The sequence below is a fragment of the Bos indicus x Bos taurus genome, chromosome 14 (genome assembly GCF_003369695.1).
Source record: "Bos indicus x Bos taurus breed Angus x Brahman F1 hybrid chromosome 14, Bos_hybrid_MaternalHap_v2.0, whole genome shotgun sequence".
NCBI lineage: Eukaryota > Metazoa > Chordata > Mammalia > Artiodactyla > Bovidae > Bos > Bos indicus x Bos taurus.
The window spans coordinates 16779160-16891130 of record NC_040089.1 but is presented as its reverse complement, the minus strand read 5'-3'; the positions used below and the strand labels follow the sequence as shown (position 1 = coordinate 16891130).

Genomic DNA, 111971 nt, shown 5'->3' with positions numbered 1-111971 from the left:
TAAAAGAGAGTTCTTTGCCTTTTGAACTCAGGCTCCCTGAGCTAAGGGGTTTCCAGCCTTTTTACCACTAAGAACCGTCTTAGTTATTTTCCTCCAAAGTAGTGCAGGATTTGCATATGCAGTAAAACTGCATATGCTAACCAACGATTGCTTCATTTTCCTTTAAAGAAATTTGAATCCAAGTCCTCTGTAACAGCTAATTCAAGCTCTGCCCTGCCTGAGCCTATTAGCATTGCCTCACTGCATGTTAGGATTCTATGAAAGCAAAGAAGTAACTGCCAAGGACCCTGGGAAGCTTGAGGAAAGACTAAACGTGATTGATGTTAAGTCATTGACAATATTGAAAACAGCTCAAAGATTGCTATCATCATTGAGGACCCAGGGTCTGGTACCCCAAGTTGTAAACCACCACCTCAATTGATAGACCCTGGAATAATATTTTAAAAGAGCAGAGTAAGGCTTTCCTGGTGGTCGAATGGTTAAGAATTTGCCTGCCAATACAGGGGACACAGGTTCGATTCCTGGTCTGGGAAGATCCCACATGCCACAGAGCAACTAAGCCTGTGCGTCACAACTACTGAAGCCCATGCTCTAGAGCTTGTGCTCCACAAGAAGAGAAGCCACCACAATGAGAAGCCCGTGCACTGCAACAAAAAGTAGCCTCGGCTCACCACAACTAGAGAAAGGCCCAGTGCAGCAGCGAAGACCCAGTGCAGTCAAAAACAAATTTCAAAATACATCTTTTTAAAAAAGAGAGAGGAAAGCAAACCAGTAAAAGAGTGCTCTGTAACTGTTAAACACACCTCATACACCTAGGAAGTGCCAGGTGTTAGGGAGTGCCTATGACAGACACTCTGATGGCAGGAAAGGGGACAATGTGACTTTAGTTTGCACTTATCTAGCACCCAGGAAATAATATTCGTAACAGCCTTTGCCAAAATTAGTCTTCTTTTTTCTTTCTTCGGCCATGCCGAGTGGCATTCAGGATCTTAGTTCCCCAACCAGGGATAGAACCCATGCCCCCTATAGTGGAAGCACAGAGTCTTACCCACTAGACAGTCAGGAAAGTCTCTGAAAATTTTTATAGGAGGTACAGTCACTGATTGAACTAAAATTTATTGAGTACCTACTATAAGCAAGGACTGTTTTGAATGGAGGATACAGTGATAAGACAGGTGAAATTCTTGCTGTCATGGAACTTCAGTTCTAGTGAGTAGATAGATAATGAACAAGTAAGTAAATGAAAGAGGTAGCTTTAGACCATGGTAAGTGCTACAAAGAAAATTTGGGGGATGATGTATAAGGGACTCCTTCAGGTAGCCAGGTAGTCAAAGAAGGTGCCTCTGAACAGCTGAGCCAGGAATGAAGAGGAGTTGGCCAAGAGGACATCTGGAGCAAGAGCATCTGAAAAACTGCAAGGCAAGAATGAGGAGCAGAAAGTGAGCCACAGTCCTGAGGCCAAGTGGGCTCGCAAGAGAGCTTGGTGTGTGGCCTGAGACAGGAGAGTGAAGCAGGTAGCAAATCGTGTGCTCCTTACACATTTACTGAATGAACAAGTGATCTAATGACCCCAGATTTCAAATACTGTATCTTACTAGCTTCTTGGCTGTATTTCTTCTGTTTGCTGTGTCTGGTGCCCATGATGTCACATTATTTTCCCATCACCCCCGTGGTTGTCATATGGTCTGACTCTGTAGCTGAATTTTGGCCTCTTTCCTCTTTTCCTCTACAAAACTCAATTTCATGCCCTTTTATTCAGGTCAGCAACTCTTGAGCCAACTGAAATTTTCTCAGGGCTTGTGAAGTGTACTGTCTCTTGCTGAGATCATTTCATTCCAGTGTCACAGGCTGTTGTCCCAAAGACAAACACTGCCTGCCAACACTAGCTATGTGCACAACTAGCCGGCATTGCTTTTTTCTCTCCTGGCTCCCGGACTCACAACTTTCAGTTCAATTTGATGAACATTTACTGAACAACAATTTTGTGAGGACACTGGTTAGGCACTAGAGGCAGTGGTTAAGGGTGAGAGCTCTGTGTGAATTTGAACCTGTGTGAGGCTCACTTTCCTCATCTGCACTGTGGGGGTAATAATAGTGTCACCTTCATGCATCAGAGGATGAGATGGTGGGATAGCATCACCGACTCGATGAACATGAGTTTGAGCAAACTCCAGGAGATAGTAAAGGACAGGGAAGCCTGGTGTGCGGCAGTCCATGGGGTTACAAAGAGTCAGACAGGACTTAGCTGCTGAACAACTTCATGCATCATCCATGGGGATTCAGATACATCATGTAACTCTCTCACTCTAGTGCTTGACATAGTGTTCAGCAAATGTTAGCTTTAAAAAAAGTTTTTTTAATGTTTTCTGCCTTCAAAGCGCTGTAAGCTAATGAAACAGATGTACACGCAGAGTCAACCAAAACCTGTTGGGTGGACACAGGGGAAGCAGTTAGTACTGACTGGAGCAGGAAAGGAATGAAGGAGGCCTTTGAGGGGAGGCAACAACTGTGGTGGTGACATCAGAAGGAGAAATCAGAGAGAAGGAGTAACATTCATATAAGCCTGGCAATGCAGGAGATACAAGTTCAATCCCTGGGTCAGGAAGATACCTTGGAGAAGGAAACGGCAATCCACTCCAGTATTCTTGCCTGGGAAATCCCATGGACAGAAGAGCCTGGTGGGCTACAGTCCATGGGGTCGCAAAGAGTTGTACACGACTTAGTGACTAAATAACATTATTTCAGTCAAAGCAGCTGTGTACCTACTGTGTAAAAAAATGCAATTAATGAACAAAAGACTGAATATAAGATTGAAAGTAATGAACCCCTTAAGAGAAATATAAAGTGCAAAGGAAGTCTGAAAGAAAGAGAGCTTAATTCCATTAAGGTACTTTGTATCTAAAGATCATCTTTTCATGGTGCTGGATTAACTGGACATCCACATGTTAAAAAAAAAAGAAACTAGATACAGACCTTATGCCCTTCACAAAAAGTAACTCAAAGTGGACCATAAATGCAAAATGTAAAATGCATTTTATAAAACTCCTAGAAAATAACCTCGGGAAAACTGAGATGATCTTTATTATGACAATGACTTTTTAGATAAAACACCAAAGGCACTATCCATGAAAGAAATAATGGGTAAACTAGACTTCATTAAATTTAAAAACTTCTGCTCTGCAAGAGACAGTTTCAAAAGGATGATAAGAGAAGACAAGCCATGGCTCAGCTGAAAATATTTACAAAAGGCAAATCTGATAAAGGAGTGTTATCTAACATATAGAAATAACCCTTAAAACTCAGTAAGAAAACGAACAACCTGATTTTAAAAATAGGTCAAAGGCCCTTGGTAACAACCTACAGAGGTGGACTGGGGAGGGAGGTGGGAGGGATGTTCAAGTGGGAACGGACATGGGTAAATCTTGGCTGATTCAACTTGATGTTTGGTAGAAACCAATGCAATACTGTAAAGCAATTAACCTCTAATTAAAAATAAATAAATTTTAAAAATAGGTAAAAGACCTTAACAGAAACTTCACCAGAAAAGATATACAGATGGCAAAAAAGCATATGAAAAGATGTTCAACACTAGTATGTAGTCAAGGAAATGTAAATTAAAACAACAGTGAGATCCCACTACACACCTATTAGAATGGCCCAAATCTAGAATACTGACAATAGCAAATGCTTGTGAGAATATGGAGCAACTGGAAGTCTCATTCACTGCTGGTAGGAATGTAAAATGGTATAACCACTTTGGAGGATAGTTTGGCAGTATCTTCCAGAACTAAGCATACTTTTATCATATGACATAAAGAAATCACAAGAAGAGATACATCAAGACCAATATATTTTATGAATATAAATGTAATAACCCACAACAAAATACTAGCAAATGGGAGACAACAGAATATTAAAAGTATGACACACCATAACCAAGTGGGATTTATCCTAGAAATGTAAGAGTGGCTCAACAAAAGAAAATTAAACAATGTAATACATCACGTTAATGGAATGAAGGGTAAAAATAAGATCATTTCAACTGATGCAGGGAAGGCTTTTGGCAAAAGCCAAAACTCTTTCATGATAAAACTGCTTAGAAAACTTGGAATAGAACCTCCTTAACACGATAAAGGGCATTTAATAAAAGCCCACAGAAACATCATATTTGATGTGAGACTGAAAGCTTTCTCTTATGATCAACAAGACAAGCCTCTGTCACCACTGCTATTCAACCCAGTACTAGAAGTTCTAACCAGAACCATTAGACAAGAAAAAGAGTAATAGGCATTCAAACTGGAAAGGAGTAGAACTACATCTATTTATGGATAACATGATGCTACATATAGAAAATTCTAAAGAATCCACATGAAAGTTACTAGGGCTAGTAAACAAATTTAGCAAAGCTGCAGGTTAAAAGATCAACGAACAAAAATTTTGTGTGCTTCTATACAGCAGCAATGAACAATCTAAAAAAGAAATTAAGAAAGCAAGTCCAGTAATAGTAACATCTTGAAAGAATAAAATACCTATAAATAAAAGCAACCAAGGAGGTGAAAGTAAGACTTGGTTGCATTTATTTATAGGTATTTTACTCTTTTATAAAATAAAAACTACAAAACATTGCTCGGAATGAGCAAAAAAAAAAAAGAGAGAGAAAAATAAATTGGACTTCACCAAAATTAAAATTGTGTGTGCATCTTTTTGTGTGCATCATAAATAAAGTGAAAAGACAACCCACAGAAGGGAATACAGTCAATTCTCATTACTCACAGTAGTTGTGTTTTATAAAGTCACCATAGATACTGAACATTGCTTCTAGGGTTAAGATCCTGGGATCTTCTGGTCATAAGTTTCATCAATCAATCAATACATATGCCTTGTTTTATGTGTTTTTGCTTGTGTGTGTATGCGTGTGCGCTCAGTTGTGTCATCTCTCTGTGGCCCCATGGACTGTAGGCCGCTAGGCTCCTCTGCCCGGGGAATTTTCCAGGCAAGAATACTGGAGTAGGCTGCCATTTCCTACTCTAGGGGATCTTCCCAACCCAGGGATTGACCTCGCTCCTCTTCTGTCCCTTGCGTTGGCAAGCGGATCCTTTACCACTTGTGCCACCTAAGAAACCTGTTTGTGCTTAAAGACACCTTATTTAATATATATTGATATATATTGGTTATTCATTAATGTTAAAGACACCTTATTTAATATATATTGATATATATTGGTTATTCATTAATGTTAAAGACACCTTATTTAATATATATTGATATATATAGGTTATTAAAGTTCAACAGCATATTCCTTGTGTCTGGATGAGGCTTATCTAACACACATTTTTCTCCACAAGGCATGTCACAACTTTTCTTGCATTCGGTAATGCTGGAAAACACTTTGGCAATACACTTGGGGGTCATTTTAAACGGTGAAGTTACCAAACAAGAAACACAAAATATTTTAAAAGTGGCACTAAACAGATTACAAAAAGGATGGTTCTTTACAGTCTGACAGCTAAAATAAGAGGCAAAGCAGTCCCTTTTTTGACCTCAGCTCAGAACATACACATGGGACAAATCAAATTTTTTGCTACTATGTACAAGCACATGAATGAGCACAAAATTGCCATGAATAGATTCAGGGGTTACGATTACATTTTAATGAGTAGTCAAATTTGCACATACAGAATCTGTGAATGAAAAGTGGCTGTATTTACGAATTGTGTATCTGATAAGAGTATAACATCCAGAATATATGAAAAGCTCCTAAAATTCAACAACAAACAGGCAGCCCAATTAAAAACTTAGCCAAGGACTCAAATAGACATTTTTCCAAAGAAGATATACAAATGATCAGTGACCACATAAAAGATGCTCAGTATCATTAGTCATTAGAGAGATGCATATCAAAACCACAGTGAGGTATCACTTCACACCTACTGAGATGGTGCTAACGATAAACACTGAAAATAAAAGGTGTTGGTGAGGATACTGAGAAATCAGAGCCCTGTACACTGCTGCTGGGATGTAAAATGGCCACAAACAACTGTGCAAAATACTCTGATGGCTTCTCAAAAGGTTAAACATGAATTATTATATGATTCAGCAATTCCACTCCTAGATAAGTACCCAAAAGAACTAAAAAGAGGGACTTGTCTTCTGAGTTGTACGCTGATTTCACTGCAGCAATTTTCTAGCCAAAAATGGAAACAACCCAAGTTGAATACACACACACACACACACACACATACACTTGCGTGCATATTCAGCCATTAAAAAGGAACAAAATTCCAATATATGCTACAATACAAATGAACTTAGAAAACATTATGCTAAATGAAATAATTCAGACACAAAAGGACAAGGATTGTATGACTTCACTTATTTGAAATATCAAGAATAGGCAAATTCATAAATAATCTAGAAAGTAGATTAAAGGTTATCAGGGGTTATGGGAAGAGGGGCAATGGAAAGTTATTGCTTAAGTTACAGAGTTCTGTTTGGGATGATGAAAAGTTCTGGAAATAGTAGCAATGGTTGTCCAACATTGTGTAGATAATTGATGCCACTGAACTGTACACTTAAAAATGGATATAATGGCAAATTTTACTATATTTTACCACATTAAAAAATGAAAAAAATCACTGAAAACTACTAATCACTGCTAATTTTTTATTTTGTATTCAAGGACACAGTCAACCAGGAGAGAAAAGTTCTTTGCTCTGTCAAATAAATATATTTAAAAGCTAGCAAACATCAGAGCAAAGTGCCAAGTCTATAAAAGAGACGGGGAAAATTACTAATAGTTATTTACAGCTATACAAAAGTAACATATTGCAAGGGAGACATAATATAAATATATTCAAAGGTTTCATTTCCAATACTTGACATTTCAAATTTTGAAAACATTAAAATTATTGTCAAACAAAACTCAGACCACATTGGCAATGGTTTAAAAAAGGGAGCAATTTAATCTTTATAATACAGAGTGCTTTAAGAAGTTTTTAAACGTGTAAAAGAAAGAACAGTTTAGTGCATTAAATTGTTACAGTCTTTACATTGCTTCTCTTTAAAAAGTTAACAGTAGTATGAAAAAGCCACCCACAAAGCCAGCTGTCTGAGTGAAGAAATCAGCTAAATTGCAGCATTTTGGAATTACTAATAAAGCTATAGTTAAAAATGAAAAGTTTATAAAAATGAAAGCAGCATGCATAGTCAAGGCTTTTTCATAACATTTTCATTAGCTGACAAAACATTAAGGTAAAAACAAGAGCTTAATATTTATTATTCATTAAATTAGATAAAATAAACTGGCCAAGCCCACTACATCTGGTCATTCAGAAAAACATCTTAAAATCCAAAGCTAATGAAACTGAACATTTCTTCTATGAAGAAAGCACATTTTGAAAAATGGTCCTATAGTCACAAAGAAAAGGATCCTTCTCAACACGAATGAACAGCACCGGTCTTTACAAAGTTTATGAGTTAGGAGGAACTTTCAGTCTCCTGAAATGGCAAGAGTTAACAGTTAACACTCCCATAATTCATAAGTGAAGAGCTAAGTTTTAACTCATTCTGATCAGTTCAGAATTCTTTTTCTTTATTCACTGAAACTGTTACACAAAGTAGAATTTCACCGAAAGATAATTTTTGAAAGCTCTGATCTGACACCTGTACAAACATTTCTGATTTCTCTATGGTTGTAAGAAAAGAGTAAGTTAATATTTACTACATGATTCCTTTTCACATTTTTGGTACAACGTTTATTTCAGAGTTTAACCCTCTTGAAATTCCTATGCCAGTTTCTTTCCCTTCTTCAGTACTGATTATGTTCAGTTTAAAAAAATAAGCTAATTCAGTTTCTAATGAAAAACAGTAATGGAGTATTACAAGTAGTAATAGTGGTATCCATGAATGTGTTCAATGAAAGGTCCAATCATTAAGCGCTAATGATACCACAAAACCTCTTTGCTCCAACATGTGTCAATAGTTTTTTACATACATTGAAATTATATAAACCCATGCACAACTCTTAATCTTAGTGCAGGGCCTGATAAATGAGACATAGAAATAAATCAGATTTTTCTTTTTCCTGCTCCTAACAATTTTTACTCTGTAAAATGTTTGGTCACTGAAAGCTATAGGCTTAATCACATATCAAAGAATACAGGCAATAAGGCCCATCTTACGAGACATACAGTATTAAGCTGAAAAAAATATGAGGACAAGCTCTAGTGGTCATTAAACTCCCTCAGAAAGTCTAAGAATCAGAATGTCTCCATCATATCAGAATAAAAATGTACTGTATTAAAATCTGAATTTTTACAAGTTGTTTTTTTAATTAGTGTTCTATGTACATTGTAGGACTTCTGCCATTTGCAGTAGTTTAACTTTGGCACAACACTGAATTCCATTTCTTTTGGGTATTGGATCCTATTTTTTGAGATTGTATATGCCCCCAAACGTTTTCAATGTCATCAAAGATTGGGCCATTCACAGTAAATCAGACATCTGGAGTTGAAGAATTGATTCTCCTCCAACGTATTAGGCAGCTATAAAAGAAAAACATAATAAAAAACTAAACTTTTTAAGATAACCATATTTTAACATTTTCCACTTTTAGGAACAAAAATGATATAAATTAGCCATTAAAATGCATCCTCTGTATTCGCTTAGTAATCCTGAGATCACTTGCCACATGTATCTTATTAACATATAATGCAGTAGATTTTCTGTGCAACTCCAGTGTATATGTTTTGCATATACCAGATTTGCTTATAGACATTTTTCACCTACATGTAATAATTTATAAAAAAGATATTCATAGGATTATAATATATGTGATATAAAATATAGTTAAATCCTATTTACTATAAGGTTAGTAAAATAAGTACTATATTTATAATAAACAGACTATGAAATCTAAAGACTCTTATATCCTTTTTTATTTATATACAGGGCTAACTTGTGAAAAAAGAGGTATATATTTACCACTTTTTCCTGTAACTATTTTGGAAAGGTTTTGGTTACCTTTATTTGTAAATAAACCATACTTAAATGAAGAAGTATTTAAATGAAATTTATGGTGTATCATTTCATAAGATGAAAAATTATTTTGTTAAGCCAATGATAACTTGCTGATTAATGGGTTTTATAGTTTTAGACTTCTGCATATTTTAAAAGCAGGGCATCCCAATGTATGTACCACAAAAGTCAGGTAAATGTACATTATGCAACTTTTTTGAAAACCATGGCTTTGTGTGAATCTTCTGATCATAGTGTTCATTAACATATACATATATAGCTTAAGAACCATCCACAAACTTAAAAGTAAGGTCAAACTATGCTATAGAAAAAAGTTCACATTATTTTTAGAATAAGATTCTAACTCCTTCCAAAATCACCGCAGAGGTTACTACAACACAACAACAATTCACTGCAGCAACAAATCTGTTGATGTAATCTTGGCTGAGTGCACATTCTTATGTTTAGCAATAAAAAAAGCCTGTTAAAAATATTTTCTGCATCTGTGTTAGAAGCAAGCCTGTCCTGAAGGTTTCTGACGTAAGGAAATGGATGTCGGTGTTTCAGGATATAGCCATACAAGACTGCTTAACTTCTTGTGACTCATGAGGATACATTTATGCTCTAAAACCTGGAATGAGATTCATTCTAAAATATGTACATTTTTCTGTCTGAAAAAAAAAACTATTAATGAAAGAAAATCTGGAAAAAGACTGCTAAGCAATAAGAATAGTGCCTAGTACTTATTAAGCTCTCTATAAATAACTGTTAAAATAAATAAAACCATGAAGGAAGGTGTGCGGAAATTAAGGAAATTCTGTGCAGAATAGAGCATAAAAGTAGAGGATGGGGTAGAGATGCAAAAAGCTATGGAAATAAGTAAATATGTTCATATGAGGAGGGTCTTTTTTCCCTCCCCTGCTATTTGAAAATACTGCAATGATTTTTGTCAACAAGATGCTTTTGGACTACTGATGGACAGACCAAAACACTTCATGACAACTGCACTATTTTTTAAGAAGTATAGACTTATCCTAGAACATGCCAAACCAGAGAGCAGAAAAGAAACAAACTATGCTACTGAATTCTGAAAGTATTCAGAATTGGAATTCTAATTCCAAATCAGGTATCGGATTTGCAACCACAGTGAAATTTGAATTAATCCAATCTGTAATAGAATTAAGATTCAAGGAATGTGCCAAACCTTTCAAATATAAAGCACATTTTCTTGCACTTTTATGCGTACAGAGAGATATTTTTAACTTACTGATGTGTTTTTGCTGGTGGCAAGTTTGTTTTATATTAAGTAACGAAAAGACATTTTATACAAATGAGTTAATATCAAATCTGTTATTTACCACTGATCTCTACAACAGAAATAATTTATATCACGGTTTTCAAAGACAGATGCCACCTAAGTGAATATGAAATTATATATTGCTTAAAACAGATCTTTGGCTTTTAATAGAAAAATATTGAGTAATTTTAACGCATAAAGCATTTTAAACTCTAGTTAAAAATCTGATAGTTTGGGGGCAATAAAACATTAAAAAAGATACCCATTTTCACCTAGTTCCCTAAAACTAAGCAATTATCACCCCTGTGGTAAGTCCTTCCTTCAGTATACTTTCCCCCCTCTTTTTAGTTTTCATTTTTTAATTCTTTTCTTAAATAAGCAAAAAGTGAAGCTTTAGTGAAGGAAGCTTGCAAGAAAAATATACATTTTAGTTATCTTTAGTATGTGTTAATCTCCAACCCGCCACCAGTCTTTCTTCTTGGAGAATGGGTAACTTTCCCTTAAAACAAAGCAAAAAAAACCATTTCACATAAAAAATAAATAATTCAGGGAACATTAAACTCTATATAAAAATCAACATAAAATCAGGCTACACATGATAATCATGTATCTCTTGGGCTACACTCATGGCACCTAGCCCTCTTATTGGGCATCAGAGAAAATATTTTAGAAAAAACACTGTCAAAGGTGAAGATGACAGATATAAGGTGGCTGTTCTAAACGTATGTGGTCGGTGAATATACATTCAGATTAAAAACTTACATTTCAGTCATCTGATTTAGAAAGCTTCCGCTTCACATGTCGTGGGGGTTCCCAAGTGTCACTGTCATCTGTTTCTTCTTCCTCCTCTTCCTGATCATCAATAACTTCATCTTCCTCCTCGTTTTCCTCAAATAATTCTATACCTAACTCCGATCTTCTCTGTCTTTCGGCAAACCATTCTCTGACCTGCTCGTAACCCATATGTGATCTGTTAACAAGTTCATCGAGGTCTTGCTCATTAAGAAATTTGTGCTTCAGGTAATAATCCTTAAGTATTGCAGTTCCAGTTTTAAATTTGATGAGGGACGGCCCCCTGTCCCAGTTGTTCATTCTCTTGCCTCCTCTGGGCCGCCCGCGAGGTCTTCCTCTCCCCCTACCTTTTGGTCTCCCTCTCCCCCTTTTCCTAAGAGAAGACAGACCATTCATGCTACTTGAATTGGCGCTTTGATAGTAGTAGTACCATTTTAAGTTTCCATTTTTCCAAGCATAACGGGTGTCCCCAAACCAACTAACTATGTCTGTTCTAGCAAGCCCGCTTTCTTCAGCCAACTTGTCATACTCTTCTGGTGACGGCCACTGTGTTCGGACAAATGCACTTTTAAGCATGTGCAGCTGCTCGGGTGTTTTTTTACATATCTTGCCAGTACTCCCTGACTTAGGTGCACTAGTTTCATCTCCAGGAGAAGTTTCTCCAGCTTCTTCTTTGGAACTACCTGCATTGCTTTCCTCTACTTCCACTTTCTCTTCCTTTAAAGCTTTTGATTTCTTCTTCTCTGTAAACCAAGCATCAATTTCCCTTCTGGTGAGTTTGGTTTGCGCTCTTAACCTATTTAGTTCTTCTTCTGTAAGTACAGAGCTGTTGAGAAAACTTGCCTGCAGGGCACGAAGCTGCTCCGCTGTCTTCTCTTTAAACTTCTGGGGAGTAAAGTCGGGAAAAGGATTCCAGGACTGTTTCTGCTGTGAAGTCACAACAGCTGGGGATTCTGTGGTTTCATCGCTCGAGTCTATGATGATAGTGGCAGAGGAGTCATTGTTGAGATGTAAGCACTGATTACTCTTTGAATTTCTCTGGTTGTACCTTGTGTCACTAAACCATTTTTTAATCTCTCCTTTGGTCAGTCCTGTGATTTTCATCAGTCTGATAATTTCAGCATCATGGGGAAACTGATTCTTCAGGTAGCTGACTTTTAATTCTGCCAGCTGCTCTTTAGTCTTTTTAGCCCGAATGCCAAACGAATCAGGGTTTGCCAACGTGGCTTCGTGTTTGACCAGCTGAGCGGATGGGACTGCTGCTATTGCTGGCTTGGTTTCTGTGGTCGGCTGAGTAGTGGGGACCTGACTTTTCTGTACATTCGTTTGATTTGGAACCCCTGCCACTGTCAAGGCTATAGGTGCTGTTACTGGCAAGGTGTTCGTGCCACCTACTTGTGTGAGGACCAGACCCGGCTGGCCAACTATTTGGCATGTCTGTAAGATGGATGGTAAACCATTACTCCCCGCGGAGATGTGGGTGGGAATGACAGTTATGGTCTGAGGTACAGTGTGTACTGTTCCGTTGAACTGTTTCCTTCTTGCCTCCTCTACTTCCTCGGGAGTCCAGCTAACACCGTGTTTTAGACGTTGGGCTGAAAACCATATCTTGATCTGTTCCTCTGTATATTTTGCTTGAGCAGAAAGAACAGTTATCTCTGACATTGTTGGATAAGGGAATTTGTTGTAGGTGTTAAGCAAAAGGGGGTTGTTATCCAATGCAGCATTGTAGGTAGGAATGCTATTAACAGGGATTAGGACTTTGGGAATCAAACTGGAATTCTGCTGAGCTGATACTGCCGTGATCACCTGTGCTAACCCAGGAAGAACTGCTGCTGGGGCCACAACCGTGCTGGCAGCATGTGGGTGGATTCTGTTTACAACAGAAGTACTTGCATTCGATTCAGAAGCCGAAGAGCTTGGATTTTCCACAGTTTCTTCACGGTCTGGTTTGATTTCATTCTCTTTCTCTTCTGGAATGTCCTCAGCTGAATTACGATGAACTGTAATCCGTTTGTTCTCCACTTTATTTTTCATCATTTTCATGATAGGAGTTTTACTGATAGATATTCCTGAAGAAGAAACTTCTGTAGATTCAGCTTGCTCTGAATTCTCCTCCTTAACAAAACTACCATCAAAAGTCAGATCATTTATTGTTTGTTCAAAGATTGTCTGGTTATTTCGTTTTACCATAGTCAACTTAAAATTCTCTTCTCCTGGGTGATATTTCAGATTATGCTCAGAAAGTGCATCATACCTTTTGGTAAGAAAATTGCATTCAACACAAACATAGGATGAATTTAGCACTACATTGGGATGTTCTGAATCCACATGAAAAGTAAACATATTTAGATCTGGAGTTTGGAAAGTACAGTATTTACATTCATAGCCACCTTCAACTTTTTTATTTTGCTGATTGTCAGAATCCACGGACTCATGAACTTCTTCATCACTTGAGACACTCTCTGTTCTGGTGTTTTCTATGGGTGTAAGTACAGGCGGACCTTCGTCCAAATCTGATACCAACTCGAGGTCTGGATCCTGTTCACTGGCAAGGACCATGCAGGGTGTTGTAGACTTTCGCCTGCTTGCCATTCTGATGTTATGGGGGGAAAATCTCAGTGGTGATTAAAAAGCATTGGGGCTTAAAACTGTTCAGTATCCTTCATTTGAAAACAATGGCTTTTGGTTCTTCAAGTCTGTCTTTGTGCTCAGCAAGTCTCATTAGCAGCTTTTTCATGGTGCAATCAAGTAAAGAGCTTATGGTTGGCAAATAAAATACTGCAGAACTGCTGAAATTTTTGAAGCACAACTCCAATCACCTATATTAAGATAAATTAAAAAATGTTTTAAAATGAGTGGTTATCTTTTCAACAAATTACAGCTCTATTTCACTTACGTGAAGTTGGAGAGCTCAGCTGTAAAGATGCAGAATAAAACTAGAACCAGAAAAAAATTTCTCTGAGGATCAAAACAGATGTCTCCAAGCCAGCTCACTGATGGTCAGGTACTATACCTGATGGGTCAGCCTGCAGGCTTGTGTGTATTTGGATTTTTCAGCCAGCCGGCTATATATCAGAAGGGAAGAGGAAGAAAGTGTCTCCTTTGGCAGGCACTCTCAATGTGAAATGATAATCTGTTAACAGGGGAGGAACTTTAAAATTATAAAAAGTAGCCACAGATACTCAAAACTATGACCACTAAGTGTATAAGAAATTCAATCCATCAGTTATGCCCTGTTCTTCCTCCTGGTCTGTCTTACCATTCTAAAAGCATGCCCAAGTATGGCAAAAGCAGCAAAGGTAGAATATTAATGACCAAGGTTTCAGAAATATTATCTTCATCATTCTCCACAATGCTATCAGAATTTGTAAAACATGTCTAATCATATCAGTTTCCTGACTCAAAGCTTCTAATGGGTCCCTAATGCTGAAAGAATGAAGTTCAAACTTCTAAGGCCCCATGTAGCTCCCTCCACGTCCTGACTGCAACCTGAATTTTCTACCATCTCTCTCCTGACTCCTATTTCCTTATGTCTTAGGCACAGAGCACAAATGATCGCTGTTCCAGGGACTCCCACGCAGGCCAATCCTTGTGTGTGGACGCTTCTTTGTGCACACACTGGGTGTGATGATCTCTCAGATCTGTCCTAGAGATCACCCTTAGCTTGGGCCAACCTCCTTTCCGGTTTATTTTCTAGTCCATCACTTACTATATTGTACCAGAGGAATGTTGCATTTCTGTCGTGAAACCTCCAGTCTCTTTATTTTTTTTCTTCTTTTTTAAAGGAATAGCTTTACTGAGACATAACAAAGCTCTTGAAACTCTGGATGGAGTCAGTTTCCTTTTATACCTTCAATCTAGCTCTCTCAGCTGAGTTGTCTTGACTGACTTCTCATTTATTTCTGTATCTTTGGTATACAGAAGCCTGAAAGGGGGTTTCCCTGGTGGTTCAGTGGTAAAGAACCTGCCTACCAATGCAGGGGACACAGGTTCAATCCCTGGTCCTGGAAGATCCCACATACCACAGGACAACTAAGCCTGAGAACCACAACTACTGAGCCTGTGCTCTAGAGCCCGGGACCCACAGCTACTGAAGCCCTTGCGCCTAGAGCCCATGCTCCACAGCAGGAGAAGCTACTGCAATGAAAAGCCCATACACTGCAACTGGAGAAAGCCTGCATGCAGCAACAAAGACTCAGTGCAGCCATAAATAAATAAAAAATCTTTGACTTGGGAAAAAAAAAAAAGAAGCCTGGAAGTAAGGACTCACTAAAAGTTGATTAACCTGAAATAGGGTTCCCTAGTGGTCTAGTGGTTAGGATTCAGTACTTTCACTGTCATGGCTTAGGTTCAACCCCTGGTTGGGGAACTAAGATCCTGCAAGCCGAGTGGCCTGTCCCCCTCCCCACCCCCCCAAAAATGCTACCTCCAACCTGAACTAGAATGAACAGAAAGAGTCCTATAAAACTCAAAATGCCCTAAAGGCATCACTATAGTGAACAAAGCTAAAATTCACAAGGAAAACCTTGAATCATCAAGAAAAAGTGAAATATTTTCATATGAATACATTTTAATACTTTTGTACCCAAAATAGTTAAAATAAAATTTTGATGCTAAATCGGTTAAAGTTGGTGTGCTTCTAAAGTCTAAAACAAATGAAAATGACTACAATAAATGGTATCAGTTATTTTCTACCACAAAGGAACTATTTTCATTTACTAACATAGTCCTTGTCCTAGCTGAACTGAGGAGAAAAAGTTTATGTCAATGATTATAAAGCAAAACTAGGTCTCCATGACTCAGTAAAAGGAGAAACATTTTAAGGAAACAGAGCTGTCCAAAGAGAGAATATCCTGTACCTTTGAAGGTGCTAAGATCCTTCTTACTAGGATTATTCAAATCATACTACATTTCCATTTGATGTATCCAAGCAACAGACGAAAAGTTGGACTAACTGTCTCGTATTCTCTGATTTCCCATATTACAAAATAAAGAGCATCAGTTTAGTAATAATAGTAATATCAACAGTCCAAAACCCACTCTCAAAACTGTCATTGTTGGCAGGAGTGGGATGGATGGGGAGACTGGGATTGACACATATACACTATTGATATTATGTATAAAATATGTAGCTAATGAGAGGGTACTATACAGCACAGGGAACTCCACTCAGTACTCTGTGGTGACCTAAATGGGAAAGAAATCCAAAACAGAGGGATACACGTATATGTATGGCTGATACACTTTGCTGTACAGTAGAAACTAACACAACAGTGTGAAGAAACTATTGTTGTTTAGTTGCTAAGTGGTATCCGACTCTCCTACAACCCTATGGACTGTAGCCCACCAGGCTCCTCTGTCCATGGCATTTCCCAGGCAAGAATATTGCAGTGGATTGCCATATCCTCCTCCAGGGGATCTTCCCAACCCAGGGATTGAACTCCTGTCTCCTGCACTGCAGGTGGATTCTTCACCACTGAGCCACCAGAGAAGCCTTATACTCCAAAAAAGAATTAATTTTTAAAAGTGTCATTTTTTCTATAAAAAAATCTTTGATTTCTAAGGGAACATAAATCCATCACTGAGATTTAAAATGATTTCTTAACTAAGTGCTATAAACTAAGATAATTCTATCTTTCCTATTCAATTTAATAGGGAACACTACTATTTTTGATCATTTTTTTTCTCATTAGAAACAAGGATTTCCTCAAATAGCCTTAAGTAAGTGGAAGAGTAACAAATGAGCACCACCCACATTTCTGACAGTGAAGGAGAACTACTGAAAGGCAGGGGAGTAAGCTATTCTCCTAGAACCTTAGATGATATTTAGATGGAGTATATTAAGAGCTGAAAGTCTTAATAGAGGAGTTTTTCTTGAGACTGTATTTCTTGAAGTGGTGGTTTTCAAACTTTTTGTTATAAGAAAGCCCTTTCTTCAGACAAAATTCTATGAGGAGCCCAAGTATAAAACTGATTAAAGAATATAGCTATCTGATTGGAGAAGTGGAGAAGCTTAACTAACTCCTGACCCCATCCCATGGACCCCACAATCCCTGCTTTCACCTCTGATGGGTTCTGAGATGTGTTTGAAGACTTTGACTTAAAAACATAAGTAGTTTCATCATAAATCCTCAGCCTGGCAGTGCTAAGCCATGAAATGTGACACCTAAAGTGAATTTAATGTGTCCTTTTAGGCTGTTTCACTGTAAAAGACAGGCGTGGAGCACCCTGGGATAGAATAGAGTAGCCCCTACTAATAAGAGATACAGAAGAGAAACTGGAGGAGCTAAGATACTTTTATTATTCTGGTTCTGTAGCTCCTGGGTTAAACTTACTTTTCATCCTATCTAGTATAAATATAGGAATATGCTACCAAGTTGTTACTTTTATTTCTTTTCCTTATAGCTCACTAGCTCAGAATGGTCAGTTTGTAAGAACTGAAACAGATATACAATTTTCAGAGTATTTTTGCTAAAGTCATGAAAATAATAAAATATGCATATATTATAACCTAATGATATATACATACAGCTGTGCTTTTTCCCTTTGAAAGCATTGGTTTTTGAGGAATTTGAAATTTTAAAATTATAAATTAAATTAATTTAAATTAAAAATTTTACATTAAATGTATAATTTTAAAACTATAAATAAGTTACTTAAAAGAAAGGCTTTTAAAAAATCCTCAGTAATGCAAAAGACTAAAAATCCGATTATCTTGGGTATCCTAAGTTGTCTCAACCTGGGTTACTTCTATATGCAACTACATAGACCTGGGAAATACTCTTTCCTCTTTACTCCTCTTTACTCCTAAAACTGCCCATCTTTTGCTAACAAAACCATAATCAGTACATTATTTAACATATTTCTAAAGGGAGATTGAGAACTTCCAAAAGTGCCTCAAGATTTGGTTCAATGGCTCAATTCTATTACTATGTATACAACCTAAAAATAAAGCACAAATAAAGGCAGCCTCGTGGTCCTTATTTTATAGTCATAATTTGAGGGGAAGCAGGGACCTCAGTACAATCTTCCCATTCTTCATGGAAGAAGAAACCCACCCAAGGGAATAAATTCACAGAGGCTTTGTGGTAAAGGCTAAAACCACAGGTTTTAGAGTCTCCTCTGTACTCAGTAGTTAGGTGACTGGAAAAGTTGCCCAGTATCAACCTCAGCTTTCTCATCTATAAAACCAAGATTCTTCAGTTCAACAAATCCACTGACCAACTATGTATTGAAGGTCAACTATGTGTCAGGCACTGTGTTGGGCACTCGGATTACAGCAGTCAACAGGACAGATAGTCTCTGGTCTGCCAGGTTCTAGCTGTTAACAAGGAAAACAGGCTTAAGCAATTAGAATGACTATGATCAATGCAATGAGAAGAGGTCCTGAGAACTATATAAGCACATTACAGGAGACTTCTAGAAAAGAAGCAGAGAAGGCTGCCCTGGAGAAAATAAACAGAGGTATCCCACCTCAGATACTGATCAAATAAAAACGCTTCCCACACACTAGTATACAGTAGGTGCCTAATTAATGCTATGTTCCAGTCCCTGAAAATTATTTGGGGAATGAATAAATACCTTTTATATACTATTATTCTCTTTCTTTCTGTCTCTCATGCAGCTTAATCAGATGACAAGGCACACAAATTGAATATAAAAGCAAAAGGGGTAAAAATACAGAGTAAGAATTGCCATGATGCGGTTTCAATACATCTCATTACGGTGTAATGGGGCTGAGACAGGAAAACTGCCATATAGAAATCACTATTAGCTGATAGGCATCTCATCCTCTCTTTGAAGGTCAACTCAAAACAGCTTAAAATCAATTTGGGAAACCTTGCACTATTTACCTGTAAAAGAGGGTTAGAGTCCAGTTGCACAACTGAAGAGCTAGGTGGCTCTGCAGTTAAAACATAATTAAAGTGAAATCTGCCCATAAAAGAAAAAACTATGCACTATATGCATATAGCACTGTAAATATAATTATGTTTTAACACCATTTTCAGTTAACCTTTCAGTAGAGAAAGATGTTAAAAAATAATCAATCAATTATACTGCCATTAAAAATGATATTCAAAAAAGTAAAGCATATGGCAAAGTATCCATTTACTGTTAAATTTTTAATAATCAGAACAAACTCTGCATACTGACCATAAAATAACTATGGGAGAATATGTATGCATGGTGGACAAAGACTAGATGAAAACACTAAAAAATGAAAATTTCACATGAGATTATGGATGAAATTTTCATGGTGTGTGTGGTAGTTACGTTTTCTTTAATAGTGGTATGACATTGCTTGATTACAAAATACAACAAGCAGGGACTTCCCTGGTGCTCCAGGGGCTAAGACTCCATGTTCCCAACACAGGGGGCCCGGGTTCCATCCCTGGTCAGGGAAATAGATCCCGCACGCCACAACTAAAGATCCTGCTAGACTGGGAGCAGCCAAATAAATGAGTAAATATTCTAAAAACAAAACAAAACAATAGTTTCAAGGCCTTAAAATTGCAAATAGGCTAAACTATTTTTGTGGTCATTTGTCTCAAGCTGGAAACAAAATTTACTTAAAGCCAAAACACGTGCTACCTAAACATTTTTTCAGAGGGAGGAGGAATCTCTGAGTATGTATAGCATTCAGATGTATTCCAGACATTTTGGAGGGCTGCTGTCCCACAGTAGAGAACTCAGACTGGTTCTAAGAGTCCGCAAGAGCACCCCTAGTCTCCAGAGAATAGATTTAGGCCAAGCCAATTTCCATGGTTCTGTGTACTGGCTCTTCTCCTGAAGGTCAGATGCTCCTTAATCAATTCATGATTCTTAATTCATGAATTACATCAAATTTTCCCTGCAGAAAAGCATTTAATGGAAACAAAATTTATTTCATCACAGTATAAAACTTTGGGGCAGTTCTAAAAGTAGTTCTTCTTACGTGATCGGTAAGAACGTCTCTTTAGCTCTTCACTATATCCCCAGGGCCAAACACAGTGCCTATTAATATTTGTTGGGGGAAAAAAGCTTTAAAATATATCTATATTTTGTATTATAGCATACATTTTCCTTCATTAAGCACTCATTTACTGAGGAGCTACACAAAACAACTGAGCTCGTTTTCAATGGTAAAATCCTTACAAACAAAATTACTTTAGTCATTAAAATATTAAAACATGCTCAAAAACATTCTCATATAAAACACTGTTTATTAAAATATAGCAATGGATGTTTAATGAATATTTACCAATTTATCTGTACTTCTATTGTAACAAATCAGTTTTATGTATGAATAGTGTACATCTAAATTTGTAGACTATCTAGAAACAAAACAAGGGTGATAAATTCATTTCAAATAATTAGTTCTGTGGTGGAATTCAGGAGAAAATGGCATACTTCTTATAAAGATAGACAAGTGCAAATCTGAACTTAGAACCATTACTTCTCTATAAGAGAAAACTACATTATAATGATGTTCTATATTTTAAAAGAGACTTAAAAATAGGTTCTCAATGTAATACACTCTAAAAAGTTAATGGATTGTTTCGAACTGTATGCTTAGCACAAAAAAAAAAAGTCATAAAACATTTTATAATTATACAGGGCCATAGCTACACTGAATTTCTAGGCCTCTATTTTTTGGCTGTCTTGTACTTTAAATTAAATGATTAACAGTTTATTGGCCTAGTTAGCCACAAAAGCATGTTATTTTGGTAAGATTTTATGTTTAGAAAAACAGACTTTGTTTTTTATGCCAATTCTGGGTCAAATAAGAATATTTAGAAGATTTTAGAAGATAACTATAATTTTTAAGTATCATGTTAGTTTTGACCTACTACCAACTAAATAAACCGTTTTTAAGGCTGCTAAAATACACAACCTGAGAATCCTTTGAAATCTGTGTTCATACACACACTGAGAACTCTCAGGACTCTGTATTCACTTTAGTTTCACTTCTCCCTCTGTGAGTCAGAGTTCTGTTTAGCCAGCTGAAAATACTTACTTTTACGTGTTTGTATTCAAACTAAAAGTTACAAATCTACCAAAATCACAGAATGCCTGAAATAATAGTAGGAACAAAGAATAATGAATCCAAATGAAAACAAGGATATCTACCACTTTATTTTTAAAAGGTATCCAAGAGGATACTTTTCTTAATTACAATTTGTTTTTGGTCTTTACATAGTAGAGGCATTTTTCAAAGCGTTAATGTTAAAATATTTAGAAACAATAGTCAAGTTCTCAAAAAAAATTAAGTGAGAAATCTGACAACCCAAATTTGTACCCACAAGAGTTTGTAAAAATTACTGTAAGCTGGAATCATTACCTGAGAGACAAGTTTCAATAAAATTGCCAAAATAGTCTCAAGATAATACAAATTCAAGTATCGAGGTGAATACAGACAGGAGTAAATGTGATCCAAGTAACAACATCTAAGAAACTGTGGCCAAAGATAATCTAATTTCAGAAGATCCCTTTGCTAATGCTAATTGAAGCTTAGAGGCTTAGAAACTCTATCCTCTCTACCTGTTTCTTCTACCTGAGAAAGCTGACTTTAATGCTGCTAAAGATTAAAAGCCTCTAAGTTGGACAGATTTCTCCAGGCAAGCTCTGACCCCAGATTTGAGGAGTAAAATGTTTTTTTGAAAGATCTTTAGGCCACTGACATCCTGGTGGTTTACCTTCTGCTGGCATGTAGGTAAGTATGTAACATAATTTGACGGTGAAACACAAACCTGTCGTATAATGAAATATCTTATCTTTATTATTAAAGTTTGTGGATATGATCCAAAAGTTATTTTAGGCTGAAAGTAATTTCCCCCTACTTTTCTCAAGGTAGTGTATTAAATCTTTCACAGAAGTCTAACACAAGAATGCTATTCTTGATTCCAAGTGACTTTATCACTGAAAGGCTGAAAAGTCATTCATCTGTCCATTATCTTTCCCATTTGTAAAATAAAGTAACTGCTACCTATTTTACTCAGGATACAATAATTCAATTTGAAGGATAATAGTAATTCATACTGGCAATATCAACTCGTAAAAAAACACAAAAATGAAAGTGAACCACCACATTAATAGTTATGGAATCTTTCCTAGTACTTTCTGGAATCATCTGCAATAACAACTGGACTAAAGTATAACTATTCCAATAGCACAGTATGAAATCTAATGCTTCTCAAAAAGCCAATTTATATCAAGTAAGTAAAATGTAAAATTATGTACAAATATACTTAGTGGTATGCTTAACCTAAATCAAAGTATTTATTAATATCTTAAATTTCATCATTGTAATTAACTATTATTAGAGATCTGTATACTGAAAATGTGTTTTCAGGAACTGTTCTTGAAGTCCTGAAGCATTTTCCTGGATATGGAAAAAGAACAGTAAAATTTCTAGATAAATTTCCCCATACAAAAGGTCTCTACCCTCCTGACCTTCATTTGTCTGGTTTACCACTGTAATTACCACAGGTCCAGTGCCTGATACACAATGGATTTCAGCAAATGTTAATTGAAAAATCACTTCTAAATATACCACAAAGATTTATTAAGAAGTGTGATGCTGTTTCCTTTCAAATTAAATCAGCCAATACTCCTACATTTTTAAAGTTTGAAAGTACATTTCTTAAAAAAGTTAAGAATATATCTGCTGCTTTTTAAAAGAAATCTTTTAAGACTTTAGCCAAATATAGTATCACTATATTAACTGAGCACATTCTGTCTCCAAGTTTTACCACAACAAAAGGATGCAACACATACCTGCCACAGTCTCCTCCCCATTCTGTTCTTTGACACGGAAGGGTGTCCCTTCAGATTAGGAGGTGTTTAGCTCAGGCCATCATTACTAACAGGTCCAAAGTACCTATCTGCCATCACCTACAAAAAAAGTAATATCGCTTTACTATTCTAGATATGATTCAGTCTTACTAGGAAACTTTAAGCCTATGCCTTGGTTTTTTAAAAGTAAATATAATTTTAAAAAATTAATTTCCTCATAGAAATTTTAAAAGAATCATCAAAATGCCAAACTCAGTAAAATATGCGAAACTGAAAACTTAAAAATATATTTCAGTTCAGTCCAGTCCAGTCGCTCTGTCTGACTCTTTGCGACCCCATGAACTGCAGCACGCCAGGCCTCCCTGTCCATCACCAACTACCGGAGTTCACTCAAACTTACGTCCATCGAGTCGGTGATGCCATCCAGCCATCTCATCCTCTGTCGTCCCCTTCTCCTCCTGCCCCCAATCCCTCCTAGCATCAGAGTCTTTTCCAATGAGTCAACTATTCGCATGAGGTGGCCAAAGTACTGGAGTTTCAGCTTTAGCATCATTCCTTCCAAAGAACACCCAGGACTGATCTCCTTTAGAATGGACTGGTTTATAAAATAACCAAGTCACAATTTCAATATAGATTTTCAAAATGTGAAAAAAAATTTCAAAATGTGACTATATGCAGGATATAATATGAAAGCTGAGATGAAGAAATTGAGAATTGTAAAAAATTAGTACCACACAAGTTATGAAAGACAACTTAGTTAAACTAAGAGGTAGGAGAAGTTGTGTGTTTATATGTTTATGTGTAAGCCTCACTAGGCTTACATTTGTATCCTAATTTACTATGTATTAAGTGGAATGGATCATTAATGCTGGGAACAAGCCAATACTACTTAAATAAACTAGTGGTACCCCACTCCTAAACATATGGTATATCCGATACAATGACTGGTGTTTGTTTTTGCAAGAAAGTTACTGCTAAATGATTTTTCAATCAGCACATTGTGAAACATTAGATGGTACAAACTAAAAATCATTCTTTGAAAATTCAGATTTGTGTCTAAAAATGCTGTGGTATATTACTCAGAGTAGGTAAACCAATCAGGAGAATTAAATAAAAACTATCACTGTTTGTCATATTAAACAACAGTAAATCATGCTTTTGAAGAGTTGAAAGATTTTTGTTATTGTTCTTCAAGCCCCAAAGTTCTGTAAACCACAGTGAATGAATATTAGGTAGGATGATTTCCCTCAGTACCTTTTCTTTTTGATTCCTGCTTTTTGATTCACAACTTTATGAAGAGCCCTTTTAAGATAAGAAATTATGTAAACACACCAGTCCTTAAGTTGAAGCTTAGACTGAACAGTTACACTGTTTTCATGAAAAGCAAAAGAGCATTTTCTTGGTGGGCCCAGTGGAGCAATCCTGTTCTGTTGGTAGCCTAGGATCTACAATTTCATTTCCTGGTGTCTCCTTGTTCGGACACTCCTTAGCCAGCCATCTATAGGATGTGAACTAGAAGAAAGGATAGGAAACAGCTGCCAAAAGTAGGGAGGTTATTGTCCAAAATGAATTATTAATAATATTATAGGAAATTGATAACTTATTTGAATCCATTCTTAAATCACACAGTCATTGCAAGATGTTTTACTGAACGAGAGTCTATTGAGAAGAGCTGCCAAGACATGCACACTGCAAGCAGAGAATCAAACAAGTTCCTCAGTATTTCTGGATGAAAAGCATACTTACCTGATGTTATTTCAGCTTCTGATACTGGGATTACTTTAGGACACCTCTCTAATTCAAAGTATCTTTTTAAAATTTGGGATTAAACTTCAAAAATTGAAGAAGTCATCTTGACCATATACATTATGTAATAAAACAGATTGGTTATTTTGGCAGGAGAGGATGGACAGGACATAAAGATGAAGGATTTGGGGTTTGGAATCTGAGTGCATGGGTTCAAATCCCAGTTCTGTCACTTACCAGCTGTGTGATCTTGGATAAGCCACTTAGCCTCTCTGTGGCATAGCCCCCTTATCTATAAAATGGGACTAATGATATTATCTACTTAATAGGGGTGCTGTAGGCATTGAAAGGAATAATACATGTAAAGTGCTTAGAAAATTTGCTGGCACATGGTATACCTACAAATTAGACTTTTTCTGACTCTTATTTAGGGTAATAACTTTTAAGTTATACAACAAAAAAAGTCTTTGTTTAAATTTTGCTAAATTTTAAGATTGGCATAGTGTTCTGGGTCAGTTATACTTCAAAAAACAAACAAACCCATAGGAAAAAAGATCAGATTTGTGGTTGTTGAGGCAGGGTAGGGAACTCAGGGAGGGGAATTGGATGAAGGTGGTCAAAATCTACAATCTTGCAGTTTTAAAATGTGCCATGTACTCAGTCGTGTCTTACTCTTTTCTACTCCACGGACTGTAGCCTGTCAGGCTCCTCTGTCCATGAATTCTCCAGCAAAGAATACTGGAGTGGGTTGCCATTTCCTTCTCCAGGGGATCTTCCTGACTCAGGGATCGAACCCCTGTCTTCTGTGCTCCTGCCTTACAGGCGTATTCTTTACCTGCTGAGCCATTAAGTAAGTACTAAGGATATACTGTACAACATGATAGATATAATTAACACTGTTGTATGTATATGAAAGTTGTCAAAAGACTGAATCCTAAGAGTTCTCATCACACATACACATAATTTGCTAAATGCTGAAACAGTATAAACTCTTTCAAAGTCCACAAAACAATTTTATTTTCCATTTCATAGCTTTGGGCATATTAAGCAGTGTTAGAATAAGCTGGCTTTAACAGGTAGACATTGATCAATCATAATTTATGCCTCCAACCCCAACATACACATATTTTCTCTGATCTAAGCCTTAAGATGAATCATTAATATATGACACATTTAAGGGGTGTTTCACAGAACAAACAGCTTTTGATATAATCTTATCATAGTAATAAAGAGAAACTGTTCTTTTTTCACCAACCTCCCGCCAAGTATAGTACAAGTCCAGCCAATTTTTAACAAACTTTTTTTTTTTTTTTTTTACAACATTTGAAGGTAAAGGGAATAAACTTAGTAAAGGAGAAAAACATAATTATTAGTGAAGTGCTTAGAAATATCAGAATACTCCTATGTCCTTTCATTCTTCACAACAAAAAAAAAGACCTTTAGGAAGAGGAAAAAGGGAGCCAGAAATACTAAGAGAAATATTAAATCACTAAAATTTAATGACAAAGTTATTTTATTTTAAATGATAAATATGTATATGATATGTCTACTTTAATGTTTTAATTTTTTAGATAAGCTTTGATAATATGATTTTTAAATCTAAATTTCAAAGCTGAAAACAAAAATCCTGCATAAAAAATGATTTATTCAATTTTGATTCCCTTGAATAAATGTCATTCTTAATTTGCTCACACATACTTCTTTTTCCAAAGTATATCACTTATTTGTTTAGACCAAACATACATAAGACCATGTTTATAACTTTTAAATACATTACAGGATACTGATTATATAAACTGCAAAGATCAAGTACCCTTTAAGACCAAAACCTGGCAACCTCATAAAAACTTACCTAAGTATTTGCTTTAAAAATAAATTAACTGTATAAAATACAAATCTATAAAACATAAATGCAAATGTGTATATCCTGATTGGTAATCTAAATCAGCAGCTTCAGTCATACAAATCTTGTTACTTACCACTATGACTATATTTGAGCAACAGGATACAATAATATTAAGGATTAAAGGCTAGTACCATAGTTTTTTCCCTTCAAATAAATGTAATTCAAGTTACTTTTGAAATTACACAGAATGATTTAAGAGATTTTAAGTCAGAAAAAATTTAAACACACAAATGAATGTGCCATACTGACTATTACTACAAACAGTGCAATAGATATTTCTGGACATCTCCCTGAATTCATTGAATACGATTAGATTAAAAACTAGCTTAGGCACTGAAATTTCTACACTGTTAATATTCAAATAAGAAGTCTTTTGAATCCAAATCCACAATGCTGTAATGTACATAAAAAGGTTATTTCCTAAGCTACACTTGGAATCATTTTAGTAATTTTAGGAGTACTTCCGTTTAAGTATAAAGCAATAACTGAAAGCAAACTAGGTCCCAAATATCACATTTTTGTGCCAATTTAACATTACAAGAAAGAAAATGTATAGTATGTCATAATATCACCTTTCTCAATGTAAAATATAATAGGGAAAAAAACCTTCAAAGTGAGCCACCTCACCTACTAACAAAAGAATTGTAAACCCCCCAAAAAACAATAACAACAAAACAACATAAAGAATTGTAAAACTTAATTCACATTTATTGAAAAAAAGAACTTAGAAGTATCATTAAAGGTGAAATAGTTGGACATCATTCATGAACTGTCCTCCAGTCCAGTGAAATAATCAACTCACTTGATTGGAGTGACGTCTACTAAGGAGAGCTCACCAGCACAGGAACATTTATGTTTTCAGCCTTACCATATTTTGAAACCATCTGGCAGCAATGCCTTTCTGGTTCACCCAGTCTAATCTGTTCAGAACTGAATATAAAACTAGACCTACGTGCACCTTGGGGAAACCAAAGAACAGCACACATGAATAATAATGTTCTAAATGTGCAGCTCTAAACTAGTTTATACTTGAAAGGTGTTTTTTAAAACATTTCTATTGAAGATGTTAAAGCTCTTTTAAAAATACTAGAATGGTTCAAGAAATCTTTATGAATCATTGCTGTCATCAGTTACCCAAGTCTTAAATTTTTTTTTTATTTTAATCCTGATCACTAAAGAAACCATCTGAAGAGATTCCTCTACAAAGAGAGTTACTGATAAATGAAACACTATCAATTCTATAATGAAAGGACCCAAGGTTTTTTACAACTTACTTTGCACAAAATCAGTCTGCTTAGCCCTAAAATGCTTAGAGGAAGAGGGGGGGAAACTAAGAGAAAAAAATACTCATGAAAGCCCTTTTTTCTTTTACATCCTGTTACAGCAGCACTACATTACTGTTTCTGGCAGCACTTATTTCTTTTGCTTAAAATCAAGAGTCAGAACTGCTACTCAAGACATTTTTTTTTTTAATCTAAGAATGTGCTAGGGTCAATATCCCTGTTAAAACCAAATTCCGTCACCCTCACCAACTGGCATAAAAACAAACGACTTTTTCAGGATAATTTTTCAGAAGCAAGGATAGTTCACACAGCACCATATAATGTAAGTTAAAGCTTTCAGACAAAGACTGAGAAACAGTGACCAATACTAACGAATCTTAAGGTGCGTGCCTGTAGGTCAGGCACACACAAACACTCCAACCCAACAAATAGTCACTGTTCCTGGGATAAAGCTGCTTCTCCCTCCCTCACTGGGAACCACTCTATTTCTCAATTCTGTGATTTTCCCTTTTCAGATAAACTCTCACTCTCCAAAAGAACTGCTTCTTCAAGTTACGTGGAATCCCGACTTAAACACGTTACATACAAATTCTCTATCAGTAGTGTTCCAGACATGTTTTCTCCCAGCAAAGATGAGCCCCTTTTCTTGTTTTTCTTTACAGCTGGGGTGAGATGACAGAAAAGCGCTGTGGCATTCCCGCTCTGCCCAATCTCTTCCCCACATCCCTCCTCTATCCATCCCCTTTCCCGCTTCTTAATCCTCCTATCCCGAATCTCTCACTGAAGCCCTGCCAGAGAGTTTGATCCTTCCCTAACCTAAGCTAAGGATATGCAACGGAGCCTTTTTCTTCTCGGGGTTCTGCTTTTCCCTTACTGTTACCCACAGAGAGGCGGGGAGGGATGTATTGGAACAAAGAATTTTAAGTCCCTTTCTCTAGAACTTTGGTGTAAATACACAGGGAAAGGGCATCCCCCAGGGCTCTTCTTTCCTGCCGTTTGACCCCCTTCCTCTCAGAGCTCCTTCCTAGACTCTCATTCCCCGCAAAGGTCAGGAGCTTGTTCCCTTCAGGCCCTAAGGCTCGCAGTAGTCCCTGGTCAGCTTCCCAGTCTCCCTCCTGAAAGGGACGGATAATATTTCCATTCTCTTTCATCAACTTCTCAAGTCCCAGGGCTTCTTCAAAACATAATAGAGCTAAGGACTCAACTCTGAGTCTTGCCCTGAAATGGGTGCCCAGCCTTCCCTGAAGTGGGGTACAGCCTCTCCCCAAAGGGTTTTTGGGGGCTCCAACCCCAGTGCTAGTGCGCTCAGCTCCAGCAAGAGAATCTCTCCTCTCAGGGAGACTGAGTCCCCACGAAGCCACATGCCCCAGCAGGTCAGGACTCCCGATCTCCCTCCCCTAGGATCCTCAACACTGCTGGGGTAGTCCATCCCTGCGGCGCCTGCCCCCCTTCTAAGGAGACCCCGTTCTCACTCCCATCAACAATCCCAAGTTGCTCAGTCCTCTCGTAGGGAGGCGGGCTGAGATTTTCCCTTACAAAGCCCACCCCCAGCTCCTTCCACAGCCGCAGAGACCCCAAGAGCGCAGAGGAAGCTCGGGGTCTGTCCCCCGACGGCGATCCCGGCCCAGGCAGGCCCGGTCCTTGCCCCTCGGACGCCCCGCGCCGGTCCGTCCTGCCACCAGTCGCGATGAGCGCGCTCAGCCCCCTGGGGGCTCTGCCCCGGGGCCGCCCTCCTCCGTCCTGCCCGCGTGCCGCTCGCCTTCCCGGCCCGCCTCGCCGGCCGCGAGCTCTGCTCTGTTGGTTCCCACCCGTAGCCGCGGACTCCCTGGGCCGCTCGTCGCGGAGCCCGCTCGGGCCGCTACCTGCAGGGGCCGCCGCGCCTCTCAGAGCCCCGCCGCCGCCATCTTGCATTTCAAACCGGCTGCACTTTTCAGGGAGTCAACTCTGACCTGTGAACCCTATACCCGGAACCGCTCGGTGGGCCGGCTCACGGCTTCGGCAGCGCGGCGGACCCGGCGGAGCGCAGAGAGTCGGGGGTGGGGGTGCGAGGCGAGGCGCGCGCCCCAGCAGCCGACCGGAGGCGGGAGGGGGGAGGGGAAGAGCCGGCCGAGGCGGGGCCCTCCCGCGCGCGCGCCTTCCGCGCGCCCCCACCCCGCTCCGCGCCTGGCTCTCTACCCTGGGACCCTGCTGCTCCCCTGGGGTTCGACCTAGGTCTCTGCCCCCGGGATTGGCGCACGGCGGGAGGTAGGGAGCCGCCCCGCCCCTCTGTCAACAGAAGCCCCGCCCCCGTCTACGGAAGCTCCACCCTCTGTCAACAGAAGCCCCGCCTTCTCCAGGTCTTGAAGCGGCCCCGCTCCCTTGCCGGTGATAGCTCCGCCTACTATTGGCAGAAGCCTGGTCTTCATTCAGGTCAATCCAGAAGGCGCCTCGCCTTCTGCCAGTTGTGGCCCCGCCTCTGGGCGCTCCGCCTTCCTAGTGTCACCGCTGGATCGCGAGAAACGCCCCTTGCCATCATGAGCTCCATTTGGTGGCAATATTACCCCAAGCCCCACCCCATTCGGCGGGAGCCCCACCCACTGTCAATAGAAGCCCCGCCTTCCTGAGATCTTTCTTGATTTCTAGCCCGAAGCCCCACCTCCTGTCAATTGCCGCCCCGCCTCCACTTGCCTCCTATTCGGCCAAAAGCCGCCCCTCCACCGTCGGACACCGAAAGTTCGGTTCAACCTCACTTGGAACCGCCGTTCAAGACCAAGCCACCCTCTGCTCTCGAAAGCCCTCCTTTGCCTTCTCACGAGTCACTCTTCTGAAGGGCTTTCTTTTCAAGCTGTGGTCGTCAAATCCCGACAGCTTCAATGGGAACCAGCCCCGCAGCGAGGGACCCAGGCTTTGGGGAAAATGGCCCCTCCACACCTCCCTCCTTCCCTCCGCCCCCCACATCATTTTTAAAATGGAGAAAAGTACAGACCAAAGCAAAGAGAAACGGCTCACCCTCAAGCTAGTCGGCTCAGATTCACGGACCAGGACGTGTGAGAACTCTCTGGTGGCTTAGTGTTCATTCCCCGCCGCCACCCCAGTCCTAGACCCTCTGTGCTTTGACAGCAGCGCTCCGCTGAGCCACATTAATCCCAAAACATGCAGCTGCTTAAAGCGAAAGCTTGATGGTTGAAATCAATGTACACCCGCTTCCTTTTACTTATATGGTTCGTCTTAGAACCCCAGAACTTGTGGAAGCAGAAGCAAGCAAAGCTTAATCTTGTAAAAGTAGGCATTCAATCAGCCATAGTCCACACCCTGTATGCAACAAAACAAAAATTTAACATTACTCTTCTGGAATTCAATTTATTGACAAGTAAACTATGTACAAGAAACCACTGTAATGGTCTAATAATATAAAGATGAAATAAGCAAAAGGAATGTATTTTTAAATATTATACTAGTTTCAATAAAAATCAGAAAATGTTTTTCACTGTGGGAAAACCTGGCACCAGCATGAGAGCTACAATACAAAACATGCCCCCACAAAATTTCAATACGTCCCCTAGGGGGCAGTACTGTGACCCCCGAGACACGCTTAGGATTTATCTGAGGAAATGAAATGCTTCAGATAGGGAAATTCATCTTTTGTTGAGCATTTAACAACTAGGTTTTTGAGTACCAGTGTATGCCAGGCACTGTGGAAGCTGAAAAGCTGAGTCAGGCAACGTTTCTGTCTTCAAGGAGATTACAGTTTAGTAACTAAGCAAAAAACGCTGAGGATAAAAACATCAAGCACGGTGAGCAGTCAGAAAGATCAAGGAGAAATACATCAAGAGACCCCTTCAAGGGTATGAATTTATGAATATAAATTTTACCTTTCTCTCCCTCTTTCCCTCTCTCTCTTCCTCCCTTTTTCTGCCTTCTCTCTTTTCTCCCACTCCTCCTCCCCCTCCCCCTCTTCTTTAGCATCAATTTATAGTCGCTTTCTTCTCTCTATAAGCTGTCTGCCTGGTTCACTGCCCAGTGCCAGCAGCCCAGAGTTCTCCCAATTTAGGGCCATGCCCAGAGGGCAGTTCTGTCCAGGAAAACAATTTCAATAGCTCAATGCTGAGAACAGTGTCCTTAGCTGAATTGCTGCCAATTATTTGGTACCCTTGTACAAAGCAAGACTGTTATCATCACTCAAAAAAGAAAAAACTGGTTGCAGACCTAAGCAATATGAATATATGTTTAGCATAGCAGATTGTGCCAACCCACATAAATCTGTTTAGAGATCATGTTCACAGAGTAACTTGTTTTTATTAAAATAAACTCATTTGTAAAAATTGTAAATATGACTGATTTCAACAGCTGTGTGGCTCCAGAAGTAAGTTTTTTACCCATGGATTGGCACAATTAGAAGAGTCTAGATTTCTTTATGCATATGTTTTGTGATTTGTTATACACAGTCTGGTATGACAAAACTTCAGTACTCTTAGAGATGAGAAGTTATCCAGCAGGTTTTAAAAAAGCACAGAATTTTTGCCATTCAGAGCTTCTTCCACCTTTGGAACAGTGGAAAAAAAGTATTTGTAGGAAATGAAGAGCTTTGAGTCAAAAGTTCTAAGCACTGGTGTCATCTGAAGAGGAACAGACTTCCAACACTACTTTTTGAAGTAGTTTCCTTCTGTTACTATTTTTCCTTTTTCTACTTTTGGCGAGAAAGTCTTCTAAAAAATGATACCATGAAACAGATCAGCCAAAAAGACATCAAACCAAGACACTTCAAACTTTTAACTAGAGCTAGGTGAACCTGAGAATTTAGTTCAGCCTTCGTAAAATACTCCCACTATTCCCTCTAAGGGCTACTTCGGAAGGTGAACAAAAACATTTCTACTTGAAGGTAGTTCAGACTGAACAAACTTTCAAAGTCCATTTAGGGTCATCTCCTATTCCTATTAGAGAATGCTTTGTGAAAATAATAATGTTATTGGTAACAACAGTAAAAACAAGTTAGTATATTTGTAAATGCCCTCTCCACTATTCTGCTCCCCTATTTCTGTATCTGGTGTAAGTCCATATACAAAGATTATAAATGCAAAACAAAAAAACAAAATGAAAAACAGGAAAAACTGATTTCCCAGTATTTTTTCAAAGAGTAAAATGTTGATACACTTAGAAAAATCATAGTGTCATCTGGGTTGGTTCATTCATTGGTGTGTACTCTATTTCCACCAAAAAGTTAGTGTTCATGTCAACACTACTTCTGAAAAATATGCTAGTCTATCTTTTTTGACCTAAAATCTTAGGACACAAATGACCCTAGGGGAACACCCAGAAACCAATGCTGCTGCTGCTAAGTTGCTTCAGTCGTGTCTGACTCTGTGTGACCCTACAGATGGCAGCTCACCAGGCTCTCCCGTCCCTGGGATTCTCCAGGCAAGAATACTGGAGTGGGTTGCCATTTCCTTCTCCAATGCATGAAAGTGAAAAGTGAAAGTGAAGTCGCTCAGTCGTGTCCGACTTTTAGCGACCCCATGGACTGCAGCCCACCAGGCTCCTCCGTCCATGGGATTTTCCAGGCAAGTGTACTGGAGTGGGGTGCCATTGCCTTCTCCGAGAACTAAGAGTTACAAGTATATAAAAAGTCAGTATCTCTAAGAAGAGATAACCATTCCTAAAAATGTCAGTTGGTTGAACATCAAAAACTCCATTTGAGTTATCAAGAAATTTTGGACCCATTGTAAACTTCCATCTTCCAGGAAACTTTAGGGCCTGCTAGACTCTAGACACTGTTTTATTATTCCTCTTTTCTATTTATGTATTTAATTTTGGTTGTACTAGGTCTTTGTAGCTATCCATAGGCGTTCTATAGTTGTAGCGAGTGGGGGCTACTCTGTACTTGGGATGCAAGGGCTTCTTGTTGTAGAGCTTGGGCTCTAGGCTCATGGGCTTCAGTAGTTGCAGCACGTGGTGGGCTCAGTAACTGTGGCTTGAGGGCTCTAGACTCAGTAGTTGTGGTACATAGGCTTAACTGCCCTGTGGCATGCAGAATCTTACCGGACCAGGGATTGAATCCATGTGCCCTGCACTGCCAGGCAGATTCTCAACCACTGGACCACCAGGGAAGTCCAACTGTGGACACTTTAGATGTACTATTTCATTTTACCTTCCTGGTGTCTCTGTGAGGCAGTTGGTATTGTTTGCAGTTAACATAATGCCCAGAAACCTGCAAAGGAAAGTGGGTTTTGAACCCAGACCAATCCCACAATCTAATGAAGATGCTACATACGGGGCTTCTCAGCAGGAAGGTATTGCATTGGCCAGGCTACAGTGTGCTCAGGATATGAGAGAATTCACTGGGGTGGAAGTCAGATGTTCTTCTGTTCAAGTCCCAGACCCTCTGCACCAGCGGAGGGTTGTTGCTGCATAACAAATCCACTGAAACATAGAGGCTTAAAAGCCTAAGTAATTAGTTCATAACTCTGTGGGTTGGCTGGGTGGTTTGGCTGATCTTGGCTGGACTCACTCATGCATCTGTAGTCAGCAGGTAGGTTGACTGGGTGCTGCCTAGTCCACAATGGACTCATTCATACACCTGGCAGTTGGCTGAGTGTCCGAGGAACACCTAAGATGGCCTCAGTCACACCACAGTGGTTGGCTGTTGATCACAGCAGTTACTGGACCACATGTGTCTCAGCTTTCATTACAGTAGCCTGGACTCCTTCACATGCTCAGAGTTCTAAGAAATCAAGAAGCACCACTCAAGACCTCTAAAGCCTAGCCTCCAAACTGACAATGTCATTTATGCCACATTAATGCCAAAACAAGTTGCAGGGCCAGCTCAGATTCCACCTCTTGTTGGGAGCAGCTATAAAGTCACAATGCAAAGAAGGAGGATACAAGAAGGGCAAACAATTGTGGCATATTTGTAATCAATTTACCGCAATAACTATATGATTAAGGCAGGTTTCTTAACCTTTCTTTTCACTCATCTGTTGTTGTGCCTTATCTCAAAAGCTTGATAGTTCATGCAAAGGGCCTGGCTTATCTTTTCTCTTTTAAAAAACACTTATTTTTATTTACTTGGTTACACTAGGTCTTATTTGCAGCACATGGGATCTTTAGTTGCTGAGTGTGGGATATAGTCCCCTGCATTGGGAGCGTAGAGTCTTAGCCACTGGAACACCAGCAAAGTCCCCTGGCTTAATTTCTTAGAAAATATTAGCTATGCTGCTGCTGAGGCTGTCCTCTAGGGTTTTCCTGCCTGGAAGTCTTCTGGGTCTTCATGGAAGAGAGGTTAGACTGACTTTTTGGTGGCCTCTCAGGGCAGAACTTTGGCCTCAAGGTCCGCACTCTTTTTATTTCTTGATGTTCCAGTTTAACCCTTCTGGTTGTGGTACAGAAACCCATTCAAGCTGGCTCCAGTGAAGAAGTCAAACCTACTGTTAGTCCCTGCGGGTCTACTTTTTCCTCTCCTCCCTCGACTCACTTTTTAAAACTCCTCTAGATCATGGTCCAGCCAAGTGGCCTGAGCCAAGGAGTCCAATGTGACTGTTCAGCTCTGTTCATTAGAGCTAAATGGTTTGGTTCTCAGTGTCCCAATTCCAAAATCTCAAGAGAGAATCTGACTGGCCCAGCAAATCTTTTCTTGAAGGTCCGCTTAGCCCAGTCTGCTATGGCAGAAAGGGTGGGCAGCCCGTGGCGGATTCATGTTGATGTATGGCAAACCCAATACAATATTGTAAAGTAATTAGCCTCTAATTAAAATAAATAAATTTAATTAAAAAAAGGGGGTGGGCAGTGTAGGGGGAGAAAAGGCAACTGTCTGTGTTTAACAGAGGCTGTGGGCAAGAGCAGCCCCTTCAGAAGGCGGCTGAGCCGGAAGACACAATGATCTGTACTTCCTGGACACAGACAGCCTGCTCTATTGTTTTACATTACCTAGCTTCCCTGGTGCCTCAGACTAAGTAAAGAATCCACCTGCAAAGCAGGAGACACAGGAGACAGGGGTTTGATCCCTGGGTGGGGAAGATCCCCTGGAGAAGGAAATGGCAACCCACTCCAGTTTTCTTGCCTGGAGAATTCCATGGACAGAGGAGCCTGACAAGCTACAGTCCATGGGGTCTCAAAGAGTCAGATGTGACTGGCGCGACTAACATAAATATAACATCAAATAGTCGAAGTACTCAAGTTCAAGGGCTTACAAAAACCCATCTTCTCTCTGAACATCTCTTATTAAAACAGAGGCAGTGTGGCTATTTCTCCCACCCACTCACCAAAAACCGACTACACACTTTAGCTGTAACACAGGTACACTAGTTTGGTAGGGCTGCTGCAATAAAGGAGGACAGACTGGGTGGCTTAAACAAGAGATTTCTTTTACTCATGTTCCAGAGGCTGTAAGTTCAAGATCAAGATCACGGGTGTCTTGTCCCAGTGAATTCCTGTCATCTTCCATCTGTACATATCTGTGTTCAGATTCCTCTTATAGGACTTCCCTGGCACTGGTTAAGACTCTGCTTCCACTGAGCGGGGCACAGATTTGATCCCTGGTCAGGGAGTTAAGATCTGGAATGCCGTGCCATGTAGCCAAAAAAAAAAAAAAAAAAACACCCTCTCTAATATGGATATCAATCATATAGGATTAGGGCCCACTCTAAAAACTTCACTTTAATTCCCTTTTCAAAGACTCCAGATACAAATTCAGAGGTACTGGGGTTAGGACCTCAACATATGAATTCAGAGAGACACACAGTTAAGCCCGTAACAACAGAAAAAGTCATCACTATAAACAACAGAAATGGTATCTGAGCCCATTCTTTCCATTGCAACATCACTGGGCTTATCAGAATGCCCTTCAGACCCTGAGAGCATCTAGCAACTACTTACTGACTCTTTGTGTCTGTCATTTATAAATAAGCCTTTTTAAAGCTCCAAGTCTGTGAAGTGGTCATTCTGGTATTGTTTGAAGGTTGTTTTTTTTTAAATTATTAAGGCTTTATTTTAAATTATGTGTAACCAAATGGTTGGTTTACACATTGCCTAAGGCAATCATTCTCAACTCTGGCTCAACACCACAATCACCTGGTGTTTCTTTGTTAAGCATTTATTTGGCTGCGCTGGGCCTTAGCTGTGGCATGCAGGATCTTTAGTTTCGGCGTGTGAGATCTAGTTCCCTGACCAGGGATTGAACTCAGGCCTCCCGCCTTGGGACTGCTGTCTTTGCCCACGGACCACCAGAGAAATCCCTCCCCTGGTGCTTTCTAAAAATGTCTGTGCCCCAGCCTCACCTCTACAGATTCTGATTATCTGGTTTAGGGTGGGATACAGGTTGGTTTTTTCCTTAAAGCTTCCCAAATGATTTTAAAATGCAGTCAGTGTGGAGAAGTACTGGCCTCAGATAAAGGACAGGGGAGGGAAATAAATCTTGTGAAGCACCTCTACCTGCCAGGCCCCGAGCTAAGTGCTTCGCAATACAATTTACTTCCAGAACAATCTTATGAGTACAGTACGATATGACCCATTTTATAGGCAAGGAGACTGAAGCTCAAGATCATTTTGATCAAATCCTACAAGTTGCAGAGACAAAAGTTTATTCTGGCTTAAATATTGGGTAAGACTTATCTGATATTCCAGTGGTTAGCAATCTGCCTGCCAATGCAGTGAACACAGGTTTGATCCCTGATCCAGGAAGATTCCACTTGCCACAACAGAGCCTGCCAGCTGCAGCTAGTAAAGCCCGTGCTCCAGAACCTGAGCTCTGAAACATGAAACTCCACTGCAATGAGAACCTGTGCACTGCAACACACTGCCTCTTGCTGTAACTAGAGAAACCCCACGTGCAGTAATGAAGACCCAGCACAGCCAAAAATAAATAAATAAATACTGGGTAGCAAGGACTGGCTAGGCTAGGTCTGGAGGTTGGTCAGGTCTTTCCCACTGTGAAGTGAAAGACTTCAGAAAGACACATCCATTTTGGCTTTCTTTTGGCCACGCCATGAAGCATGCAGGATCCTAGTTCCCTGACCAGGAATTGAACTGTGCTCCTCAAATTGGAAGTGAGGAGTCTTAACCCCTAGATGGCCAGGGAAGTCCCAATTTTGGGCTACTTTTAAAAAGTGTATCTCATAGTCTTGCCTTCAAACTGATTCTTCCATCATGGGCTTAAGAACCCATCAACTGAATCTTTTACCTCTATTTGTCAGAACAGACTAAGTTTTGCTGCTGTAACAAATCCAAATACCTCTGTTAACATATAATGACTGGGACATCTCTGGTGGTCCAGTGGCTAAGACGCTGAGCTTCCAATGCTCAGAGTTGAAGGATCGGGACCAAGAGTTCAAGCAGGGGGCTAGGGTTCAATCTCTGGTTGGGGAACTAGATCCCACATGCCACAACTAAAGATTCTGCATGGAACATCCAAGACCCGGCGCAGCCAAATAACTAAACAAACATAAATACTTAAAAATTTAATATGTAACGACATTGATTATTCTTCAAGGTTTCTTGTAGTTCTTAGTGACTCTCTGGGGCAACTCCCACCAAATGGTGACTCAGGGATCCAGGCTGCTTCCTCTCTTTGGCTCATTTATCACTTGGAATATACATCTTCTAAGGTGCTGAGGCAGAAGGAAGAGAGATACCCACCAGTTATTAAAAGCTTTGGTTTAGAAGCGACACACGGCCCTTCTGCTTATGGTTCTTTTATCAGCCCTAGCACAAGAAAAGGGGAGCACAAGGACACTTTGGTGAGCAGCAAACTCCCTGCCATGTTACTGGAACAAAAGGCATCACGTTTGGAGAACATGTTCAAGAGGACTGAAGCTCACGTTTGACTCCACTCCATAGGCTCTGCTTCTCCACTGCAGTGAAGCCTATAGTCTGTCCTATACAATGAATGATGAAGGCAAACACATATTCTTTACTGATGTATAAGGTAACTGAGGTGTGTTAACATGTAACTTCACCACTTTGCCCATCCTGTAGGGAGCAGGACATATCTCATTCTTGTTTATTTGTTTTTAATCTATCCTAGTGCCTTATAGGTTTTAGGACACATAAATATATAAATTCAGCAAATATTAACTGGACAAGACATACAGTCCCTGCCCTCATGACTATGATTAAAATATCCTAATAAGGACTTCCCTGGTGGTCAAGTGGTTAAGAATCCGCCTGCCAATGCAGGGGGGGTGGGTTCGATTCCTGATCCTGGAAGATCCCACATGCCACAGAGCAACTAAGCCCTTGCACCACAACCACTGAGCCCACGTGCCACAACTACTGAAGCCCTCATGTCCTAGAACCTGTGCCCTGTAAGTAGAGAAGCCACCGCAGTGAGAAGCCTGTGAACCGCAACTAGGGAGTAGCCTCTGCTCGCTGCACTAGAGCAAGCCCACACGCAGCAACAAAGACCCAGTGCAGCCAAAGATAACTACAATGTTAAAAATCTTAATAACATCTCCAAGTTGTGTCTTGTCATTTGTAATGTAGTTTATAACTATCACTGCTGCTGCTAAGTCGCTTCAGTCGTGTCCGACTCTGTGCGACCCAATGGACGGCAGCCCACCAGGCTTCCCTGTCCCTGGGATTCTCCAGGCAAGAACATTGGAGTGGGTTGCCATTTCCTTCTCCAATGCATGAAAGTGAAAAGTGAAAGTGAAGTCACTCAGTCGTGTCTGACTCTATCGACCCCATGGACTGCAGCCCACCAAGGCTCCTCCGTCCACAGGATTTTCCAGGCAAAAGTACTGGAGTGGGGTGCCATTAACTATCACTATCTCATCTTAAAAATGAATGATATAAAAAAAAAAGATGAATGATATAAATTGAAAATGTGATCAATTAGCTTGGACTTTACATTGTCAATTTTTCAGTCATTTTGTAGCTAGCTCAGATATTTTGTAACTTACTTCCTGCTTACGTATTTCTTTGCCTCCTGTTTCGTAACTGGATGAGGTATACAGTTTGCAGCCAGCAAAGTGATAAACTGCTAGGCTTATATAATGCATGTACCCAAAGGTTAAATAGGTTAAGAGCTTTCTTTCTGATTGCACAGATGGGATTTGCAGACTTTTAACAACTTTTTTGAGAAATATTTGCCCAAAGACAGTAGTGGGACAATATAACAATATATAAAATATGTGATTTTTCAGTTTAAGATACACAGGTTTTGTTTTCTGATCTTTTTTGCCTTTCATTAGATATTAACTTTCACAACTAGAATAAGAATTATAGCTTAAAAGCAACTTTTACATTTTTATAAATATTTTTGCTGCCAAAGAAATATAATCATTTTACAGAAACTTAAAAAAAAATAGAGGTAAGAATTCATTCATGTTTCTGCTTTCCTAACCACTATTAGCATCTGGTGTAATTCCAGATGAGCTATTTGCAGATGGAAAAAAAAATGTGTTTAATTATCTGTTTATTCTGCAAAGTTATTTGTTATAAGAATATTAGAAAACTGTCATTTTAGATAGACATTTTCATTTAGCTAATACTCTAGTGACTGTATTTCATGCAACAGCTGTGAGGTGAAGGTTCAGAAGAAACTAGGGAATTCATCTGAGTGATGGTGGTAATTTACATTTTCTCCTTGGTGGGGTGGGCAAGGACTCTTAAGAAAAATTTAAGGAAGAAACAGAAGAGAGACATATGCTGTGGTCCTAAATATAAAATACGTAAACTGAATGTAAGAAATAATTACAGTATATAAGATTGGAGTAACTTATTTTTCTTCCTAAATAATTAAAGCAGGAGCTAGAGTCTTTTTTTGAGACCTTGATTTTCCTAAATATTCACCACAGTAAATAGCTATAATTAGGATTCATCACACGTAATCAGTTTCCAAATTATTTCATGAATACATTATCTACTGCAATGAGCACACCCCTTCCCCTTCTCCTCAAGTCTATCTTTAAGCCAGCTGAAGTTTCACAATAGGCCTTGAAACCAATGCTTACAGCTCACAATGTCTGCATGTCCAGGGTACCCGTGTTTGGCACTCTTTGATCCATTAAATGTTTTAGTCCCGTATCTTTTGGATGTTTAAATCATTTTGATTTGGCCTGTGCTCTGAAGGTAGTAGTATTCCAAGAGCCCTCTCACTGCATGTTAAGTGCTATTCTCTGACTCCCAGCCAGAGCTCAGATGTTGGCAGGGCTGACTGCTCAAATATAGTGATTTCAATTCCAACCTTTGCATACTAAAATTACATAGCCTAAACACGAAGCTTCCAGATTTTTTCTCTTAAAAACAGAGTAAAAACATAATTTAACATTGCTACAAGATAATTAAGACAATCCTTAAAATGAGAAAAAAACTGAAAAGGAAATGGTTAGGCTTTCACAAAAATATTGAGGAAATTAATGTTGGCTTGTGAGTTTGCTAATTGTTGGGAAAACTAAAAAAATTTCATAGCTATTGTTGGGGCATTTTGCATTTTTCTACTTTTATTTTGTAAAGGGAGCAAGTGTCTTAGGTTGTGTTCTTCCTAAAGCAGAGGTGGAATAAAGAATGTGAGGAAGTGATTATTTGGGAGGTAATGCCAAGAAGTAAAGGCAGGGGAGCAAAGTGAAACAGAGAAAGAAAGGGAGTTCACTGTCAGTTTCAAGCACGTTACTGCACTGAGACCTACGGCTCAAACCTCATGGAGAACTAAAAGGGTAGAACACACCTCAAAGTTGTCCCATACGTGAGGGTGCTGGGGTTTTATTCACTGACTCCTGCCTACCTTTGTCTGCAAATGTTAGTCACTCAGTCCACTCTTTGCGACCGCATGGACTGCAGCCTGTCAGGCTCCTCTGTCCATGGAATTCTCCAGGCAAGAATACTGGAGTGAGTTGCCGTTTCCTTCTCCAGGGGATCTTCCAGATCCAGGAATTGAACCCAGGTCTCCTGCATTGCCAGCAGACTCTTTACCATCTGAACCACCAGGGAAGCCCCTGCCTTTGTCTGGTTGGCAACTATTCCCCAGGGTGTTAATGTCGTATTGTTTTCAGTCCTCATCCAGCATGGATCATGAGAACATCCTCAGGTGGGGCTACAGGTATGTGCAGACTGCCAACAATGGCACAAAGCAGAACGCTGAATGCCAAGAGCCTACAGGTAGGGCACCTACAGTGTGTGTTCAGGGGAGGTGATTAAGAACATGGATTTCAATCACACAGACCTAGTGGAGTCCTGCTTCTGCCACTTATCTGTGAAGCTGAGTAAATTAGTAATCTAAGCCTCAATTTCTTTTTCTGACTGTGCAAAGCTAAGACTGTACAATCGTTAACTGGATGGGTTTCAATTTCATGAGGATGCCCAATATGTGGACAACTATTAGCAAAACTGCAGTGAAAAACTCTTTTTATAACCTTGAAATGGGATAAACCTAACAGAAGCAGCTCCTAAAATTATGACTTTTTTTTTTTTTAATTAGATGCTATTAGCTAGATTCCACTCTGCTTTTCTGAACTACAGGCTTTCACTCACATAACTCCCAGAGATCTCTATTTCTAGTAACTTCCTATCTTCCTGTCCTGCTCCTTACTCTGTTCTGCTCTCTTCATCCACTATGTAATCATTAAGTCAAGTGATATTTATTTAGTGTCAACTATGAACCTATTATGGAGAAGGAAATGGCAACCCACTCCAGTGTTCTTGCCTGGAGAATCCCACGGACGGAGAAGCCTGGTAGGCTGCAGTCCATGGGGTCGCACAGAGTTGGACACAACTGAAGCAACTTAGCAGCAGCATGAACCTATTATGTAAGTGCTAGATCTATAATCATAAAAATGAAACAAACTTAGCTCCTAACTTTAAAAAGCCTATGATCTTGTGGTGAGGTAAATATTAAATAAACATTAGAGAATACATAGTAAAAAATTATGATCAGTGTCATGTAAGACTATTAGGGATTAAATGAGATGAATATAAGAATCTGGATTTAGATTGGGAGGGGGTAACTTCTCTTAATTGGTTACTTTCATGATGAAAATAAAGGATAGAAGTAGGAGTTCGATATGCACTGGGGAGAGGAAGGGCATTCTAGTCAAGGAACAATAACATGAAAAAGCCCAGAGGTAGAAAAAAAGAACTGAAAAAAGTCTTAAGTGTGGCTAGAGTGTCATAAACCTTAGAAGAGTGGGGAGAGAAAGCTGAGAGAGATGCGGGAGCCGTAAAAAGGATCTGTAACGGGAATCAGTGAGTATGAGAAAATGATGCTATCAGACCTGAGTTCCTTCAAAGAATACTGAAGTGGAGAATGGACGGCAGAGGGCGAGGAGTAGAAAACAAACCAGTCAGGAGCTCTTGCTGCATTCCTCCTCCAGAGGATCTCCCCAACCTAGGGATTGAACCCGCATCCCTTAATGCCTCCTGCATTGGCTGGCAGGTTCCTTACCACCAGCGCCACTGGGGAAGCCACAGTGGAATTACCTTATTTAATACGCACGGTATTACTAAGCAAGGTCTTAGTCTTCACAAAAATGCCTCCTAGGTCTTTCTTTTGACTTTTCTGTCTCTAGCTGGTCATTTCTCTAGACCATCTAAGAAAAGCTTTTAAGTCCATTTGGCCACGCCACCTGTGTGTTCAAGGACTCAGTGGTTCCTTACTTTTTCAGCTTTTACTTCCTATAAGCAACAAGCAACAAGTCCTAAAGAAGACCCTAAGCATTAAAAACACTATTGTCCCTGAATCTTCCCATCATTAAGGTCACCTCACAACCCCAAGATAGTTTCTGGAATTCCAGCTATTTCCTCTATTTCATTGCAACAAAATGTGGCCATGTGACTTAAGTTCTAGCCAATGAGATAAAAAAAAGGAAGTGTGCACAATTTCTGGGAAAGGCCTTTGGAAGGGAAGGGCTGAAAGCACTTCTGCCCTTCTCTGCTTATATATATATATTTGATAAATATATTTTTTGGCTGTGCCATGTGGCATGTGGGATGTTAGTTCCTCCACCAGGGACTGAACCCATGCCCTCTGCACTGGAAGTCTTAACCACTAGGAATCTTAACCACTGGACCACCAGAGAAGTCCCTAGAAATATATGTTTAAAAAAATACATATATATTTTCCAGGCAGCAGATAAAAAGTAAAACACTGATGCACAGACATATATAAACATATATAACGGAATCACCTTGCTGTATACATGAAACTAACATTACAAATCAACTATAGGTCAATTAAAAATGGAGTTTTTACCCCTCATATAATATTCATCAGTAAATAGTTACTGTATGCTTAAGTCCTAGTAAAGGCCCTTTTATTATAGAATCTTTGTAAGATTCTATAGATATTATAGAATTATGCAATCTCTCAATTGCATTATTTTGAGTAAAAATGTATTCTGTGTGTTACATGGCAGGGGGTTGGTACTTAAGAGAAGATAATGAGACAAATAATCTCAGTTGATTCCACAGTGCACGCTTAACAGGGATCGCTGATAGAAACAGTTTAAAAAAAAATGGGTGGGGGGGGGGGGGGGGGGGACACGGAACATAACTTCTCATTCCTAAGACTGAGCTACACAGTGACCTTCCAGAACACAGTACCCAGAGTAATTTCATAATGGAGAGAAACACTACTTCTGCCAAGTGGTTAAGGTCAATCGAGTCATAACTCACACCGAGAGTAACCTTCGTATGATCACTTTACCTCTGTGATCTTCCTCCCCCATAATCCCCACCTAATCATGAGAAAAACAGACTAATTCCCAAAGAGGGGGATCTTCCAGAATATCTGACCAGTACTCCTCAAAACTGTTAAGTCATCATAAACAGCCATTACTGGATTGTCTTTTTCTTGTTAAGTTTTACGATAGTATTATATTAAATTACATAATTATGTAATAATTGTAACATAGATACTATATGTAGAACCATGAACATTTTTAATTTTGATGAATTTGATTTTCCTTCAGTTGCTCGAGTATTTTTTGAGCCATATTTAAGAAATCACCATCAAATTTGAGGTCTTGTTTTCATCTAAAGAATTTTAGCTCTTAATTTAGCTCTTAATTTAGGTCTTCTATCCATTTTGTGTTAAGTTTTATATATGGTGTGGGGTAGAAGTCCAACTTCATCCCTTGGCATGTGAATATTGCTTCCCCAGCACCATCTGTTGAAGACACTATTCTCTCCCCATTGAACAGTCTGGGCACCATTGTTAGAATCAACTGACCACAGATATAGACTTCCTTCTGAACTCTCAACTCTATTCCACTGATCTGTATGTCCATCCTTTATGCCAATACCACACTGTCTTATTAATGTAACTTCGTGTAAGGTTTGGAATAAAAAGTACAAGTCTTCCAACTTCCTCTTCTTTTTTCAAGATTGTTTTGGCTATTCAGGGTCCCCTGCAGTTTCATTATGAATTTTGGATTGACTTTCCCATTTCTGCAAAAAGGCCATTGGGATTTTGAAATGTACTGCATGGAATCTGCAGACTGTTTTGGGAAATACCGTCATTTTAACATCAAGTCTTCCAATACAGGAGTACAGGATCTCTTTCCATTTACTTAAGTCTTATTTAATTTCTTTTAGCAACATTTTGTAGTTATCAGTGTACAAGTTTGTACCTCCTTGGTTAAATTTATTCCTAGGTGTCTTACTGACTTAGATGCTATTGTAAATGGAATTTATTTCTTAGTTTCCTTTTTTGCATCATTTGTTGCTAGTATACAGAAATACAACAGATTTCTATATTGATCTTCTTTCCTGCAACTTTGTCAAATTTATTAGCTCTAACCAGTATTTTGTGGATACTTTAGGGTTTTCCATATGTAAGATAAGCTGTGAATATAGTTTTACTTTTTCCTTTTAAATTTGGATGCCTTCTATTTCTTTTTCCTGTCTAAATTACTGATTATACTTTTATATATAAGTATATATATATAATAGCCTGATTATTTATATATTTTAAAATATATAAATATATAAAATATAAAATTTATATTATAAATATAAAATATAAATATATATTATAAAATATAATGCATAAATATAAATTTTATACCATAATATAAAATTATAAAATATAAATATAATAAAATATAAAATTATGTATATAATTTATATACATTATAAAATATAAATATACAAATATTATAATTTATAGTATATATTATGTATAAAATATGTAACAGATCATATATAAAACATAAATATACTATACATAATATATATATATAATAGCCTTATTATACTTTTAAGCAAAAAAAAAAAGTGAGAGAAAGACATTCTAGGTTTGCAATTTCAGCATGGTTTTGAAAGCCTACACAGCAATGTAGATACATTACTCTCCACATGTATACACAGTCATGCAAAGGACAGGAGCAGATTAGTAACTAAAGAATATATACATTCCAGTGTCAATAGCATTTTAAATTATGCACAGTAATAAGACAGATTTTTGCACTTGTTCACACTGAATTATTTTTAGGACATTATAAAATAATTAAGAAACAGAATTGAGAAGCAATTTTTACCTTTACAATTTATTACAGAAGCTATACATACAAAATAAAATCCTAGTTACAAAAGCATGAATCTAGAATAAGTTACAATAAATTTCACTAAAAATGAAGACGTGTGTGTGTGAATCCAGGAATATACATACACTTAAATATTTTCAGTGACTAGCATTCCATTCGGAGAAGGCAATGGCACCCCACTCTAGTACTCTTGCCTAGAAAATCTCATGGGCGGAGGAGCCTGGTAGGCTGCAGTCCATGGGGTCGCTAAGAGTCAGACACGACTGAGCGACTTCACTTTCACTTTTCACTTTCATGCATTGGAGAAGGAAATGGCAACCCACTCCAGTGTTCTTGCCTGGAGAATCCCAGGGACGGCGGAGCCTGCTGGGCTGCCGTCTATAGGGCTGCACAGAGTCAGACACGACTGAAGCAACTTAGCAGTAGCAGTAGCAGCAGCATTCCATTATGCATTACATAAGACAGTATCTACTAATTAAGGTATCTGAATTATTGAGTTTTAGAAGCCTTTAAAATATCCAGATAAAACAACAACAAAAAGCAATTTAACTCAGAAACTGTATTGGAATCCAGAATCTCTCACGAGATCATTATCCCCTATTCCCTTCAAAAGACGTTTTGTAAAGTAATACTAGAATGTCTCAAAGAAAAAGAAATAAAATGGGGGAAGGGGGAAATGCATGGTGGTGAATGCTTTTATTGCTTTAAGAAATGCATTTTTGGTATCATTAATACAAAATTCATAATATTTACATTTATATAATTGTATACAAAAGGTATCTATAGAATACAGCCTAAGAAGGATATAAATAGCTTTCATATATAAAAACTTTGCATTGTTAAAAAGATATTTAACAAAGTAGTCGTTAATACATTTGTTGTATGTATAATCATAAAAGTAAAACAAAAAATTTAAAATTTTTTATTAATCCAAATTAAATGATAAAAATGTTTATCTAAAAAGCATTAATTTTGATATTCAAGTACAGAACTGCGGTTCACCTAGAAGTTGTTCAGGGGACCTTCTGCAAATCATGACTCAAGCACGAGCTTTTAAGTGAATTTGCAGAGAATGCTAAAGGCAGAAACGATGGCAAAGACACAATGGTTAAGTAGTTTCTAGTCTGACACAATAAACTATTTTTAGGAAGGATAAAATTAAAAGTGCTTAAAACAAAAACTATCAGTGTCACTAATTGCTCCTAAGTGTCATAAACATTAATTATCAAGATAAACTTTATTAGGAGTTGGCCACACTTTACCGATAACAATAGTAATAGTATCACTACAATGACTTGTTCAATCAAATATTTATCAGTTATCTCTGTAATTTATCTTACACATGTATATAAATACCAGAAAAGTTTAAATATTTTTAATTACTATTTTACTCTTTTCTTTAGAGATTCAGGATTTCATCTTGCATCAGTTATGTTAACACGACAAAGGTGAATTAAATAGGAACTGAATATAAAAAATACTTGGTACCATGACATCATGATCTGGAGCAACTGAAGTTTTCTACTTCTTGTTCCATTTTCTAGATAAAAGATAGGAGGGAAAAACAGTAAGTTTCAATGCAGAAAACACTAAAGAACATTATTCCATTGCTGGTTTTCTTTTGCAGTGAACAACCTTAAGGACATCATTATCGTATATAACTGAGAGAGAAACAAATTTTGTTCAGTATTTATGACTATCACATAGACTGTTAACACTGATGGGACTTCATTATTTAAATCCCTTTTGAATTAAAGTCTGAGATGCTTTCATCTTACATTAAATTCATAGTTATTAACCAAGGCACTGGTGTACTTACAGATATTAAGAGTTTATAGGTTATACAGTTACATATATTTATACTATATAGATACCACAGTATACTTTATTACATATACTAAATACTATATATATTACATACTAGTAGGTATATAGTAGGTAGCGAGTTATGTGTGTGTGTGTGTATATATATATATATATATATGAAATCCTATATAGGTATTAGTCAATATCTATTTTTAAACATTAGGATTCGAATATCTACTATAAGGGCTTCCCTGGTAGCTCAGATGGTAAAGAATCCGCCTTGCAATGCAGGAGACCTGGGTTCGATCCCTGGGTTGGGAAGATGCCCTGGAGGAGGGCATGGCAACTCACTCCAGTACTCTTGCCTGGAGAATCTCATGGACGAGAAGCCTGGCAGGCTACAGTCCATGGGGTCACCAAGAGTTGGACACAACAGTGACTAAGCACACACATCCACTATAAAACAGATTAAATAAAGACAAATAGGCCTATCTTAAGTCTGTCTTAAAAATGAGCTATATGTCTTCATTCATACACACACAAAAAAGATTTTTCATAGTTTATAGATACTTCAATGTTCCACTGCTTATTAAACAAACACAAGCTAATTTAGGTGCTAGATTTTAAAAAGTACAAAACATGGTTGTACCTAGAAATAGTTCATAATCCCACACATTAAAAAATGGTATTTAGAAATTTTTATAATCAGTTAATTTCTCATATAGATGAGTTTACCTGAATGAGTGCTGTTTTGTCATAGTCCCTGCGATGCTGATAAATACATTGGCTGATTACAGCATATAAATTTTCCAACTGAAAAATATTGTATTCTCGACTTTTTTTAACAACAATCTTCAAAAGATTCTAAAAGAAAACATAAGTGTTTACATATGTGAGAGAAATTCCCAGAGACATTTTAGTTTTGAAGATTTGGGGACATTTTTAGCATATAAGCCACAGAAAGGGCAGATCAAGTCATATGATAAGACACTGCAGTCTCTAACAGTGGTTCTGACATTCAACTGCAAGCTACCTTTATCAACATTCTATGACTCCGGCCTCTCATCCTAAAAACTACAGCTGAAGAGGTTGCCAATTTCTATTATAGCCATCAATCTCTTCAGACAAGTTAAAAAATAATCTCAAACTAGACTACCAAGAGAAAAGGCATTTTTGTAGAATATTTTATGTCACTATGATTAATATATGCTAGAATTAATTGTTATGTGAAACAAAAAGAGACAGGACATAAATGATGATCTACTGCACCACTTCAGGGTTCTTTTCTTCAAAAAAGGTTTTTCATCTGATGAGGGTTTTTTCTCATGACTGAAATGGACCTACTGAATTTCTGTGATTCTTCAAGTCTTGTCCTATCATGATATTCCATTGCCTTGTAGTCAACAAAAACATGCAACCATGGTTAAGTAAAAACCAACTAAAATGGTCATAAGTATGGTCATACAAACAATGTATGGGATACGTGGTATAGACAAGTATTAATATGTCAAAACAGTAACGTTAATACACTAGTCATCTTCAATCACTGCCTTAATGAAAGTTAGAGTTTCATTGGTAACATCAAACTATACCAAGTTTATCCTTCTATAAAATATATTTATTGCAAGCCAAATTGCAATAATGTACTATTATAATCCTGCTTTTGGCGAGTTATGTTTCTAATTCATACAATGAAAGCACTGTGCCTTTAATTTACATACTTTCAGTCGCTCATGGTCCACAACAAGTGAGGGTGTGGGCTGAGAAAGAATCGCCAAAGCCTTTTCAACACTGATGAGCTGCTGTTGCTCTACTTGGGAACGTCTAGCTCGAGTCATTCGCAGAACACACATTTCTAGAATGAAAAAATAATTATTATTTGTCTGTTTCACAGACATTTTATAATGCCTAAATAAACATTAGGCTGATTAAGCAGCAGGACATATTTACTTAAACACAAATCCCTGTTCTCATTTATTAACTCTGCTGTAAGACTAAGATGCTACCATTTACACACTCAAAAATTAAGGACAGGGAATTGCCTGGCAGTCCAGTGGTTAGGTGGAGAAGGAAATTCAACTTATTCCAGTATTCTTGCCTGGAGAATCCTATAGTCAGAGGAGCCTGGCAGGCTACAGTCCATAGGGTCACAAAGACTGAGCATGCATATATGCAAGCCAATGCTTAGGACTCTGAGCTTCCCTTGCAGGGGGCACAGGTTCAATCCCTGGTCATTGGGATTGAACTAAGATTCCCGCATGCTGTGTAGCACGTAAAAAAAAAAAAAAAAATCAATGATATTTAAGAGCTGGAAGGAACTTCAGTACAGACTACTACACAGAAGCTAAATCTGGTCTACTGCCATAATTCAAGTTTTATTAGAACACAACAACACCCACTTTACATTAAGGGTGTCAATATGGCTTTTCCAGCAGGATTGAGTAGTTGTGACTATCTGGCCCTTCAGATAAAGTTTGCCTATCCCTGATTTATAACAATCTACTTAACTAAGAGGTGAAAAAACAAGGCCAAAGAAAAGTGAAGAGGTTTTTCTAAGGTCAATATACCTAACCATTCTAAGGGCCAGGACAACAACCCAAATCTCCTGACAAGTGTAAATAGATGCCTGGTCTCACTAAATAGTGTTCTTTTAGAAAAGATAATGATAAAACAAAAATAAATGTTGAACTTAAATAGAACATACAAAATTTTAGTCAGAGGATTAACATTTTAAATATCCACATTCAAAAGGATATATCCTAAACCATTCTAAGATTACTCAAACACACCAGAACTCATTTCTAGTCCTCGAAAAAGATTAACCATATAGGCCACTGAAGGAAACCAGTCTCATTAACTTAGCCAATACTTGTTTTTGACCAAAACAAATTTTTGACCTCGTTACCCTTCTTTTTGCTTTGTAAGACTAAATGTTTGGCTTTTCCAAAAACCAAACAAATCTAATGCCAAAGGTTCAAGAAGATGCAGACAGAAGACAATTCTAAATGAAAATCTTTGGGAGCAGGACCGTCAGAATAAATACAGTATAAATGATCTGGGACCTACAATAGGGATAGAGGAATGATGGGGGTGAGTAACAGTTGTTTCACATCACTCAGCAAGAAATCACAGGAAACTGCTTATCCTGCTTAAAAATGACAGGGTATCCTGCCAGGTTTTAAAAATTGTATAGCCAAGCACTTTGCCACATGCTTTATCTGGATTACTTTATTCAATCCTCAGAATATCTTATTACCCAGCACTATCTACCCCCAGTCTTGCAAATGAGAAAGCTGAGGCTGATGGGGCAAGAATCTTAACCAAGGTCACAAGCTACTAAGCAGTGGGGCTCGAGGCTCAAATCCAGGTCTGTGTGATGCTATACTGTGCTTTTTGAAAAGGGTTTACTTATTTGGCTGCGCCAGGTCTTAGTTGTGGCATGTGGGATCAGTTCCTGTCCTGAGATCAAACCGGGGTTGCCAGCACTGGGAACACAGTTTCAGCCACTGGACCACCAGGAAGTCCCACTGTAGTGTGCTTTTAACCACAGTCATTTACTGTTATTTAATAAAATAATGATATCTTATTACTATTTAATACTAATAATTTAATCTTATTAAATAAAATAATGCCATCTTCCTTAATTAACTCTTGTACTCTGAAAAACATGGAAAAAGAGTAAACTGAGATGCAATTAACTGTTAAAGAACCCTGAATGAAACATCTTTTAAAATTAGTAAGTTGCTTCACTGAGACTTACCTTTTGTTTCATTTTCATCGAAAATGTCTATTATTCGAGAGCTAGAAGCATCTCCATTACAAGCAATCTTATCTTTCCTCAATTCTGTACATGCTGTAGTCTTTCCAGATTCTTCAGGTTCATTCTCAATGCAAGGACTTGAATTGTTATTTTCTAATTCTATTTTGCTTTCAGAGGCATTTTCTTCCATTGAAGACTCCCCTGTGTTTCCGGTCTCATTGTGGTCTACACTTGTATCTTGATTTTCCTCTGTATCACTCTCAATTTTGTCACCTGTGACATTTTGGCTGTCATCTTTTGCCTGTGAGATCTTCCTTCGTTTTGTTATGGTGCCCAAGTACCACTTTGATTTTTTGCGGACTTTTCTCTTCAACTGAGCTTCAAAGAATTTAAGAAAAAGAATAAGAGAACATTCAACAACTTTTTAAAGTCTAAGTTAAGTGGAGGAAAAAATACCTCCTGAGATATTAAGAGGAAAATCTGAGATATCACCACAGTATGGTATGGCTGGAATAGATGAACAAAAGTAGTACTGTAAGAAGGCAGAAAGCGGGCAATGACCTGTTATTCTAAGGAATTTGGATTTCATCCTGAATAATTTTTTTAAAAGTTCAGTAATTTTAAGGAGGGGAAAGACATGAATTTTTTTGTTTAATTAACTTATTTTTTAATTGAAGGATAATTGCTTTACAGAATTTTGTTGTTTTCTGTCAAACATGAAATCAGCTATAGGTATACATATATCCCCACCCTCTTGAACCTCCCTTCCATTTCAGGAAACTCCAACAATGGTGTGAATTTTTTAATGCACATATTGCAAAGGCAATTTTGGCAGTAGTATGAGGAATGAACTGAAGAAAGGGCAAGACTAAAAACATCCTACACTTATCAAGTGCTTACCATGAAGTAGGAACTCTTCTAAGGCCTTCATATGTGCTGACTCATTGAAATTCCACTTTAACCCGATCAGGTGTGCTACCATTCCTCAACATCATTTTACAGATGAAGAAACTATGGTACACAGAGATTAAAAATTCTGCCTAGACACAGTATAACCACTCTGCAATCTCATATTTGGGAAAGTTATCCATAGTGTTGTATTTACGTGAAGTTTAATAATTCTCACTTCTGTATAATAATCCATATTTTTCCATTCTACTGTTGATCAGCATTAGTTGGGCTAGTATGAATAGTTTTTATGAACATTCTGTTTAAAAGCACTGAGGAATTATGGCACCCAAATCTTGGAAAACAGATGAATAGCTGAGAGGCTAAGAAGCTGAGGACAGTCTGATTGATATTCACAGAACTTTAAAAGCAAAAACTGGAATTAGGAGCCTGCCAAGGAAGAGGCCTTGGAAAACCCACAGAATTTGGGTGGGTACTCTGTGGAGTTATACCCTAAGAATAAAGAGGGAACAGGAAATAGATTAGGATTATAGGAAGCAAAAATCAGTTTCAAATCAAGTCAACCCACAATTAGACTCTAAACTGAAAGGTGAATTGGGATTGCAAATGGTACCTCACGGCAAGCATGGATTTATTTAAAGAATGCAAAGTTGCCTTAATAGAAATGAAATCAATGTAACGAGTGGCATCAATATAGACAAAGGAAACTGAGGGAGAAAAGTAAACAGCATCAGAAGAGAGTAAAGGCTAGAGTTTCCTAAGTAAAAATCACCCAAATGCACTTACCAGGAGTGCTGCAAGCCATAGGAGTACTGGGCCTGTTTGGCTTTTCACTTTGCTCTGGATCTGATTTTTTATCACCAGCAGGAGTGGAATTTTGCTTTGGCATTACATGGTAGTAAGATGGGGCATATTTGGAAGAGCTACAACCTTATAAATAGACATGCGGAATATCAAAATTTTCAGATATAAAAATTACATGGAGAATTATGAGTACTCAATACATTTAAAGCATCTCTTTCTGATGTCAAATCATTTTCCTACCTCTCTTCTTTCTAGATTCCTGAATTTCTTCACAAAGCTGCTCAAAGTCTTCATCAAGTTCTTCTTTAATTATTGCATAGGCAGTATCTCTTAAAGCACAGGCTCTATGCCTAATAAGACGATCTATGGAATAAAGAAAGAATTTTAAAATGGTTTCCTTCTAATAATTCAACAAAAATTAATTTTACATGTTGGGCTAAGATTATAGCTGTTACAATTTGTTTTTTACTTCCACCATAAATAGTAAGTTACTGGAACTGTGTTATTTCTGGTTTTGATGCTCATCTAATGTTCTGGACATTTGATTCCTAGCTAAATCCCTTTGAAACACCAAGGAAAATTTAAGAATCAGTCAACAGCAAAACTAAACAACAATACAATGACACAAAAACAGCAAGGAAGGCTATCAGGTTCATGAGTGAACCGGGGATGTAAAACAATTTTGGAAGAGATATAGAGGATGTTACGACACTGACTGAGGAACTAAACAAAGACAATGAAACAGCAACACTACCTAGGAAGCACTGCAAAAAAATCCTAAACTGAGTCTAAGTGCCATGAACTGGAATATGTCTCAAGGTGAAGAAAGGCAGATCATAAGTGAATGTAAATTTGCTTGAACGGCTGGATCAGTCCCCCTCACAGGGCAGGAGGATGCTGCAGCATTCAAATAACATTCAGTTTACAGTAGACAGGAAGGGCTGTTACAGCAGAAGGGATGCTGCCGGGGGCTTCTAACATGACCTGAAGAAAGCCCGGGCCAAGTTCATTCAGTGCAGTAGCCTTGGCACCATGTGGGAATTTGTCAGGATGCACATTCTCCAGTCCTGAATCTAAAGAATCAAAACCTGCGGAGGTGGGGCCCAGCCAGCTGCACCTTAGCATGTCCTGAAGGAGATGTTGGTGCTATCTCAAGTGTGAACACCACTGCCCTGAAATAATTTTACATTTGTCAGAATGGTCAGAACAGGAAGCAGCAGCAGCATGACTGCAAGGAAACAGAAGAAGCCTACTTCCTCCAGGAGAAGCTTCCTTCTTTCTACAATTAAGGGGTTTTCCCAACTTGGCAGCCTGTTGCCCACTGCTACCTCCAGAACTCTGACCTGTGGGACAGAGCCTAGGGAAGGTGGGGTACAAGACTGGTGAGGGAAGAATAGTGGGCTTTTACATCGTTGGGTAAAGTCTCAGTGGTGGAAATCAATCTAATTTTTAAGCATGACAAATTTAAAAACAGAATACCAATGTAAGAGACTCAACGCAGGAAATAGAACTATTAAAAAAAATTATCAAGCAACACAGTTAAGGATAGGGCATTCACAAAGCAAGAAGCTAAGAAAAAGAACCTAAAAGAGTATTTTTTTGGAAATCAGTAAGTTTATATAGATATTTGAATGTGTCATTATACATATAAACAAATCTATCACCTAAAAATCTCTTACTTTATACATTTTATTTAATAGCCTGTGTAGGTGCAGTAGATTGTGGATACATTCTATGCACAGAAAAGGTCTGGAAAGATAGCCCTAAACTTAACAGCATCCACCTTTGGAGATGGGCTTTCCTTGTAGCTCAGTTGGTAAAGAATCTGCCTGCAGTGCAGGAGACCCGGGTTCGATCCCTGGGTTGGGAAGATCTCCTGGAGAAGAAAATGGCAACCCACTCCAGTACCATTGCCGGGAACATCTCATAGACACAGGAGCCTAGGGGGCTGCAGTCCATGGGGTCCCAAAGAGTTGGGCATGACTGAGCAACTAACACTTACTTACACTTACCTTTGGAGAAGGGAAATGGGGGACTTAGTCTGTTACCGAGTATTATATTACTTTGTTGTTAATAAAAATTGTAATGGTCTTAATTAAAAAAATCCTTTCAAACTTATTACAGACTTTTTATTTTCCTACTTTGAGAAAGAACATTGACAAATAAGAACAAGCTAAAATGTTATGCAGTTTTGTGTTTCATTAGGACTGAATGGCACTGTGAGTGTAAAATGCTTCTAATATAGCACCAAGTATAAAATCACCCTTCACTAAGTGTTAGCAGCCCTCGTTCCACTCCTTGAGGTTAAAAAAACAAAACAAAATAAAACAAAACCCACCAAATGCTCACCTCCAGGATCTCTATCTGGATTGTATTCTAAAGCATTACTACAGATCAGATCAATATCACTCAAATAGTCTTTCACAGTTAGATACTTGTGGAGATCAATTTTACTGATTACAGATGAAAGGTCCATTGGTTGCTTTATTACAGTGACATAATCAGGAACCTAAAATTCAAACAAATGACCAAATCACAAACTAACTCTGAACACTGAAAAATTTGAGTCAAGTTTTTCTGCCAGGCAAAACAGGAGAAAATATATACGTAAGAGATAATGAAAATATATTAATATGAAACTCTGTATTTAAGGTGGCTTTTGTTTTGTATTCATTCTCATTCTTGGGCACCTGTATCTCCAGTAACACCTTAAGCCTCTTTGCTCATCCAAATGCCACCCACCCTTCAATGCCAACTTAGGACCGCATTCTTTACTGTGAAGGTCACAGGAATGTCATGTAGCATTGAGACATTCTCAAGTTACTTCTAGAACATTTGAGTTGGGCAAAGTTAATTGTCTATGCTCTGCAGGAAAGGAAAACGCCTTTACATAACTCCTGAAGCCTCTATGTGCTTCCAAATAAGAAAGCAAGTTCAGAGTGTACAGAGGGACACACATAAAACTGTTCAAATATTCTCTAAGTCTGAAGCATTCTGATCCAAAGACTAAATTAATACCTCATCAGGGTCAACAGGTTTAGTAAATATTCTGAATCGCTTGTCAATAGCAAGCCTATGTGTAACATTTCTTAAAAAAATCCTCAGTTCTCTAAATGTATCTTCCTCTTGTTCTTCTAGTCGTTTCAGTTCTTCTGCTGTCAGTGGTCTTGGCTCAGGTGGTGGTGCCACAGGGAGTACCTCCAGGGCCTGCAAAACTTTACGTGAATGGAAGTTAGTTACTGCTCTCCCACCAGATCAAGGGTGACAAAATTTAGTACACCAAGCAGACAAGCTTTCAGCAATTATCCTCCTTCTATCTGTCAGGAACCAGGGGATTTGGAATACTAAAGTGCTACAATAATCTCAACCTCTACATCTCTTCCAGCAGTAATTGGCAGTTTGTAACTGGGAATATGAATTGCTGAGTCATTATCATTTAAAAATCATTTAAGAGGCTATTAAAATCTTGAAAATGCCTATTTTCAGGACAAGAATATCCTAATTAGGAAAAATGTCATCCTCAAGAAGGCGGCGTAGAAGGACGTACTCTCATCTCCTCCTGCAAGAGCACCAAAGTCACAACTACCTGTTGACCAACCACTGACAGGAGAACGCTGGAACCGCCAAAAAAGATACCACACGTCCAGACACAAAGACGCTGAAGCAAGATGGTAGGAGGGGGCACAAACACGATGAAATCAAAGCCCGTACCTTCCAGGTGGGCAACCCACAATCTGGAGAACAATAATACCAAAGAAGTTCTCCTACTGTTGTGAAGGTTCTAAGCCTCATGTCAGGCCTTCCAACCTGAGGATCCAGCAAAAGGATGGGGGATCCCAAGGGAATCTGACTTTGAAGGCCAGGGGGATTTCCCCACAGGACTGAGGAAAACAGATTCCACTCTTGGAGGGCACGAACAAAATCTTGTGCATGCCATGATCCAGGGGAAAGGAGCAGTAATGCCACAGAAGATTGAACCAGACCTACCTGCTAGTGTTAAGTGTCTCCTGTGGAGGTATGGTGGGCCATGGCTTGGGGTCCCTGGCAGTAGCAGTCCTGGAAGGGGCCCCTTGGCCTAAGTCCTACTGGAGGTCACCATTAACCCTACCAGAAAGCCCACAGACCCCAGGGCTAGGTCACCTCAGGTCAAACAACTAACAAGGAGGAAGCACAACCCCACTCATCAGTGGATAATTGGATTAGTTTTACTGAGCAAGACTCAGTTTTCCCTACCACCACTCCCTCCCATCAGGAATCTTATACAAGCCTCTTAGTCTCCTCCGCCAGAGGGCAGACAGAAGAAGCAAGAACCACAATCGCACAGTGGCTGGAACCAAAACCACACTACAGAAAGTTAACCAGGATGAAAAAGCAGAGTTTTGTCCCAGATGAAGGGACAAGATAAGACCTCAGAAAAACATCCAAATAAAGTGGAGATTGGCAACCTTCCAGAAAAAGAATTCAAAATAAATATAGTGATGATGATCCAGGATCTCAGAAAAAGAATGGAGGCAAAGTTTGAGAAGATGCAACAAAGACCTAGAAGAACTAAAGAACAGAAGAACAATTCCTACTGCTACAGAAGGAATCAACAGCAGAATAACTGAGGCAAAAGAATGGCTAAGACCTGGAGGACAGACGATGGAAATCACTGCCACAGAACAGAATAGAAAAAAGAATGAAAAGAAAAGAAGGCAGCATTAGAGACCTCTGGGACAGCATTAAACACACCAACACTCACATTATACAGGTCCTAGGAGAAGAGAGAGAGAGAGAAAGGACCCAAGAAAATATCTGAAGAGATAACAGCTGAAAAATTCTCTAACATGGGAAAGGAAATAGTCAACTAAGTCCAGGAAGCACAGAGTCCCAGGTAGGATAAACCCAAGGAGGAACACATCAAGACACACAGTAATCAAAATGATGAAAATTAAAGATAAAGATAAAATATTAAAAGCAACAAGGGAAAAATGACAAATAACATACAAGGGAACTCCTATAGGTTATCAGCTGATTTCTCAACAGAAATTTTATGAGCCAGAAGGGAATGGCACGATATATTTAAACTGATGAAAGGGAAGAACCTACAACCAAGGATACTCTACACAGCAAGACTCTCATTCAGATTTGATGGAGAAATCAAATGCTTTCCAGACATGCAAAAGTTAAGAGAACTCAGTACCACCAAACCAGCTTTACAACAAATACTAAAGGAACTTTTCTAGGCAGGAAACACAAGAGTAGGAAAAGACCTACACAAAACAAACCCCAAACAATTAAGAAAATGGTAATAGGATCACACATATTGATAATTATCTTAACTGTAAATGGATTAAATGCACCAACCAAAAGACACAGACTGGCTGGGCAGATCAGAACATGTGCATATATGCACTTCCACTTACCACATCACTCTACTTAATCCCTAAATTGTACGCAATTATTTTAAAGTGTTAGGTTAATCATGTTTCCTTTATGGTTTGCAACTGCAATTATCTTTTATTTTTTATCTGGCTCTTGACTGTGAAAACTGATAAACATCTTTTACTATTATGGTTATGTTCTATTATTCCCTTAATACTATTGTATCATGATTGGTCAACAGAAAATAATAGAATTCTGTATCACTAAAATGACTATTTTAATAGAAAAACTTGTAACTACTTTTTAAAATTCAGATGCATAACAGAATTATCTTAGAATTTTTTAAAAATACAAATGCCCAGTTATTGCCATTCTTCTCTGAAGCTCTAGATGTGTTTCTAATGAGCAGCCACGTTTAAAAACAACTGGACTATACGATGATGTTTTATTTTTATCTAGTTTCACTTCTTCTATTTCATATTCAGTGTTCCCATTTCATTTAGTTATGTTCTCCAATTTCTCCATCTCTCTTTGTTGTTGTTATTCTTTCTCAAGCCTTTATCAAATGTAGTAGAAAAGCTTCTGTATACCTATATATAGTATGTATTTTAGAGAATTTATGAATTTTTGCCTAGATAAAAGTTTATGACATTTTGATTCCACTTGTTTGACTTAGTATGAACAGAATGCCAGATTTCTAATTTATATTCACTCAAAACTTTGATACAGTTCCATGCAGTTTAGTACCTAGTATTACTGCTAAAGAAAATTCATTATCTTAGTGATTTAAAAAGAAGAAGAAGAAGAAAAAGAAAGAAGAAGAAGAAGGCAATGGCGGAGAAGGCAATGGCACCCCACTCCAGTACTCTTGCCTAGAAAATCCCATGGACGGAGGAGCCTGGTAGGCTGCAGTCCATGGGATCGCTAGAGTCGGACACGACTGAGCGACTTCACTTTCACTTTTCACTTTCATGCATTGGAGAAGGAAATGGCAACCCACTCAAGTATTCTTGCCTGGAGAATCCCAGGGACGGGGAAGCCTGGTGGGCTGCCGTCTATGGGGTTGCACAGAGTCGGACACGACTCAAGCGACTTAGCCCCAGTGATTTAAAAAAAAAAAAAAATTGAATGAGGCTTGAAACTTCTAATCCAATTCTGAGAATATAAAGAAATAATATGTTGTAAAAAAAAACAGGAAATTAACACATGATACAGTATTACTAACAAAAGTACAGATTTTGTTCAAATTTCAAAAAATTTCACGCTAGTGTCCATTATTTGTTTTCATATCTTATTTTAAGACTCCACATTGTATTTACCTGCATTGAGCAGCTTCAGCTGCATGCAACAAATTCTGCTAAATTCTTTTTGTCTTTATTCTATTACAAATATTTTGTAATTTTCCTTGTTATGGCTTCTTAGATACACCCATCATTTAAAAGTAGACATTTAATTTCAAAATACATGTGATCTTGTTTAAAGTATCTTTAATACTAATTTCTCATTTAAATGCTTTCTTCTCTGCAATCATCCTCTGTGTTTTTTTTTCAGCCTAACTTTATTCAGGCTTTTGATGCCTAAGTTGAAGATCTCTCTTGGTACATGATTCCTGAGTCAGAAAGATCCCCTGTAGAAGGGAATGTCTACCCACTCCAGAATTCTTGTCTAGAGAATTCCATGGACAAAGGAGCCTAGCAGGCCACAGTCCATGGGGTCACAGAGTCAGACACAACTGAGTGACTATTAGAAGATGGCAATGCCATTAACTGATGTTTCATTTCCACTTTCTCAAAATTATTATATATTAACTTTGATACAGAAACTAACCTGCTTTCTTTTTGGATATAGGAGGCTTAGCAGCTTGCTTCAGAATTAAATCTTCAAAAAACTGTGTCCGTTCTTCTTTACTAGGTAACTGGACATTAAAAATTTCTCCGTAGTCATGGATAAATAATTCTTGTACCTTAAAAAAGAAAACAGATGCATTATATATATGTGTGTGTATATATGTATGTTGTATACACATACATACTATGTATCAATCATTCAATGCAACAGTAGATTACTGTAATAACAATCTAAGTTGTGTAATGAGTAATTTCTTAAATCTTTTACTTATACTGAACTTATGTATACATCACATATGCAGTGGATAAGGAACTAAAACCATGGGGTCTTCTTTAGAACTCAAGACTCCAAACTATAATTCATACAATAACTGATATGGTGATATTTTACTTAAAGGGTTTTGTAGTCATGTATGGGTGGGACAGTTGGACTATAAAGAAAGCTGAGCGCTGAAGAATTGATGCTTTTGAACTGTGGTGTTGGAGAAGACTCTTGAGAGTCCCTTGGACTGCAAGGAGATCCAACCAGTCCATCCTAAAGGAAATCAGTCCTGAATATTCACTGGAAGGACTGATGCTGAAGCTGAAACTCCCAATACTTTGGCCAGCTGGTGTGAAGAACTGACTCGGAAAAGACCCTGAAGCTGGGAAAGGTTGAAGGTGGAAGGAGAAGGGGACGACAGAGGATGAGATGGCAGGCTGGCATCACCGACTCAATGGACATGAGTTTGAGTAAGCTCCAGGAGTTGGTGATGGACAGGGAGGCCTGGAGTGCTGCAGTCCATGGTGTTGCAAAGAGTTGGACACAACTTAGTGACTGAACTGAACTGAGATCAATTAATTCACTTTTACAATCCAAAGTGAGATATGAGAATAAGTGGTTGTTCAGTAAGAATAAAGGCTGGAAAACAGTAAGAATGGGTAAAAACAGGGAGAAATTAGATCTCCTGAGCCAGTAGGAATTAAAAGGGTGCAGCCACTGTGGAAAACAGTATGCTGGTTCCTCAAAAAAGTTAAACAAAGAATAACCATGTAACCCAGTATACATATCCAAAAAAACTGGAAGAAAAAAAAATAAACTTGCATAGCAATAACCATAGCAGGATTATTCAGAAGTTAGGCACGAGGTAAAGACAACTCAAATGCTCATCATCAGATGAGCAGATAAACAAAATGTGGTACAGACATACAACAGAATATTATTCAGCCTAAAAAGGAATGAAATTTGAACACAGGCTACAACACAGATGAACACTGAAAACACTTGCTAAGGGAAACAAACCAGTCACAAAAGGACAGATATTTTATGTATTATTTCTATGCTGTATTTCTATTCTTTCACTGTTACAAGTGTTAACAGATATATCCTTAAGCTTCTTTTTCTATCAAACTGTAAAGTTAATCAACATCTACATATCAGATACAAATCTGAAGGTGCTTTTACTTCCTGTTTCTCCTTCACGATGTCCTTCCTGCCTGCCATTCTGAGTTCAGAACCAAGGTCAACATAGTTCCACATAACTTTAAATGTGTTTTTGTGTATTTAGTGTCTATCACATTGATTGCATCAGGCTTAAAGAGTATTCTGTTCGAAGAACCTGAGGCAATATTTTCCCTCTTCCTCAAAAAAAAAGTTAACAAGCACAATTTTGTGACAAGTTTTACTGTTTTCTTCGTGTACTGCTTCTTATATGCCACTTCTGCCAAAAAAAAAAAAGAAAAAACCAAGAGGAGAAATTATCTTTTAATATTTCAGTCAGAGGTTTGTGGGTAATAGTTTCTTAGGCACTGTATGGTCAAAAATATATTTTGTTCTTTCACTCAAATGTTAATTCGTTGGGAAGAAAATTACAGATTCAAAATTATTTTCCTTCTAACTGAAAATATTGCTCAGTTGCCTCCGTAGTGGCTGGTGTTACCAATGAAATGTAGAAGCAATTTGTTTTCAGTCCTTTCTAGTAATGTTTTATTCTCTGGGAAGATGCTTAGATTTTTCTCTGTACTTTTGATGTTCTAAAATTTTATCTAGATATCAGTCTTTCTATATCCATCAGTTAGAACAGGGGACCTTTTAAATCTGAAGATTATGGTATTCTTTAATTCTATGAAATGCTGAATTATTTGACTATTTTTTTCTTCTACATTTCTTTTCTCTGCCCTTAAATCCCATTAAATAGATGTTAGACTTGAATCTATCTCCTCTATTTCCTTTAATTTTCCCCTCACTTTTCAGATCTCTGTCCTATTGTATTATATAAGAATTCCTGATCTCATGATCCTTCATCTTGCTAATTCACTCTTCATCTGTGTCTTTTTAGCCCTGGAGGGTTTTGTATTTGGGAGGAGCTACTTCATTAGTAATGTCTTCAAATGGTTCTTTTCCATAACAATCTATTGCTGATGCATGGATATAATTTTCTATGGCACTGTCCTTCCTCAAATGCTTATTTATAAATTTATCTTTGCCTTTCAAATATGACTGTTCATAGATGCTTTTTCTGTTTATTCTAGTTTCTTTTTCAGTGATTATGAAATAAGGTAGACTATATTAGAAACAGAATGTGCCTGTAATTTGTTTCTTGGGCACAGGGTCTTCCCACTCCTCCCATTCAGTACCTAAAGGTTAAGTTACTGCCCTGCCACACTAGTCCTTGGTCCACCTTCACTGATCTAGCTGATGACAAACTCTGCCAACTACTGTCTGGCATGGCCAGAAGTGAAGAAAGCCAAAAAACACAAAGTTGTTCAAGGACTCTCTTAATTTCCTCCTAGCACTGATCTAGAGCTAGAAATAACTGCCATTTTTCAAAGCAGCCCTTTGATGCACATACTCTGAAATCTAATCCTCACTGCTTGTGTTTCACAATTCACCCAAGTTTCTAATCTATTTCTGACATTCTTTCTCATTTTTTCATGAGTTGTTAGGGTCTACTAGTGCTCATGCATACAGGTACTCTGACTGCAGTTTTGAGATGGACAGATTGTAATGTAATACACAGTACTTCTCATATATATTACAGTCCAATGCTACAGACACAGTATCACTAGCTCACCAAGGACAATAGAGACTACGTAAGGCTCAAAGCAGACTTGCTTATTTGTATCCATATAGACTATTCATTTTATAAAACCAGCAATTCCTGGTCCGGTGCCCATTCCACTCTCCCAGACAGGGTGATGCTGGGCTACTCAACCCAGTTCACAATGACATACTTAGGAAATATTATCATAAAAAAGAAGAAGCTATAGCAAAAAAAAAAAAAAAAACCAAAACATTTTAAGTACAGAATTTCCACATTCTTGATAAAGTTATGCCAGATTAAACTGATTATGGCTTTTCAACCTCCCTGCTGCTAAGTCACTTCAGTCGTGTCCGACTTTGTGTGACCCCATAGACGGCAACCCACCAGGCTCCTCTGTCCCTGGGATTCTCCAGGCAAGAACACTGGAGTGGGTTGCCATCTCCTTCTCCAGTGCATGAAAGTGAAAAATGAAAGTGAAGTCGCTCAGTCGTGTCCGACTCTTAGCGACCCCATGGACTGCAGCCTACCAGGCTCCTCTGTCCATGGGATTCTCCAGGACAGAGTACTGGAGTGGGGTGCCATTGCCTTCTCCATTGAACCTCCCTCCATCCATATAAAGTTCAGCTAGTCTCCCTTACTTATTACCAAGAGTATAAACTTATTTTTGTTTTAAACTTTGAAATAATGTTGTTTTAGTTGACAGTGAGTACAATACATAAATGGTTAATGTGGCTACTAAATAGTAATTCTCCTTTAGTCCGTTAATCAGAACACTGCTAAAGTACTTAATTCATTCTGGGTACAGCCTTTCAAAAGGAATATAAAGAGAAAGACATTCAGGCAAGTGACTAGAATTTTGAAGAAACTAAAAATATGTGTGATGTGCAGCAGAGCTGGCTACTGTCACAGTTCATGTTCTCTTTCTTTGGGACCCAGTGCTACATCATACTTCCTAGTCTCCCTTGCAGTTAGGTATGGCTATGCGAGGTTCAGCCAATGGAACGTGAAAGGAAATGATGTGTATCACTTTCAGACCAGGCACAAGAAAGGGCCAATCCTTTCAGCTGGGTGGAATGAAAACAATCTGGAGAGCCACGTGATGAAAATGAGCATGCTCTCCCAGTCTGAGTGTGTGGAACGACTACACGGGGGAGGGTACAGCCGTCACTCCAGTCATTTACCTGATACTGTAAGTGAGCAAGAAATAAACTTCCATTGTATTTAAGAATCCGAAAAACTGTATCTTATCATAGAAGAACTGTTTAGTATGAAGAAGCCTGGGTTAGAGTGAGGAAATAAAAATGAATGCAAAAGCATGTTCAAACATACAAAGCGCTTGCCATGATGAAGACAGATTAGACAAGTTCTCTATTGTACCTGGGAAACAAACGGAGATTAAGAAATGGAAGCCTCTCAAAATAAGCTGATTTTTTTTAGGAGTCAGAACTAACAAAATGAATTGTGACAGTGTTATTACACAAAAGAAAGAATTCAGAGTCCAGAACTAGGTGATTAGAAACTTTTAAGGACTCTTACCACCCTAAGAATCTAGACTTAACATACACTTAATATTCATTTCCCAATTTATTCGGTTCTTAGTTGAGTAATTCACAGCTACTAAAGCTGCCATTGGGAACATAACCTGGCCCTTTGATAGTTCCCTGCCATCAACCCCTTCTCGGCCTTACACTCCCTCTGGCCTAGTCACTCTAGACTTTCTGTGATTTTTCTAACACATCAGACACACTTTTGCTTTGGGGCTTTTATACTTGCATAAGAAACCTTTGTTCCTCTGCCAGGAACCTTTGTCCCTCAGATACCCAAATGGGCCACTACTTCACCTTTTCCAGGTATTTGCTCAAATGCCATCTTCTTAGTGAGGCCAACCCAGTAAATTTAACACAGTGACCGTACCACACTTTTGGCACTGCTTAGCTACATTTTTCTCCATAGTGATAGGTTAGTATTGTATTTTATTCTTGTTTGTCTTTCCCCCAACTAAAATGTAAGCCCTAGGAGGATATAGATTTTTGTCTAAACTGTTCAGTGCTATATTTCCAATGCCTATAACCATGTCTGTTATAGAATAAGTGCTCAAAAGTATTTTTAAGTTAAATATTTGAATTTATCTTCCTACTAGTGTTCTATAAACTGTACATTAATTCTGTTAAAGGTATGGAAAAACCATACACACACTCTCACACACAGAAGCCTACAATATGTTTATTATGTACTCTGGGGATAGAGAAGTGGAAGAAAAGTCCAGACTTCATATATTTAACATTCTGCTAGGAGAGACAGAGTCAAACAAATTAATATGTTATGTCAAGTAGTGACAAAAACAAACCAGAGGGGTGGGATGAGGGTGGGAGGGAGGCATAAAAGGGAAGGAATATACGTATCCATACAGCTGATTCACGTTTTTGTACAGCAGAAACTAACGTAACACTGAAAAGCAATTATACTCCAATTGAAAAAAAAATAAACTAATTGAAAAAAAAAAAAAAGCAGAGTAAGGGAAAAGACAGTGATGGGCAGAGGTGTTCCTGCCATAAGAGAATAGTATTATAAGCAGAAACAGAACAAACCTGGTCACTGGTAGTTATCGAAATTGGCACAAATTTGAAGGACAGTAATTTGGTACTGTTAAAAATGTCAAGTGTGCATACCCTTCAACTAAGCTACAGTTATTCCACTTTTCGGAATGCATGTTAAAAAAATCCACATGGTAATGTTTATATGATTTAAAACCCCAAAATGCTCACTGTAGCAGTTCAACAGAAAAAAATTAGAAAATAGCTGAAATCCTATCAATAAGGATTTGGATAAATAACATTATGGTATACCAATACAACAGCAAAGGCTATGGTGCTCTTAAAATAAATAAGACTTACATATTAAAAAACACATAAGATACATAAAGTAGTTATGGAACAGTAATGTATCATATTCCATTTAGAGAAAAAAAATTTATAAAGTAGTTTCACTATGTGTGCTAAGTCACTTCAGTCATGTCCTACTCTGTGCAACCCTATGGACTACAGCCCGCCAGGCTCCTGTGTCCATGGGATTCTCCAGGCAAAAACAGTGGAGTGGGTTGCCATGCTCTCCTCCAGGGGATCTTCCTGACCCAGGAATCGAACCTATGTCTCTTATGTCTCCTGCACTGGCAGGAAGGTTCTTTACCACTAGCGCCACCTGGAAAGCTCTGGTCTCACTGTACATATACACAACAAATGCTGACACATGTGCTGCCCAACAAACTTATGTATCACATAGCTAGCAATGGTATCTTTAATTAGGAAAACTTTTCCTTATAATTTTATTCACCTCTTTAGCGCTTGAATTTTTTCCCCATAAATTCCTAATAGTTTCTGAATATCTCTTTTTAAATTATATTGATTATGAATATTCCATTCTAAAGCATAATGATTTCTCCCACAAATTACCTCTTCTGGTAGAGTGGAATGGGGTTTGTCAGAAGTGGCAAGTAGTAAAACTGGAGCAAAAGAAGGAATATTCTGTAATAATGTGGTAAACGTGGCTTTGAGTGTTGGTCCAACTATTTCCCACCACAAGTGAATGTGAGGAACATACACTATACTTGGTGCTGTTCTCTTAGCTTCACGAATCACCTAGTAGAGAAAGAAAACAATTACATACATTTAGAGAGTCAGCACATTAGCAGTGTGCGTTTTAAATCTAGAACAATTTAACTTCCCAGAACTGTCATATAAAACCCTTAAGTCTAAAAAATGCTTCCCCCAATCCCACCATCTTGTTTTTGAATATTTTTATAAAAGTTTCATTTTTAGAAAAACATAATTGCTTCAAGCAATTAGAAAACAGCTCAAGAAATCTAAAAGACTTTTCTGTTATGGCAACCAAGGTTAAATATAAAAATACATAAAACACTTTTACAAACTTTTAATATAACTATAGCAAAAAAGAAGCAGCAGAATATTTGCATACTTTTTGCATAGCCATCACTGTTTTAAGTACTTCACTCATTTAATTCTCACAACAATCATGTAAGTACTGATTTTTCCATTTTGCAAATGGGGAAAATGGGGCAGAAAGACTTAATAAACTTTCCTAAGTCACATAGTAATTAAGAAGTGGAAAAGGATTTAAAGTCATACTTTTTAATAACTAAGCAGTTAGGCATGGTTCTGTTTTGAAAACATGAAGTCAGAAATCAGAAAGACCAAAAAACACAATATAAAAAAGAATGAAGCAATTCTAGACTTTGTCTCTGGAAGACTACTTCACCTTACAGCTTATTTGTCTGGGCAACAATGAATTACCTGGGCACATGTTTCTTCAGGAGATGTAGCACTGACTCCAAAAAGCACAGGAATGTCTAAAGTGTACACTGTAAATTTTTCCAAAGCATGGATGACAGCTGGTGCTAAATGAGAACCTTGCCCAAATCCTGGTTCGCCCACTATCAGCATTCTTGGTCGAAAAGACATAGGTTGATAACAAGCATTTCTGAAAGAAATGAGTAATAACCTATGTTTTAGGGAAAAAAAGCTTAAATTTCTCTCCCAATTATCAATTATGAACTTTTATAAGCCAAAAGTTTTGACAATATGGCCAGTCAATCATAGCAGCATGATTCATGTGGCTCTTGGAAATAATCGAACTTTACAGATTTTTAGAAACTGTATTTAGAAAGTATTTAGAAAACTGTATTTAGAAAAGTATTTAGAAACAATACTTTATAGTTTCTAACATCATGACAACTGTAACAAAATATTTTCTAATATTTTAATTTTTAAAAAAGTAAATTAGCTGGCATCCTTTATCTTCTCAAGCATAATTTCATTTAGTTTTAGGGAATTCACATGAGAATGAATACATATGCTGCTGCTGCTGCTAAGTCGCATCAGTTGTGTCTGACTCTGCACGACCCCATAGATGGCAGCCCAACAGGCTCCTCTGTCCCTGGGATTCTCCAAGCAAGAATACTGGAGTGGGTTGCCATTTCCTTCTCCAAATGAATATATATATACATATATATAAATTTTCAAGGGAAATGTACCTATTCAAATGAAGAAAATTAAAATTTTCTTTTGCCTTATTAAAGGATTTTTGAGAAAGTCCATTTTCATATACCGATGGAACATCATCATCACTGTATGCCAAGTCACTTTCTAAGAGAGGACAAGAAATATCTGTAAAGCAAGCAAAAAAAGTGTACATTAGTAGCTTTTCTCAATTACAAAGTGGATCTTCACATAATGCTTCAGTTAGCAACCCCAATGAGATTTTTTTTCAAAAAAGTTTGTGTACATATAAATAACAAGTAAATTTTAAAATGCACTTCAAACCTAAAATAAAGGAAGTCTAGGGAAATCGGTGAAGTAAACTTCCTTGATATCTAGGAAAGGCATGACCAAATTCCTTTCAAGAGTCTCTTTCATAAAGAAACATTACTGAGATGTACAAAATACTTAGTTCTACTGACTATGAAAACTAAACAGTCAATCAAGTTTCATACCGGAGTCTAACGCTTTGTTTGTCCTGGTTTCCGCATGTGGAAACACTCTCTGCAGGGCTTCTAGGATCTTGTGAACAGTGCTCTGCAGTAGTGGTTTCACAATGGTGGACAGTGCCTGCCCAGGTGACGTCACAGCTCTCTGGGAGGCTGGTATCATCTTTTGCATAGCTACCTCAAAATCCTTAGCTGAGATATTAATTGAAGAGAGATCCAATTGCAGTTTCTCACTAGTGGTATAGATCTGTGGGTAGCGTCGACGCAGAGCACATAAAGCAGCTTCAGAGCATATTGACTTGATATCTGCACCACAGTATCCTATCCAAGGCAACCAAAAAAGAAAAAAAATTAAAGTAAATCACCACCATATTAAGCAAGACAATGGTTAAAAGAAAACTAAACATCAGCCTAGCAATATAGTAGCAAAATATTTAGGAGTAATAAGGCTAAAATGTCTCTCAGCCCCTCAGTGAACTCACATGATTGATAATAACCCCTAACAAATCAATCAACTTTTGAGAGTGAAATACGCAAGCACTAAAAGCAGAGCGCAGGGGTCAAGAGCATGAGTTTTGAAATCAGATAATCAGGATCAAATTCCAGTTTGTCATTTACTAGATGTGTGATCTTTTTAGAGAATCATTTATGCTTTCTCAGCCATTTCTATATCTGTAAAATAGGAATAAAGCTACCTACTTCACAGGACTGATGTAAGAGTTACCTGCAATAGCTTATGTAGAATACTTAACAGGATAATTAGAAAAATGTAAACAGCAAAAGATCTAACTTCATTCTCAAATTCTTTGACAGTCAAGATGTTAAACACCTCTATATGGTATCTAGGACTTTATAAGAAAACATGCCACAAATTATAAATAAGAAACAAATCTAACTTTGTATTTCTTTAAACAAGAAACAAGGTTTCTTTAAACCTTGGCAAAACTACAACTTGTTCCATCTTTGAAATGCATGTAATATTTCTTTTAATACTTAAAGCAATGTTTACCAACAGAGTTTTCTGCTAGTTCTTCCAGAAACATGTCCAGTGGTTTAGGATTCCAATCCCTTGTGTGAATTTTTAGAATTTCTTTTCGAGCCTACAAACAAAAACAATTTAATTTTTCTATAATAATATAGTGCTATTTAGATTAGGGTAACTTTAAGATAATTGGGTTATCTAAAAATGTAAAGCTGTCAATACCTAATATAAACAGAAATATGAAACATTAAAAATGGAAAAAAATGATATATTTGTATGAGCTTAAGAAATTTGTATTAAATAAGACTGCATTTTTAGTGCTCAAGTTCTAGTCATCACAAATGTGAATGAGAAAAATTAACTGCTGGATTATTGTTTATTGTACATATTAAAAACTGTTGCGTACTGACAGCTCTACCCATATTTTCGTACTTGGTTCTCAAAATATTCAGCAGCTTTAAAGTAACTGGGTAGAATTATATGGTTGTATCCATGAAAAAGTCAAGTCTAATGAACTGGCTAAGGACTGACTGTTAGGCCATGTGTTCTGAATCAAAATAAAGCTATATGACTAACAAGCAAAGGCTGTGCTTGGGGTGGCGGGGCGGGTGCGGAGGTGCACGTCCAGAGATGCCCTGGTCCAGTGTTTGGGACTCGGCACTTTCACTGTCATGAGCCCGGGTTAAAATCCTGGTTGGAGAACTAAGATGCCACAAGGTATGCATTCCCCCAAATAATAAAGAAATAAATAAAATAAAAAATTATCTGAGTTCTATTCTTTAAATAATGCCTCTCTAAAAATACATACATACCTACTTGAATGTTAATCATACAACTTTGCCTCAGTACAAAACTCAATCTTCCAATTTGCACTATACTAAGACTTGTTCAAGATAAGCACAATCAATTTTGTCAAAATTTGAGTAATGTTAAATTCTTACATCTTTATCAGGTAGGCTAAATAGGAATTCTCTGTCAAAACGACCAGGCCTTCGTAAAGCAGGATCAATAGAATCCAGTCTGTTGGTAGCACCAATGACCACAATTTCTCCTCTGCTGTCCAATCCATCCATAAGAGCTAGCAAGGTGGAAACAATTGAACTAAATTTAAAAATAAGAGAGAAGAGATTAACTATATAGAAGCCGAATACATCACTTCTTTTTTTGTGAAGATTTAATACATTAAATGTGTGAATAAATTTTCTCAGCACATCCCACTATTTTCAATAGACTTTTAAAAACGAAAATCTGTAAAATAACATACTACATGGCACACAGACATTTAAAATCAATGGAAAACACACTTTTTAGAATGCTACAAATGGATCCTGGAAGCCATTTCATAAAGCACAATTTCACATAGAACTCTGGAGTTCTCAAACAAGGATGCAATAAAAAATATATATACACAAGTATTAGGCAGATAAACAGAAACTTAAAAAAAAAAAAGCTTCAAAAACTTCATTGTGTACACATTATCAAAGGATGCCAAAGTAAAACAGAATATACTGGACTGTGATTGCTTCTAGGTCTTTTTAGCGTCCAGAGACAGGAATTATTTTTTCTTCAAAAATAAATTTCATCATGAGTTCATACTGATATTCCAATTCAGATAAAGATCCAAGGGTTTTAACTTATTTTATATTTGCATCCCCTTTCTCTTGGGCTAAAAATCTTATTTTCTAATGTAGTCACATAATTACTTATTTACATTATCCTACAATATTATCAGAAACAATAAGACACAGAATATAGTTTAATCATGGTCAGTGTGCTAACTTCTAAAAAAGCTTAATTTAGCAAAAACGTTTTTCTCCAAAATTTTTTGAGTCTTTGGAAAAAACCCAAAAAACTTGTACGATAAAATTTCTCTTAAAAACACATATTTGAAATGGCCAAGTGCTTGCTAAAATTATTCTGTATTTGTTGCTGAAATTTCTTCAATCCCTTTTAGAATTATTCCAAACTACAGTAGTTACTCAACTGCTTGACTGAAAAGTGATGGTGCTAGTGTTATTCCTATTAACACAATGAATACAGTATAGCTGATATCGAAATGAGTCACATTTAAAAAGTGTGCATCATTATTGGTAGGTATGAGCTCACACAACTGTTTTTAATCATACAGTAGTAAACATTTTAATTTACTCAGAGCAACAAATAAAATTCTACAGCATCAAGTCAAAGAAGGGTATAATAATACAGTAAATGTTGTTAGGCATTAGAAGAGCCAAAACCTACATATCATTCATATTTTTACATCTTGTTCCTCTTTTACAACATCTATGGTAAAAATAATACTGGCATTATGAAGGCATGCAAACATTTGCTTTTGGGTATCCCAAATTAATTAAGTAGTTACATTGAAGAAGAAGGTCTGAAGAACTGAAGATGAACTAGGACTAAAGTAATTTAGATTCAAGTTGAGGCAGTGGCACTAATGAAAACTGCTCCCCTGGGTACACAGTTATCACAGGGGAGATGCAAGTTTCTCATTCTGAAAATGAGGAAGTTGAGCTAGTATTAGAAACTTAAACTAGTGGTCATACACTAAGATATATTTTGCTTGGCTCAGGTAGTGCCTTTAAAGCATCTGACCTAGCTGGCAACATCTAAAAGACAGTTAACATACATAAAATTTAAGAAAGAGAAAACTTATTTTTCAAATCTGAGTCAGCTTTTGCACTTCAATAATAGGCTGGAGCTAAAAGCAACTGACTATTCTCTGACAATTAGACATTCAGACACATTTCCCTGACCTACTCTTATCTCTGGCCTGCCTCACTCATTTTATATGCCTTTATTTACCTCACTGGGCCAGTGGGCATTTAAGTCTGTATCACAAGTTAAATCTATAACCAATATTGTGTTTGAGAACATCCTACCATTTAGAACAGGTTCACTTTTCTTTTTTGTACTATACAATGGTTTCTACTACCAAACAACTGGTTTATAAAGTTTCTTACTGTTTAACATTCTATCCCTCCTGCAACATTAATACAGCTCAGAATATAGGGAGAAAGGCAGAAGTACCATCAAGCAAGTTTTACCTGTGAATTTGATCTTGTCGGCTTGATCGTACTGGGGCCAGACCATCAATTTCATCAAAGAAAATAATTGATGGGCGCATCTGATAGGCCTAGAAAGCAGTCCAGTGATTGCAGGCTATCATGAAAGACTTCAAATATGTAGACTCAATATAAACCACTTTAAATTCATTCCTACTTGCATTTAACAAGTTTTAAAAAATATAACTGTAAATTCAAGAATTGTGTTTTAAGGATTCAGACTAAATTATTAACAGCGTGTGATTTATTTGTATATTCAGCTGGAAATATTCAAAATACATACTCCACTGGTTATATCCCTTAGATTTCATATAGCTATAATTATCGGGACACAAAAAACATCTATAGAAGACCAACTGTCAAAGCAAAACAAAGAACAGAAGACAGTGACACAGCCTTCCTCCATGTCAGGATGAGAAAACATTTAACAAGATGCTATAGTTTAAAATCAATTTCAGTAAAATTGAAATTAAAAAAGCCTCAGTGAATTTTATAAAGAGATATAAAAGTATTTGCAGCAATATGCCTCAGTAGATCAGAATGTATTATCTCTTAACTAACTGTCAATACATCTGGGATATGAAACTGAAAGCCACTCAGGCAGAGCTAATCTTCAGCTTGCATAGTGAGACATAAACTCACTAGTGTTATCTCTTTATGAAAATATCACTCTTTCTCTAGATACGAGACCTAAGAAGAATTTAGACCCAATTATTCTTTTCTCTTTTCTCTCTAAAATTGTTTGTCATAAGTTGGTGTAATCAAGACATACAAAGGAAAATAATCTAAAAACATTATATATTTGACATAATTATTTTGAGTCTATTTCTATGAAAAGTGATTAAATGCAAACTTTATCCAATCCTTACAAACTTAATCTACATTGATTACAGATCTATATAAGCAAATTTTAATATCATACCTGATCAAATAGCAATCGCAGCTGTCTCTCAGATTCTCCTACCCACTTACTCAGACAATCGGCACCTTTCCTCATGAAAAATGCTACTCTTTTATCCCCTTGACTGCACTCATTGGCAAGTGCTCTAGCAACCAGAGTTTTTCCAGTTCCAGGTGGACCATAAAACAAACAACCTCTGTAAAAGAGTATTATTTTAGCGATACATTAAAAAACAGGCTAAACAAAATTAGAGATCAATTTCATGAATATAATTAGTGAATAAGAAAGTAAACAAGACAACTGAAACATTTCAATACACAAAGCACAACTTAAAACCTGGGATTAATATTCATACTACAAAATGAATATTGAAACTAAATAAACCCTTTATTTGAAACATTTGAAAGAAATAAACATTCTTTTATTCATTCAAATCTGTCCATATTACCTTATCTTGCAAAAAAGGTATGAGTGACAGTTTACTTTTATAACATATCAGTGGGAAGAATAGCAGATCTCAAGTATCATCCTTGGTCTGAGTGTCAGTAACATAACACCAAAACTTTTGCAAGAAAATGGTGGGAATGACCATGAGATAAAGTAGGATAAAAGAGAGAAATTGAAGTAGTGGCTGGGTGATAGGCACTAGGACAATGTAAACAATTCACAATAATTTCTGGTGATATCACTGCACTGTCATGGGGTAATGCAGTTTTTCACCTATTCCCAAAGTTATTCACTGATCTCATGGCAGAATTCTAAGAAAATGAGTTATATTCGCACTCTTCATAGAAATGATCAAGTAACTGCTCCTTAACTATCTAATAGTGATTTAGTTGAAAAGTTAAAGATTTCAGAAAAACAGAAACGACAGAATAAGAATGGCCAAACAAAAAAGTGATGGATGAAATAAATCTATTCAAAGTCAAGGATAAAATATAAAAGAAAAATTAAGAGAATTCCCTGGCGGTCTAGTGAATATGATTCAGCGCTTTCACTGCAAGGGTCTGGGTTCAATCCCTGGCTGAGGAACTAGGATCCTGCAAACCCTGCAGCACAGTCAAAACAAAAATAACAGGAAACAGACATAATCAAATGCAGATGCGGAAAAAAAACTGTTTAGAAAACAATCAGAATTTAAATGGAATAAATCAGTGATTTCAATGGACAAAAGCCAAGACAGAAACAGATTTTTTTTAAAAATATATTTACTGGGCCCATAGTTTTATTTGTGAGATTATTTTAAAGAAAAAAGTAAGGATTCCCATAAACAGGAAGCAATGGAGATGTTCATGGTACTAATTATCTGTAATAACAAAAACTTAGGAGAAAACAAAATAGTCGGCAATAGCAGAATCAATTAAATAAAATGTGATACATCCACAAAATGGAGTATCATTCAGCCATTGAAATGGAAAGAGAACATACCATATAAAAATAGTTTAACACAATCATATGTTGATTTTTTATGAGCAGAAATTTAAGAAAAGAGAAATGTAAGAAAGTGGAAATGAAGAGAAAAAAATGGAAGGAACTGGTCTAATTTAATTTTTTAAATAGAAGTATAGCTGATATACATTATTAACTAAGTTAGAGGTGTAAAATACAGTGATTTACAATTTTTAAAGGCCATGTTCCATTCAGTTTTTATAAAATATCTGCTCGATTCCCCATTTTGTATAATATACCCTGGTAGATTCTTTTATACCTAACAGTTTATACCTCTTAATCCCCTACCCATACACTGCCCCTTCTCAGCTCCCTCTCCCCATTGGTAATCATCAGTTTGTTCTCTATTATCTGTGCATCTGCTTTTTTCTCATATTCACTAGTTTGCTGTATTTTTAGATTTCACATAAAAGCGATATCATATATATTTGCCTTTCTCTGACATTTCATTCAGCAAAATGGCCTCCAATCCCATCCGTGTCGGTGCAAATGGCAATATTTCATTCTCTGTTTATGGCTCAGCAGTACTCCACTGTGTATATATTTATACCACGTCTTCTTCATCCATTCATTTGCTGATGTGGACACTTAGGTTGCATCTGTATCTTGGCAATTATAAATAATACTGCTATGAACACTAGGGTGCATGTGTGTTTTCTGAATTAGTGCTTTTTTTTGGACATATACCCAACAGTGGAATTGCTGGTATATGACGGTAGTTCTATAATTTTTTGAGAAACCTTCATACTGTTTCTCACAGTGGCAGCACCCATTTACATTCCCACCAACAACATATAAGGGTTTCCTTTTCTCCACATCCTCGCCAACATTTACTATTTGTCCTTTTGACGACAGCCATCCTGACAGGTATGAGGTAATACCTCACTGTGGTTCTGATTTTCATCTCCCTGATGATTAGTGATGCTGAGTATCTTTTCCTGTGCCTGTAGGCCACGTGCATGTCCCCTTGGACAAACGTCTATTCAATTCTTCTGGCGATTTTTAAATCAGGTTGTTTCACTGATGTTTAATTGTATGAACTTTTTATATATGTTGGATATTTATCCCTTATCAGTTATATCATTTGCAAATATTTTCTTCTATACGTTGCCTTTCTGTTTTGTTAGTGGTTTCCTTTGCTGTGAAAAAGCGTAAAATATAATTAGGTCCCATTTATTTATCTTGCTTTCATTTTAGGAGATGAATCCAAAGAAATATTGCTATGATTTATGATAAAAGTTCTATTTTTCTTATGTTTTCCACTAGGAGTTTTATGGTTTGTGGTCTTAAAGTTAGTCTATTTTGAGTTTATTTTTGTATATGATGTTAGAGAATGTTCTAATTTGTCATTGTTGCTTTAATTCACTAAACCACTTTTTTTTTTTTTGCCACAACCTGTGGTTTGTGGGATCTTAGCTCTCTGACCAGGGACTGAACCCAGGCCCCTGGGAGTGAGATCATGAAGTCCTAACCACTGGATTGCCAGGAATTCCCTAAAATTCACTAAATGACTTTAACTAGGTACTTTCAACATGTCCTGTCATCATTAAATCACTATTTAATATTCTATATTTTTTGATTAATTTTTTTTAAATTCACCAGTGTTTAACTATAATTGATTTATGCTTCAATTTAACTAAAATGATTTATGCTTTAAAAAGCCTACAAACTTTTAAAAGTTTACTTAAATCAATGTTTCCATAGAGGGTGATTCAGGGAAAAAAATTATAAAAGGAAAAGAAAATCAGGAACTAGGGTTTAAAAACTGGTTAAGTAAGGTATAACAACTAGAAGAAAGAAGATAAAAAAAGGATGGTGATTAAAATTTTAAAAAGGATGGTGATACAAAAAACCCCTACCCTCCTGTCACCAAAACAGCAAATATTAAAGTTGGTGGGGAGAGGAGAGATATAAAAGAAAAAATACAGTTATATATGGCTCGACTGCAAAAAAATATATAGGCATAAAGCAAACACTGAAAATTGATTCAGTAAGTTTATACGTGTACAAATAAACTACTGAAAGTATTAAGGAAGGGGAATAAATATTTATGTATGGAGGGTAGGGAAAGTAAAGGAGCCAAATAGCCACTGTTCATCCTTAGAAGTCTATAAATTGTGTCTAAAATAGAAAAATGAGGGACTTCCCCGGTGATTCATAGTGTGGCCAAAAGACAGAAACAAATTTAAAAAACAGAAAAATTAAAATGAAGAAGCTTTGAAGAGGGCCTACCCTACTTTTGTAAATTTTTCTTTGTGAAACTTACGGTGCTATCTGACTTTTAAAGTTATGTATGTATATAATCAACTATGCGCACATGGGAGCTCAGCTGTGTCTGATTCTTTGCAATCTCAGACTGCAGCCCTCCAGGCGCCTCTGTCCATGGATATACTTCAGTACAAAATGAAAATACATATATTAAAAAATTATGTGCATGTATGCACTTCCACTTACTACATCACTCTGCTTGACCTCCCAATTGTATGTAATTATTTTATGCTGTTATAAAACAATAATTTATACTGTTAAGTTAATCATGTTCCCATTATAGCTTGCAATTACAATTATCTTTTATTTTTTATCTGGCTATTGATTGTGAAAACTGAAAAACATCTTTTACTACTCTGAAAAAATAAAATAAAAATACATACATTAAAAAACTATGTACATATATTACTTTGATATAAATTTAAAACCAAATCACAAAGCTGAAAGGAAAAAAGAGTATGTAAGACAAGAATTTTACTAAATGTATGAAAAGTCATGGGAAATGATTTTTTTAATGGAGAATCAATTTTGAAACCGTTTTTCATCTTAAACATTGAGAAAGTAAAAATACTCAAATCACCCAGGACCTTGCAAGGGCAAGTATAACAAATGACTCTAGACCTGGAAATTTTCAAGAGAGAAGCGGTTTCTGGACATAGCACAGGAAAGACTTTACCTAAAATAAAAAGTATAATTAAATTACCTTGGAGGTTGAATTTTGAATTTTTCAAAGACTTCTGGATAAAGTAATGGAAATACTACCATCTCTTTTAGAGCTGCAATATGATTAGACAAGCCACCAACACTATCAAATCGTACCTGTTAATAGAAGGGAAACATAGACATTCTGAGATTTGTCAAAATCTGAGTCAAAGCTAAAATCTTATTCCATTCTTAAATTATATCCAAGCCACACATAGTCAACTGAGTAAAAGTAACTTAACAGGAACAACTGAGCAACAGTTGTGGCCTAAAGGTTACAAAAAAAAGAAAAGGTTCTACAAAGATAAAAAATTTCTTATAAAACACTGCTTTCTTTTTAAATTTTAAACTAAAATAATACATCTCAGACTGTACTCACTGAAGAATCTAGTTGCATTGGATCAACATCTGCAAGGCTTGCTCCGATTTTCATTCGATCTTTATAAATTCCTTTTAATTCATCTTTGCGAAAATTTAGTGGGAGGCACCTAAGATTACAAACCCCAAACATTCATCAAACACCACTTTCCTCTCCCAAATTCCATGTTAGAATATAGACATTTTTCTTAAGAATTAAAAAAATTCCAAATGGAGTAATCATGAGATTATGTGTTTTGAGTTCCTCCTTTTCTTTACTAGTTGAGAACTTATAGTGTTAGAAATATTTACATCCGAAGGCTTATTATTAAAGATATACAATTTAATGAAAATATCACAAGATACCACGGCAACATAAAGCAATTCATGGTTGAGAGTTCAGGAAGTATCAACATACATTATAACGATAGTGTCTGACCTACAGACACTTTATCATTTGCTGGACACAGTTTTAGTTTAGATGCTAAACAAGTACAAGGTCATTAAATCCTCACAATACTCTTACGACATAGGTATTATTATTTTTCCCATTTTAAAAGAAAGCCAAGGCACAGAAAGGTTAACTGTCTTGCTCAGGATCACACAGATAGTCTAAGTGGCAGATCTAGGAATCAAACCCAAGCAGCCTGACTCCAGATCTGCCACCACCCTGCTATTATACCTCTCAGCAAAATATGCAGAGCCCACCAGCACCTGGATCCATGTCAATCTTTTCAAGCAAGAGTGAATCACTACTTTCCTAATTACTTTCAAAACATTTACAGTAGGTTACAAAAAAATATACCTAGAAAAAGCTCTTGTTTTATAGATGGAAGAATGAAAACGCTCATGTTAAAAGTTAAGATGTTAAGATACTTGTATAAGAATGCCTAAGCAAAGAATCCCTGCTACTACTAAATACAAGTAAAAGCACACCATCTTCTCCCCAAGTGACAATTCTTGCTAGTTTCAAATTCCATGAGAAATTTATACTGCCAAGCTTAAGATGGAAAAGTTTTCAATTGTGGCTTTTAAAAAGATATTTAAGTAATCCTTAATAGAACTGCATAATATAAAATTAATAGGACTGAATGCACATTTCTATAAAATGAAGGCAAGTACATAACTTTTGAATGATCTAACTCATTGCTGTCCAATAGAAATGAAATGCACACCAAAGTGTATTAACCACACTAAAGAGTATACTATTTTAATAATGTATTTTATATGTCTCAGTTCAGTTCAGTCACTCAGTTGTGTCCAACTCTTTGCGACCCCATGGACTGCAGCACTCCAGGCCTCCCTGTCCATCGCCAACTCCTGGAGTTTACTCAAACTCATGTCCATTGAGTCGGTGATGCCATCCAGCCATCTCATCCTCTGTTGTCCCCTTCTCCTCCTGCCTTCAATCTTTCCCAGCATCAGGGTCTTTTCCAATGAGTTAGTTCTTGGCACCACATGGCCAAAGTATTGGAGTTTCAGCTTCAGCATCAGTCCTTCTAATGAATATTCAGGACCGATTTCCTTTAGGATGGACTGGTTGGATCTCTTTGCAGTCCAAGGGACTCTCAAGTGTCTTCTCCAGCACCACAGTTCAAAAGAATCAATTCTCTGACGCTCAGCTTTCTTTATAATCCAACTCTCACATCCATACATGACTACTGGAAAAACCATAGCTTTCACTAGATGGACCTTTGTTGGCAAAGGAATGTCTGCTTTTTAATATGCTTTCTAGGTTAGTCATAGCTTTTCTTCCAAGGAGCAAGTGTCTTAATTTCATGGCTGCAGTCACCATCTGCAGTCATTTTGGAGCCCAAAAAAATAAAGTCTGTCACTGTTTCCCCATCTATTTGCCATGAAGTGATGGGACTGGATGCCATGATCTTAGTTTTCTGAATGTTGAGGTTTATGTCAACTTTTTCACTCTGCTCTTTCACTTTCATCAAGAGGCTTTTTAGTTCCTCTTCACTTTCTGCCATAAGGGTGGTGTTGTCTGCATATCTGAGGTTACTGATATTTCTCCCAGCAATCTTGATCCAGCTTGCGCTTCTTCCAACCCAGCATTTCTCATGATGTACTCTGCACGTAAGTTAAATAAGCAGACTGACAATACGCAGCCTTGATGTTCCCCTTTCCCTATTTGGACCAGTCTGTTGTTTCATGTCCAGTTCTAACTGTTGCTTCTTGACCTGCATACAGATTTCTCAAGAGGAAGGTCAGGTGGTCTTATATTCCCATCTTTTTAAGAATTTTCCAGTTTGTTGTGGTCCATACAGTCAAAGGCTTTGGCATAGTCAATAAAGCAGATGTTTTTCTGGAACTCTTGCTTTTTCAATGATCCAACAGATGTTGGCTATTTGATTTCTGGTTCTTCTGCCTTTTCTAAATCCAGCTTGAACAGCTGGAAGTTCACGGTTCATGTACTGTTGAAGCCTGGGTTGGAGAATTTTGAGCATTAACTTTACTAGCGTGAGAGGTGAGTGCAACTGTGCGGTAGTTTGAGTATTCTTTGGCATTGCCTTTCTTTGGGATTGGAATGAAAACTGACCTTTTCCAGTTCTGTGGCCACTGCTGAGTTTTCAAATTTGCTGACATACTGAGTGCAGCACTTTCACAGCATCATCTAGGATTTGAAACAGCTCAACTGGAATTCCATCACCTCCACTAGCTTTGTTCGTAGTGATGCTTCCTAAGGCCCACTTGACTTTGCATTCCAGGATGTCTGGCTTTAGGTGAGTAATCACACCATCGTGGTTATCTGGGTCATTGTGATCTTTTTTGTATAGTTCCTCTGTGTATTCTTGCCACCTCATCTTAATATCTTCTGCTTCTGTTAGGTCCATACCATTTCTGTTCTTTATTGTGCCCATCTTTGCATGAAATGTTCCCTTGGTATCTCTAACTTTCTTGAAGAGATCTCTAGACTTTCCCATTCTATTGTTTTCTTCTATTTCTTTGCACTGATCACTGAGGAAGGCTTTCTTATCTCTCCTTTCTATTCTTTGGAACTCTAAACTCAAATATCTTTCTTCTCCTTTGCTTTTCGCTTCTCTTCTAGTCATAGCTATTTGTAAGGCCTCCTCAGAAAACAATATGTCTCAATATATCCCAAATATTTCATCACACAAAATCAATATTTAAAAAATTGACATATTTTACACTCTCTTTTTTGTACTAAGTCTTTGAAATCCAAGAGTGTGTTTTTTACAAAAACGGATGGTAAATCTCAATTCAGATGAGCTATGGATACATTTTAAGTGTCATATGTGGTTGGCTAGTAGCCAGCATACTGAATGCTGTGTTAAGTTGCTTCAGTCATGTCTGACTCTTTGCGACCCTGTGGACTATAGCCCACCAGGCTCCTTTGTTCAAGGATTCTCCAGGCAAGAATACCGGAGAGGATTGCCATTTCCTCCTCCAGGGGAACTTCCTGACCCAGGGATCAAACACACGGCTCCTGCATCACAGGCAGATTCTTAACCGCTGAGCCACCAGGGGAAGCCCAGCATACTGAATAGAACAGAGCTAACATGATTTAAAAAACACATAGAACTTAGGATATAAAAAATGATTGGTTTGCATGCCCCTTCAATATGTTCTAGTCGCTTTATCAAACATTGTTTTCTACCCTACAAATATTGCATTGTTAGAATCCAAGCACTGAATTATTCATTTACCCCCCATATCCGTAAAATGGGAGTAATTTTTGCCCTGTTTTTATGATTATTGTGAAAAATCAAATGAGCTGATTTAGTATGTCTGAACTTACACTACAAGCAGTTATGAAATAAGTTAACCTTTCAATTTTCCTGAAGAATTCTACAATAAGAATTTTTTTATCATTATAAGCAGAAAAAAAAACTTCAGTGAAAAAACAGTTATTTCCTCAAGTCAGTGTTTACCAAGCAGCATTTTGGTTTTATAAGAAAATGTATGCTCTGGACTTCCCTGGAGGTCCAATGGTTAGAAATCCGCCTGCCAATGCAGAGGACATGGGTTCAGTCCCTAGTCTGGGAAAATCTCACATGCCATGGGGCAGCTGGGCCTACCGAGCCCATGTGCTGTGACTACTGAAGCCTGTGTGCCTAGAGCCCGTGCTCCACAAGAGAAGCCACTGCAGTGAGAAGTACTGCAATGAAGAGAAAACCCTGCTCACCACAGCTAGAGAAAGCCCACATACAGTAACAAAGATCCAGTGCAGCCAAAAATATATAAATTAAAAAAAATATGTTCTAACCACAGTTAGTTTCAACCTCAGATATTTCAAACACGAGTTATTATATATTAAGGCTTATATATTAAACTGGTATATAAATTTTTAACTAATTGTTTATTATGTGCCAAGCTGTACATATTCCCGAATTATTCATTTTTCTTTCTACTTAAAAAAGCTGGCAGTTTTAAAGGAATCAACAAGCACTTACCTGTTGATAGCTCTATTACGGCTCCTTTTTCTTCTCCTCTCAAACTGCTGTTCGTCTTCTGAAGAGGAGGATGAAGTAGAGTCACTACTGTGGATTGCATGCCTTCGCCTAAAGAGGTAAACTGAAATCATAATTGAAGAAGGCAGGAGAAACATACAATACAAATATCAGAAATACCTAAAAATACCTAGTGATCCAAAAATGTTTATCATAAAATTAATATATTTGCTGAATCAATGAAGTGAGCTTTGTTGGTTGAATCTTCTGAAGGAAATAAAAGACTTGGATAACTGAGAATGGAAAAGATAGGAAGCTACAGGCATCATTAAGACAAAACATGGTCCAGACAGAGTGACTTCTTGTCTTAATATAAGTCAGGTATACTCAAAGAGAAGGTACGATAAAGAGGGTTTTACAATCTTTGGGATTGTAATTTTAGAAAGTATTTTCAAGATTATACTATACATAATTTACATTTGGAAGGGAATCACCTATTTTGAAATGTCAAACAATATTCAAAGGAGAACACGATAATTTTTTTTCTTTAGAATTTTTAATGTAAACCAAAGGGGATTAAGAGGGATCAAAAAAAGCTAAGAAACAGTGAGAAAACAGATGGTCTTTTATCTATAGTGTATCCTCAACTCTAAATTCACAACTGCCATTTAATGGTTGTGTAAACGTGGATGAGTCACTCAACCCATACAAGCCTGTATTTTCCTACTTACAAAAAAAAAAAAGAGAGAGAGAGAAAAATAATCAAAATCTTAGCCTGCTTGGTAGTATCAGATGAAGTACCAAATGTTACAATCTCAAAAAAGTTTTTAAATCACTTCTACCTTTGGACAGTTGCAAACGACTCACGGAATAAAAGCAAAGAAATCTGGCTGGGAAAACTTTTAATCATTCTGTTGGCTCAGGGTGGACAGCATTTCCTGAGTCAGAATACAATCATGGTTAAGTAGGTATGTCCAAAAATACAGAAGTTCACAATTTATTATCTGAAAATTGAAGTCCAGAATCTTGTACCTAGAAAAACCCTGTAAACAAGTTTTTCCATTATTCACTTAGCAGCAAAACATGACCTGAAATGTTTTGCATTTCACAATGCAAATTCACAATCTCTATTTGTCCCACTTACTATGATTATTCATATGTTTTGCTATAAAATTAATACATTTGACTATACACTGGGGGCCCAGACACACTTACAAATGTTAATGTTGCACATTATGATTGTTGTATATTATCTTTGTAACTCTACCCCTGGCCACAAATCCGAATGCTGAAACATAAACAGCCCCAGGGTTTTGATAATCCTCCACAATCCAACCACTCAAACACGCCTAAGACCAATTTTGTGATCTGCCTGAAACTAAAAATATCTAGTACAAGTCTACAATTTTATATGAAAAACTTATTTAAATACTACCATTAATATTATAAAGAGACCTTCACAATTACAAAGTACACATAACTGTCTGTGAATTCAGTAGGTATGCACATAATTAAGACTAACAATTAATAAAAAGGACTAGCATTGACTGTTTCTTGTACCCAGCAGTTGACATATCTCATTTAAACAATTAAAACTCTGGACAAGTACATATTAGTAGGCTCATTGTATAATCAGGGCCAATATGGCTCACAGTTCAACTAATCTGCTTAAAATATCAGAATTAGTCAGTGACAGTGTCAGAATTCAAAACCTTTGTCTATTAAAAAAAAAATGGTTCACATTCTGTACACTACCACACTGATGATCTCCAGTTGTTTATTTCATAAATCAAAAAATTATAAGCAAACCGCAAAATCTTGTGTACTGACACAGTTTCCAACGTCTGATTTGCAAAGTAGGGATTACCTTTAACCATTAAAGTGCAGTAACAAATGCAAATAGTACTTAACATACGCCAGGTACTATTTTAAGTGATTTACATGTATTAACTCATCTACTCTGCAGTACTATGAAATAGGTGCTATTGTCTGCATTCTACAGATCAAAAAGTTAAGCATGGACAGGTTAAGTAACTTGGAAGAGGTCACTAATAAGTTAAGTGGTAGAAGTGAATTCACAATCTAGGCAGTCCTAGCTCTTCAGAATTACACTACACTGCAGAAAGTCTATTATTTCAGTTGAAAAAAATTCTAAACACATATAACCCCCGTTCACTCTTTTTCTTTCTTCCCATTTTCTTCCTATTTCCCAAAACTTCTTCAAAACTAAGAAGTTTTGAAAATCTGACACAGACAGCACTGGGACCTGCACTATGAATCCAACTAGAACTTCTAGAGAGGTCAATTCTAGTTCCTTGACAACCAGTAAGGAATACTTTGAAACACTAGTGAAGCAACTGTGCTATTTATGTTACCTTCTTGTTTAAAGGTGGTAGGTTTGTTTCAGAAACTGCAAACTGAGGCTAGAGAATAAACCTTAGATGATGAGAGGTTAGCAACCACAAGAAAGACAGAAAATCCTACTTTAAGGCAGCATTTCTGAAGCTCTGCTGTGTAAGTATGCCAAGAGACCCTTGGAAGATCCTGCATGGTGGCTGCAAGTTTCACTAAGAGCAAAGTTCCAACGATTTTTCGGATTTGTGTTTTGTTTCCCTGCCTAAGCAGGATACGAACTATAAACAGAGGTTGATCTCTTCAAGAAAAAGTAAAAAGGCTAAGCAAAATGACTGCCATTAAAGCTGTCAGAAGAAATGAGATGTTAACTCCACCCTGGCACAGAAAATTCACAGAAAAAAAAAGTTTATAAAGGGCTACATTCAAAACATCTGGTAAAGGTGTAGAGAAACTGAAACTCTAGTACACTGTGGGAATGTAAAGTGGAGCAACCATTTTGGAAAAATGATCTGGCAATTCTCAAAACATTAAATATAGTTAGTATCTGATCCAGCAATTTCACTTCCAGGTATATATCCAGGAGAAACCAAAACATGTCCACACAACAAGTTACACATGAATGTTCCTAACAGAATTACTCATAATAGCCAAAAAAGTAGAAGCAACCCAAATCTACATCAACTAATAAAGGGATAAACAAAATATGGTACATTCATACAAAGGAATCTTATTTGCCAATAAAAAGGGATAAAGTGGGACTTCCCTGGTAGTCCAGTAGTTAAGAATTTGCCGGCCATTCTTGTTTCTCTTAAAAATGAATTCTGCCTTTGACCAAAGATTTACCTAGGTAGGGATAAGCATAAGTGTTGCTTCAATTTTCTGAGGTCTTACAAGATCAATTAAAAAAAAAAAATTCTCCTGCCAATTTAGGGGACATGGGTTTGATCCCTGGTCTGGGAAGATTCCACATGCTGCAGAGCAACAAAGCCCATGTTCCACAGCTACTGAGCCCTCGTGCTGCAACTACTGAAGCCCGTGAGCCTAGAGCCTGTGCTCCACAAGAGAGGCCACCACAATGAGAAGCCCGTGACCACAACTAGAGAGAGCCCGTGGGCAGTAACGAAGACTCAGCATAGCCAAAACCTGAAGAAAAAGATTATTAAAAAAAGAAAGAATGAAGTACTGATATATGCTACAATGTAGATGAACCTTTAAACTGTTTTAATAAGCAAAAAAAGCCAGTCACAAAAAAATTCCACTTATATGAAATACCCAGAATCTATAGAGACAGACAGTAGACTAGTGGTAGCTTAGAGCTTGAGGGATTGGAGTGATAACTGAAGAGTACAGGGTTATTTTTTAAGGCAAGAATTGTACACTTTAAATGGGTAGGCTATATGGTATGTGAATTATATCACAATAAAGTTGTTATCAAAATGAAGAAGTTTAAAGGGAGTTATCAAAACCAATACAAAGGTCACTAATGTAAGTCATGGAACAGCTAAATCTCTTGCTTCATACTTCAAATGTGTTAGAATCCACCACTAGTCTGAGATCCAAGGGCAGGAATTCTGGCTGAGCCATTTTTATATCCATAGTATGTGGCACATAGTAGTATTCCAATATTTGTTAAATAATAGGAGGGGGGAAAATCCTGTACCCGAGGAATTATACAGTAACATAAGATACTCTCCATAGAGAAAGAGTATTCCCTGTGAACCAAATAAGGGAACTCCAGCACCAAAGTGGCAAAAAGAAAAGAAAAACCCACCTGCTACCCACCACAAGCTGGTGACTACAGAGGTCGTCAGTCAACAATCATGTTATTCCCAGATATATAAACCCATTAAATATGGGAGAAGAAATCAAATTTCAAAGTAACCGCCAGCCTCTCACTTCTGTTGGCTCAAACAGAAGCCTGTCCTATGAGTCAGGCAGCCACCCTGGGTACTATGCTAATGAGGACTCCAGTGCATACTACACTTTACTTTCCTTTTCTGAGGATCATTAAATTTCACTATCAAAATACTGGTCTTTAACAATATCCTACAGGGCCTATGAAAAGTACCGACAGTATGGGCACCTTTCAGTGCAATTTATCTCTAGCAGCCCCAACAGGTTGTCTTTCTCATCCTCTATCCTTCTGGGCTGTGGTTGTATGAAAAGGGATGAAGAAACAAGAAATCCAGAATGTACACTTATGATTTTGAAACTCTAAAAATTAAATTATGAAAAATATGAACTTTTACTTGTGTCCTGCCTTTTTAGGCTTCCCTTACAAGCTTCCTCATTCATGAACTACTATAATGCTACTGTTACCCAGAAAATTCTATTGCATTAGAAAATCTTCTATTACTCGGGAGAATGAAGAATTAATAAGAATTACCTCCTCAGACTTAAATATGACAGACAGACAAGTGTTAGGATGCAGAAGGAAAAGAAACCCACAAATAATCTTAATAGTCAAAGAAAATTAATGTTTCCTACTATGTAAGAAAAACAAATTTGCCAAAAAAAAAAAAAAGACGGGCAGAGTCCTAAGAAGTCTAAAAGCATGTAACTTAGAATTTGTCATGGTTAAGAAAATATGTCTGGGATAGTATGTGAAGACTATCACAAGACTAAACCTATACTCTCACTTAACGTGAAAATTAAATGACACAGTCTATGTAAAATTCTTACACCAAGCCAGGAATACAGTAAACACCGAAGCGAAAGTAGCTCTCTATTACTACTGTGGAACAGGTGAATAAACTACCTTACCAAGGCAGTTATTAATAATTCCTATCAGTGAAGGCAAACTGAAAACTAGTCAGTAGTTGTGGAGCCTGAAGTAGTAAAGCCCTGAAGACACAGGGCTAACTCTCCAAAACACACAATTCTAGAATTCCATCCTGATACACCCAATCTTAAGGCTCTAGATTTCTACTCTAATACAGCCACAATCATGTCATAAATCAATCACTATTTCAGAACCAAACCTGTTCATTCGTTTACAATAAGGACTTCTTGGTCCCGCAGAAGACAATCGATATCTTGGTCTCGCAGGAGAAGCTGGGCCAGTATAAAATATTTTGGGCTTTCTCTGATGACGAGGTTCTAAGAAAAAAATTATATGTACATGACATAAATATGTATAAACACAATTTTTCTCTTCATCTAAATACCTACAAAGGTGCTGTGCATGTGCACGTGCTAAGTGGCTTTAGTCGTGTCTGACTCTTTGCAACCCTACGGACTGTAACCCACCAGGCTCCTCTGTCCATGGGATTCTCCAGGCGAGAATACTGGAGTAGGTTGCCATGCCCTTCCTTCCATGAAAATACTATTAATAGCATGTATCTACTAGAGTAAATTTTACTGTTCGTGGTTTAAATCATTTATGCCTGCAAGGCTGCTACTGAATATATGTGTGCAAGACAGACAACAACCAACAAAAACACACACTGACCACAAACAACCATTATGATTATACTGATGCATAATGGCTGATTATCGTCCTATATATATATACACACACACACATATAGACATATATATATATACTTTTAAGTGTTGAGGTACAACTTTCACATAAATCAAAAGTGGTCCTATTTATACAAACTTGTAAATTAAGTACAAAACTGTGAAAGCTAAAATAACTAAAGACAGACATGAAATTTCAAAGTCACCCAATTATTTGCTTTGGTCAAGGCTAACATTTAATTTTTAGAAGATGTAACATCTTAAGTCGGAAAGAAAAAGAAATACCGTGTAAAATTGCTTATTGCTTATCAAGAAAAATGGTACAGATGAACTTATTTGCAAAGCAGAAACAGAGATACAGATGTAGAGAGTGGACTCATGGATACCAAGGGAGTAAGCAGGTGATGGTGGGAAGAACTGGGAGACTGGGACTGACATAGATACACTACTACGCATAAAATAGATGACCAATAAGAAATTACGCATAGCACAGGGAACCCTAAACCCAATGCTCTGTGGTGACCTAAATGGGAAGGAGATCTAAAAAAGAAGGGATGTATGTATAACTGATTCACTCTGCTATACAGAAGATACATAACATTGTAAAGCAACTATACTCCAATAAAATTTAAAAATATATATATATACACACACACACACCAAGGAGGAAAAGAAAAAGAAATAACTTCCTGCACATTTTCGGTAAGTTATGAAAGACAACAGCCATGAGTATTCTGTAAAATGGTAACCTGAAAAATAAGAATGACAATGGAAAGGCAGTAAAGATAAAGGTAACATAATTATATCTTCTCCTGGAAAAAAACATTAATAGATATGTCTTACTTTCCAATGGAGCCTGATAGTAAACAGTAGCCTTTCTTTGTCTAAGATAGTATCGCTTCTGATTATCTTCCTCAACGTCCTCTTCATCTTCATCATCATCATCATCTTCCTCTTCTTCATCATCTTCATCTTCATCTTCTTGGTCTTCACCCTCTTCAGATGACTCTACAAATTAAGAAACATTTACTTTTAGGCTTCTAAAGACCCTCCTTTTAAAACTCATTTACTTCTAGATTGTCCAAAGAATCTTTAATTCTGCAACATTAAAGACTGAAGATTTTGAAAAATGAAGTAAAAAACTATAGAATTAAAAATAACTAGAGGAAGGAAAAAAGTAGTTTAAAGGCCACTGTCACTAAGTACCAAACTAAAGTTTCAAGTATTACTGCTAATTCATTAATATAGTGCACTTCTGTCCCTGAGTTACATGACATGTAATCTGCTTAAAGATAATGTAAAATACCCTCAGCAAACATTTAAAACACATTTCAGAAAACAAATTTTCATTCAAGAAAATTTCTAAGAAATTGCAGCAATAAGTTCTAAAGAGAATAGTAAAACCTGGCATGAGGGTATAGATCAGTGATAGAGCATTTAATGGCAGAATAGTAAAACGTAACTTTATTTATTTATTTTTTTTTAAATTTTATTTTATTTTTAAACTTTACATAATTGTATTAGTTTTGCCAAATATCAAAATGAATCCATCACAGGTATACATGTGCTCCCCATCCTGAACCCTCCTCCCTCCTCCCTCCCCACACCATCCCTCTGGGTCGTCCCAGTGCACTAGCCCCAAGCATCCAGTATCGTGCATTGAACCTGGACTGGCATCTCATTTCATACATGATATTTTACATGTTTCAATGCCATTCTCCCAAATCTTCCCACCCTCTCCCTCTCCCACAGAGTCCATAAGACTGTTCCATACATAAAACAGGTAGACATATGTTATCTGTAGATGTATTATACAAGCAAACCAGTTTCATCTGTTTTAGAGTTGTTTATTTCAAATACATTCCCAGCAAAACACATTATCCTTTTATCTCCCTTACTTTCACTTTTTTCTGACACTATGACCAACTCCCTAATTTATCACAAATTACCATACATGTTATAGCTTCTGAATAAAAAGACTATATCCTACTAAATAAAAAGCATTGAAATTCAAACCCAGAAGACAGAACAAGAGAAAAGACTAACCCACACTGCCTTCTTGATTGTCAGTTGTTTCTTCATCAGTTCTTTGAATATCTTTTTGTTTCCCTCTTGTGTACATGTTAAGATTCCCCTAAAAATGTTTAAATAAAATCCATTATTGTTTAGTATGTTTATTTAAAATAAATCCAGTAGGACCTTCCAACCTTACTTAAATAATGAAGGTATTTCCAGTTATAAACTCTTACAACTCTAGTAATAACTCTAGTGACTGATAAAATAATTGCTGAATAAAATGAATAATTTAACCAAAAGAAAGGACAGGGACTACAGAAAAAAGGTTAAACTGGAGATTATGAAATCATCCCCTTAATGGAAGAATATATTTACTTCTTCTGTTTCATTAAATACTTCCAAGTCTTCAAGTTTTCTCATTCGCCGTCTACGCTGCTTCTCCATATCATCCATTTTTTGAAGCACAGCTTCAGCAGTGCTTAAAAAAAATGATATAAACATAAGCTAAAATTGTGAAAGAGTAGTATATATATATTTTAAAGAGTAGTATATTTTTAAAAACTTAATTTTTCTTCCATTATATTCTTCAACTGCTGGAATTTTAAATATCTTTATAAGAAGCACTGATTTACTACTATAAAAATTTTAGCTATTCTTTATAAGAATTTAAATACAAATATAGTTAAATGCACATACAGAATTATTACAAAGTCCTCTAATAATCACTTTATACTTTACATAAATGGAATGCATTTAACATTCATGCTAGTCAAAATTTAGTCCCCAACGAAAAGTTTTTGTCAGCTAAATCATCTTCATCTAAATGAGTTTTACTTACTTTGTTATAAGTTTGTCAAACAGTACAGACTGGTTCACACTACCATAGCGGCTTCTGATTCTACAGCTCCGGCGAACTTCAACATCACCGCTCTCTTCATGCAAGTGTTCTGTTTTTTGAACTATGCTTCTAGTCCTCAATGACCGAGTAACTGCAATTGCTTTGTCTTCAGAGATGTGTACATAAAAGTAAACAGAAAGATTTGAAATAACAGCATTTATAAAACAATTCTAAAGTGAACAACTGAAGAGCCACACTTTCATGTAACAAAGTTTTAGTTTCTTGAACTTACCCTTATCTTATGTAAAAATAAACAACACACACCTACTATAAGTCCGATCATACCACTCTCAAGGGAAAACACACATATATAAATAATACAAAGACTTGTATACAGTGTTCGAAGCAGTTTTGTGACAGCCCCCAAATGGAAACAACCCAAAACAAATGTCCATCAAAAGACAGACAGACCAACTGTGAGAAACAACCTGTATCCATCAAGAGGTGAATGGATAAAGAGTATGTGGGACTGGGAACTTCCTGGTGGTCCACACTTCTACTATGAGGGTCTGGGTTTAATCCCCGGGCCCTGGTTGGGGAGCTAAGATTTCACAAGCTGTGTGGCATGCCACTACCCCAAAAACAAACCTAAAAAACAAACAAAAATCCCCCACAGAATATGTGGAATACACATACAACAGAACAGTGTCCAGTCATAAGAAACAGGACATCCCGCCAGTGGCAGTAACACAGATGGACCTTGAAGGCGTTATGCTAAATGAAGCAAGTCAGAGAAAGACAAATACTAAATGACATCACTTTTATGTATGATCCAGGAACAGAGACTAGAATAATGATTACAAAGGACTGGGTGGGGAGTAAGAGAAAGGAGAAGATTGTTGGTCAAAGAATACAAATTTTCAGCCATAAAATGAGTAAGTTCTGGAGCTCTAACATACAGCAGACTGATTATAGTTAATAATACTGTACTGGATATTTAATGTTGCTAAGAGACTGCAGCTTGAATGTTCTCAGCAATAAGAGAAATGGCAATTACGTGACATGATGCAGGTGTTAGCTAAAACCATGATAATAATCATTTTGTAATATATAAGGATCGAATCAACATTCCTTGTACTCCTTAAATTAACACAGTTATATATCAATTATATTAAAAGAAAGCTAAGGAAAAAAACTGTGGTATATCCATATAATGGAATACCACTATTCAGCAACAGAAAGCAACTCTATGGATGATTCTCAAAGAAATTATGCTGAGTAAAAGAAGCCAGACAAAAAGAACACATACTGTATAATTCCATTGATATAAAGCTGTAGAAAATACAAACTACTCTACAGTGGCAGAAAGCAGATTGGCGGCCACTTAGGAACCTTGGGGCATGGAGGGCATGGAGAGGAGCTGGGGAAGCCAGCAGTGATTATAAAGGGGCCTGAGGAAATTCTGGGAGGTGGTTATCTTTACTACCTTCTCATGGTCATGGTTTGACAGCACACACTTGCATCAAAACCAAAAAAATTGTATACTTTAAATATGGACAGTTTATTGTATGTACCTCAGTATGCCTGTAAACAAAAACTGAATATTTAAGAAACTTTAAATGCCTTTAACATTACTTACCTTCTTTGCACTCTTCTTTTTTTTTATCAGCTTGCTGTCTGGCCAACTGCCTATATTAAAAAATATATTAAATAACTCAAGATAATTGACATAATTTTAAATCCTGTATTTCATAATATAATGAACTAGGACAATGGAAAAATATGTTTATATAAGTTATAGCTAAATAAAGGCTAAGAACCCTGTTGTGAAATTCAGTGATATACAGTTGTCCCTCAGTGTGAGGAAGGGATTGGTTCTAGGGTCCCCCGTGGATACCAAAATCCAAGGATGCGTAAGTCTCTTAGAATTTGCATATAACCCATGTCCATCCTCTTTATCATCTCCAAATCACTTGTAATATCTAATACAATGTAAATGCTACATAAACAGTTGTTCAGTTCAGTTCAGTTGCTCAGTCGTGTCCAACTCTTTGCGACCCCATGGACTGCAGCATGCCAGGCTTCCCTGTCCATCACCAACTCCTAGAGCCTGCTCAAACTCATGTCCATTGAGTCGGTGATGCCATCCAACCATCTCATCCTGTCATCCCCTTCTCCTCCCGCCTTCAATCTTTCCCAGCATCAGGTCTTTTCCAAGGAATCAGTTCTTCCCATCAAGTGGCCAAAGTACTGGAGCTTCAGCATCAGCCCTTCCAATGAATATTTAGGACTGATTTCCTTTAGGATTGACTGGTTTGATCTCCTTGCAGTCCAAGGGACTGGAGATATCAAGGGAACATTTCACGCAAAGATGGGCACAATAAAGGACAGAAATGGTATGGACCTAACAGAAGCAGAAGATACTAAGAAGAGGCGGCAAGAAAACAGAGGAACTATACAAAAAAGATCACAATGACCCAGATAACCATGATAGTGTGATCACTCACCTAGAGCCAGACATCCTAGAATGCAAAGTCAAGTGGGCCTTAGGAAGTATCACTACGAACAAAGCTAGTGGAGTGATGGAATTCCAGTTGAGCTATTTCAAATCCTGAACAATGATGCTGTGAAAGTGCTGCACTCAATATGCCAGCAAATTTGGAAAACTCAGCAGTGGCCACAGGACTGGAAAAGGTCAGTTTTCATTCAAATCCCAAAGAAAGCCAGTGCCAAAGAATGTTCAAACTACCACACAACTGCAGTCATCTCACACGCCAGTGAAGTAATGCTCAAAATTCTCCAAGCAAGGCTTCAACAGTTTGTGAACCGAGAACGTCCAGATGTTCAAGCCGGATTTAGAAACGGCAGAGGAACCAGCGATCAAATTGCCAACATCCATTGGCTCATAGAAAAAACAAGAGAGTTCCAGAAAAACATCTACTTCTGCTTTACTGACCACACCAAAGCCTTTGACTGTGTGGATCACAACAAACTGTTGTTAGTGAGTGGTAAATTCAAGTTTTGCTTTTTGGAACTTTCTGGAATTTTTGGTTGGAAAATATTTTTGATCCACAGTTGATTGAAACTGCACATGCAGAATCAATGGCTACAGAGGGTCAACTGTATGCATTAAGTCTTAGCTAAGCAGAATTAATCAAACCATAGTATCTTACTTAAAACATGAAGTGAAATCCTTATCCTAAGTATTTAGGTATAACTGAACTGAGTAGTGGGCAAAGAGAAGACAAGGTGTTTTATACAACAAGAATATAGTGGTCCCACATCCTTGAGGACCTAAGAACACATCATAGAAATTAGTGACATGTTAATTTTCCTCTAAGAACATGTGCTGGCTACAATCTTCACACAACATGCATTATGATTCACAGGTAGAAACGGTCACATTTGTCAATCAGATATCCCATCTACAAACTGACATACAGGGTCTGCTGCATTGGAAAGAACACCTTCCAAAGGATTTAAAAAAAAGTATCTTCCTCTATTTTTCCCCAAACCCACTGAAGCAAACAAAGCAGTATGTCTCATTCACTCATTATTTTTAGGGATTCAATTTTCCATACCTGGATAGGCTATGTATTCCCTGATAGCTCAGTTGGTAAAGAATCCACCTGTAATGCAGGAGACCCCGGTTCATTTCCTGGGTCAGGAAGAACCCCTGGAGAAGGGAAAGGCTACCCATTCCAGTATTCTTGGGCTTCCCTTGTGGCTCAGTTGATAAAGAATCTGCCTGCAATGCGGGAGACCTGGGTTTGATCACTGGGTTGGGAAGATCCCCTGGAGAAGGGAAAGGCTTCCCACTCTAGTGTTCTGGCCTGGAGAATTCTATGGACTGTATAGTCAGTCCATGGGGTCTCAAAGAGTCGGTCAGGACCGGACAGTGCGACTTTCACTTTCATTAATCAACCTATAAATCAAGCTCTTTGCAAGTGGGCTGGTTATACCCGTGGAATTTCAAATGCAACACTTTAAAATGAAACTATCTTATTCTAAACCATCTATATCTTCGTAACAATGTAAGTCATCATTAGACTTCCTTAACTCTTTTGGAACAGGCTTTAAGAATGAAGAACAAAAAGAAACACTTTTCTGCAATCCATCTACAGATCAAGGGCTAGTTTGTTTACAGGTTCATAGAGTTTCCTCATGGAAGAGCCCCTCTCTCCATACCATGTAGGTCTACACTTCTACAAACAAGGCCCCCCTAATAGATGCTAGGGATACAAAGACTAAAGCAGTGTCTTTTTCTTTTTTTTGTCTGTAGGGGAAGGGAAGCAATTTCCTACTTGCAAGGGTTGCTATACCTTTTCTTAAACAGCTAGATAATAAATATTTTGGCTTGTCAGCTGTACAGTTTCTGTCATAACTACTCATACAACTCTAACACTGAAGTAGGAATGCAGCCCTAGACAGAATGAATGGGCATGGCTGTGTTCCAGTGAAATTATTTACAAAAACAGGTGTCTGGACTTTTGTCAACTCCTGAGAATATGATGAAAGCTATGGGTCTTTTCTCCCTGCTGCTGCTGCTGCTGAGTCGCATCAGTCGTATCCGACTCTGTGCGACCCCATAGACAGTAGCCCTCCAGGCTCCCCCGTCCCTGGGATTCTCCAGGCAAGAACACTGGAGTGGGTTGCCATTTCCTTCTCCAATGCATGAAAGTGAGAAGTGAGTGTGAAGTCGCTCAGTCGTGTCCGACTCTTAGCGACCCCATGGACTGCAGCCTACCAGGCTCCACTGTCCATGGGATTTTCCAGGCAAGAGTACTGGAGTGGGTTGCCATTTCCTTCTCCACTTTTCTCCCTAGAAAACTGCATATACACATGTAAGTTTAAAACATTGTTTCAGAGTTTTCATATGCTGCCTGAAAAAACACTATTAGTAGACCCTAGTTAAGAACTTTAGGACTAAACAAATATATAGTCTTCCCTCAAGCCATAGTTACTCAAATCTTTCTGTATTATTCTATCAACCTTGGTTCCCTGGTCTTTGAGTCCCAAATAGACTGAAAACAAAGGGTTGGTGGGTAAAACCACACAGAAAGAAGTAAAAAAATTATTATAATCAGGCAAACTGGCAATAGCGAACAGTCATCCTGGTAAGAAATAGGAAAACTAGATAAAGCAGAATTCAAAAATACTATAGGCCACATTATATAAGTCTTGTACAAACAGATCCTGATGTTATCTATATAAATTAGAGCCTTTGCAATAATGATCTGAATACAGGGAATTCTTTTAAAGATAGGAATTATTCTCTACAGGAAATATATAAAGAGCCAGCCAACAAGCACAAGAAAAATAATCCAACATTATTAACCATCTATGACAAGTGTTAGTGAGGATGTAGACAAAGTGGGACCCTCATACAGTGCTGGTGAGAATATAAAATGGCACAGCTGCTATGGACAACAGTTTGGCAGTTCAACATTAAAACAGGGTTACCATTCAACCCAATAATTCACTTCAAGGCATATACCCAAAAACCAAAACTCTATGTCCACACAAATATCTGTACACCAGTCTTCATATCATTCAAAATAATCCAAAAGGGTAAACAATTCAATGTTCATCAACTAATGAGTGGATAAACAAAACATTCATACAACGAAATCTTATTTGACAATAAAATGAAGTGCTGATAGACACTGCAATATAGATAAACCTTCAAAACATTGTATCAAGTAGAAGAAGCCAAACACAAAAGGCCAGAGTTTGATTCTGCTTGTATAAAATGTCCAGAATAGGCAAATAGATAGAAAATAGATTTAGAAATCTAAATAGAGATAGAAAGTAGATTTTCAGTTCCCAAGGGGCTGAGGATGGAGGGATAATGGGCATTGGGTTTCTTTTTAGGGTGAAGAAAATGTCTTGAAATTAGATAGCAGCAACACTTGAACAATACCACTAAATACTCTAAAACCAATGAATTACACTTAAAAATCATGAATTTTATGGTATGTAAATCATATTTCAATGGTTATTTTAAAATAATAAAAAGACAGGAATTCAATATATTTTAGGAAGATTCTAATTTAAAAACACCAAGTCATTCATCTTTAAATCAAGATTAAAACAGCATTTATTTTAATACATTCCTTTAACACCGAGCACAATGTTTCACAAACCTGAGTAACATACAGAGCCTTATAAAGATTTTGAGGATTTCCTATATTAATTTTTTTATGATTATGTACAAGCCAAACTAGATATAAATTCATTTAAGTTTTATACAAATAAAACTATAAAAACAACCATCAACAAAAATATTAACAGAATACACTGGAGGTTTCCTGACACAAATTCTATTTGCTGTGTGAATTTAATTCAGATTGCTATGGGTTTCTCTTGAGTTTAGCATACTACCTATCATGCTTGTTGTGCATCTGGATGACTCGACGCATCCACTCCTCTTATCTAAAGGGCTCTAAACCTTCATCTGAACGGCATGTATGACATCACATCTCACAGCTTTCTCTTGGAAGCAGAGGCATCGCTTATGTATCAAGGTCAGAATGGGTTCTCATCTCATGACCCTGAGATAACTAAAGCAGTACTACTTGGGGCCAACTGTAAACATAAATGCAGAGCCTGAACTTTTATGGCTGCTCTCTATAAGGCAGCAAGGTAGATGATTTCTTTTATGGCTGCTCTCTATAAGGCAGCAAGGTAGATGATTTCTTTTATGGCTGCTCTCTACAAGGCAGCAAGGTAGATGATTTAGAACAGTTATTTTTTTCTTCAGATCACGAAAGAAATCTTTAAATTCTCATTGAGAATTTATGGACCCTCTCCTCCCAACTCTACTCTAAGAAGACAAATTTTAGAAATAGTGGGGTAACTTAAATTGTGTTTCAATGATTCTAAAAATTGGGAGATTCTAAAATCTAAAATGATTCTAAAAATTCTAAAAATCCCCATTTTAACATGCCCAAAATTGGGATGTATATTATAACTGATGGTATGTCATAGTTTTAATTTTCAGTGTTTTTTCCTTTCTTACTGTCTCATAAAATAATGTTGCATGTTTCAACTGTTGCTACCTTGGATTCCATGAAATACAGTAGTAGGTATTCCATGAATGTACTCAGTCATGTCCAACTCTTTGTGACCCCATGGACTGTAGGCCACCAGGCGCTTCTGTCCATGGAATTTTCCAGGCAAGAATACTGGAGTGGGTTACCATTTCCTTCTTCAATTCCATGAACAGTAGATGAAATAAGATGCAGATTTAAATACATATAATAATAGACCAAGTAAATAATTGAAAAATAACAGTAACAAAGAAACAAACTTAAAATGGCACAACCTCACTTATCTGGAGAATCTGTTACACAATTTAAGAATAAAAAAATTCTACTTGAGAGCAAGTGGGCTTCCATTCTTTATGAGAAGAATTAATGTAAAAATAATTATTTCATCAAAACAAATTTTATTCTAATTGGCACCCCCACCATCTGTATTAAGCCCACCAAAATGGGGAGAAAAGTGAAAGTTCTGAGCTAATTAAAGTTAGATTTAAATTTTCCCTGGGCCAAGTAAACTTAAACTCCATGAAGTACATACTTCCTAATTCATTGAAACTAATTCCTTGAGTATTAACATGGGATTCATGCTATCTATCTCAGGGTTCTTGAGAAACGAAATTTAAATATGTATAAAGCCACCTAGTCCCACTGAACAAATCAAAAACCAAAAATAAAGGAAAAACATGTTCTGCCTCCTTTGTGAAAAGTTTTAGAAGCATATCAACAGAGATATTCATAAATGACTTTGAATTGATGAAAAACTTGATAGCAAGCAATCAGAAATACAAATAGTATCTTGAATAAAAGCTTTTTATACATGCTTCCCAGGTGGCACTAGCGGTAAAGAACCTGCCTGCCAATGCAGGAGTTGTAAGAGACCAGGTGTAACCCCTGGGTTGGGAAGATCCCTTGGAGGAGGGCATGGCAACCCACTCGAGTACTGTCTGGAGAATTTCATGGACAGAAGAGCCTGGTGGGCTCCAAAGGATCGTAAAGAGTCGGAGGTGACTGGAGCAACTTAGCATGCAAAGCATAGGCCCTGAATCAGAAGCATATATCATAAGCAAGTTACAGTCATAAAAGTCTCTTTAGATTACTCAAGTACCCAGAACTGATTCTGTGTCAACCAACCTTGTCAGCTGCACTCACACACATAACAGACACTGCTTTTGAATAAGAAAATAACAAACCTAGTCCATATTAAATTTTTAATTCAATAATATTCATTTAGCACAATTTCATTTCAAATAAATTTCATTTTATAACTTGAACTTTTGATCAGTTAAGAACACACTTAAAAATTAAATGCAAATCCTGAATTAATACTTTAAAACTATTTTGAATTAACATTCAAGCATCTGTATTACCTTGTAAAATGTCTGCCATTAGCATGTTTCTCCGTTATCACCGTATTCTTATCAAAACTAGAATCTGAAGAATTCTGTGCATTTTTTCTCAAGGACCTTAAAGTACGTGTCTGGTGGTAGGTTTCAACTTCCTTAACTGAAGACCCATCCTTCAAAAGAAAAATTTAAAAAGCCATTTAAGTTTTTTTCTTCAGTCAAATATCCCAGTTAAACTCCTAAGACTTCTCTCTGATTAAAAAGTTTGTAACAACTGCTTTTGGAACAGTATTATTTTTGCATCTCCACAAGAAACTAAAATAGTTAATATCTAGGATAATCATTTTATGATAAACAAGTATGAATAATGTCTATAAGGTGGCTAATTTAAGATTTATTAATGGTTTATAGTTCTATTTCATAACAAGTAGTCTAGAGTGAAATTTTCTGCCACTGATAAAAAGTTGTACTAGTTCATAACAGTAAGTGCTCCTCTTTTTTAAGGCTACAGAAATTAGAAAGATACACACACAAACTTGGAACCACTGGCGGCAACTTTAAAATAACTAGACAATCAGAACTTTTGGCTTCAGAAGCAATTTTGGCTTCAATGACAAAAAGGAGTCATTACTATCTCACACAGTTTCAGTCAGATAATGTAAAAATGAATTTAAAGACTGTTTAAATATGTTAATTAAGTTATTAAGTCATGTCCGACTCTTTATGACCCAATGGACCCTCCAGGCTCCTCTGTCCATGAGGTTCTCCAGGCAAGAATACTGGGGTGGGCTGCCATTTCCTTCTCCATTAAATATGTTAATTTCTTGTAAAAACCACAGAGTGCCATGTAACTTTGTTTTTGCTCAACAGAGACTCTCTAAGTTAGTGGGTTGGCTTTATAAGCTACAGAGGTTCTATCATAAACTGTTCAAGATTTCATACATGCCTCTTAGAAACCACATAAAGGATATTTTTACATTAGAAGAGAAGCAAATGTACCTAACAACACTATAACCCTAAATTTTACTACTCTAAAAATTTATAATTTTAGAAAAACAGGCATTTATTTTTTTTAATGAAACGTCGTTCCCCCCACGCTTCTTTTTTTTTTTTTTTTTGGTTTTAAAATCTAACATTTTATTTGTTTTCTAGTTGTCCCATTTCTTCTCTCATCCTTTCATTTCCCTCTCTTGCCTCTTTTTGGAATAATCAAGAATTTCTGTTATTCCATTCCCCCTCCCCACGCTTCTTAGGCTGGCTTTACCTGGTCATTTCATTATGTTTTATTAGGATATTTTGTCATTTAATTTTGTTTCAGGAAGAATATTTGATGGGCTCACAAGTAAGAATATTTATATCATAAGGACCTGTGTAAGAAACTGACATGCTCTTAAAGGCATGAGAGGACAAGTTAAAAAAAATTAGGTTCTTCATAAGATATTAAGTGATATGTCTGAGCTACACACTTTCATCAATGTGCCCGTATTTCAAGATGTCTGAAAAAAGAACACCTATGCATTTAGATAAGTGCATTATTTTTAAAATGAATACCTACATCTTATATGCATGTGGTGTAATATAAGACTCCAAAAAAAATTTGTTTAAGGGTATTTATTTTTAGTTTCTCAAATTCCATATGTACTTTTTCTTAAAATGGATCTAAGAAGACATCCTAACACAAGGCATCCTCTTAAATTTACCTTTCTCCCATTTTACAAAAGAAAGTCATATCTCTCACTCATTCTGAATCTTACTATTATAGGCTGCTTCAAGGCATTAAAAATCTTCGAAGAGCCAAACATAGAAAAACACTAATGTAGGTGTTAAGAAAATGAATGACTATGCTAGGCAACAAATCCTTTCCTTTGTTAGATGTTCCCAATTCTTCGCTTTTAACAAAATTGAAAGGAGACCTAATCAAGCTAAGAGACCATTAAAAATGTTTGGCAAGTGATTTTCTGCACATAAGCCAGAAAAACTGAGTGGCACTGCAAACAAAACTCCTTTCATTACTATCTATTTATTTATATGAACAATGTTTCTCAGCACTTACCTTTACAAAAACAATGAAGCAAGATGCCAAAACACTGTCCTCAACAATAAATAAGATCTGCCCACAGATACATAAGCTAACTGGGTGGGTAGGGAGACTTCAACCACATGAAATCCTAACAAAATATTACTTCCTATGTTTAATCATTTTAATAAAAATATTTTTTGTTGTTTTCATCAGTTGAATATTAATAATTACAATAATTTAATGCACAAAAATTTTATTTCTTAGAGCTCTGTCATGGAAAAGTGGAAAAATACAAATTTTGTTTTACAAGTATGAAAGGATAATTAACTAATGACTTTCAAGCATGAAAATATATCAAGATAAAATGCTGTTAGTTAAGTGGATGGGAAATAAAAATTAAAAGAGAAAAGAATCAAGGTAAAATTTCTGGCTGCTAAAAGAGCTTGTTCATGCGTTAACTTTTAATGCTTCAAGACAGGTATCAAATAACTACGATTTTTAGATTCCAGGGGTTACTTATAAAAGTGTGATGCAATAGTTTTATTTTTTAATGTCAACTTTAAAAAAATGACAGAAATTATCTCCTTTGTAACTATTTAAACTGATGTGGGGGATGGGGAGGACCTTAGATGGCAGCTTAAAAATGTAAGAGATTATAAAGCTAAAAAAATTTTAAAACTCAGAAGAAAACATAGGGAAAACTTTCATGATATTGGATTTGGCAATGATTTCTTAGGACACCAAAAGCACAGACAACAAAATAAAAAGATTAAGTTGGACTTCATCAAAATTAAAAAAACTTTTGTACAAAGGACATTATCAATTAAGTAAAGTGGAAACTCCTGGAACTGGAGAACGTATCTGCAAATCATGTATTTGACAATGACAAAGGACTGATACCCACAATATATAAATTCTATACTGCCACAACAATAAAAAGTTAAAAACAGGCAAAGGACTTGAATGGACATTTCTTCAAAGAATATACACAAATAGCCCATATACACATGAAAAGATGCTCAACATAACTAGTCATAAGGAAACAGAAATCAAACCCAACAGGGGATCACACCAATTAGGAAGGCTATTACCAGGAAAAAAAAAGAGAGAGAGAAAGTAAGTGTTGGCAAGAAAGTGAAGAAACTGGAACCCCTGTGTATACTGTGGAAATGAATATGGCAATTCTTCAAAAACAATTAAACACAGAATTACCACATCATCCAGCAATGCTACTTTTGGGCACAATACTCAAAAAAAAGTGAAAACAGGGGCCTGAAGAGATACCTGAACACTCCTGTCCACAGCAGCATATTCACAATAGCCCAAAGGTGAAAGCAGACTTCATCAACAAATGAATGGATTAAAACAATAATATAGTACACACAATGAAATATTATTGTCAAAAATAAAGGAAATTTTAACACACTGAAATAACATGAATGAATATACTATGCTAAGTGAAATAAGTCAGTCACAAAAGAACAAATATTGTAGGTTTCCTCTTATGAGACTCCTTGCCAGGGGCTCAGAAGAGGGAAAATGGAGACTTAGTGTGTGTGTGTGTGATTTTCTGGCCACTTGGGCGGGATCTCAGTTCTCAGACCAGGAATTCAACCTGGGCCACTGCAGTGAAAGTGCTGAGTTCAAACCACTGGACCACCTGGGAATTCCAGAGAATTCCCTTATTCTTAAAAATACCAGGGAATATTTAATAAGTACAGAGTTTGTTTGGAAGATGAAAAATTCTGGAGATTGAGAGTGGTAATGGGTTATTGAATAATGTTAATATACTTAATGTTACAAAACTCTATATTTAAAATGGCTAAAATGATAAATTTTGTTATTTATATTACAATAAAAAAATAAATGTCACCATATTCCTGGGAATTAAAAAAAAAAAAAAGGTTTCTACAGAAAAAAAGGAGGGGAGTGCTAAATACTGGGAAAAAAGATTCCCTGAGAAACTCAGAAGACTTAACCTTTAAGCAGTCTAAGTGAATCTGTGATTTGCAGAGATTGGCTTAGTTCATTATCCCTAAGTAAGTACTAAGCATCAAGAAAGGCTCTCCTTAACAGCATGGAGAAAAAAACAAAACAAGTGTTTTGAGAATCACCTGTACCCGGGCATACACTGAGGAATTTAAAAATATAACTTTCAAAAATGTTCTTTATAAAAGCAATACAAAAATAAAAGCAATATGTGCCCATTACAAATGGAAAAATTAAGAAATGTACAACAATAAAACTATCACCCTCAATTTCAGTTATCCACAGATAGAAATGGGTTAAACCTTTGGATACACAAACCATTCTTTTCCTATGCATACATATTCACACAATTTTTAAATTGAGCTAATATTATTTATGCTTTGTAACTTTTTTCTAGTGATACGATCATTTCCCCAAGTCATGAAGTATTATTCTAAAAATCTTTTTGAATGAATAGTAATCCAGCCATTACGTGAATCTATTTAACAAACTGCTTAATAGTTACTTTACAGGGGAAACCTGGCACACAGCAAGTGCTATATGCCTGGCAGCTACCAGCATTATAATCTTTTAACTGGTCTTCGAAACTCTCGGATTTGTTGTCTATAATCCATCTTAAACACTATCTTATCAGATTCCTGATCTAAAAGTTGCAACTTCTAAGCCTAAAATCAAGAGCCAGCCCAAAACAAACATAAAAATGGACTATTATTGTCACAAAACAAGTATACTCCCTCAAATCCAGAGTGGCCAACTCCAGGGAGTAATATTCACCACCACATGTCAAAATCTATCCATGCTTCGAGATACTTCACTGAGCTGTGCATTTTTCATTATGTTGTGATATGTTTCAAGTTTTAAAAAATCTCCCAAAGGTTGTATATATCAGTGTCAAGTTTGGATTATCTTTCCAGACCTCTAAATAAACGTACAATGAAAAAAGAAAAGAACCCAATACCTTCTACATACTACAGTGTGTTTATTTTACCTAATAACATACAGAATAAACTGTACACAAACACAACCGAACCCCACTACCCATCCTTAAATGTCTCTTCAGCATGAAAAACAACCCTAACTTTAATGAATTGAAGAGACTCAGCTCTGTGAAAGCCCAGAAGGACAATGGCTAGCCTGACTCCAAAAGAAAGGGGCATCCAAACTTATAAAGTTTAAGAAAATAAAATCAAAGAAACAGATTTAAAACAACAACAAAATATTTTCCGGGAACCCATATAGGTCAGGGGGAAAAAATCCTTAAGCCCAGTTAAGTGAGATCATATTCAAAACGTAAAAGCAAAATGTGGTTAACAGGTAACTTTATCTTTAGAACCTGGAGGTCAACCTCCAAGATCAGATGAAGAAAAGTACAAGTTAACGAATATGAATAAATCCAACCATCTTCAAAAAGAAATCTACTCCAAGAAATGCTCTGTCAATAAAAGCATGAATGAGACTAAGAAATACTCAAGTACAATGAGAGTGGATCAAGGAAGTTTCTGAAATGCGTAACTGATGTAAAAAGCAAGCTATAATCAAATCAAATCCACTGAATGTAAAGTCCTGTAATTAGAAAATATTCCAATCACAACGGTATGTTTCATTTTTTTCTATTGGTAAACTTCCTCAGCATGAATATATTACCCCCTCAAGACCCAATCCTATGCTCACTAAATAACCCTCTGGTTACAATCTATCCCACGGAGGAATACTATGTCTCAAAAAGGTGTAATAATCCCTATTGGAAATCCTAGCTGGGAAAAAATATCTTTTCTACCCTCCCACAACCATCCAAGTGCTAGCTGCTCGACCACCACATACCACTGATTCAGCAAGACAATCAACCAAATATTTACCGTGCACCTAACATGCTCTAGGTGCTAGGAGCATACACTGCTGAACAAAAGTTCAAAATCCAAGTCCCTATGGAGTTCCATTCTGACTTGGGGAGAGAAGAATATTTTAAAAGTAGGAAATTATACAATATTTAGAAGGTGGTAAATGCTAGGGAACATAAAACAGAGCAGAGCATCCTGACAACGAGCAGTTTGCAATTTTCAGTAGGGTTGTTAGGACAAGGTAGTTAGCAAACACTTCAAACAGGCTACGTCATCCAGGTTCTCCTACGTCGGACTTGCAGCGCTACTTCTTCATATAAAGGTGAACTGAGCAAGTTATTTAAAGTCTGTCCTTATCTGTTAAACAAGGATGCCTATCTTACAAAGTTATGAGGAGTGAGTTAATATTTGTAAGATTCTTGGAACACATTAAGTACTATGAGTTCTGAGTTGTTGTTGTTGCTTTTAATTTTAAAAAAATGTAAAAGGTAAAGGAACATCTGATGCAGATATCCAGAGAAAGAATATTCCCAACCAAAGGTAGAACAAGTGCAAAGGCTCTGGGATTCAATGAGCAGCTAGGCCAAAGTGGCTGCAATAGACTGGGTTTTTCAAAAGGAAGAATAGAAGAGGATGTCATCATAAAGGGAAGGGGTAAGGATGCATAGGGCTGTTTCTCAACTTTTATTCTATTTAGATAGGGATTTTTGAGCAGAGTGATCAACTGTTACGACTTTTAAAAAGATCCCTCTGTAAGCTATACTGAGAACTCAGACTTTCAAGGGAGGAGGGTGTATATGTATATGTAAGGGTGGCAAATAGGGAGGCTGGTGACGAATCTACGTTAATAACCCGTGGGAATTCACTGGTGGTGCAGTGGTTAGGACTCCGTGCCAGGGCCTAGTTTCAATCCCTGGTTCTAAGATGCCACAAGCCACCCAATGTAACAAAAACAAAAACATCTATTTTAATAATCCAGGCAAGAGCTAACAGCTTGAATCAGCAAGGCAACACTGGAGCAGCTGAGTAGTGGTCAGATTCTGAATATATTCTGCAAGTGAAGCCAACAGAATTTGCTAATATGAACTAAGAGAAAAGGATGACTCTAAGGTTTTCAGCCTCAGAAACTTCAAAGAAAAAAAAAAAGTGCCCATTAAAGTTGACTGAGGTCTTAACAGCTGACAATAACTGTGTCCTATATGTCAGCCAAGTGTCCACGTAATTGCCTTACGTGCATGATCACATTTAATTCTCATTAGCCACGTGGTGGGTTTTACCCCCTTTCAAAAAGTACAGAAACCTGCTGATATTGGTAAGCTGATGTTCAGAATATTTTTTTAAATTTCTTAATTGCTGAAGTATAGTTGATTTACAGCACTGTATTAACTACTGCTGCACAGCAAAGTGACTCAGTTACACATAAACATACACATTCTTTTTTATATTCTTTTCCATTATGGTTTATCACAGGAAGAACTAACAGTTGTTTTAAGTGCCTATATTACTTAACCACTACTCAATACAGCATTACGGTCACAGGAACTGGCACTGTCCTGAAGATAATAAACACTCAATATTTACTGAAATTAATTAGTTCTTCTGAACAAAGGTTAATAAGTGACAGAGTTCATTGAAGAAGTGTCCAGCCTCCCTAGATCTCTAACAACTTCAGCCTGTGACTGGGAAACAGATCCTGAAAGTCAGGAAATTATTTGTTTTTTCAATTCAGAATCACAATGTCAGAGACTGAATGGGCTCTTTCATTCCCCTCGGTTAAGAAGTAATTCTGATGAGGCCTCTACAAGAGATTCTGACAATTTCATATCCCGATCTCTCCCTTACCTATGTTTTTCACTCTCTCCCACCATACACACCTCCCCTCAGCTTCAGTCTGACTTACCAGTTCTAACCCTATCTCCCGTCCTGTTTTTCCCACCCCCATGACTACCCTTCGCTTCAACAGAACTAGACTACTTTCTGCTGCCTTAACTTTGCTATGTACTGTTGCTTCCTCAATTACTGTAACATTTTGTGAACGCGGTCTCCTCCATCTGTGTCTCTTTCAGCAGCTGGGGGGTGGCGGAGGGAAGGTGGAGGGACTCTCTCCCTCGGACTTAATTCAATCTACCAATCAAACATCCCATCTGTACATCAGACCTAGGAGAAGAACTTCTTTCAAGAAGACTATACTGCTCCACCTCCATGGAAACCTACAGACCTTGTTTATAGCTGTTAACACGAAAATAAGGGAAAGGGAACGGGTTGTGGTAGCGGAAGATCCAAGTTCCAACTTCGATCTACCACTTCCCGAGTCCTTTTTTTCATCGGTAAGATACGTAATTATCCATTCTCATGGTGCTGTTACGAGGCTTAAGTAAAGAAGACGTAAATGAAACGTCGCTCTCCATCCCTCCACGTTATGCAACCTGGTGTTATTCAGGGCGTTCGGATTACCGAACTTCTCTGGATCGTAAACTCTAGGTCAGGGAACCTGAGTCACAATCTTTCTATCCACTTGCGGCTTCTAAGACACTCGTTATGCACACAAGTAAGCGCTCGGTAAACGCGCGTGGCTCGCGATCGCTGCGAACCTAGGGCGGCAGCCTGGGCCATCGGTCCCGGAGGTGTGCGAGGTGGGGGGCGGGGCAAGCCGCTAATCAAGGTGGGGCCCCGAACTGCACTTCGGCTGCGGAGACCTCCGGTTTCCTCTTGAGTGAAACCAGATTAACACACCCTCTCAACAGTCAGCTCTTCTCTCCACCAGACCCACACACCCCTTCGGGCTCCGATTCTGAGAAGCCTTCCATTTTACGCGTCCTCGACAAATACTTCTTCCAACCTACACCCCCTCTTCTCTGCCACACCCCCAGCCAACTGTCACTCCGATCCCACCGCCCACTCCCATCTCGCAAGGCCCTGCGGGGCAGTGGGCAGCGGGCAGTCCCCCAGGCCCGGCCCCAGGGGCCCGCCCCAGGCCGGTACTCACGCCCGCGGCGGCCGCGGTGACGGCGGACTGCTCAGCGGCGCCGGCCGAGCGGAGCCGCCTCCGGCCGATCTGCTCCAAACTGAGGAATTCGCTGGACAGGTCCAGAGAGTCCGTGGCCGAGGCGGCGGGGTGGCTCTGCAGCTCTAGGCTGCTGCGAAGGACCACCATCTTCTCTCCCTTCTTGCCCTGCCGTCCGCGGCAGGAGACGCACCAGAGTTCAGGCAACAGCCGCTCAGGCGCTTCCGCGCTCCGAATTCTGGCGCCACTTGCGCCGCGCCGCCGGCCGCAGCGCGCGCGCCCGGAATCCCTCCGCCGCCAGTCCCGCCCACGCCGCCACCCTACCACGGCGGGCTCGAAACTTTCCTCTCCGTAGCGCAGAGGGCTTTGGGCCGAATTTGAGCAGAACCCACACCGACGGTATCAGGGGCCGAGGCGACAGTGACAGGAGACTGCTTACTCCTTTTTCTTAGATAATTCCGGCTCGCTGAGCTCGGCGGAGGGACACTACGGATGGTTGCGCGACGTCCTGTTTGGAATTTTGGCGCGTGGACGCTGGCGGGGCGGGGGGGCGCGGGAAAGGAGGCTCCCGGCCTTTCTGATTGGCTGGCGGGGGCCTGGTGGCCCCGCCCCGCCACTTCCGACACCAGCCCTCCGCTTCCCGCCACGCGGGATTCAAATAGAAAATGCGGAGTCCTTGACTGGGGCGGGAGAATGTACTTGACTTGTGACAGGTTTTGACTTTGCTTCTTAAGGACTCTTACTGATAACCCAAACGAGTTTAAGAGACAGAGTTAGAAGCGAGCGGGTAGAGTATTATAGTTAAAAGCAGGTTCTGTAACCCAGCGCCACCCTTTCCCGCGATCTTGAGCAAAAGATTCTCCCCGCCTGCTCTTAGATCTCCTAATCTGTAAATTAACTCTGATTTTTAACACCTAAGGTTCTAAGATATTATTATGCCTTACATATAAATATTTACTACTATTCCAGAAGAAAATAATTTATCTGAAAATAAAGGAGTCACACAACTACTTTGATAATAGCAGCGTGCTTAATGATCAGAATGTGAGCGGAGCCCTAGCGAAACAGAAACAAAAGCTATTTATTGATTTGGATGTCTGCGTTTCCTTAACTCGACATGTATTATATATTTATTGAGCATCTATTACGTGCCAGGCAGTATTCTAAGCACTCGGAATGCAGCTGTGAACAAAAAGCAAAAATGCCCTCGTGGAACTTAAATTCTGGTGAAAGGAGGAAGACTGAATACATGATATGTTTGTTACAAGGTAGTAAGTGTTACAGAGAAATGTGGAATAGGGAAGGTGAAGGGAAGCGTGAGATTTTAAATAGCGATTAGAGAGAGCTTCATGAAGTTTAAGCAGAGATCTAAAGGAGGTTATGTATATCTGGGAGAAGAGAGATGCAAGAAGGGAGCGGGGAACAGCTGGCCAGTGAGATCAAAGAGGAAAATGCTGCTAGAAGCAGATCCTGCAAGGCCTCAAAGATTTTTTGCTTTTTATTATAAGTGAGATGAAAAGACATCACAGGGTTTGAACAAAGGAGTGACCTATTCGGACTTTTGGAAAGAATCCCTTTCTCTGCTGCCTTGAGAATACAATATTGGGGACAAACATGTTAAAAATAAATTGTTAATATGAAACTGAGTTTTAACTGGGTGTCCTGTATGTTTTTTGCTAAATCTGGCAGTTATAGGTAGGAGGGCACCAGGATTATCCAGGCAACAGATGAAGTGACACAGACCAGAATGAGAGCTGTGGAGGTAATGAGACATGGTCAAATACTAGGCATGTTTGGAAGAAAGAGCCAACTGAATTTGCTCATTAATTGGATTTAGGCATGAGGGAAAGAGAGGAGTAGAAGATTACCCCAGTATTTGGTTGCTTGTTTGCTTGAGCTAATGGCAAGATGAAGCTGTACTTAACTTAGAGAAAGCTATGGCTAAAGCAAGTTTGGAGGGATTATCTGAAATTTCTTTCCATTCACACCTAAGATACAGAAATTATTAAATATTCAGCACTTAAAATTTGACCTTTTAAGAGTTTATAGAAATGTATGCACCGTGATATATACCACAGCATTATTTATAATGTCAAAGAGCAGAGAACAACTTGAATGTCCCTCAGAGGATCCTTAAGAAGACTGCTATACAGTCAGTAAGAATTACAATGCAGGACTTCCCTGGTGGTCCAATGGCTAAGACTGTGCCCTCAATGCAGGGGGCCCAGGTTCGATCCTTTGTTAGGGAACTAGATCCCACATGCCACAACTAAAGATCCTGTATGCCATAACTAAGACTTGGTACAGCCAAATAAATAAACATTTTTTAAAATTAGGATGCAGCTGTGTTAATTACATGGAAAGTTGTGCATAATGTATTGTAACTTGTTAAGAAAGTACAAAGACTTACATATCATACAATTCCATCTTTGATTTTAAAAAAGGATATGTGTATATGCGTATATTTGCATTGGAAAAAGCCCAAAAGAAACTACAACAAAATATTAATGGTTAGTTTCTGGATGGCAATATTATGGTGGTTGTGTAGTTTCTTTGTACTTTAATCAATTTTTCTAATTTTTTTTGCACTAAATATGTATTACCTTTACAACAGAAAAAAAAAAAAAAGC

At 37.5% G+C, this 111971-nt stretch overlaps 2 protein-coding genes across 3 annotated transcripts; both read right to left on the bottom strand.

The window, feature by feature from the left end:
* Window positions 1–6649: 6649 nt before the first annotated feature.
* On the bottom strand, window positions 6650–30082 carry ZHX1 (zinc fingers and homeoboxes 1). 2 transcript variants are annotated; one of them, XM_027560915.1, is made up of 4 exons: window positions 29680–30082; window positions 22865–22981; window positions 11075–13926; window positions 6650–8543 (listed from the first exon to the last, which is right to left on the bottom strand). In XM_027560915.1, exon 3 carries the CDS (start codon window positions 13697–13699, stop codon window positions 11078–11080), a length of 2622 nt encoding a protein of 873 aa, XP_027416716.1. In that variant the 5' UTR covers window positions 13700–13926; window positions 22865–22981; window positions 29680–30082; the 3' UTR covers window positions 6650–8543; window positions 11075–11077. The 2 variants fall into 2 exon arrangements, with proteins under 2 accessions (XP_027416716.1, XP_027416715.1); XM_027560914.1 differs by having other exon boundaries at window positions 6938–8543; window positions 29767–29867.
* A 16160-nt stretch (window positions 30083–46242) lies between these two features.
* ATAD2 (ATPase family, AAA domain containing 2) lies at window positions 46243–109610 on the bottom strand. The gene is made up of 28 exons (XM_027560913.1): window positions 109324–109610; window positions 100515–100663; window positions 93741–93790; window positions 92102–92267; window positions 91639–91741; window positions 91294–91381; window positions 90091–90255; window positions 88764–88881; window positions 83431–83538; window positions 79029–79137; window positions 78651–78766; window positions 74252–74426; window positions 73312–73400; window positions 71203–71362; window positions 70289–70379; window positions 69286–69600; window positions 68827–68959; window positions 68087–68273; window positions 67229–67414; window positions 60737–60872; window positions 56564–56760; window positions 55895–56054; window positions 53786–53908; window positions 53528–53671; window positions 51833–52210; window positions 49794–49927; window positions 48808–48936; window positions 46243–47806 (listed from the first exon to the last, which is right to left on the bottom strand). The coding sequence occupies exons 1-28, from the start codon at window positions 109489–109491 to the stop codon at window positions 47762–47764; spliced, it is 4122 nt and encodes a 1373-aa protein (XP_027416714.1). The 5' UTR covers window positions 109492–109610; the 3' UTR covers window positions 46243–47761.
* Between the last annotated feature and the right edge of the window lie 2361 nt (window positions 109611–111971).

Bases quoted from the DNA above. Each gene is read 5' to 3' on its own strand.
- ATAD2 (XM_027560913.1), bottom strand. From the start codon at position 109,491: ATGGTGGTCCTTCGCAGCAGCCTAGAGCTGCAGAGCCACCCCGCCGCC. The intron at 91,382-91,638 runs GTAAATATATTC...AAACATTTTTAG, and splicing joins TATTTAATGAAACAGAAGAA to GGGAATCTTAACATGTACAC. The intron at 56,055-56,563 runs GTATTAATTTAG...TTTGAATTTTAG, and splicing joins AACCTGTTGACCCTGATGAG to GTTCCTGATTATGTCACTGT.
- ZHX1 (XM_027560915.1), bottom strand. From the start codon at position 13,699: ATGGCAAGCAGGCGAAAGTCTACAACACCCTGCATGGTCCTTGCCAGT.